This window comes from Pristis pectinata, chromosome 27, assembly GCF_009764475.1.
Source record: "Pristis pectinata isolate sPriPec2 chromosome 27, sPriPec2.1.pri, whole genome shotgun sequence".
Lineage (NCBI taxonomy): Eukaryota > Metazoa > Chordata > Chondrichthyes > Rhinopristiformes > Pristidae > Pristis > Pristis pectinata.
The window spans coordinates 3,146,430-3,290,608 of NC_067431.1; the positions used below are offsets into that span (position 1 = coordinate 3,146,430).

The following is a 144,179-nucleotide window of genomic DNA, read 5'->3' on the forward strand; positions in this document are numbered from 1 at the left end:
GGTTATCACCCAGAAGATAGAGCGTAGGTACAAATGTATCTTTTTCAGGCTGGAAGGATATAATTCATGGACTGCCCCAAAGTTCAACCTTTGGACCTCAATTATTCACTATGGATACTAATGATTTGGAGGAGGGAGTGTTGTTTGGGGTCTAGAGTCTGAAATAGAGAAGTATTGTTACATTGTGCAGGTACTGGTGAAATTACATTTGGAGTGCTGTGTACAGTTTTGGTCCCTTTATTTAAGAAATGATATTCTGACAATGGAGACTGTCCAGAAAAGATTCACCAGGCTAATTCCTGGAATGAGGGGATTGTCCGACTGCAAATGGCTGAAGAAGTTGCATCTATATTCCTTGGAGGTTAGAAGAATGAAGGGCAATCTTTCTGAAACATACAACATGTCGGGATCAATGTTGTGATGTTTCCACTAGTGGAAGAATCTCAGTGGAGGGAATGTGGTTACAAGATAAGGAGTTGCATAGGAATTTCTTCTCACTGAGGGTGGTAAATCTCTGAATTCTCGACCCCAGGGTGAGGCTTGTGGAGGCTAGATTACTGGAGGTACTTAATGAAGATGTAGATGATTTTTTTGAAAGATCAGGGAATTGAGGGTTATGGGAACTGGTAAAAAGAGGAGTTGAGTCTGGGCAGATCACCCTTGATCATATTGAATGGTGGAGCAAGTTTGATGGGCCAGATGTCCTATTTCTGCTCCATTTTTTTGGCTTGTGAAACAGAACATTTGCAATGGCATTGGAATGCAAGAACAGAGCTAATATATGTAATCACAAAGGGATAATCTGCAGAGTTACAGATAACAATAGTATCCAGGGATCAGGAGAAATTTGCAGTGTTACTCATGTCACCATGACACAGTGACCAGATAGAAGCCCATAGTTTCACCAATGAGTTTAACATGACACCAATGCAATCTACAATATTACTCATATATATTTTATATTTCTTAAGGGAAAGAGGCTAACCAGGGAAATAAAAGGACCCATAAGAGACCAAACTGGCAATCTGTGTGTGGAGCCAGAGGATATAGGTAAATTCTTAAATAAACACTTCTCATTTATATTCACTAAATAGAAGGGCACTGCAGTTGTAAAATTCAAGGCGGGGTGGGGTGAACATGCTACCGCTAAAAAGTAGGTATTATATATCTTAGCAGGCTTAAAGTAGATAGATGATCTGGCCTTGATGAAATGTATCCCAGGGTGCTCTGGGAGATAAGGAAGGAGATCACTGGGTCCCTCATTGAGATTTTTAGAGATTTGCTGGCTACAGATGAGGTGCCAGATGACTGAAGAATAGCAAGTGTGGTACCTTTATTCAAGAAGGGTAGCAGAGATTAGCCAGGCAATTATAGTCCTGAGTTTAATGTCAATAGTAGGGATGTTATTGGGGGAGAAATCAGGGAACAGGATTAATCTACGCTTGAAAAGGTAGGGATTACTCAAAGACAGTCACCATGGCTTCTTCGGGGGAAGATCCTATCTAACCATTTCTACTGATTTTTTTGCAGAGGTGTTAACAAAATGTTTTTGAGGGCAGTATACTGGATGGACTCCACATGGCCTTTGTTAAGGTCATATATGGGAAATCGGTCCAAAAGATTGCAGCCTGTGGGATCTAGCATTGCCATGGTAATAGGAAGCAGAGGGTGATGGCGGAGGATTATTTTTGTGATTGTAAGCCTGTGCCTGGTGATGTACTGCAGGGATCAGTACTGGGACCCCAATTGTTTGTTATATTTATTAATGACTTGGATATGAATGTAGGAAGTATAGTTAGTACATTTGGAGATAACGTTAAAATGGTGGTGTTGTTGATAGTAAGGAGGATAGTCTCAGGCTACAGAATGATATTGATCAGTTGGTAAAATGGTAGAGCACTGGCGGATGGAATTTAGTCCCAATGAACACAAAGTGATGCACTTTGGGAGGACTAATAAGGAACAGTATACACAATGAATGCTCAGGTCTTTGGAGTATTGAGGGGGCGACTTGCACAAATCCAAGGGTCCCTGAAGGTGGCAGTACAGGTGATAAGTTGGTGATGAAGGCATATGGGATATTTGCCTCCTTTAGCTGGCCTGTGGAATATAGGAGCAAGGAGGTTGGAAAACATCGGTTAGGCCATGGCTGGAGTACTGCTGCATTTCTGGTCAACACATTTTTGGAAGGATATGATTGCACTGGAGAGGGTGCAGAGTATTTTGATAGAGCATTTTGTTTATGAGGAGAGAATGGATTGGCCGAGTTTGTTTTTCTTGAAGTGGAGGAGGCCGAAGGGAGACCTGATCAACTGTACAAAACGATGAGGTATGTAGATAGGGTCGGCAGTAATAAACTTTTCCCCATAGCAGAAATACATAAAACCAGAGGACACTGGCTTAAGGTAAAGGAGAGGGGGGATCTGAGGAAGATTTTTTTTACCCAGAGATGGCTGGAATCTGGATTTCACTGCCTGACTGGTTGGTGGAGGCAGAGACTATCACACCATTCAATAACCATTTGGACAAGCACTTTAGTTGCCGTAGAACAGAAGGCTATATACCAAGTGCTGTAAATAGAATGAGTATAGATCGATACTTGATAGAGGGCATGCACATTCCTGCTTCTGTCCTGTATGACTCATGATGTATTGGTGTTGGTTTATTATTGTCACTTGTACCAAGGTACAGTGAAAAACTTGTCTTGCATGCCGATTGTACAGGTCAATTCATTACACAGTGCAGTTACATTGAGTTAGTACAGAGTGCATTGATGTAGTACAGGTAAAAACAATAACAGTACAGAGTAAAGTGTCACAGCTACAGAGAAAGTGCAGTGCAATAAGGTGCAAGGTCACAACAAGGTAGATCGTGAGGTCATAGTCCATCTTATGGTATAAGGGAACCGTTCAATAGTCTTATCACAGTGGGGTAGAAGTTGTCCTTAAGTCTAGTGGTACGTGCCCTCAGGCTCCTGTATCTTCTACCTGATGGAAGAGGAGAGAAGAGAGAATGACCCGGGTGGATGGGGTCTTTGATTATGTTGGCTGCTTCACCAAGACAGTGAGAGGTAAAGGCAGAGTCCAAGGAGGGGAGGCTGGTGTCCGTGATGCGCTGGGCTGTGTCCACAACTCTCTGCAGTTTCTTGTGGTCCTGGGCAGAGCAGTTGCCGTACCAAGCCGTGATGCATCCGGATAGGATGCTTTCTATGGTGCATCAATAAAAGTTGGTGAATGTCAAAGGGGACAAACTGAATTTCTTTAGCCTCCTGAGGAAGTAGAGGCACTGGTGAGCTTTCTTGGCCGTGGCATGAAGTAACCAACTGATGCTATTGCTATCTTGAGACAGGGAGATTCAAGTGGGGGAAACGTTTTTCCACATGGTTGAAAACTTAACATCCCTAAATGAAACAAAAAGGGAACAAGCTTTCCTCAGTGCATGGTCCGTCCATATGGAGAGGCAATATACAGTTCCTCTCCAATTCTTCCTCCCCATGGCAAAGGCAATTTGCAACCTAAACCATTGCAGGCCTGTTCTGAAACTGGACGGCAGGACCTCCCCCTCCAAATGAATGAGCAGTCTGTAGCTCAATATAGATCTTACTGTAACTATCTCGGGAGCTCTGAAACTTGGCGACCTCTTAGCGAAACGAAACAGATCCTTTAAGGTGGAAAGATGACTGCGCGGAGGGGACCCTCTGGGTGAGAATAAATGGGGCGATTCTTTGCAAAAGAAACCGTTTCACAGAGAGCTTTGGGTCAGTGCTGGCTTTCTGCTCCCTGCACGCATTCCTGTTAATGGATCTTTCTGCAACGTTCTTTCACTCACAGCCACTGAAGGTGCAACCGCTTGGGTTAAAAAACAATGCCCTGATTAACTGGAAGCTCCTTTCATTTACTATGGTGCCGATAGAAGTCCCAGCACACACACCGTTAGTTTCCGGGGGAGAAGGGCAGTAACTGATGCACAACCACGGGGGGCAAAAGATTTAAGTGATAGCGTTAACCGGATTGAATCGTCATTGAAAAGAATTTCACCTCGTGGGACGGACCAGCGGAGGACTCAAATGTGTAAAACACACAGGGGCATTTAACAGATTTGCGGTTCTGACCAAGGGTTATATCTTTTAAAAAAATTATTTGAGTAATCCTGGCAGGATTACTTCTCCTTTTGTGTCAGCCTCTTCGTGTGGATCCCGAGAGGGCAGTCATGGACAGCTTGGGGTTGTCTCAGTGCAGAGTGATCATGCTCGGTACCAACCCGCCAAATTGTGGACACGTTTAGTTCATCTGACCATTGCCCGTTTTGCAGGTCTGGTACCGTAACGAAAGAAACACTGCACCCGCTGGGAATCTGAAAATGAAAATGAGCGGAAAATATTGGAAACACTCAGCAGGTCAAGCAGCCCCTGTGGAGAGAGAAACGGCGTTAAATGTTTTTGTTCCGAGACTTACTGGGATCTACGACGCGAAACTTTGACTCTACTTCGTATTCCCAGGGGGCTGCCTGACCTGCCGAGTGTTCCCAGCGTTTTGTTCAACGCCGAGTCCTGGTCCCGGGCAGCGGTTGACCCACGGGGTGCGTATTTTCGTCAGGACCTGCATTTCGCTGTTGCACACATCTGATGTCACTTTGGATTTCCAACAAAACAGGATCCAACTTTTAGTCTTTTTTTTTCCCTTTGTTAAAAGCTTTATTCTGTGCGTTTTTATTTAATAACAATTTTAACGATCTCTGCAGCGGATCATCCCAGACCACGAAGCACCGAAAACATTGCTCTGCAGAATCTGGCCAGTTGCAACCGGTTTAAAACCATTTCGTACACACCCAGTGTATCTGCAGTCAAATTGATGCGATTTATTCAAACCCGCGCTGGCAAGATGATTTACAGCAAGGTCTGATGTTATAGCGTGGATATCAGGTGGTTTCAGAAACCTTGAGGGAAAATTGGCAATTTAACCTTGAAGTGGGGTTCTGATGCGAGAAGTATTCGCGGGGTAGGGCGATCTCACCCCACCACCTGGCATCGTAGGGAGCAAGCCAGGGTGTGGACATGCTTGAGGGCAGCAGCAGAGTTCGAAACACTGCAGCAAAAGGCGCGTTCGTGTCTCCACGGCCGCCAGAGAGCAGCACCACTGCCAAGGCACAGCCGCCGCCCCGAGCAGCACTCGCCTCCCGCAGTGTCACTGATCTCCCTCCCCTCGGCCGGAGGGGGAACGCAATTTCAGGCGGGATTCTGCGGGGGATCGCCGCCGGAAAAGTCGGCGTAACTCTTTCTCTGCGACCTGTTCACATTACCGGTTGTCAATGGTACGTGAAATCAGAACAGCAAACGATTAAAGGGACTCTTTCCATGAAAATACGTTAGCCACAGTTTTTACACTGCAGAATATTGTTCCCATAAGTACCTGTCGCAATATTTAGGCTGACTGCAGATATAGAGAGATCTTTAAGAAACATGCAGTTTTCTTTCTCGCCGTCTCCACTTGTTACCTATCTTACGTTTAACTATTCCTCCGAATTCGCCCCCTCCCCCTTTGTTTGCCCCAGTTTGTTTTCGACTCTCTCTCCCTCTCTCTCTGCCCGCTTCTCCTTCTGTTTCTCGTACTATCCCCATTATGTCCGTCTGTCTGTCCGGCTCCGGGGTCCCTCTCTGTTCAACCTTCGATGCTTCTTTAACTCCGCTCTCCACTACTCCGTACTCCATCTCATCCTCTGGACCCATCTCTCCGCTTCTCCCCGCATTGCTTCAACTGGAGCCGCTTTCAGGATGGGAGGTTGTGCGGCGGATCACAAGGTATTCAGTGAAATTGATGGCGAGCAACATTTGAGCTGGAATTTACTTCAGGTCATGAGTGAAAGCTATGTGTACAGATGCCCGGGAACCATCAGTCTATGGATCCGGTTCCATTTCCTCTGGCTGGTCGCTGGCGAAGGCTAACGGCGAACATGGTCACGGATGAACAGCCTGACGAGCTCAGGTTACACAGTCCAAGATCCTGCAGCTAGAAATGGTGCTGTGTGTTGTATGTGTGCGTTGTGTGTGTGTGTGTTGCGTGTGTGTGTGTGTTGCGTGTGTGTGTGTTGCGTGTGTGTGTGTTGCGTGTGTGTGTGTGTTGGGGGATGGGGGGGGGGGAGGGTGGAATAGAGAGACGGGGCACCAGGGGAAGCTGGTTAGAGGGTCTGGAAGCTTGGAAATGCTGGTTCTGGAGGACGTGCTGAAAGCTGATGTGGGAGGCGCACAGAAGCCAAATTCCGAAGGCGTTTCAGCCTCCCCAGCGAACGTGGTGCCACTGCAGGGCATCACCGTGTCACAGAAAGCGACTCAATCCAGATATACATCCTCAACTAACGGCACCGCTGCTGCAGATCTATTTCAGGTTCAAGAGTAATCCCAATCTCACACGGACGTGCGCAGGGAGGGAGAGGAGCAGGCCTCCATCCCCCCTCCAAGTCCCCTCGTAGTCATCACTCGCATCAAAGCGCACAAATCTGAGCCGCTGAAATACCCCTTCAAACGTGGTCGGTGTTAAATCCCCCAATATAGACATAATTCAAGGGCAGGGCAGATGCTTAGAAATATGAAACAAGAACAGAACATGTTAGAAATAGCAGGTCAGATGGCATCTGTGCAGAGAGAAACCTTCTTGATGAACTCTGCCTCTCCGCAGATTTTGTCTGAGCACTTTCTGTTTTTTTACTGATAATTCAAAACAAATAAACCCACAATTAACTGGTAATCCCAATTCAAATATTCTCAAAATTCAAACTGCTGCACAGTCGCTGCCTGGGGGCGCCGGTGATTTGGGTTCAACCCTGACCTCCGGAGTCGAGTTCGCATGGACTCTGTGTGACCACCTGGGTTTCCCCTGAGTGCTCCACTTTCCTCGCACTTCCCACAGGCGTGTGGGTTGGTACGTCAATAGGTCATTGTAAATTGCCTCCGGAGTGTAGGTGAGTGGTAGATTCTGAGAGGAGGTGCTGCGAATGTGGGAGATTAACGAAAATGAGAATGAGTAGGATTGGTGTACATGGGTGACTGGTAGTTGTCGCGGTCTCAGTGGATCAAGGGGTCTGTTTCCGTGCTGTATCACTATCACTAAGAATAATCCTAATCTAAATATTCCCAGAATTCTAGGATAACTCCAATTAAAATATACCCTCAATTTTGTGGTGATATCAATCTAAATATACCACAGGGGCCTAGTACACTACCAATTCATGTTATACACAAGATTTTGCTTAAAAACACCTGAATATATCAAGGTATCCTGGTCAATATCAATTCAAAAATATCCAGGATTCAAGAATAATATCTATCCAAGTACTCCCAGGAATCTAGACTCCAGGTGGCATGGAAGCGTAGTGGTTAGCGCGACGCTATTACAGCGCCAGCGATCGGGGTTCGATTCCCGTCACTGTCTGTAAGGAGTTTGTACGTTCTCCCCGTGTCTGCGTGGGTTTCCTCCGGGTGCTCCGGTTTCCTCCCACATTGCAAAGACGTACGGGTAGGTTAATTTGGGTTTAAAATGGGCGGCGCGGACTCGTTGGGCCTGAAGGGCCTGTTACCACGCTGTAAATAAAATCCTTAAAAAAATCATATATACCTAGGTTTCTAGGGTTGTACTAACATAAGTAGACATGAATTACAGGATAATAACAACTAAAATATTGGCATGGTATGAGATAATAACAATCCACGTATGCTCTCTCATCGTATCATTCTAAATATAGCCGGAATTCTCAGATAATTCTAATCCTGATGTATCCACTAATCTAAATATGTACAAGATTTTTGTGTAAAACCAATCTAAATATACCCAGGATTTCAGGGTAAAAGGCATTCAAACACACTCTAGAATCTAAGCTAATTGCCATCCAGTACACCCATGATATCAAATCACAGTTATTCAGGATTCCAGGATATACCTAATGTAAGTAAACACAGCAGTCAAGACCAACCATAATTCAATTATATTCAGGATTCAGTTGTGATCCAATTCAAATATACTCCCGGTTAAAAGTCATTTATGGACCTGATGTATTCATGCATTATTACAGGCATCATGATGTCAATATTCTATGATGATGATAAATGATTTTCTGTAAAGTTGAGATTTTCTCTATTCCAAGCAGAGTAACATTTTAGCAGGGGTTGAGGATTGGGACTGGGACTTAAGGAAAAATTCAGTTATGGTGAATGGTACAAAAAAAAGGTATCCACAATAAAAGAGAATAAGCAGTAAGAAACCAAAAACACTGTAATTAAAAAAAACGACATAGATTTCAAAAGAGAAAGTCATGCTGAATGAAATTAATGGACTTTTGAAGAGCCAATATAGGATGAAGTCAAGGGTAATGGTTGTAATTTACCAAGAATTTCAGAAGGTCTTTGAAAGCTAGCTGCATTAAAGAATAATTGCTAATAATTAATGAGTAGTAAGTAATCTCAGGGGACTGCTAGTAGAATGGATCGTTGGCAGGCTTAGAGACAGAAAGCAGAGAGTAGGTTTAAGTATAGCCAGCAGAACAGCATAAGGCAGGAAATAGGGTTCCACAATGATCAGGATTCACAATGATCACTAGGATCAAAAACACTATTTTTGATTTTTACAAGTTACGTACCATTTTTCAGACAGTAGTGGATTAGAGTCATTTCTGAGCAGAACTATAATAAATCATCTTAAATATTCCCTTGGGTTTGCAGATGATTTGCTTCCACTCTAGCTCTATAGGTTATGAGATGGCTGAGGAGTCTTCAGCAGGAACTGCAGACTCTGCCACAGGTAGAGTAGGTGGTGCTTAAGGGAAGAGGCGGATGGCTTGTTTGAATTGTTGAGAGCTGCTCTACTGTTTGTGCATGGCCTCTGTTTGTTCCCATGTAGAAACTCAAAGTGCTTGCTGCCTTTCAGCTGTTTCTTCTCATTTTCAGCAGTCACAAGGCAGGGGTTCCCATGAGACAATGAGGAAGTTTTTTTAAGGAAGTTTTGAGAGTATCCTTGAAATACTTCTTAGTCTTACTGAAAATCTCTTGCAGTGAAGGAGCTCTTCTTCAGAGAAGTGTGCTTCCTTTGGGATGGATCAATAGACTTGCAGAATTAGCACCTGAATTTCATACTAATGTAAGATAAATAATGAAGTCACAAATTATTTGGAAAACAAGCTTCTAATTGGAGAAGTGAAGCAAAGAGATCTTAGAGTAGAAATACTGAAATCATTACAGAGAGTCTCTTTTTCATATGGTTTTTGTTTAACTGCAGAGCAACGACAGTAATTTTATACATAGATGTTGGAACCAGTTATTTGCATCTGAGTTGACGGAGTACTTCACTGTGATGTCTCCTTTATGTCGATGGTTTGCACATTGGACAGTTATGTGTCCCATAGTCTGTTCTGAACACCAGAGCTTACACTGAAGTTACATTGGGTTCCTTCCTTTCCAGTCCCGATGAAGGTCTTGGTCCTAAATGTCGACTGTTCATTTCCCTCCACAGATGCTGCCTGAGTTGCTGAGTTCCTCCAGCATTTTGTGTGCATTACTCTTACATTGAAGTTATGTATTTCATTTATTCATCAGCTGTTCGAATATTTTGTACAGATGTAACCTTAACTTACATGGGAGATCAAAATAAGGGATAATCTGCATTAGGTTTTCACAAAGTGAGCATTTGTCACCTCTTGAGAGTTCGATTCAGCCTTCCAAGCTTCATCAGGGTTGAAACTACCTCATCAGAAATTGAGTGCAAGTGTTCAGAAGGGCTTGCACAACATCAGACACTGGGGAGCAACATTAACATTAACATCCTGGTGGATGGAGGAATAATGGTTTCTGGTATTCTCAACCTTCTTAAGTCTTCCAGTGATGCACCACATTATCATGCCGTGTTAGACGGCGGCAAAGCACTCATGGCTGCATCTGGCCCATGGTGGTGCATTGTATTCAGTTAATGTGAATGCAAGGGCCATGTCTGCAGTTTAGTTGCAATTGCTTCCCAACTTCCTACAAATAGTGATTCAATTTATTAATATTGTAAAAATGTAAATAGGGCTTATTTTGACAGGGATAGAAGCACAGATGTTACGTTAACATGTACTGAACCTTGGTTTAACCAGTTAAAGTAGCATATAACATTTTAAGTTGTCATATTATAGGAAAAGTATGAAGATATCAAAGACATTGCAACAAATAATCATTCCATTAGTATGAGATTCCAACTATGAGAAAGAAATGATAAAAGAATGTTAAGGAGTGACTTGGAGACACAAGAGATTCTGCAGATGCTGGAATCTGGAGTGAAGGTGCTGGACGAAACGGTCACCCAATCTGCGTTGGGTCTCACTGATGTAGAGGAGGACACACCGGGAGCACCGGATGCAATAAGTGACACCCTCGGATTCACGGGTGAAGCACTACCTCACCTGGAAGGACTGTTTAGGGCCCTGAATGGTGCTGAGGGAGAAGGTGCAGGGACAGGTGCAGCACTTAGCACCTTCACTCCGTCCACTGCAAAAGCAAGGATCTCCCGGTGGCCACCCACTTCCCACTCCCACACTGACATGTCTATCCATGGCCTCCTCTACTGCCACGTTGAGGCCAGACAAAGATTGGAGGAGCAACACCTCATATTCCTCCTTGGGAGTGTCCAACCTGATGGCCTCAACATCAATTTCTCTAACTTCTGATAACCCCTCCCCTCCTTTCTTTCTTGTCCCCTTTTTGCCCCCCCCCCCCCCCGTCTTCCCTCATTCCTGTGGCCCCTTCCACCCTTCTCTTTTCCCTTTGCCCTACCGGCATGACCTGCCCATTTATTTCCCACTTCCTTCCCATTATTCCATGGTCCACTGCCCTCTCCTACTGGATTCCTTCTCCTTCAGCCCTTTCCCTCTTCTACCGATCACCTCTCAGCTTCTTACATCTGCCCTCCCCCACCCTCCTACCTTCCCCCCTCGCCTGAACCCACCTCTCACCTGCCTGCGTGTGCTCCTCCTCCTCCCGCGACCTTCTATTCTGGCTTCTGCCCTCTTCCTTTCCAGTCCTGATGAAGAGTCTTGACCCGAAACGTCGACTGTTTACTTCGCTCTACAGATGCTTCCTGACCCACTGAGTTTCTCCAGCACTTTGTGTGTGTTGTTAAGGAGTGACTTAACAGAGACTTTAAAGGGCATTTTCACTTGCAGGGAAGAGAAAATCTAAAGACTATTAGTGTAACGTAATCACCAAGAAATGAAACTGAAAAATTTGAGAAAACATAGGGATGAACAGAATAGATTCATTCAACAGAATATTAAAAAAATAAAGTATGAGGGTGAAAGAAATAGAGGTTACACCAGTAAATTGTGTTGAGGAAGGTATATTGGAGCTGATGGAGACAAACTGGGACAAAGAACCTGTTTTTGTGCAGGTTCTCCCATGTAATTCTATATATACCATAGAACCATAGAACAATTCAGCACAATACAGGCCCTTCAGCCCACCAAGTTGTGCCACCCTTCAAACCACACCTAAGACTATCTAACCCCTTCCTCCCACATATCCTTCTAACTTAAATTCCTCCATATGCTTATCTAACAATTTCTTGAACTTGTCCAATGTATCAGCCTCCACCACCACTCCAGGCAGCGCATTCCATGCACCAACCACCCTCTTGGTGAAAAACCTCCCTCTGACATCTCCCTTGAACTTCCCACCCATTACCCTAAAGCCATGTCCTCTTGTTTTGAGCATTGGTGCCCTGGAAAAGAAGCGCTGGCTGTCCGCTCTATCTATTCCTCTCAATATCTTGTACACCTCTATCATGTCTCCCCTCATCCTCCTTCTCTCCAATGAGAACAGCCCTAGCTCCTTTAGTCTCTCCTCATAATCCATACTCTCTAATCCAGGCAGCATCCTGGTAAATCTCCTCTGCACCCTTTCCAACACCTCCACATCCTTCCTATAATGAGGCAACACAGTACTCCAAGTGTGGCCTAACCAGAGTTTTGTAAAGCTGCATCATCACTTCGCAGCTCTTAAACTCGATCCCACGACTTATGAAAGCTAACATCCCATAAGCTTTCTTAACTACCCTATCCACCTGTGTGGCAACTTTCAGTAATCTGTGAATATGAACCCCCAGATCCTTCTGCTCCTCTACACTGCCCAGAATCCTGCCATTTACCTTGTACTCCATCTTGGAGTTTGTCCTTCCAAAGTGTACAACCTCACATTTCTCTGGATTGAACTCCATCTGCCACTTGTCAGCCTCTGCATCCCATCAATATCCCTCTGCAAGCTTTGACAGCCCTCCACACTATCCACAACACCACCAATCTTTGTGTCATCTGCAAACTTGCTAACCCAGCCTTCCACCCCCTCATCTAAGTCGCTAAAAAATTAGAGGTCCCAGAACTGATCCCTGCGGGACACCACTAGTCACAGCCCTCCAATCTGAATGCACTCCCTCCACCACAACCCTATGCTTTCTACAGGCAAGCCAATTCTGAATCCACATGGCCAGGCTTCCCCGGATCCCTTGGCCTCTGACCTTCTGAAGAAGCCTACCATGCGGAACCTTGTCAAACGCCTCACTAAAATCCATGTAGACCACATCCACTGCACTACCCTCATCAATCTTCCTGGTTACCTCCTCAAAGAACCCTATCAGGCTTGTGAGGCAAGATCTTCCCTTCACAAAGCCATGCTGGCTGTCCCTAATCAGTCCATGATTCTCTAAATGCTCATAGATCCTATCTCTTAGAATCCTTTTTAACAGCTTACCCACTGCAGACGGAAGGCTCACTGGTCTGTAATTCCCTGGACTTTTTTGAATAAGGGGACAACATTTGCCACCCTCCAATCCTCTGGTACCATCCCTGTTGACAACAAGGACAAAGATCCTAACCAACGGTTCAGCAATCTCCTCCCTCACTTCTCGAAGCAGCCTGGGGAATATTCCGTCAGGCCCCGGGGACTTATCTGTCCTAATATTTTCTAACAACTCCAACACATCCTCTCTCTTAGTATCTACATACTCTAGAACATTACTCTCACCTACACTGTTCTCAGCATCATCAAGACCCCTCTCCTTGGTGAATACTGAAGAGAAGTATTCATTGAGAACCTCACCTACTTCCACAGCTTCCAGGCACATCCTCCCACCTTTGTCTTTAATCGGACGTACCTTTACCCTAGCCATCCTTCTGCTCTTCATGTACGAGAAAAAAACCTTGGGGTTCTCCTTAACCCTACTCGCCAAAGCCTTTTGATGTCCCCTTCTCGCTCTCCTCAGCCCTTTCTTAAGTTCCTTTCTTGCTACTCTATATTCCTCACGAGCCCTGTCCGATCCTTGCTGCTTACACCTTATGTATGCTGCCCTCTTTTTCCTAAGTAGTTGTTCCACCTCTCTCATCACCAATGGTTCCTTCACCCTACCATTCCTTCTCTGCCTCACTGGGACAAATTTATCCCTAACATCCTGCAAAAGATCCCTGAACATCAACCACATCCCCATAGTACTTTTCCCTTCAAAAATGTCATCCCAACTTACACTCCCAAGTTCTCGCCTTATGGCCTCATAATTCGCTTTTCCCCAATTAAATGTCTTCCTGTCCTCTTTGCTCCTATCCCTGTCCATGACAATTCTAAAGGTTATGGAGCAATAGTCACTGTCCCCTAAATGCTCACCCACCGACAGATCTGTCACCTGACCCAGTTCATTATCTAAAACTAGATCTACATTAATCCATTGTCAAATGCTGACAGACCCGTTGTACATTCTGACATTGTCTGTAAATGTAAGATTTATTTTTGTATGCATTTTTACTTCGGGTGTCTTTTGCAACTTGTTAATGAGAAATTTTACATTTGCTGAAATATTCAACCAAATATTCAACCTTTCCATAAACAATACTGGATTGGATATCCTGGGATTTCCATGCTTTCCAAGATATAGCATTAGTTTAAAAAAAAGCATGTGTTCAAAGTGTTTCCTTTTTATCACTAATGCATGTAATAATGCCAAAATTTGTTGGGTGCGCATACTTACAAGGGTCCAGTTAAAGGGTTGATCTCCACTTGGTGCATGGATTAAAGCTAACCTGCATATATTTGAGGCATCAACTGGACACCCTCGACCTAAGGTTTAAAAGGGATTAATTCACATGGGGCCAATGTTTGATATCAGTTGAATTGTAAGCCATCATTTCACAAAGCTCAAGCCTGACCTCTCCTACTCAGGCTTCTGATGTCTTCACAAAAGCACAAAGGCACAGTACATATATATCAAATGAGAAAGTGGTTTACTTGCAAGGCAGGTATATATAAAGGAGAGAGTAGCTAAAATAAATGTTAGTCCCTTAGAGCATGAGATTGGCAAATTAATAATGGGAAACCGAAAAATGGCAGAAATTTCTAAATTATTACTTTGGATCAGTTCTCATAGTAGAACACACTAAAAACATCCCTGTACTCATAGAAAATCAAAGGGCTTTAAGAAGGGAGGAACTGTAACAAACTCTATCCCTAGAGAAAAAGTACCAGGCAAAGTAACGGAGCTAAAGGTTGACGTCTCCTGGATCTGATGGCCTGCAACCTAGGGTCTTAAATAAAGTCATTGCACAGATAATGGATCTGTTGGTTTAATCTACCAAAATTCCCTAGATTCTGCAGAGGTTTGGAAAAGCATGAATTTTAATGTGTTATTCAGGAAAGAAGGGAAAGAGAAAGCAGGAATCTGTAGGCTAGGTAGCCTATCATGTCATTGGGAAAATACCAAAATCCATTACGAAGGAGGTAACAGCAGGAAATTAGAAAATCCTCAGTTAAGCAAAGCAGTGTCAGTGTAGCTTTATGAAAGGGAAATCATACTTGTCAAATTTTTCTTAGAGTTCTTTGAGGATGGAACAAACAGTGCAGATAAAAGAGAACCAGTATATATTTCCAGAAGGCATTCAATAAGATGCCACATGAAAGCTTACTGTCCAAGAGTGCACAGGGTTGGAAGTAATATACTGGAATGGGAGATGAGCAGCAAACTAAGAGAAAACAGAGTTGGTGTAAATCTATCATTCTCAGATTGACAATCAGTAATTAGTGGCATGCCGCTGGGATCAGTGCTTGGGCCGCAACAATTTATTATCTATATATTAATGACTGGGATGAAGGAGCAACTATACTGTAGGCAAATCCGCTGATGACAGATGAGTTAAGGAGGACACACAGGGTCTGCAAAGGGATATGGATAGGTTAAGTGAGCAGGTAAGAAGTGGAGAGATGGCATATGAATTGGAAAAATTTGAGATTATCCGCTATGGATGGAAGAATAAAAAACTAAATTATTTAAACTGAGTGAGATGACAAAATATTACAATACAAGGGATCTGGAGGTCCTAATAGTAAAACAAAAACTTAGCATACAGATGCAGTAAGCCATTAGTACTGCTGATGGAATGTTTATGTTTATTGCAAAGGGTATTGTGGATAAAAAGGAGGTTTTGCTGCAGCTTTACAGAAGTATTATATATAGTTTTGGTTTCTGTATTTTGCATTGGAAGCAGTGCAGAGAATGTTAATTAGGTAATTAACATGACTAAGAGACGGTGTATGAAGGAAGGTTGAATATTTGGAATCAGTGAAGTATATAAGAGGTCACCTTTTTGAAATGTGTGCAATTCTGAGGGGAGTTGACGGGATGACTATAGAAAGAACGATCCCACTCGTCAGGATATGTCGAACTGGGCAGCACAGTTTCAGAATGTGAGGTCACCCATTTTAGATGGAGATGAAGAGGTATTTCTTTTTTCAGAAAGTTGTGAATCTTGGGAATTCTCTTCTGCAGTGAGCTGTGCAGGTGAAGTCATTAAAGCTGGAGGTTTTCCTCTTCAGTAAGACCAGAGTCTGCCCACACACAAATATATTGATAACAGGATTTCCATAAACATAGATACACTACACTGCTCTTATTTCAAGAAGGATTTTTGCCTATACTCCTCCTACCCTTTCAACAGTGATGTACAAGTAACACATTTCATTAAGCAGTAATAACTGGATGCAAATGAAAATCAAAAATCTTCAGTCACAAACAATCTGCTGCAGGAACTCAGTGGGTTGAGCAGCATCTGTGGGAGGAATGGAATTGTCTATGTTTCTGTCCTGCTGCAGGGTTTTGACCTGAAACGTCGACAATTCCTTTCCTCCCACAGACGCTGCTTGACTGCTGAATTCCTCCAGCAGATTGTTTGTTGCTCCAGATTCCAGCATCTGCAATCTCATGTGCCATCAAAAATCTTCAGATGATTGAAATCTGAAATAAAACCAGAAGATGCTGGAAATACAAAGATGGTCAGGAAACAGAATCATAGAATCACCCTTTCGGCCCACCTCATCCCTGTTGACCATGATGCTGATCTACACTAAACTCATTTGCCTACATCAGGTCCATATCCCTGTACCTTTCCTATCCACGTCCCTGTCAAATGCCTGTTAAACATTGCAATAATATCTGCCTCCACCACCACCTCTAGCAGCTTGTTCCACCTTCTGGGTGAAAAACCCTCAGAACTTCTTTAAATTTCTCTCCTCTCATCTTAAACCTGTTCCATCGAGTTGTAGACTCCCCTGCCCTGGGACAAAGAGTCTGACTACCTACCCAATCTATGCCCCTCAAAATTTTATAAACCTCTAAATGGTCACGTCAGCCTCCTACATTCCAGTCAAAATAAACCCAGCCTATCCAATCTCTCTGAAAAACTACAGCCCTCCATTCCAGGCAGCGTCCTGAGGAATCTCTTCTGCACTCTACTGCTACCACAATCCATACTCCAAGTGCGGTCTAACCAATGTTTTGTACAGCTGCAACGTGACGTCCCAACTCTTATACTCAATGTCTCAGCCTATGAATGCAACCACACCTAATGCCTTCTTAACTGCCCTATTCACCTGTGTTTCCACTTTCAGTGAGCTACAGACTTCACCCCAAGTTCCTCCTGTACATCAGTATTCCCAAGGTCCCTGCCATTTACTCTAAATGTCGTACCAGCATTTGGCTTCCCAAAGTGCATTACCTCAGACTTGACTGGACTAAATTCTATCTACTATTCATTCTGCCCGAATTTCCAGCTAATCTGTGTCCTGCGATTTTCATGTCATCTGCAAGCTTACTTATGAGACCACCTACACTCTCATCCAAGTCACTTATATTACAAACAGCAAAGGTCCCAGCACCAATCCCTGTAGTACACCACTTGTTACAGACTTTCAATCAGAAAAAACACCTATCCACCACCTCCCATCACCAAGCCAATTTTAGATCCAGTTTGCCAACACACCTCAGATCTCTTGTGTCTTACCCTTCTAGACCTACGTGTGTGACCTTGTCAAAAGCCTTAATAAAGTCCATGTAAACCAAATCTACAGTGTCGCCTTCGTCAATTTTCTTAGTTACCTGTTATGAACTGTGAACTGAGTCACTGGAGATGCACTGAAAGTGGTGATATAAATGGTCTTTATTCATCACGACAAGCAGGCATTCTCCTGGAGACCACTCAGTAGAGTCTCCCAAACTCAAAAGTACATCTTATTTTTATATTATTAAGAACAAAAGTAACAGCAGGCGATTCAATACAATTTCAATAGCTACAATGACAATGTTTACTTCAATATTTTGAGTCTGATAAATGGTTCTATTGAATTACAATGGGAGACCCCTCTGAACGTTCAAACACCTTTGCTGCGATAAAGTAGTTGGAGTCATATAGCATGGAAACAGGCCCTTTGGCCCAACTCATCCATGCCGACTATGTTACCTAGCGAGCTTGGCCCATCTGCCCACATTTGGCCCATAGCCCTCTAAACCTCTCCTATCCACGTACTTACCTAGATGGCTTTTAAATGTTGTTAATGTGCCCACCTCAACCACTATTTCTGGCAGCTCGTTCCAAATATGCACCATCCTTTGTGTGAAGAAACTGCCCCTGTTAAATCTCTCAGTTCTGATCTTAAACTTATACCCTCTTGTTTTTAGCCCCCCTCCCTGGGAAAAGACTATGTGTTTTCACCCTGTCTATGCCCCTCATGATCTTATATCCCTCGATCAGGTCACCCCTCAGTCTCCTACGCTCCAGGGAATAAAGTCCTAGTCTACGCAACCTCTCCTTGTAACTCAGGCCCCCAAGTCCAGGCAACATCCTGGGAAATCATTTCTGCATTCTTTCTAGTTTCATAACATCTTTCCTATAACAAGATGACCAAAACTGTGCACAATACTCCAAGTGAGGCCTCACCAACGTCTTATATAACAGCAACATAACTTCCCAACTCCTGCACTTAATGGCCTGACCGATGAAGTTCAGCATGCCAAATGCCTTCTCCACCACCCTGCCTACCTGTGAGGTCACTTTCAGTGTTCACAGGGATGCTCTAAAAGCTTGATGACAGAGAATCCAGACATCAACTGTGAGGTCTGACTCTCCAAGTCCACAAGTATTCCAGTTATTGATAGAGCAAGTACACCTATGGCCATGTCTGATGTGCTAGGTGACAATATCAGTCTAGTCTGGAAGCTTCCGTGAACCTCGGTCACAATGGTGCAAAATAACTTAGCTAGTGTTGCCTGGTTTGATGTAGGCCAATTAACATGTCTCCATTGTCTTACATTTGGCTGATGCAGACGAGAACATCTCATGGTCACTTCACTTTGCAAACCATATCTCTTAAGCAGCCAGCCCCCTGCTGTGAGCCTGCAGCCTCTGCTCTGTAGATAGTGCTGTTTGTTTGCAAAGCTGTCCTTTTAATTTCAAACTGAATACTGCTGGCAATTTACATGAAGAACTGAAGACTGGCTCTTGTCTGATTTAATGCCTGGTATATACATATAATTCCATAACTCCTAAATCCCTAACAACCTCCTCATGAACTCAATCAGATATGTGAGACATGATTTCTCCTGCACAAAGCAATGCTGACTTTTCCTTGTCAGCCCTGACCTTTCCAAGTGAACAAAAATCCTGTCCTTTGGAATCTTCACCAACAACTTTCCTACTACTGAAAAAATGCTAATCATCCTGAAGTTTTCAGGCTTATCCATACTGTCCTTTGTGAACAAGGGGGCAACATGAGCTAGCCTCACCCATGGCTGATGAAGGTGCAAAGATTTCTGTCAGAGCTCCAGTAATCTCCTAGTAATCTCCTCCCTTGCTTTCCTTAGCATCCTGGGATAGATTCCATCAAGCTCTGGGGACTTATCCTCCCTAATGTGCACCAATATTTCTAACACATCCTCCTTCCTGATACAAACATGCTTCAGAATATCAGCGTGCCCTCCTTTAACTCTCCAGCCTCCACATCCTTCTCCTTGGTGAATACCAATGAGAAGTGTTCATTTAGGACATCGCTCATGTCACAGTAGTGTAGCGGTTAGTGTAACGCTTTACAGCACCAGCAACCTGGTTTCAATTCCTGCCACTGTCTGGAAGGAGTTTGTATGTTTTCCCCGTGTCTGCGTGGGTTTCCTCTGGGTGCTCCGGTTTCCTCCCACATTGCAAAGACGTACGGGTTAGGAAATTGTGGGCATGCTATGTTGGCGCCGAAAGCATGGTGGCACTTGCGGGCTGCCCCCAGAACAGTCTACACAAAAGATCCATTTCACTGTGTGTTTTGATGTACATGTGACTAATAAAGATATCTTATCATAAGATAAGATAAAGAAAGAGGGGAGATAGTGTAAGAAGGTGGAGGGGTGGAGTAAGAGCTGGTGGGTGATAGGCAGATGAGGGAGGGGGGTCCATCTGTGATATTAGCTCAGTTTTTCTCCCTCTATTAGCACAGCCTGACCTGCTGGGTATATCCTACAGCTCTGCATTTTGCAAAGTCTATGTTCGTTTGTTTGTGTTCTCACCCTCTAAATGCACTCATTTCATAACTTTTATGTTCCTTTGTTCAGGTTTTCTCTCTCTCTCTCTCTCTCTCTCTCTCTCTCTCTCTCTCTCTCTCTCTCTCTCTCTCTCTCTCTCTCTCTCTCTCTCTCTCTCTCTCTCTCTCTCTCTCTCTCTCTCTCTCTCAGTATCCCCCTTAACCCATCTACTGGATAACCTTGTCTAGAGCCTGAACCCAAGCAATCCTGGCTTCATTTTACCAGAAATATTCCCTTTGTCCCAACCATTCCTCCGCCACCCTCTCTGTAAAGTAAAACTAGCTTATTTTCTCTCTTTTGCAGTTCCAACGACGGATCACTGACTAGGGATATTAACTCTGTTTCTCGTTCCACATGTGCTGTCTGATCTGCTGTGTGTTTCCAACATTTTCTCTTAATAGAGGATTTAAGAGATTTCACAACCAACAGATCAGATGAAAACTCTGCAGTCTTGCCACATTTAGTCAAGCATGGTGGTGGACAATTAAACAGCTAAAGGGAGGAGGCGACTCTAAGAAATCCTCATCTTTAGTGATGGCAGAACCCAGCATGTAAATGTCATGTGGTTGATCCATCTTGGTTCCTTCTGAGATCCCAACCATCACGGAAGCCAGTCTTCAGCCAGTTCAACTCACTTCATGTCACATCAAGAAGTGGCTGACAGCACTGGATAAAGCAATGTTTATGCAACCAGGCAACATTCTTGGTATTGGTATTGGTTTATTATTGTCACTTGTACCTGAGAGTTCCGGCTATAGTCCTGTGGATATCTGCTCCAGAACGCCCTCGCCTCCAGTCAAGTTGTTCCTGTAGAGACAGAACACAGGTTTTATCCAACAATGTACAAAATTGCCCAGATATGTACCATTTACAAAAAGCTGGACAAATCCAATCTGGCTAATTACTGGCCATCAATCTGCTTTCAATCAGGAGCAAAGACATGGAGGGTGTTGTCAGTAGGATAATCAAACTGTACTTACTTGGCAAGTACCTGCTCACCAACACCTAGTTTGGGTTTTGCTAGGACCACTTGGCTCCAGATCTCGAACTTGGACCAAGCAGCTGAATTCCTTTGGTGAGATGAGATTGACTACCCTTGACATCAAGGCAGTATTTGACTGAGTATGTCCAAAAAGCAGATAGGGGTGAGGAGAATGCAAGAAGTCCAGCAATGAGTGAGAATTATGACATTTGTAGATTCTTCAGCACTGCCAATGACAAAACACCCAAGGACCCACCCTGCGACAGCCCAGAAGGGAGGAGAATTCATTGCCTTAGTCAGTGACCACTGGAAGAAGCACTTTAAAGAACTCCTCAACAATGAATCTGTCTTTGAAGTTAACGTCTTTGACTCCATTCCACAGCAAGCTATTTGGTCTAATCTTGTCACCATCCCTGTCCAACAATAGGTTGAAAAGGCCAAAATCCAAAAGAATACCAAGGCTTCATATTCTTATTGAAGTTCTCGTCAAACACAAATTTCAGGAAGAAATACACAGCCTTATCTCCCACATACGGGAAGAAGACCTCAGAGAATCACAACCATCTTCAAGAACAGAGATAAATCTGAATATAAAAACTACAGAGGGCCTCCCTGCTGTTTGCCACAGGCAATGTCGTCCAAAGGATCCTCCTCCTCCCTGGGGCTGAACAGTTGCTCTTTGAATTACAGTGTCCATCAGGAGGTCAATGGACATGCAATAACTCCAAGGGAAATGGAAGGAGGAGCAAAAACCTCTATGCTTGGCTTTATTTGACCTCTCAAAATCCTTTGACTCCATTCATTGAGCAGGATTGTGGTAAGTCCTGCTCAAGTTTGGCTGCCATTAGAAATTCATCTCCATCCCATGAATGACTATATTCAATAAGCCCATAACAAATGCAAAGTCAGTACAGACCGGTGTCAAGCAAGGATATGCCATCACTCCAACACTTTTCTCAATCTTTCCCGTTCTTTTGCAAGCTTTCGAATCTCACTATTTCCACTTTTCCTGATGACAGAGATGGAGGTCATTTCGGCCCATCGAGTTCATGCGCAGAGCAATCCCATTCCCCACTAACATCTTCTGTAATCCATTCTCCCACCAGATTCTCCTCTAACCTATCCAGGAGGGGCAATTTACAGTGACCTACCAACCAACATGTCTTTGGGACGTGGGAGGAAACTGCAGCACCCAGGGAAACCCATGTGGTCACAGGGAGATAAGCAAATTCCATACAGACAACAGCTGGGGGCAGGATCGAACCCAAGACTCTGGAGCTGTGAGCCAGCACCTTTACTAGCTGCACCACTCCACTGCCTAGGGAACAAAGGGGAAACTGTTCAAATGCTTGTGCCTACACTCCAGAACCATGGTCTGAGTTTGGTCTGTCTGACCAAACTCAGTGATCAAGTTGCAGAATGCAGACAAAGCTTGCATGAACTTATATTCAGAAATTGAGCTCCAAGTCATTATCAATGTCTTTGCTCAACTGTACCAGAGAATAGGCCTTACCAAAAGTCTGCAAAATAAAAGCTCCTTTCTCAAGATATTCCCACTACAAAACACAATAAAGGTCCACTCTCCACACCACTGAAACAAAGGTAGATAATGATGCTGAAATTCACCATAGTGTTCAATGAGTCAGCTTCATACCCAGCATAAAACTCATGGTCTATCAAGCACCAGTAAACCCTGCTTCCTGTATACTTCTGAGATATGGAATGTCTACAACAGGCATGTCAGAGCTTTGAAAAGACACCACCACCATTGTTTCCACAAAATCCCACTAATCTGCTGGAAGGATAAGCAACCAAGCATCAGTGTCCTTTCCCAGGCTAATATCTCCAACATAATAGTTTTACTATACTCATTTACATGCCCAACAACAGAGTCCTGAAACATGCACCCTACTCCAAAGACCATCTGAAAAGAGATTGTCAAAAGAAAGAGGAAACAATTCAAGGATATTTTAAATTTTAAATTTTTTAAAAATTTTATTTACAGCGTGGTAACAGGCCCTTCCGGCCCAACGAGTCCACGCTGCCCATTTTAAACCCAATTAACCTACCTGTACATCTTTGCAATGTGGGAGGAAACCGGAGCACCCGGAGGAAACCCACGCAGACACGGGAGAACGTACAAACTCCTTACAGACAGCAACGGGAATCAAACCCCGATCGCTGGCGCTGTAATAGTGTTGCGCTAACCGCTACCCTACCGTGCTGCCCCAAATTCTCAAATCCTCCTTGAAAAATTCTTTCTGAGTGGTTGGCTTTGTAGTTTGTGATCATTTAAGAATAAAGATGGAACATTTAGGATGACATGATAATTTCTCATGAGCATGTAAAACTCAGCAAGCATGACAGAAGGAAAGTACCACCAACCCACCACACAAAAACCTGCTTTACCTCTGTCAGAGTCTGTTGATTCTACATAGGTCTTTTCAGCCGCCTCAGAAATAGAGTGGGAGTAAGTCATCCTTGAGGCCAAGGGACAGCCAATAAGGAGAGCAACAGATTGGACTGGTCTCACCAATACATTTTGGACTTGGTTTTGCAGTGTTTGATTTTCCAACACTTCTTCGCTCCTGATGGGGATTGCTACACGTTCTTCCCTCCTGTTCGAAACTAGCCCATTTGTTATCTTTGGGATATTTGCAGTGTTTTTCACCAATGAAGACTGATACAATGTGTTAGGTTAAAATATCTGCTATTTATCAGCTACCCATTATTAAGTTCCAGTCTCACTCTCCAGGGGTCCTCTTCTTTTTTTAATGTATCCATAGAACCTTTTATTGTTTCTTTTCATATTACTTACAAGTTCACTTTATATTAATTTTCTTCCTCCATTATCAGCTTCTTAGACACCCGCCGCTGGATCCTGAAAAATTCCCAGTTCTCTGGTCTACCACCAGCTTTTGCCACTTCATACGCATTAGTTTTTAAATTAATGTTTTCCTTGATCTTTGTTAACCACAGATGGTTCATCTTTCTCATTAAGTCTCTCCTTCTGATTGGGATTAATTTCTCTTAGCATTAAGGAATAGCTGCTTAATCATCTGCCACTGCTCATTCACTGTCCTATACTGTAGCCTATGTTCACAGTTCACTCTCTCCATACCTTTGTAATTGCCCTAATTTAAGTTGAGGACACTGGTTTTAAACCCGAGGTGTTCACCCTACAAGACGTGATTTAAAAATGGACAAAATCTGTAGTGCCAGAATAAGTTTCTTTGGTGAAACAACATACCCAGTGATGGTCTCATCCTGCTTCGGATTCACTCTCCCAAACATAGAGTGTATCATTATTTCTCATCTTTTCGTTTCTGTACATCTTCAAATGAGGCAACTTTTGCCTTTATTCAGCAAAAAAAAAGAAATGCAGATGCTGAAACTGGAACTTCCTCAGGAGGCTAAAGAAATTTGGTTTGTCCCCTTTGACTCTCACCAACTTTTACTGATGCACCATAGAAAGCATCCTATCTGGATGTATCACGGCTTGGTACGGCAACTGCTCTGCCCAGGACCGCAAGAAACTGCAGAGAGTTGTGGACACAGCCCAGCGCATCACGGACACCAGCCTCCCCTCCTTGGACTCTGCCTTTACCTCTCACTGTCTTGGTGAAGCAGCCAGCATAATCAAAGACCCCACCCACCCGGGACAACTCTCCTCTTCCATCGGGTAGAAGATACAGGAGCCTGAGGGCACGTACCACCAGACAGCTTCTACCCCACTGTGATAAGACTATTGAATGGTTCCCTTATACAATGAGATGGACTATGGCCTCACGATCTACCTTGTTGTGACCTTGCACGTTATTGCATAGCACTTTCTCTGTAGCTGTGACACTTTGTACTGTTACTGTTTTTACCTGTACTACATCAATGCACTCTGTATTAACTCAATGTAACTGCACTGTGTAATGAATTGACCTGTACAATCGGTTTGTAAGACAAGCTTTTCACTGTACCTCAGTACAAGTGACAATAATAAACCAATACAAAATTAAAGTAGAAGATATTGGAGGCAGGTCTTGCAGCATCTATGGAAGAGAAATGGAGTTAATATTTCAGCTCAATGGCCTTTCTTTGGAGATTTCATATCATTGATCTGAAACACTTTTTGCCCTGCCCTACAGATTTGTCCGTGCACCATATGCTCCTGCCCGAGCTCCAGCAAGACCGCAGCTGTTTTGTGCTCTTGTTATCAAGTTCTCCTTCAACTTTAATTATAGTTTTAAGAAACATGTCCATTTATTCAGTACATGAGCTGAATTTTCTCGAGCAAAGTCACCCCTGTTGAGAGGACTGATACAGCCACAAGGCAGACACTTTGTCCAACTCCTAGCCAACCGTGGCACAGATAGACTTGGTGCATGCTACATCTGTTGTGGCCTGCCGTGTCATGCACTCTCATGGCTTCATATGGAGGCTTTGGACTGATGAAATTCCATATGAGTAGTTGGGCAGGAAAACACTGGAAAAGAAAGTTTTGATGCCAACTCAGCTGAAACATACCAAGTGGAAGCCTCAAAGAACTTCAACAATTCCACAGAAGATCTACCTGGGACATTATCCTTATCTCCACTTGTTAATGTCTTTTCAAAAGCATCAAGACACCGTGCACAGACATCAAAAGGGTGCAGTGGTTTATTTCCAAAGCAGAACACTCAGCCCATGTATATGCTCCCAGCACACACAGTGTCACTGTTACATCGGTGAAAGGTAGGCACACCCGTGACTCTTCAGTCCAACATATCACAGCATGTCCACACGCACAATACACAGTGCCCCACGGACGGATGCATCGCAAAGCAGATCTTACTGACATGACTGTGCCCCATGCTGAATATATTCCGATTGCATGGAGCAGAGAGCCAGGGTCCCCAGTCCTGTCTGCAGCGGGCAGCCTGGGAAGGGGTGGCAGAAGACAGAGTGGCCATCAGGTTGCTTCCAGACCAGGGAGCAGCTCCCCCTAAATCCTCGAGAACCGCTCACACCCCTCTCCCGGGCTCCTCGCCACTGCCCCGCCCCTCCTGCTCACTGCTCCTCCAATCAGGGCCTGGCCTTTTCCCGCTCCGCCGGCCATTGGCTCTGGGAGAGGGGGCCCAAGTGGGGTCACAGCAGATATAGGTGAGGGAGCCGCCCGCGGGCGTCTGCAGAGCTCCGGCTCCAGCTCCGGCTCCAAATGTTAAAGTTGCAACCTGGCATCCTAGAGGAGCAGCAAAAGAGAGAGGAAAAGGCATGGAGGGAAGGAGGAGGAGGGACGAGAGAGTGACCCTGAGATTCCTCTCCAAGACCAGTGGCCACCGTCCCCTGGATTGTTAAGTGGGATTCCCTGCTAGTGGGAAAGCAGCCAATGTAACCCCGGTCATTCCCTCTTCTCCCCCATTCCATAGGGCAGTAGATAGAAAAGCTTGAGTACACATACCACCGGGTTCAAAGACAGAGTCTATCCTACTGACATAAGACTCTGGAATGGAGCTCATACAATAAAGATGAACTCTTTATCTCCCAATCTACCTTGGTGTGTTCCTTGCACCTTATTGTCTGCCTGAACTGCACTTTCTGTGTAATGTAACACTATATTCTGCATTATGTTTCTGTTTTGCTTTTGTACTACCATGACGTACTTATGTAGGGAATGATCTGTCCGAATGGCATGCAAACCGAAGCTTTTCACTGTACCTTGGTATATTTCAATAATAAACCAATAACCAATTACCCTATGCTTCAGTGTCGGAGCAGTCCTGCTGTTAATGACGGGGAAGACCAGTGGTAGATGGAGATATGGCAGTGGAATCAGATGGCGATGAGGTTGTCCAAGTGCCAGGGTCCAGCCAGAAGCCCTTGGCGGACAATCCACCACTGAATGTGAGCAGTGCAGCTGCTGCATCTCCTTGTCCCTGCAGCAACATCACACCCTCTGAAAGCCTGTGACTTTCCATGGAAGAAGGAAATCAGGAAGGCATCAGCAAGGATTAACAATTCATGAAATAAAAAGCAGAAAGTGCTGGAAATACTTAGCAGGCCAGGTAGCATCTATGGAGAGAGAAGCAGAGTTAATGCTGTCAGTCAGAAAACCATTCTCATTTCCTCAACAATTCCTGTAACTCTCATAGAACATAGAACAGTACAACACAGTACGGGCCCTCTGGCCCACGATGTTGTGCTGACCTATATAAACCTTATCCCTATTCAATCTACTCCCCTCTTTACTTCACCTCCCATAACTCTCTATTTTTCTTTTGTCCATGTGCCAATCGAATAGTCTCTTACATGACCCTATCGTATTAGCCCCTAACTGAATCTCATAATGCACATGGGAAACTTGCACTGAAAAATGAACCACCCTGTGTTACCACATGATTATAACCCTAACCCATAAACCTGGCATTGCAACATTAAGCTAATTATTAATTGACAGCCATTTACATTGAATAGTTCATTTTCAGTGGGGCCCAATTGTGCTGACAGTACTCATCACATATCAGCAATGCTGCAGACTGACTGAACTGTTAATAGTTACTCCAGAGACACAAGAGATTCTGCAGATGCCGGAAGCTGGAGCAATGCACACAAAATGCTGGAGGAACTCAGCAGGTCAGGCAGCATCTGTGGAGGGAAATGAACAGTCGACATTTCAGGTCGAGACCTTTCATCAGGATTGATGAAGGGTCTCAACCTGAAACGTGGGCTGTTTATTTCCCTCCATAGATGCTGCCTGACCTGCTGAGTTCCTCCAGCATTTTGTGTGTGTTGCTGGTAATTACTCCAATCAGAGTTGGACAAAGGTCATTTAAAGAAACATTGCAAAAACCAAAATGGAGTCATTTTATTGAAATGGTAAATGTTACATGATTAAGCCACATTGCCATGGGTAGTAAGGGTACCTCTTTTACCCTGTAGTTGCAAATATTGTTCCCAACGTAGGGCATTTAGAGATAATGTTTTCATGGTGTTCATTGTTCAGAGTGTGCTGTGCTTGTAGTGATTCATCACACAGGCAGCCTACTGTATTAGTGGACCTGGAATGGATGAAGCCAAAGACTTTTTTTTAAATAAACCATTTTTCAGTATGTTTGTACCCCACGCAGTGAATTCCAACAATTTCCTCCTGGATTAAGTGCAGTGACCTTCTACAGGACTTCTCTCACCTGTTGAATGGGTTGATCTATCTGAGGCAATCTATCTGTGTGGGTGCAGAGGCTAAGAGGTACCTTGTTTACAAATTTCTAGACCACATGAAATACTATGTTGCAGTTATAAACTCAGGAAATATGATCCTTTCATTAGCGGGCTGGCCCTTTCACAAATTAATTTGCTTTCAAAGCCCTGCAGCCATTGGCTTTTCTTCTTGTGATCGTGGGATTGTCATGGTAGGGCTTTTGTAGCCCATAGTTTTGACAAAAGCAAATCTGGTGCACTTACAGCTTTTATAACTTTCCCTCCAAATACCTGCTCAATCAACACCCAAACCTGATTATCTTCTTACACAATATGAGACATATGCACCATATTCACCTAAGTATACAATCAGACATACAACTAAATATAGTCAAGCATCTATAACATGCACACACAATATGCACTCAAACATAACCGCTCTCAAATTCACCCCAACACATTAACATTCACAGAACACTCAAAATATACACACCTATACTTATACTAGCACCCTCTTTATAAATACTGAAACAGATCCCCCACCAGACAAGTCCCCCAAATCTACATGTGTATATCTAGAAGTACCAAGTTGCAACATGGCACAAGCCATCCGGACCCAACCAGTATCCTTGGGTGCCAAAGTTCCCTATTCACAAATGGTTCTGATCATATTTAGCTACTCTTTCCCCATATCCATTCTAACCCTTTCCTGCATCTATCAATCTAATTAGATACATTTGGCTTATGCATGTGACATCTATAGCACATTGATAGCCTGCATGGCTTAGTCAAGGGCAGATCCTCTCAGACCAATCTGACTGAATTTTTTGAAGAGAACAAAGTGTATTGATGAGGGCAGTGTTGTAGATGTGATTTACACAGACTTCAGTAAGGCCTTTGACAAGGTCCCACCTGGAATTCTGGTCCTTAAGGTTGAGACCCATGGGATCAGGGGAAAATTGGTAAATTGGCAACAGGAGACAGAGGCTGATGGTGGAGGGCTATTTTTGAGATTGGATGCCTGTGACTAGTGGCGTTCCACAGGGATTGGTCCTGGGACCCTTGTTGTTTGTAATATACATGAATGATTTGGATGTGGATGTAAGAGGCAGGATCAGTAAGTTTGCAGATGAAATGAAGATTGATGGAGTTATTGATAATGTGGAGGGTAGTCTTACAACGTTGATGTATTGGTGAAATAGGCTGAGAAATGGCAGATGGAGTTTAATCCTAATAAACATGAGGAAATGCATGTTAGGAATACTAATGAGGCTGGGACGTACACCGTGAAGGGTAGGGTCCTGGGGAGTATTGAAGAACAAAGGGACCCAGCATAAAAGTCCAAAGATCCTTGAAATTGGCAGTACATGTAGATAGCATGTTTGAGAAGACATCAGGGATACTGGCCTTCATTAGCCAAGGCATTGAATACAAGAGAAGGAGTATCGTGTGCAGTTCTGGTCACCATACTTTAGGAAAGATGTGGTCGGGTTGGAGAGGGTGCAGAGGGGATTCACCAGGTTGTTGCCTGGGGTGGAGCGTTTCAGTCATGAGGAGAGCTGGGTCTGTTTCCCCTGGAGTGGAGAGGGTTAAGAGTGGAGAGGGTTGAGGTATGTAAAATTATGAGGGGTGTTGATAGGGTAGATGGCAGGAAACTTTCCCCATTTTAGAGAACGTAAAAGATCTGTCGGGTGGGGGGGGGTGCGAGGGAGAAGGTAGAGTAGCTTTTCACCCAGAGAGTGGTGAGTGCCTGGAATACACTGCCTGAGGAAGTGGTGGGAACAGAGTTGCTGACAACATTTAAGAAGTGTCTAGACAAGCATTTGAATTGCCAAGGCAGAGAAGGCTGTGGGCCAAGTGCTGGAGGATGGAATTAACACAGATGATTGCCCACTGGTCGGCGAGAATGCAGTGAGCTAACCGGCCTGTTTTCATGCTAAGTGACTCTATGACTCTATATCATGTACTCAGATACACATGGGATGAGGACAGAGCTGGTCCTGTGGTGAGAGTGTGCTCCAATGCACGTCAGCATGAGCTTATGCTTTTGAACAGATTTGGAGAAACTGTAACAAATGTTGTGTTCAGTTCTGGTTGCCTCATTATAGGAAAGATGTGGAAGCTTTAGAGAGGGTGCAGAGGAGATTCACCAGTATGTTGCCTGGATTGGAGAGCATGTCTTATGAGGATAGGTTGAGCGAGCTAGGACTTTTCTCTTGGAGAGAAGGAGAATGAGAGGTGACCTGATAGAGGTGTACAAGATGATAAGAGGCATAGATCGATTGGACAGTCAGACACTTTTTCCCAGGGCAACAATGGCTAACACGAGGGGACATAATGTCGGGTAAGTTTTTTACACAGAGAGTGGTGGGTGTGTGGAACGCACTGCCTGCAGAGGTTGTGCAGGCAGATACATTAGGGACATTTAAGAGACTCTTAGATGCATGAGTAATAGAAAAATAGGGGGCTATGTGGGAAGGAAGGGTTAGATGGATCTTAGAGCAGGAAAAAATGTCAGCACAACATTGTGGGCTGAAGGGTCTTTACTGTGCTGTAATGTTCTATGTTCTATGTTCTATTGATACCAGTCGCCACCCAGAGAATGATTTCTTACTGGAAAGAACTGGACAGTCCTTTGGATCAGACCATGGCCAAAAGAGGAACTAAGGGAGACCTTTAATCTCTTCCCCTGAAGGCTTCCACCACTGAAACAGTCATAGGTTTCATATCCTCCCCCATGTGGATCTGTATGATTGTATCATTTCATTTTGACGATGAAGTATTTTGCAAACATCTGCTTAGATTGCAGAGGCTGAACCAATGTGCTTTGGTTCAGAAAATTACAATAGTATAAAGTGGGCAGGATTTCCTCTGATTTTCACTGTGACTCGAGGATTAGGGGCACACCCTTAGATATGCAGTTTTTTGTGAGGAGGACATACAGGTTCACGATCAAGCAATCACGTTAATTGCTCCCACTGGTGTGACAGCTGCTGTTGCTGTTGGTCCGTTGCATTGGAAACGTCGTTCTGCTGGCTCCTGAGTTCAGTCTGGCTTCTGTTTTGTATTTTTTTTTAAGAAGACTAACTCTGGGAAATGATAATTGCAAATTGAATCGAGGCTGCTCTTTTAATGATGTACCATTTTTAAAACTTCCTCTGACTGCTACAACAAATGCACATAGAGTGACTAGAGGTGTTTGTTCATTCAGCTACCTCCAGAGCACGCAGTGAGTTAAATTCTGCACAGTGTGAGGTTTTAGAAACAGACCAGTGCTGTACAAGGTGCTGTAACTATTCAGCAGGTCAGGCAGTATATTTGGATATAGGAAAGAGTTAACAGTATAGCAAAAATATCCAGTTTCCTTCTCTGTCAAATTAGTAAAAATCCTGTAAGGTTGTTGCAAGCCAGTGAAGGTGTGGTGTCAATTAGATGAGAGGGAGAGTTGAGGTGGACTAAGGCATTGTGGGGCAGTGGCTGCACAGCAGTTTTAAAGGCCTTCAGGCAGTTGGAGACAGGTTGACTAACATGTTTGTTTTTCAAGTTGAAATTAAGAGTCTCGAAACAAGGTTTCTAAAATGTACCCAATTTCATCTGGTTAAATGACATAGCTTAGTTTTTATACAAACCTGGCAAAAACCAGAACAACACGCTTGACTGTTAGATTTTTCCTTGAAGTGTTAAAGGTGTAGTATTTTCAAAAGTTTTTCAGTTATTTATTTTAATGATTTTTGCAAAAAAAAGACATGCTGGTCTCTTAGAGGAATGTGTTTTATGAGAGGGAGAGGGTGATGGGTGATGGTGATGGGCACGGTAGTGTAGCAGTTAGCGCGACGCTATTACAGCATCAGCGATTGGGGTTCGATTCCCGTTGCTGTCTGTAAGGAGTTTGTACTTTCTCCCGTCTCTGCGTGGGTTTCCTCCCACATTGCAAAGACGTACAGGTAGGTTAATTTGGGTTTAAAATGGGCGGCGCGGACTCGTTGGGCCGGAAGGGCCTGTTACCACGCAGTAAATAAAAATTTAGAAATTTAGAATTTAGAAATGTAACCCAGGACTTTTTCCTCAACATCAACCACACTGCTAATCTTTGAATCATCAACAAATCTCTGAATCATGGCCCCTACATTTAAATGAGCTATTAACTGAGATTACAAAGAGCAGGGAATCCCAACTGCACACAGCGCCACTAAGGATCTCATTGATCAGGTAACTTCTGTTCTTTTCCCCATTGAGTTAACTCCCTTGGATCCAATGGAGCTTTACCTTTGTGATCGATCTGCCTTGTTGGACTTTGTGGAACACCCCTGATATATATCCTCATCGCCTCTTATTGCACTTTCAAAAAATCCAGTCAAGGTAACCAGAAATGATTTTCTCATAGCAAATTCATGTTGATGTCATTGATTAAGCTGTGAATGTCTTAATACTGATAAATACTGTCCTTCAGAATGTCTTCCAATCATTTGCTCGTGAACTACGAAAGGCGGTTTGAGCTGTAATTACTCGATCTATCCCTTTCTTCTTCTTTTACACAACAGTACCACATTAACAGTTTTCTAGTCCTCTGACACCAGCCCTATAGGCAAAGAGCTTTGAAAATGATTGCTGGAGCATGCACCCTTGCTTCTTTTAAAGGCCTGAGCAAGTTAATCAGGTCCGACGATTTATCCACTTTTAAAGAGCTACATCCTTAATATTCTCTCTCTTTCAATATTTATCATGTGCACTACTTCGCATTCTTCCTCCTGAAAATTAATATCTGTGTCATCCCTTTGATGAAAACAGATGCCAAGTAATCTTTTAGAACCACACACTTATCTTCTGACTCCATACACAGACTGTTGGTTTGGCTTCTAATATGTTCTACTCTTTCATTTATGATCACCTTTTACAATGTTTTAAAAGTAGGATTTTCCAGCATTTTACCTGTCCATATTTTTCATTAACCTTCTTTGCCTTCTGAATTACATTTTTCATTTCATCCAGAACTTTCTACACACTTTCTGTAGGGTTGAACTCTTTGTTCAACCCATTTGTCATAAGGTTCCTTTGTATTTTCCTGAGGACCACAAGGATCTAGATTTTGGAATTCTCTCATTTCTTTTATTGGGAATGTATTTGGTCTGACTCTTGTCTGTCTTCTCTTTGAACATCTCCCACTAACCTGAGAGTGAGTAGTTGTTTCCAGTCTGCCTCTGCTAAATCATGTCTCAGTTCAGCATAATTAGATTTACCTCAATTTAAAGCTTCTATTCCTGATCTCCTGTCGTCCTTTTCTATTACAATGCTAAATCCACCTGAGTTATGATCACTGCTTCCATAATATTTTCCCATTGCCATCTTTCTATTTGCTGTTTTATTCCCTAATATTGAATGATATTACAATATTATTCCCTAATGTTGAATGATACACCCCCACCCCCTGCAGTGTTGGGTTTGCTGCATTCAAATTTAACAAGTACTCTTGAATAATTTTCAAGAAATCTTCCCTATCTGTATTATTTCCCTGCTGCCTCACTTCAGGTTAAGGTTGATGAGATTGCATATTTTTGTTCCCTTGTTATTATTGCACATCATCAATGCCTGGTCTATATATTTGCTCTCCTGTCTCCGTCTCCTGTTTGGGAGACACTCTCAGGAATGCCATTGGCTCACTGACCCCTTTGAGTTCTTCAGTTCAACGCCTATAGCCTCATTTGTTGATCTTTTTAACATTTCATCCCCCCAACCACCACCCCCCAACCATCACCATATCTGTAATTATTTCCTTAACCAGTATTGCTACACCTCTTCCATTTCTATCCCCACACCTACCTCTCACATTAGAAAACTAGGAATATTGAGTTTGCCATTCCTGCCCATCTTTGTCATGTTTCAGTAATGGCTACCATATTTTAATCCTATATGTCTATCAGTTCCCTTGGATTTAAGATAAGATTAAGGTTTCTTTATTAGTCACATGTACATCGAAACACACAGTGAAATGCATTTTTTGTGTAGAGTGTTTTGGGGGCAGCCCACAAGTATTGCCACACTTCTGGCACCGACATAGCATGCCCACAACTTCCTAACCCGTACGTCTTAGATTTCCTTTATTACAAACAATTAAGAACTGTCATACTTGGTTGTTTCTTGTTTTCCAGTCTTTGTTGTCGCTGCGTTCCGAACTCATTTACTAAACCTTACATATCCCATCTGTGCCAGAGCCAATCCCAGTGCTCCAAGAATCTGAAGTCCTTCCTCCAGCATTATCCCTTCAGTTACCTATTCATTTGTAACAGCCTCTTATTTCCGTAGTCTCTGATGAATGGTACAGTAGTTATCTAATGATTACTATCTCTGAAGTTCTGCTTTTACATTTCATCCCTCGCACCCTGCAGGTGCTTCACCCTTCTCCCTGCCTACAGTATTGGTACTGAGGTGGATGTTGATTTCTTGCTGTTCATCACCCACCCCATTACCCCTCAAAACCCTGCACCATTTCAGAATATTCTGCAGCTCAACCCCCAGCCCCCACCCCAATTTGAATCCTATATCACTGTGTGTCTTCCTGACCTTTCTACTTCCACTCCAAACAACTGAGCCATCCAGGGCACCATGGATTTGGCTTTAGCTGCAGATTCTTGAGGAAGGTGGACTGTTGAAATGTCTACATGCAATCACATGCCAGATACAATTTAACATCGATGTGAAACAGTGCACTCTGGGAAAACATGGCCAGGCAGTGTCATCTAAATGATGTCATTTGGACCAGGATACAAGAGCAGAGGGGTCCATCGGTACATATTCACAAATACTTGAACCAGCCAAGGTAAGTTGTCAGAACATTTTCAAAAATTTACAGGATACTAAGCTTTGTAGATTGGGACATTGAATTAAAAAAGTCATGGTGAACCATTATAAACTGGAGAATTGTATATAATTCTGGCCCTACACTTTGGGAAGGATACCAAGACTTTTGAGATAAAGCCAAGGTTTTTCAGGATGACGGCAAGAATGAGGACTCGAGATATGTGGACAAATCAAAGGTGATTTAGTGAAAGAGATAATAGAGATATCCAAAACCATACTGTTTTGATAACGAAAGAAACTCCTTCGTCCGGCAAGTGGTTTGAAAGTCAAAAGTTTTCGCTCTAAGCTAATTCACAAAATATCTGGAATGGATGGGAAGTAAGATTTCACACTGAGGGTCGCTAAGATCAAAAATCCACTCTGTGAACTGGACGTGCGTTTGAAGAAAACTCAATTGCCAGGAAAAAATAGCTGGGCTGTGGGACTGAGTTAGACGGCCCCTTAAAAGAGCTAGCACAGGCACATCAGGCCGAATGGCGTCCTTCTGCTGTCTGCAGTTGCTTTCAAGATAGGTGTACAATTTTGTGAACTCCCTCTGTCCTCAAACATCTGTAAAATGTTTCTTGTTACTACATGTTACTTGTCTTGTTTATGAGAGATGCAGTGTGCTTTACGTTGTGTCTGAGACATCAAGGCCCAGATACTGTAGCTGAAACAAAACCACTGCCACAGCGATCCTTAACTGAATTCAAAAGAGTTTACAGTTTAGTGTTAATAAATTACTGCCAACGAGAGTGTGAAGATGATGCAGAATGACTCTCATTCGTTGAGTGATATCAAGTCTGGTTGCAAACGTGGTATCACGCGTTAAAAAAAAATCCTTTATTTTCTTTATCGAATGTCAGATTTAAAAATTGTCCAGACCTGGTGTTGCTTATTTTCGTTGCGTCCAGAGTTCTGCTTTGCGCCAGGCCCCATTCATTCATCTACCCCTAAGCTTGCGCGGAGAGGTGTGCGTCTAAAAGTGCGGGCGCTGTTGCTTGAACGAATCGAAACGTCAGCAACAATCTAAAGGTAAAAATGATTCTAACGTATAATTCGTTAACGCGATGTGATTTACGAATGAGTAAGCTGGACGTTCCCTCTCAACAATAATTTGAATTTCCTTGCAAAGCCATGAACTGGTTAACTGGTTGGAATTTAAATACCTTCCTCAGTTCCGTTAGAGTGTAATTGCACGATCGACCTGAACACAGACAAAGCGACCCGTCTGGCCCCTTTCACCCCGACTCTTTATATGTTACTCTTCAGAGAAAAATGTTTCAATATGTTTGGGTCTGGATCATCCTGGGGGAGGGGAGTAGCGGGATTTAAGGAGCAATTAGCAAAGAGGACACATGTTCCCTAAATGACTGTTTACAAAATAACCCAGTGTTTTATTTTATTTGTTTTGATGCTAGAATTGGGGTTGGAATCTTGTAAAAAGTTACTTGGAATTTTTATATATAAAGAAAGTTGGAGTTTGAATTAGGTTACGGATGGGTCTGGAGCTCCACTCAGCGTCGCGACTTGGTCTAACTTCTTTGAAAGCGCAGAAAAGTCAGCTCGCTGAGTTTCTTGTGAGGGAGTTCGGTGGGTGAGTTGTGGCGGTAGTTATTCCAGTTATCCGCGGGGCGGCCCCACAACTCACCCGGCAGAGTGGTATTTCACTTTCACAGTAATTCATTAGAATTGATAGAAGAAATTAGTAAACAAAGTTAAGATATATATATAAAAAAGGTATCACCATTACGCACCGGTCATAATAATTCCCTGAGGTTTTCTAAACTGGGGCTGTCTGGTATTTTGAGGCACGCGGGCTCCACCACAGTATGGGCTTTCTTGTTAAGACTAACACATTCAGTATTGGGCTAGCAATGGACGGCTAATCCGCCCGTCTCCTGGGCACGGTACCGGAGTCACAAAGCGCTGCAGGTCTCTTAACCAACTTGAAAGGTGAGTGCGACTTTTTAACCACTAAAATAACCAAAATGTGACAATATAAAAGGAACGGCAGCAAAGGACCCCGAGTGAAGGGGCCGCTGAAAGAGTGTAAGAATGAATAAAATATTAATTGATCTGATTCCCCGGCTTAACGGAACGCAACAACTCGATCGAAGGGAAGCCGGGAAACAGGGGAGCTCACAGAGGACGTGAATATAAAAAGTGCAAAAAGAAAGGGAAAGGATAAGAGGCAAGAAAGGAAAGAGCAGCCAAGAGGCCTGGAGGAAATTAGTGAAAACATGGCAGAGAGATGAATAGTTAACTCTGCTGCGGATAAACCAGGAATGGAGGAAACCTGAGAAAAAGAGATAGACATAGTGACTGGAAAACAGAAAAACAGACACAGGCAGTGAATAGATACGGAGAGATAGGTAGTCGGATAGACAGTTGAAGGAACAGCGCTGGACAGTTCAGGAGCAGCATCATTTGCGGGAGTGCTTGCGTGTCTGCTGCGGATTAGGAGAAAGTAATTTTCCATCTGAATGAGTTTGGGTGCATTTTATGCCCGCGGTGTGCGGTTGGACACTTCCAAGTCTCCGACAGGAAATGTAGAGAGATCTGGGTGTAAGGGGCACTGGCTAAACCCGACTTCTGTGCACACTCTCAAATGTGGGACTTCTTTCAGGACGTGGAAGCAAACGGAACGCGACTCGGGGCAGATTGGAGGAACATGTTTCAGACTGTCCCAGACACCTCGTCTTACGTAAAGGTAAGATTGAGGCAGTAGCAAGCAACCAGACCCGTGCAGTGACCTGATGTTAAACTCATGGAACATGTCCGAGGAAAAAAAGCCTTTCTTGATAGGAAGAACAGAAGAGAATTTGATGCATGCTGGAAAACCAATATTGAATTAGTCCTTGTTTAACCAGCATTTAATGTCCCCGCTGTACATTCATTCCAAATTCTAATTTGTTCAACTTTGGGTTTCCAGTTAAGCTATGTACACCCAAGTGGACTCCAATTCAGACTGACACTAGGGAATAAGCCCTGGGCTGCCGTTTAGTTGAAAGGGAATGAAAGTCGTTCCTTGCCGTCTTCAAACCCTGTGCAGCTTGTCCTAACCTCGGAGACATTACCTGCTGGTCTGTCGCTCCTTCGTTTCCAACTATCACTCTGGCTCGTGTGTCAATTCTAAAAGGCTACACAGTGAAAATATTTCCCCAGCAAACTGGGGGGGGCTCCTGCCGCTACTGGTCAACCACTCGGCATTTTTAAAAGTTTAATGCAAATCTCAAACTCGAGTGACACCACCTCCCCCCCCCCCCCCCCCCCCCCGCCCAGACACCACCCAAACTTCAACCTCAGCGGCGAACACGAATTCCAAACAAAAAGTCATCCATCACAATTGTTCTTTTACCTGTAGAAACTCGGAGTTATTTATTGCAGGCCTAGTCGCAGCGTGAATGAAACAAAGTCAATCTAACCAACTAATATCCACCACAGGCGAGTTTTAAGTTTCGCATTCATGTCCAGATTGCACCCAATGTGAGTGTTCAGTGATGCTAGAACTGCTTTTGAAATGGCGGGTTACATCTGATGGGAACTGGGATAAAGATACAGCCGTGACTTGTCAACTGAGGATTCAGTTTTTCTAGGCATAAGACCAAAGGTTCGGCTACTTGTTTGTGGAATGCTGCTGCCCAACTCCAAGCTGAAATGTTCTTTGCTCCCCACTTACCCCCTTTTATGCAGAGAATTTCCCTCTGAGGCCCAAGCCCTCTAAATGCATTGAAATCCCATCAGACGAATTGAAAGACTCCCTCAGACAGAAGTACCCATTTCACAACAAAACGGTTAAATGCATCATTAAAAGTAAAAAAATAGAAAGCACATTTGTAGCAGCCAAGTTTGATCCGTTACATAGATACAATCCGTTCACTAAGAATGTGCGTGCATCTATGCAATATAAAGATTAAAAAACTTACGTTTTTAATTAAATCTAAGGCAAAGTAAGTATTCCGTGCATTTTGCAATCGCTGCGTGTTTCTAACCGTTCTGTCGTGTTTTTACAAAGTGAAAATCAGTCATTTGCAGGTGCGTAACGGTCTGGATCCATTTATTTCAGACACTGTAGGCACTAACACTTAATCAAAGGGGAAGCAATATCACAGCGCTTGAAATGCGCCTCAAAGAGCACCTTCAGAAAACATTTATGCTTCTAATATTCTACGGCGGTATGCGGACCTCGAGTTTGTACCTAACGCCCTTGAAATAGCACATTTTTTTCATCCAGTCATAACGTTTGTGTTATGATACAAAGGCTGTTTTTCAGACAGTCTCCAACCAAGGGGGAGAGGTCTGCGAAAGTGGAACAATTCTCAGTCTGTTCCATGCTTTTACTCCGAGCCAGAGTTCAACCAAAGCTCACTGAGAGAGAGAGAGAGAGAGAGAGAGAGAGAGGGGGGGGGGAACTCAGTATTCGGGAGAAACCCCCTCCATGGGGCTCACATGGGCCAATAATCGGTCCTTTCATTACAATGCTCCGAACTGCGAGACCTTGATCTAATTACAACTCGGACATTTATTACTTTCTAAAGATAACTATGCATTAATTTTTTAAGCACGCCGAGACAAAACCCTAAAGCAGGAAAGCAAGAAATACTTTGCAGTTATATTATGTTTCATTCAAGCGCATCCAGGCTCTGGTTGCAGACTTGTTTTCCTAAGGTCAGCGGAGACTAGGAGTTCTCCAATAAAAATAAATCTCAAATTAATTATGGCCCCGAGCAACGGCCCAGACAGCTCGCTTGTGTATTTGGAGTAGCAGATTTCTTTCTCCCTTTCACCATTTTCTTACGTCTCTTGTAGTTGTGGGAACTTGTCCTCATTCTTAAAAATTAGGGAAGAGTTAATCGGGTTCCTTGTGTTTGCATTTCTGAATTACCCCTTGTCCCATCAAAATTACACATTTTGTCAACAGAGAGGGCTCATAAATTGCGCGTTGTGATACTCTTCTGGTTACAAAATTTTAACACATGCATTACGCAACTCAGTCCCTTCTCCAGGCATCTTGAAACGTCAGGTCAGAAGGGATCTGGATTTGTTTGCCCCATTCCAAATTGTAAACAAATCCTGGTGACGATTTGCCCCGCTCGGTTTCCTTATTGATACCAGAGATTGAGGAACCCCCGGCTCTCTGGCAGGGCCCGAGTGGACCAGGACTCCGCGTTCACGTCTCCTGAAGTACGCGCGCGCAAAAAAAAACCCATTTCTGTCGAGCAGCTCCAGCAGGGTGGCGGTGCGTGTGTGCTGATGAGGCGGGGGGAATGGTGATGGATGAAGCCCTGTGCGAGGCATGTAGGTGGTGGGGGGTGCGGTCAGGTTGGGACCATCCCCACAGTGACAACAAGGACGGTTCTCTGGAGGAAGTTTGGTCTCGGAAACGGCTGCTGTGGTGTTAGCTGGAGACAAAGTCACTGATGTATGAATTCTGAATAGCAAACCCTCGCGTGTAAAGACGAGTAATAAAACATAGTTACAATCATATTATTCTCAGACACACAAAGAATTCAAATGCACGGGTACCCACCCGAATTTAATGCTCTTTCACATTACACTGAGGGTTTAGTTGGGGTTTAGATACGGAACCAAGGTCCAATGACTGCGTGAAGAACGCCTTCGGTGTAACTATAGGACCGAAACTTTGCAATTATTACTGGATCGAACATTCACCTCATCAGTGAGCGCACCGCGACTCCCCGGCGGTCTCCTCACGCTCGGAACTGCAGCTGCACTGAAATGCTGGCTGGATTGATGAGGATAATTTCAGAGGGGGGAGGGTACTGTAGGTTTTAACTCGCCAATTTAGTGAAGAGAGAGAGAGGAAAAAAATCGAATAAGGAGACTGGAGACTTGTGGACGCGTTCAAATAACAGGAGCACAAGGTCTAGACATAACGGGAGATTTCACATAAATATATCTAAATACATAAAAGTTTCTCCAGGTAAATTCTTCATTCTAAATTATACTGTTTCAGTAAATGCTCAGAAAGGAATACTTCATAAAACAAATATTGCTGGTGTAACAGATGTCTGCCGCGTTTGGTGAAAAAGTGACGGATCGACTCTTGTATAAGTTTTCGGTACTTTGACAACTTTTTGCCGCTCGTGTTTGTGTTGAGACTGGGCCCCTCGAGGTTGTTACTTTTTAATGTGGAAATTCCCGACTGTTCATCAGAAACAACAGGAAATGTGGTGCAAAAAAAATACTCTAGTGATGTGAGTTATGCCATAAAAAAACGTTGATAGTTTATTTTATTTTAAAGTTAAAATATAGTAACTCTGCAGCGTTTGGGTTAAGAGGATGCTTGTGTGAATACGAGGTATACGTTGGTGGAGCAGGGGTTGAACCCGTTTAGGTTGCGGGGCGCTTCCCGACAGGAAAGCGCATTTGAACCACGGAAAATGAGAAATCGCTATTGTTTCTCTTTCCTTATCTTGACGGCCAAAATATCCTGCTTTAAAAACATGTGTAATGAGCCCCCATCATTGGTTCAGCGGCTTCCTCTCAAGCGGCTGACTTCACTTCCCAAAATTGCCAATCTTTCATCCGGTTACCTCGCCTGTCCGACAAGAATTGCGGTTGTAATTACCTCCTGACTGTGTCATGTTTGGGATATTGTTCCGATTTGGGGAAAAGGGAAGAAATCGGGTGAAATGGACGGCACGATTACGGTAAGGGTCGACGGGAGGGGTGGGGAGTGCTTCAGAGACTGCCCGTCATGTACATCTCATTGCCACCCTTTCATTGGGACTTGAGTAACTTTCCAGCCCAAAGCGGTAATCCGATTTCCTCATTTTTCCACGTCCTGCTAAATTTCCTTTTCCTTTCAAGCCTTGATGCCGGAGTGGGAGACTCCGTTTCAGTCAGTGGGGCGCCTGTGATAAAGAGGCGATGTTGAGGGAGTCCCGGTGAGTGTCAGCCTGTCCGCACCGAGTGGACTTCGCTTCTCTTATTCACTTGGACAAGCATGTTCCCAACGTGGGCGCTGTTCGTAAACCTGGCTTGGGATTAAACGAGATGGGTGGGCGATCCGAGAACAGGGGTGACCGGGCTCTCAATGCAAGGTGGCAGGAACCTGTGCACGGATCGCCGGGACTATCACGAAGTGCGCAGTGTTACATGGCACAGCGCCCGGGACCCATTCCGCAAATTGATGGGCCCCTCACCACCCCCAGAGGTAGCCAGCGTGCGCCAAACACTCCCCAGCAAGCGTGGAATGACCCACTTCATGTGTTTAGAATTTGTTTGAATGCATTATAACGAGACTGGTCGCGTATTTTTCCGGTCTGCGTGCAGGCGAGATCTCGCTGCCTGCTTCGGTGTAGCGCGTCCCGCCATCTGCAGCTTGCAGGCAGAATTTATTTGTCTCAGATGTTCCATCTGTAATTGTGAGTTGCCTCCTTATGGGAGAGGGTCCCACAGAACACACAAGGGAGTCAGTTAAAGAAACACGGTATTTACAAATTAAGGAACTCGCCGAGACAGAAGGGACGATCGCTCTAAAACGAAGATATTGTGTTGTTCAAAGGTTTGATTGACTCATAACTGAACACCGGGTTTCTCATCAATTCCCCCGCCCTTATCAACTAAACATACACTTCCGTTCTTTACACCCATGTTTCCTGCCAGATTTCCTTTTCCTTAATACACTAAAGATGAAAAACTTAGCCCTTTTCTCCCTGCACTCCCTGAAGGTGTTCTGCGTTTGTCAGCACGTTCATTATTCGCAATGACTTCTTTTGCAACTTGCTCTGGCCTGGATCAGGATCCGCCGCTTCTCCTTCCTGCCCCTTCTACTTCTGTCGCATTCGCTCACTTCAGTGCAGTTTGGGCTTGGGTTGCACCAATGGTCTTTGAGAGCTGACAAGCGCAAACTAATGGAAAAGCAAACCGGCTGATCGACGGTGTGTCACTGATATTTGCCATTGCCCTTGACTGTCATTGTGCTGCTGTGTAGAGAGGCAAAGGCTGCTGATTCCTACAGCAGGATCAAGCCAAGACACCAAGGGCATCTTTAACCATTCCGCTCCACTTCAGACTGTTCTTGCAGGCCTGTTCAACCAAGATATCCAGACATCGTAGCGCACTCCCTCAAAGTCTGGGCGAATCTCAACCATTCCCAGAGATAATCTGTATTTTTCAGAAGTTGGTCGAAAGGCCGCTGAAGAGCCAATCCAGGTGTAACAATTCCAGGTCTAACACTCAATATTTAAATACTTATGTTACTTTTAGTTCTAAATGGAACAACGTGAATTCCCAAAGTACTCCGTTAATAGTCATTGAGCTGGTGCTGAGGGTTGCGAGTTATAGACCTCACACCGTTGCACAGGAACACACATAGTAATCACACACAGGGTCGGAAACCGGAATAATAAAACATTTCGTTTACAGTGTGACGGTGGATATATCTGACGTTATGTAATGGAATAATGGTTGATAGAGTTCAGAGTTATTTTGAGTAACCGGCCCGATATCTATTTTGGTCTGGAGAAAGGGGCGCTGTATGTGCGTCTGCCTGTTTTCTGCTGGAGGGTTTATACGGGGTCCCTGTTATTCTCTCACTGTTTGCCTGGTGTTTGCTCTGTCTCCAGGAGGCCCTGTCCGTTGTGAGCGACGACCAGTCCTTGTTTGACACCACGTACGTCGCTGCACAGCTTCCCAAAACGGATATGACGGCTTCAGCTGCAGCCGACTATGGACAAACGCACAAAATTAACCCTTTGCCTCAACAAGAATGGATCAATCAACCTGTCAGGACAAATATCAAGAGAGAATATGACCACATTAACGGCTCCAGGTAACATCGGATCAGCCGGCTCCTTCGGGGAATGCGCTTCCTGATCTGCATTCAGCCAGACGGATTGTAAATGCTTGTGGTGTGATGCCCCCGGAGAATCTCCAGACCAGCTTGATCTATTCAGTTTATGTGACACCTTTGTAAAGTCCGGTACTAAGCAGGAGTTAAGGCACCCATTCCTTGCTTTCCCATAGAATTGGGAACACACTGAGAATATTCCCGTATATTTAAATAGGCCCACCGTATTTGTTGAGTAGTACACGAATAGCAGGAAGACCTTATCCTTGCAGTATGCAGACTTAAGGAATATTCATAGCAACCCACATGAGCGTAAAGCGTTGTGTGAATAAGCCTCAGTTCCCCCGAGCTTCTCGGCAACGCATCTGGCCACCTGCCGGCTTTAGACTCCCGTATTGTTTGCTGGAGGGTGCTCAGCTGTTCCTCGATCCGCTCACCGTGCGCTCAAAGGGAAGTGTAGTCTGTTGGTCAGTGGTGAGGACCAGTGATAATCCCAAACATCCACAAGAACTGTCTTCTAACCATAAGTAACAGGCCTTGGGGCGTGGGTCACTGCTGAGCGCTTGACTGCTGGAAGTGTACAAGGTCCGCTCTGTACCTGTGATATCCGATCAGCGAAGGATCTCTTCCAATTGTTCTGACAAAACGAGCGCGGACCCTCCACACACATGGATTGCTGGGTCATTCTACATATGAAATCGGTAATAGTTCAGACCGATGAGCTTCGACCAGTTTCCTTCCCTCAGAGACATAATAAGTAGGGCAATTTGTTTTGAGGTAGCGGAGGGCGAGGGAGGAAGGAGAGTTATGTAACAAGTCGGCACTTTTACTGATTCCTTTTTTTTTAGTTGAATTCACATTCTCAGCTTTGCACGGTGGGATTTGAATTTATGCTCTTTGGTGCAGGTTTCTTCAATATTCGTCCCCTTCTGCAGCACACCAAGACCGGAGCCCCGCCGAGCAACTCACAAACCCCCTGAAACGCTCTGCAGCTCCCTGAGTACATTTGAAGTGCAGTCTTCACTGCAATAAGGAAACAGTGAAATAATTCTGATTTTTTTTTTATCATTGATTGAGAACACAGGTGACACATTCCCCCTACCTCATGGCTCCCTCCCACTTTACTTAAAATCATGGGACCCTTTATGTCCAGTTGAGAGAGTAAACCGGCGCTCGATGCAAAATCTCATTCCAAAGGCGCCCAGCCATTTAATGATACAGTTTCGGTCTTTGCGCTCATGTCTCTGGGACGGGACGTCTGTGGATTACATCTTTTCTCGGACTCCCTTATTTCTTTGCTGCCATTTCCCGATCCCTCTTACAAGCAATGAAGTTTATTTTATAATGTTGAACATGACAGAATTGTCCCCCCCCCACCCCCACGGACAAGCACAACATTTGCAAAATAGAAGGGCACGAATTGTAAAAAGTGGAAGCCGCTTGACTTGGGAAAGTTAAAAACGAATACACAGGGACATTTGATCGCACCTTGCGCACAAGGGAATGTGGCCCATGGTTCGTTTAGGAGAGGCGATTGAAACTGTATTTATCTGTACAATATATAATCTCCCGTTGGCTTCGTTACTAAAATGATTCCCTGCGAGGTGTTCCTGGCAACCGTTGCCCACATTTTCATAAGAAAGTTTTTAAGTCACTTGTAAAACGTCGGAAAGAATGTAAGCAAGGTTGACAGGTAGCGACAGTTCCACTGCTGCGCCGATATGTTTGTCTCTTCCTTTCTCTCGTGACCTTCTACCTGTTTCCCCTGACAGGGATTCACCCGTGGACTGCAGCGTTGCAAAATGTAACAAGCTGGTGGGCGCCACTGACACCAACTCCATGAGTTACAGCAGTTACATGGATGAGAAGGACGGCCTCCCTCCCCCTAACATGACCACCAACGAGAGGAGAGTGATCGTTCCGGCAGGTAATTCGTCTCCAGCGCAGGCCCGGGGGTTGGGATAAGGGTGGCGTCGTTGTCTCCGGACCCAGTGTGGGATCCTTGGTTCTCGCAGATCAATGCACACAAACAGAGGCCACAGAGTGCCCATCTCTCCACCGTTAGTCTATTGAGGTGAAATGCCAGGGAAAAGGGCCTACGACAACGCAGAAATTGACTAAATTTGATCCAATTATGCACTGAATTGCTAATACCAGAAATTAGTCGAGTGGGTTGGATACATCTGGATTGAGTAAATCAGTCGCTGAGCCGGCTGGCTGGGAGATAAACCCCATCATCTACTGCACATAGAAATGGCACTGCCCCTTTAACTAAAACAACGTGCGGATTGGGGAATTAGTATTAGGGAGTCGGTGCGGTTTGTGAGGATATTGGATGAGTTATTTAACTGGCTGGTTTTCTGCAGATCCCACTCTTTGGAGTCAGGAGCATGTCAGGCAGTGGTTGGAGTGGGCCATCAAGGAATACGGGCTGCTGGAGGTTGACACCAGCCTCTTTCACAACACGGACGGCAAGGAACTCTGTAAAATGAACAAGGAGGACTTCCTCCGCCTGACCTCTCTCTACAACGCCGAGGTCCTGCTCTCACATCTCAATTACCTCAGGGAAAGTAAGTGTTATCTCTGTTCTTATCAGCGGCGAAGTGTCAATGAGTTACTTCGCTGCCACTGTTCGGTTCAGTCCTGCAGGGAACGAGAAGGTGAACAATATGTTCAACGTGTTTCCACTTCAGGGGTTGCGGGAACTATGAAAATATCCCCATTATTTTTTTGCTGCAAATATATTTTGTTAATTCAGTTTAAGTAAGTAACCAGGAGAAAACAAGTTTTATCCGCAGGCCTTCTGAGGTCCAACTGTACTGAGATATTTGCCAACTGTACTGAGATATTTGCAGCTTTCAAAAGAGGTGGGGTCATTTTCAGGTATGCTCCTTCCCAGAGTTTGAGCCCTCTCCAACCCCGCCCCTCCCTCTCATCCATGGATACTCATTCCTCTGGAAGAATCTTGCATCTTCCGGTTTCTGGCATGACAGATTCAAGATCATCGATTGGGTGACGAGGCGGTTAACAGTGGTGGGGAGTGAAAGGTGGGCGCGTGTGTCGAGCCGGCCGGATTTGCAGGCTGCTTTGTACTTCTTCACTGTTGTGACTTTTTGAAGTTGCTCGCGGTCTGGCGCAGTCATGGTCCCGGAGAGAAATGGGGTTGATCAAAAGCCGGACCGTTAGATTCTTCTTTTAATTTATTAAATAGGCAAAACCAGATCAAGATTTTGCAAAGTGCATAAAGCTGAATGCATCATATTGCTGAGAACATGATTTAGCTAAATACAATTATCACATATAACTAAACGATTAAAATTTATTGGATTGGAGAATATGTCTTGATCTGGTCTCCTTTACAGTTGTAATTCCCCCTGTCTCAAACCAGTTCTTCTAAATCTGCCAGCCCTATTTGTGAAAAAGTCTTTGAACGCAGAAAACTTTGAAATATATATTGCATTAAATCCGCATATCTAGTCAGTATGGGTGGGGAACTCCACAACATCAGGACATCTGTCTGTGAGCAGCAACGGCAGCATATCCCGTCTCACTCCGCCGACAAACTTGAACGTTCCTAGGCCGAGAAGTCTGTGCGGTGTCTTTGAATGAACAGGAGATATTCTGGTCTCTCTTAAGTCACGCTGTTTGTAAACGGAGTTTGCTTTCTTTCGGGTACTTAGCTGTGAATTTCTATGGATTTCTCTATCGGCTGTTGTTGCTGGAATGGGAATTTTCCCGGAGACTGAATTCAGTGGAAATGAAACCGGGTTGAGAACTGATTACAAGCAGTTTAGCCCGTCAGAGAGGCATTCATATATTTTTATTTGTTTGAACATCTTGCATTATTACATCGGATTTCATGGGATATCGGATTTTAACCGTGCTCCCGCTGACCAGCCCAGCCTCCTCTCTGCATTCTCCATCCCAACAGATTTGCCTCTGAATTTGTATCGAGGTGAAGACAAAAGTCGTAATGTAATGCTGTTTTTAGGATGAAAATTCTGACTTAATAGTGCCCAGTATCGTGACAATTAATGCCACTACTGTCGGCTTGTTCGTCCGGTTTTTATGTTGATTCTGCTTGATCCTGGCGTTTCAATCCATCTTAAAAGTAGTTTAGAATGTTGCAGTATAACTTTATCTGTAGAAAATAATGAACGTAGATGGTGTTTTGTCCTGTCCGACACACCAGAGCTGACAGTGACATTGGTCTTGTATAGCGGTCAGAAGCCGTGGTGACCCTTGCTGTGCGCTTGGGAGTTAGCTTGTCTTTACGTAAACGCGGTTGGGATTGAGAAGAGCTTGAGCTGGCGGTGCACACTAAGAGTTGTCACAGGACTGGGAAGTCAGTTTTAGAATGGACTCCCCGTTCACATTGGTTGCTATGGGGTCTGAGGCCATATTACCTTATTACTTCTGAATGTCGGATTTCTCCGACCAACCCAATGCGTGTAATTCTGAGCCAGTCCATAGCCTCGGAAATCCACAACGCTCGGAGTTGAGGACAGAGGCTGTAAGCGTGTGTGGGACATAAAACTCTCCCAGTGGGTGCTCGAAGAGCCACGCCCTATTGTGATCATTGCATGCCCCGGGTTTGCGTTTATTTCAGACAATCCGGAGGTGGATGGGGATTAAATAAGGTCTCGTGTTTGGGGCTGATGAGGTTTGCGTGGCGTTGGTCGTTGCTGTGCGCTGGATAAACCAGAGCACTCCGAGGGCCGCTTCCACCTCCTTCGATAGCGGTTTCAGGATCACTGCTCCTCTGGGCACCGTGATAAAGGCAGAGGAATCCTCCGCGGGCTAAGCAGCTGAAATATCTTGCGGCGTAAATCTTGCTGGAAGTTTAATATGAATGCATGAGACAGTCCAGGAGTTAAAGAAAAGGTATAACAAAGCACAACAGGCAAATCTCCCGCCCCAGCCCTTACATTTAATCTTCGGGTGGAGTCTTCAGAGCTAAATCCAAAATTAGATGACCAATTCTCTTCAATCACCCGAAACTCATAGCTTCAAGCGTGCACATACAACAGCGGGTGGGAAACCCAACATGTATACCCCACATATACCGACAAGGAGTTAATTAATCACAGTTCAGTAATATTCTCTTCCATGCAACTGCATTTAAAATGTAATCCTTTGAACTCTCCATTAAATAGATGAGGAACGAAGGAAAATTTTCATTAATTAGAAAACAAAAATAATTTAATTAGTCTGGTTTCTCAACAGCTTAATGTCAGTAATAGGTCCTTAACGTCAGAAATAGATCGGTAAAGTTACATTCTTCCACCACAGTTTCTGTTATATCTCCACCACCAAGCCAACCACCAAGGTGCCACAAAGTTTAATTTTACTAACTTTATTGAGCGACTACTTTAAAAGTTGGCAGTTTGATTTGTTTGGACTAATCCTACATTTTTGCGGAGTTGAACGGGCACTTCATTTCCCCGGAGACCAGGTCAACAATTCGCTGCGGAATCCGCTAACTGTTTGCTAAGATGTAAAAGTGGAGCTTGGTGTTCACCGAAATGCTGGCACCCTTTCACTCCCGCTGTGTTATATATCTTTGCAAAATAATTTTAGTTGTAGAATGCGATGAAGTGAAAGAATAAAAACGAGAAAAGGCAAGAGGGAGGGAAACAAACGATATCAGACAAAACAAAAATAAAGAAAGGAAGGCACATTGAGTTCAGACTAGATTCTGTGCAGCAGAGAGAGGGTGTGAGCAGCAGAATCCTGTAGCGGAGCAAAGGGAAGTGAACAGGCAGAGAGCTGCAGAACGGGGCTTGTTGCATTCCCTGTGAAGCAACCGGAAAGATTTCCCACCCGGGATATGCGGGTGTCAACGCTCTTCAATTCTCCCCAAAGGGTCCCAGATCCGCACGGATACCTTCCCTATCACCGTGGTAAAACGCTGTCGTCGCGCTCAACCTGGACTCGTGTCGGATGTGTGTCATCTGCTGTTCTGTTTCCTCTCTTCATTTGTGTGTATTTTCAGGATGCTGTATTATCGCCGGTGAACGCGTCTGAATATGGTCCTCATTTATGAGGTTGAGTATTCATAAATTATAACCGAATCGAAATTAAATATTTGTAGAACAAACACCCCCACACTTGTATTCTCTCTCGCCCTATAACCTCCAATGATATCTGTGCTCCTCCAATTCTATCCTTGTGATCATCCCAAACTTAGCTACATCTGAAAAGATCACCAACCTGAAATGTTAACAGTGTCTTGTCTCCGTGAATGCTGCCCCTGACCTGCAGGATACCTTCAACGCTTTGTATTTTGTTTCGGATTGTGAACAGTCACAGTATTCTGATTTTAGATTTTACCATCATTCATAGCCCACATCATGTAGATGTACCAGGGAACATCAGATGTACCAAGGAACATCAGGTATACCAGGAAACACCAGATGTACCAGGGAATATCAGATGTACCAGGGAATATCAGATATACCAGGAAACACCAGATGTACCAGGGAACATCAGATGTACCAGGGAACACCAGATGTACCAGGGAACACCAGATATACCAGGAAACACCAGATGTACCAGGGAACACCAGATGTACCAGGGAACACCAGATGTACCAGGAAACACCAGATGTACCAGGAAACACCCGAAATGGTGTTTCAATGTTCATGCTATCTGCTCCCCCTCCATCCCTTTCCCCTCTCTCTACATCTACCCAGTTCTTCCTGGACTCACCCCAGCTTCCATCACCCAGTTGCTCTCCCCTCCTCCACCTTCTCCATCCGCCCATCACCCGCACACTCCTCCCATTGGTTACCCTTCCCCACTGTTCCCATCTGCCCTCCCCACCTCTCCTCCTATCAGATATCATAATCTTCAGCACTTCATCACTTCCACCTATCATCTCCCAGCTTCTGGAACCATTTCCACTCTTCCCACTCCTATCTGCCTATCACCTCTCCTCATCTGGATCCACCTATCACCCGCCAGCTCTTGCTCCACCCCTTCCATTCACCATTTTATGCCGGCTATCACCCCTTTTTCTTTCCAGTCCTGATGAAGGGTCTCCACCCAAAACATCAACTGTCCATTTCCCTCCATAGATGCTGCCTGACCCGCTGAGTTCCTCCAGCTTTCTGTGTGTTGCTTCACCTAAAGGGTCACCCATTTAAGCCTGAAATGGGGAGGAATTTCTTGAGGTTTATGAATCCTTGGCATTCTCTGCCACAGTACTTGTGGATGCAGAGTCACTAAATATATACAAAACTGAAATTTTTGGACTGTAAAAGAATGGGATCAGACCAAATGAGTTGAGGCCAACAATCAAACCAGCCTGGAACCTGCTGACTGGCAGAGGATGGCTGTATATCTCCTGCTGCTGCTTCTTATCTGAACCATTGATCTATTAATGCTGTTTAATCCCTTCTCAATTCCTGATGTTCTTCTCGTCACTTTTTTTGAACAATAAGGTCCTAACCTGAAGGTTATTTATAATAAATCACAAAATGAATTGCCAAATGTCCAATGCATCAGTAGGAGAATGGAAAATTCTGATATAAAATAATATAAACCATAGAATCATAGAATCATAGAACAGTACAGCACAGTACAGGCCCTTTGGTCCACAATGTGAAGAGCTCCAGAAGAAATAGGTCGATTCCTGTCAGGAGCCTGAAGAGAAAGGGTGTGGCCCATTTAAAGCAAGATTAAAGGACACAGAGGGTTAATGAGACAGGACAGATTCAAGTTCTCCCACATGATTAAATGTTATTTAATTTTTACAAAATGCAGTAGCAGCAGTGGCAATTTGGTAGGCTTCATTTAAAGGAGCAGAAATTACATGGAATTGTACTTATCAAACACTCAAGTGCAGTTCAATTCAATTTCCATTGTACAATTACACAGAGTTTTACATTGCTGTCAGCACATTTGGTTCAACAGTCTATGCCTCCTCCCAGTTTGTTCACGTTAACCTCTGAACATTTACTTCCATCTCTTTTTTGTGTATGTACTTATTTATTGATTCCCTATCATCAACTGAGAACATTTTCACATATCGAAGTGTGAAATTTTTAAAGTAAATTTGCTGGTGGCAATTGATGAACCCCTCTCCAGCATGGAGACCCAACTCAAAGAGATTTGTTACCTTGATGGCAACTGCTGCAATGGACTATCTTTTCACTTGAAACTGGTTTTGTCTCACAGTACGACTCTTTAATTATCCCTCTTCAAGTCTGTCCTGCCAAATGCCATTGTCATTGGTGACTCACAAACTGTTTTGGGCCATTTGCCAAATCTCACGGGTACAATGCTAAACCACATTCTGTAATTTTCTCACTTAATTTTCTCACTTAATTCTCACTTAATTTTGTTTCTTAATGCAATAATTCTCAAAACATTAATCCTGTTTAAAACATTTAGAAAATTAAGACATACACAAAGACACAGACAAACATTTGCCAGCCACGTATTGTTGTTGTGCTGGTAGCAAAGAGACAAGGATTTCTTCCAGGACTATAAAGTTGCTAGCAAGTTATTACTTAGTAAACAAGACAATAAACAAAACAAATATTTTGAAAATAAAAAACTAATAGGCTGACAGGGGAGATCAGAAGGTTGGATGCTGAATCTAGTACAGTCGCATTGGGCATGATGACCTCCTTCTGACAGTAGAATTATTGACTGATTTATATTTTGTTACTTGTAAAGACCAGCAACTTAATTACTTAAGTGATTACTTTCCATTTTTACCACTCACCAGTTATTTTACATTTCCCTTCTGTTACACTGGAGTGAAAAAGATTTACACGATTGTATTCAAGTTAAAAAAAGTCCTCCAACATATTACAGTCAGGGCAGTTCCCAAGAGACTCCATTAGCTACTTAAACCTAACAGTTACAATCTAATAAACAGATTAAAAAATCAAAAAAATCAAAAAGCAGCTCAGAAGTTTTTCCATCCAGCCTTCCATTTTAACTATAATTCACCATACTGAGACAATGCAGTGCAACAAAAAGCACATCACTTCATGCGGTTAACACATGGCCCATGGCGAAGGACACTTCTAATCTCACCCACATGGAACTGCAAGCTGCACTCTTCATTCCTGCTGTCTCCAACCCTGATCTGTTTGTCACTTACTCAAATTTATTTACCAATTGATGGGCACATTTAATATGTTATCTTTCCATATAAATCATGGTCAAGCTACACACTTCGTGGTCTGAGTCTTCCTTCTATAGCTCACCCCATTCTGGGTTATTTGTTGTTCTTGACTGTACTGCTTATTTGTGCTTGAGCTGGATAATCTGCAAAATACATATGTTGGATCACTGATCAGATTGTTTCATGTGAGATTAATCACAAATAATATGTAAAGATAAAATAGTATATCTTAAAACTGAGTTTATTGTCATATGCACAAGTACATGTGTGCACAGGTCCAATGAAAAACTTACTTGCAGCAGAATCACAGGCACATAGCATCAGATAAGCAGGATTCACAAGAAAAAATATAAATTAAACATAAATTATACACAATTTTTACAAGAAAGAACATAATTAGGAAAAAAGCAAAGTCCATTTTAGTGCAAAGTAGTCAAAGTGTTGCTAAACTGTAGTGATTAGGGTTACGTAGTTTGGTTCAAGCACTGAATGGTTGAAGGGAAGTAACTGTTCTTGTTCTTGTTTAAAGAAAAGGTAAAATCAGGAGAGAAAAATTTATTGCAAAAAGCAAACTGCTGGAGGAACTCATCTATTGGAAGGAATGGAACAGTCAATGTTTCGGGCTGAGATCCTGCATCAGGGCTAATTCCTTTCCCTCCACAGATGCTGATCGACCCACTGAGTGCCTCCAGCAGTTTGTCTTTTGCTCCAGGTTCCAGCATGTGTAGGCTCTTGTGTCACCAAGAAGAATTTATGTCGACTATGAAGGGAAACTTCAAACTAAATTCTCAACATGAAATACAGTAAATAGCCAAGGAGAATTTAGGTTATTTTACTATTATTTTTTGTACTATCTGAAGCTGATTCAGATTGTTTGCAGTTTGGCATCTAATTTGACCCTGATGTGTGCTACTGACCATAGTTCTGTCCATCCCCAACCAGCTGCTCGCATCCCAGTAACAGCGCCCGTAAAGTCATAGAGTCACACAGCTTAGAAACAGGCTGTTTGACCCATCGCCAGCCAAGAACCCATTTCCACCAATTCCATTTTATTCTCCCGACATTCCCATTAACTCCCCCAGATTCTACCACTCACCTGCACAATAGAAGCAATTTATGGCAGCCAATTAACATATCAACCTGCACGTCTTTGGAATGTGGGAGGAAGAACGAGCACCCGGGGAAAACCCACGCGGTCACAGGTCCAATGTGCAAACTCCACACAGACAGCACCGGAGGGCAGGAGTGAACTGGGGCCACTGGGGTTGTGAGGTAGCAGCTCTCCAAGGTGTGTCACTCTGCTGCCCTTCGCTACCCTGCCTCAGGTTATCTAATACTGAAACTTTTATCTATTGATGGCCTTTTGCACATTTTGCTCCAGTATTGTGGCCATTTCTTCAACTAAAAGATACCCTTATCTCTGAAGCTCCCTTCCATAAAAATCTAGGATGAAAATATGGAATATAGGAATAGGAGTACTTCATTTAGCCCTCTAACCTGTTCCACAATACAGTGGGATGCTGGTTAATCTTCAATTTAACTCTGTTTAGCTGACCTTGTCCTATATTTTGTAATACCTTGGTAAACAAAAAACTCTCTCTGTGATTTAAAATGACAGTTGGCCTAACATCAACGCCATTTGCAGAAGGTGGCTCTAAATGTGCAAAATTGTTCAAAATACTGTGCAGCTAGTGCATCCTGAGGGATGAACGAGGAACCAATAGAAAGATGTAAATAGGAAGTTATACATCAATAAACAACTATTTTTCTGCCCATTTATTGTTACTCTTTTCCCATATTTTGACCCTATATCACCTTATGACGTGTAAATCATCCTCATTTACCAAATACAAGCAAATGGGACTAGCTCAGTTAGGCAACATGGATGATTTGGGCTGCAGGGCCTGTGTTCTGTGCTGTATAACTCTGTAACTCTTTGACTCTCTTCTTCTGGTCAAGTCTGACTGTTAGTTTGAACAACTAACAGAAGAGAATTTAGCTTCATGACCCAAACTCATTTCACCATCCTTCTGGGAATCTAGCCTAAAAAAATCTCAGCGTATTACAGCAAATGGAAATTCCATTCTTAGCATTGAGTTACTGAGTGAAGCACATTTATTCCTTGTATTTCTGCATTCTGAGCCTTTAATGCAGTGTAAGTGTGCCAGATCAGGTCCAGTTATGACTCCTTCTGATTTTCCCTCAGTGCCACACATCCCTAGGCAGCCATTCCAGAATGGTTTTCATCATGGGTTCATATCAGGTTGCTCAGTTTCTTAACTATGGTGTTGCATAGATTAGATGGGATTTGCAGCCTCAAAAAATTACAGAAATAAAATTTAAATAAGTATTTAACTCCAGCATTTAGATAAATGTCATAAGCAAGAATTTACACTGTTTGGTTACATTCTCCAGATCCCAAAAATGAAGCAAATGATACAAAATACATCCTAGACCAATTGTTACTTTGTAAATTCTGCTGTGTATATTCCAATCATTTCACATGGATTTATTTAAACACTGAAGATCTGCAAATCAAGGGACTGAGAGAATTACTCACTAGTTGAATGAGTTCTGAAAGGTGTGGTTGGTCGTGAGGAAGAATGGCTGAGAATGTAGCGAGCTTTCATTGGACTGGTAGACAGGCCAGAAATATGACAAATGGAACTCAGTCTGGAGAAGCATAAAGTAACGTATTTGAGAAAGGTGAGCAATGTGTGCACAATAAATGGGAGGATATTGAGAAGTGTAGAGGAAGAGAAGGGGACCTCGATGTGTATGACTACTGATCCCGAAGGTCACAGTACAGGTAGATGGGAAGGGTGGTGCTTGTGAATAACTTCAGGTTTGTTTGTCGTTGCAAGGCGTGGTCTGACATGAGGTTGGCTCCAGTCAAGTGATGAACCTTTAATAATGGTGTGCTGGAATCTGATGTGGTGGATCAATGTATTCACCAGTACAGTGCATCTGAAGAAGCAAAGTCTCCCGATGCTGCCCATTTCAGTCACTAACAGAGATAAAGTTTGATGGACCTCTTGCTGATAATTTGCCCACTGACCAGGTTGGGAACTATCCATTGACAAGAACATCAAAGTTTCCCGAGCGGATATTCTATCAATGACCATGTCTTTTAGCCTTACACTAGTACAGGAAAGACGTACATGATGTAAAAGCTGATCATTGTTGCCATTGTAATGCTGGAGCATCAGATATGAACATTTGACTCCTCTCATTCATTCAGCATCAAGAGTGGCATGAGGCAAGGCTGCACCATTGTTCCAAACTTGTGCCTTGCACCATTGCACCAGACCACATGTTTTACCAAGGTCTGCTGGGACAAAACAAGGCAGCAAGAAGTTCACCGACCTAGACTAAACAGATGATATGGTTCTGCCCATTGAGATGCTTAAAGTAGTAGTCTTTACATAGGAGGTTATTCAAAATGAAGTCTTCTCATTTGGTCTGGAAATAAACTGAATGTAAACCAAAATACAGATGACTGCAGAGCAGCCATGTAACCTGAATGAAATTCAGATAGAAGGCAGCAATGTTGACGTTATGAAGTCATGTATCTGTCTTGGCTACAATGCTCTGAAAGCAGTGAGACAGAAATTAAAAGTATTATAAAAATTTAATAGCTGTAAACTTGAGGGGTACAGATAGATTAGATGGAAAGAACCTATTTCTATCAGCAGAGGTCAATAACTAGGGGACATAGATTGGAGGTAATTGGTGGAAGAATTAGTGGGGAGCTGTGGATCACCCCTTCACCCTGAGTATGGAGTATAATGGAGAGAAATGTGAGGATATCCTCTTTGGCAACAAGTGTAGAAAAGCAGAATATTGTTCAAATTTAGAGAGATTACAGAATGTTTTTGTGCAAAGGGATCCGAGTGTCCTTGAATATGAAACACAGGAAGTTAGCATGCAAGCAACACAAGTAATTAGGGAAACAAATCGCATGCTGGCCTTTATTGCAAAGGGTGTGGAACAAAAGTCAGGAAGTTTTGCTGCCACTGTGAAGGACATTGACGAAAGCACATCCAGAGTCCCGTGTAGGCACTTCGTCTCCTCAGTTACATGTACTCGTATGGGAGGCAGTTCAGAGAAGGTTCATTAGGTTGATCCTTCAGATGAAAGTGTTGTCATGTGAGGAAAGGTTGACAGCCTTGCCTTATACTGGATGATAGATTAATGACCAATTATTTCATTGAAACATAAAATATTTTAAGGGAAATTAACAGTTAAGGATTCTGAGCGGATGTTTCCCCTTCTGGAGAAATCTAGACCCAGGGGATGCAGTTTCACAATAAAGGTGTGTCCATTAAGAGGGAGTTGAGGAGGAAAATTTAGAAAAAAGCTACATATACTGGAAATCCGAAGAAAAAAAATAAATGCAGAAAATGCTAGGTACACTTAGCAAGTCTGGCAGCATCTGTGGAAAGAGAAACCATTCACGTTTCAGGTCCGTGACTCTTCTTTGGAAGCAGGTTAGTGTTCAGTAGTAGAAAAGGTGGGGGAGGGACTGTTAGAACAAAGGGAATGCCTCTGATCGCATATGCCTGAATGAATTAATGTGGCAGTAAAGTAACAGGATCAGATTATGCTTCTTTGTCTGTGTCATGTGTTGTAAAGCCATGGGATGTCCCCAGCAGGCCAAACTATACCAATAGGAACAGAAAATCCAGCCAAAGTGATGACAGACAGAAATGGCTAGTTCTAATACAGACAGAAAGAAAGAGTGAGTTACCTCAAGTTAGAGAATTCAATATTGAGTCCAGAAAACTGCAAGATGTTCAAACAGACATATGAAATGTTGTTCCTCAAGTCTGTGTTGGGCTTCATGTAACAGTGCAGGAGGCCACAGATAAGAGTGGGAGCTGGATGGTGAATTAAGATGGTAGATAACCAGAAGCTTAGTGTTACACCTATAGACCGAGCATAGGTGCTCCACAAAATGATTACCCAATTTTTGTTGGTGTTCTCTATGTAAAGTAAGCCAGAGCTGAGGGAGGAATTCCTTTTCTGAGGGTCACAAGTCTGGAATTCTCTCCCGCAGAGATCCGAGGAGGCTATATTTATATCTGTATGTTGAATATACATCATTGAATTTTTGATGGATTATTGGTCTAAAGGAAAGTCGAGGATTATGGGGAACAGATTGGAATGTGCAGAGTAGGCTCAAGGTCATACAGCTTACGCTTGATCCTAACTCTTATGTTCTTAGGTTCAAGGATGGTGGGGTTTAAACCCTCTGCCAAAAAGGCTGGGAGAAACAGAAGCACTCATCACATTCAAAGGGTTTTTGGATGGGAACTTGGCATGCCATAACTTACAAAACAAAGGCGGAAGAGCTGGGAAGTGGGTTGGATGGGATAAAACACGGTCGTTTCAATTTTTTGAACGATATTTATCACATTACTGGCCAAAGCATACAGTATTTGATTTTGTCACGTGTAATCTTAATTTGAGCATTTTTGAAGTTTTGAAGAAATCGAATTAAGCAATTTTGCAATTACACTTTGTCATCAGTTGAAGCACTGACTTTTTCTGCACTGACATTTTCTGACTTAGATCAGCTACTGCTTGTGTTACAATCCCATCATTCATTATTACAGGATTTGCTGTGAGATGTGAAACATTCAAATTGTCTGCAAGGCTTGACTATAAAAGACAGCAGTTGGTGACATGCACCAGGATGGTCCTGGAAACTTGAACAGTGATATAGTAATGAACTTGTACTGAGTTAATGTCTGTCGAGTCTCCAATTAACTCGTCCATTTTCTTCTGTAGGTAGTTCTCCACTAAGCTATTCCACGTCATCTCATTCTGACCAGTCAACACGTCTCCCAGCCAAAGAAGGTGAGCTCTATTCTTTTATTCCACACTTTTTATGTAATTTGGAAATGTATCTGAAGTGCATTTTTGCTCTTAAGGTCAACACAATCTCACTTGAAGATAATATGATATTTTATCAGTCTCCACAGGCCAGACTTTCTAAAAAAAAAATCAATTAAATAAACTTCAGTGCACAGGTTCAGCCCTAATATTTTCCTTTCTACAAAATCTGCATTTGTTATAATTCCCTGCACGGATTCTCAACTTACTGTCCATGCATGAACACTGACGTGACAGACAAATCTTCATTTATAGAAATTGCCTGATTTGTATTCCTTTTGGTAACAAAATTTGGTGGTTTCTGGACTAAGCAGTCAATTTGCAATGAAGGTGTTATACCTGGGTGTCAAATAAAATAACTTCCCAGTAATGTCTCCAACAATAACTCACTCTTTTCAAAAACTCTTCTACATTCTTCTCTTCCTCTCTCAGATTACAGGTTTAAAAATGCAATCTGGACTTTTCATAATCCTCAAATGAGTTATTTCTTTTTGGCATACGCTTTACTCTTAAACTTGGCAATTAAAAAAAAACCTGGATATAGATCTAATTGAACTGTTATCAAACTGGAAGAACTGGGTAAACAAGTTACTGAAAAGTAAATTTTGACTAAAAAGTTTCTACTCTAGAGCCATTGCTAAATACATAGAATTTGCTCAGTTTTAACATGCTCCCAACCCCTACATTTATTCTGTACGTAAAACACTAGAGCTCCTCATCTGAATTCCAATTGACAATTTGCACCCAGATAATTTCTGTTTTACAGGCAAGTCTTCAATAGATTCTCACCTGCATATTGTATCAGTGAAGCATCTGAACCTCTTGTTTAGATTGGAGTGTACTTCCAAGAGAAAAATTTTTGATAATTTACTCTGCTTCTGAGTTACACCTGCCAAAACTCCATACAACTCATTTCATGTTTGTGATTCTATGCTAAGGAGGAGAAAACGTGATATTCATTTACACCCATTCTATAGGAGTGTAAATGTATGTCAAACATTTGGGTGCAGCTGGATTGAAAGCTTTTGTTTCTGCTTATTCAGAACAAAAGCATTTGCATGCACTTTGTTCATCTTCCTCTCCACAGGCATTGCATTTTTACGGATGGTTTATTTAGAAATGGGAAGATGTTAGACCAAAAGTTTTCAAAATTGCACTTCCTTACACTTCACCTGCAGAAATAATGGCTCTAAGTTTCAGTGTGGTTGGATTTTCTATGAGCAGAAGAGTTTCAGTTGGGAACTTCCTGTCAGATGTGGGAGATCAGGGAAGAGGGGTGACATCATATAGAGTTTATAAAATCATGTGGGGCATAGATAAGGTGAATGGTCACAACCTTTTCCCCAGGGTAGGGGAGTTTAAAACTAGAGGGCCCAGGTTGAAGGTGAGAGGGGAAAGAGACCTGAGGGACCACTTTTTCACAGAGAGGGTGCTGAATATATGGAACGAGCTGCCAGAGGAAGTGGTAGAGATGGGTACAATCATGATGTTTAAAAGGCATTCAGTAGCAGTTAGCTTTAAGCTATTACAGCGCTGGCGACCCCGGTTCAATTCCGGTCACTGCCTGTAAGGAGTTTGTACGTTCTCCCCGTGACTGCGTGGGTTTCCTCCGAGTGCTCCGGTTTCCTCCCACATTCCAAAGACGTATGGATTTGGAAGCTGTGGGCATGCTATGTTGACCCTGGAAGTGTGGCAACACTTCTGGGCAGCCCCAGGACACTCTATGCAAAAGATGCATCTCACCGAGTGTTTCGATGTACATATGACTAATAAAGAAATCTTATCTTGTCTTAGGCAGGTACATGGATAGGAAAAGTTTAGAGGGATATGGGTCAAACAAGGGGAAATGGAAGTAGCTCAAGTAGGCAACTTAGTCTGCATGGACAAGTTGGGCCAAATGGCCTGTTTCCTTGCTGTATAATTCTATGTCTCTCTGACTCCATGGGAAATATGAAGATACAGGTTCTCTGAATACTGTAGAATTTATTTCCACCAATAACAGATGTTTTTCCCCAAAAGAACCTCTCCCAGAAACCAGCCTGATGGACAGACTTGGCTCTTCTTTGGGCAGGGAACACAGATACAAAGAAAGATCAGGACTGAGATGGGGAGAAGACTGTCAGTGCGTTCATGGGGGAAGGGTGATTGCACTGTTGCAGGGATGGGTAGACTGATTGCTGGGCGTCTGCTCACTGATTGTGGGGGAAGAGAGGGAGGATAAATTCAATGGAGGACTTGGGAGGGTAAGTTCTGAATGCAGAGAGATAAACAGGTTGCCTTGGAGAGCTGCAAAGAGAGCACTTCTGCACCTCCTGGCTCTCATGTAGATTTTGGAAAGTACTTAGCTCATCTTCTTAACTGCAAGGTTTCTCAAGGCCAATAAAACCCAATGTGCCAAGATTAAGCTGCGGAGGGAGATAAAATCTGAGACATGATGCTATATGAAAGTATTTAAATGAGCAAGTTTTCTCCTGGTAATAGTTTGCATGTGCCACCAATTCCTACACGTATACACACATAGAGCAGCTCTGCCTCTGTTTAGGTGCAGAAGTTTGAATAGTGCTGGGTTTGAAATCTTTGATCTTGTATCCTAGAGTCTCAGTGCAGTTTGGGAGTTGAAATTTGACTTATTGATATTGAATTTTAATTTTTTTACGTCAATCAGGTTATTGGATTTGAGGATTATTTGCATTTGTGCATTGTCAGGCCAATATTAACAAAAAAAATCAATCATAAGGACCAATGTAAATTTCTGTCTGATTTTTATAAGTCAGATGGAGAAAAGTTGAATAAGCTTGTAGTGTGGTCAGTGAGGCAATGAATTACCAATGCTGACTTTCATTTTGATGACCTTGAAGCAAAGCTGCTCCTATATCACAATGGTAGCCTTACCAGAAGAAATCCAGAAACCTTGTTTATGGTGAGAAACAGGATTCCCTTGCACAAGCCATGAAGAAATTCTCAGCTACGGTTTCTAATACATGCTGGGATGGCTGGATAAAAACATACTTGAATATGAGGGATATGAACTAGTTGGAAGAGTTTTAAAAGAAATATGTTGAATGTAAATTGAATGGTGTCCAAAAAGATGTGTTAATGAGAATGTGCATGGCGGTGTCCCATCATAGTTCTGTTTAAGGGCCACTGTAAAATTTAGTAACACATGAAACCTGAAGCATTATACAGAACCAAATCGGGCTTACATACTCAAAAACCTGTCCTTCATGTGCCTCACCAGTTTTCATACTGAATCTTTTTCATTGAATTTGAATTGCATAGCAGACAAAATGTAGCGCTATGCAATTCAATTTCTAGGCACTTATGCCCACAATTGAAAACTTCCGCTGATTTGTTTAGAGAAACTGTATAAATGGATTAGTGTGGTGGAGAGGGTGACCATTCAACTTATCACCCACGCTGGCTCTTCTGAATATTAATCAAGTTAGTTCCATTCCCCAGCTCTTCCTCTCTCCTCCATTCAAACAAAAATCCTGCAGCTATTTTTCTAAATCCCTTTTTGAATGCCGCACAAATTGATAGGGTGGTAAAGAAGGCGTACGGAAGTTGAGGCATTCAGTTCAAGAGTCAGGAAGTCATGTTGCTGCTTTATAATACTCTGGTGAGGCCACGTCTGGTGTACTGCGTTCAATTCTGGTCGTCCCATTATAGGAAGGATGCGGAAGCAATGGAGAGGGTGCAGAAGAGGTTCAGCCTGGATGAGAGAGCAGGTGCTATGAGGAGAGGTTGGACAAATTTGGGTTGTTTTCTCTGGAGCGGCGGAGGCTGAGGGGACACCTGATAGAGGTTTATAAGATTATGAGAGGCACAGATAGAGTAGACAGCTGGTATCTTTTTCCCAGGGTGGAAATGTCTTATACTAAAGGGCATGCATTTAAGGTGAGAGGGAGATGTGCAGGTCAAGTTTTTTACATAGAGAGTGGTGGGTGCCTGGAATGTGCTGCCAGGGGTGGTGGTGGAGGCAGATACTAGACAATGGAAGCATTTAAGAGGTTCTTAGATAGGCACATGAATATGTAGAGATTGGAGGGATATGGACATTGTGTAGGCAGAAGGGATTAGTTTAGTTAGGTATTTAATTACCAGTTTAATTAATTCAGCACAACATTTTGGGTTGAAGGGCCTGTTCCTGTGCTGTACTGTTCTATGTTCTGTGAAAGCTGCTTTCCGAAATCCTAATCACTCATTGCATAGAGTAATTTCTTATCTTGGCTCTTTTTGGCAAATCATCTTAAATCTATGTGTCTAGTTATTGATTCTTTGACCATTGGAAATAGTTTCTATCTTATTTAAACCCTTCAACATTTTAAACATCTTCATTAAATTTCCTTTAAGCTTCCTTTACTCTAAATGGGAAAACAATGTAATAAATTGAAAGTTTCACTGTCCTGATTGCACTCCTTTAGGAAATAGCAGGAAGACTGGACTAATGGCTGAAATTTAATAGAAATTATATTTGAGGCTGATGACTAAGGTCAAAGCAAATGAAGTTAGGGATTAAGCACCAGATTGGAGAGAACATGGTTGCAAAAGAGAAACAAGAGAGTGTGGATTTAAGAAAGTTGTATGGACTTGCAGTAGGTGAGCAGTGCCTGTTCCACACAGATTGGCACTGAGACCACCGTTCTTCACCACTTACATAATATTTTGGACCCAGGATTTGGGAGTACATTGTCACTATTGTGAATGATATTAGATTGGCAGATACCACTCAGGAACATTGTAACAAAACCAAGAAAATCTCAACAGATTTACACAACGTGCTTTAAAAGGCAAATGTATTTCTAATTGGATTTTGTTTCATGGCATGAGATTGCTATGGGATCTTATGGCACGGATTCATAAATTGTTGATGTAACAATGCAGGTTCTGCGTTCCCATTTAAGGATTCATATGCTATGTACGGAGGATTAGAATTCAAAAACAGGAGTTGTTAAATGTATACAGAACCTAATTTAAACATAAAGTATTGTGAACAGTGTTTACGTTCATTCAGAAAATGTAGGTGTCACTGGCAAAAGCACTATTTGTATTGCTCACTTCTGATTAAACTTGAACTGAGCAACTTGCTGGAGCACCTCGTGAAGGAGTTGTTTTTATATTATGGAAGAATTTGATGGGTCAGGTGTGGACCAAGCTAAACAATAGATGATTAGAACTTCACCAGTTGGTAGCACTAACCAAAGCATGTGGTTTGTTATTCCTCTGACTGATAGAATAGGCAAACAATCCCCACTCTCTCACTTGCATCAATGGAGGCCACTGATGGGTACAGGAGTGAGAGATGAGCATAATTCATATGGCAGAAAGTAAATGAGATGTTTCTACTTAGAACACCTTTAGTAATGACTCTAACCAATAGCAGTAACTTTGGCCTGTAAATTCTCATGTCAGATAAAGTTAGTTTGGTTCCATTGAATTCATTGATGCAGAGGGAGAGAAGATTGGATAGAGAATTCCAGAAGATGGGTCTATGGCAGATGAAGGCACAGCCTCCAATGGTGTAATGAAGGAAGGCCAGAACTAGAGAAGATCAGACTGTTGTCAGGCAGAAGTTCCAGGGACAAGGAGAACAAAGCCATGAAGGGATGTGAAGACCAAGATGTGAATCAATGCATTGCTTAACTAATAAGCATTGGAGAACCGGGTGAATGGAACCTGGTAAGAATTGGAACATGGGCAGCAATACAGCTGTCAGTGGATGGTGGGAGGCCATTCAAGAATCTATGACAATAGTTAAGTCTCAAGGTGAGAAAAGGCATGGATGTGGTTATCAGCACAAATGAGCTGGTAGGGCAGAGTTTGCAATGTTACAGAGATGAAAATAATCAGTCCTTGTAATTGTGCAGGTATGAAGTTAAAAACTCATCTCAATATCATTCATTGCATTAAAGTTGGAAGTAGTTCTTTTTTGGGGCTGAGGGGGATGGTGGTGGGGAATGATGAAGGTATCTTTAATGAGAAACATTTTATGGTACTGTGGCATGTTGTAATGAAGGAAGATATTAAAGAAAAGGCAAATGGGTAGCAGAAGGTGAGTTGTCCAAAGAGGATATGGCAGCAGAGAAGTTGGGAGATGGACAAATTTTGATTTAGTAAGAGCCCCACCACCATCTCTGAGGTTTAGGCAGGCGAGTGTTAGAAATTCAGCCAGGAGATTTACTTACAGGGAAGGTATGAGCACTCCTCACCTGAGTTTCTCTCAGGGCCAAGATCCTGGTGTAATCATCCACAATAGACACATGGGTGGTAAGGGTCTCGTTTGCAAGTGAATGGATATTTTGGAGGGAGATGTAAATTGAGCACTCCCTGCTGTTTGAGTGGAAAAATACATTATATCATGTGATTCTGAATCACACAGAGCACAAAGTGCCCAGATTTATTTCCTGCTTTGTGCTGAACTTGCAGAACTGTAGCAGAAAGGAAATTAGAGATGTTGTATATGGTTTGAAGAACTCCTGAGCTATAAAGAGGACATTTTTAATCAATGTTTTTATCTCTGATCTTTAATCAAAACTTTGCTGTGAAATGATCATCAAAATTACAGCATGATGTTCTCAAAGGTGGAATAACCAAACAACGTACATCCTTTGACTGCACAAAAGAAGTCACATACGGGATCTTGTAAGGTACTGAAGCAAGGGAGATCACAGGGGATGGTAAAAATAGACTTTTCTATTCACATCTATAATTACAGTGAATCTAAACAAGAGCCATAACTTTCCCTGTAAATGGCCATGTCTGATAATTGCCGGGACAATCCGGAATCCCTGTTGAAGAGAACAGAAAGATCACGCTGCTCTCCCAACTCCATGGGAAATTAAGACTGTAGCCATTAACAATGTTTTATTTGTTGAATTTTCAGTTGCTTATTTCCATGACATACAAAAGTAGAATGGCATGAGTGTGTGTTAGCTTCTCTCTGTTGGAGATGGACATTTCTTAGTACTTATGAATGTTATTTGCCACATATCAGCTCATGCCAATCCTGCCATTTGATTTGCAGGATTTTGCAGGTGTTCTTCTGCAGCATTTTGAATTCCCTGTGAGTTATCTCTGTTTCTGCAGTGTTTTGGAGGGTGGTGATTGCAGTTTGGTAGACTGTGAAGTTGGTGCTGGGTTTGAGGTCTTTGCCGTCATACACACATTTCCTAAGTTGACCAAAGGCTGACATCTGCGTTCACTGGGAAGCGACTCCCAAGGTATGGAAAGTGGTGGTTGGTTGGAAGAGTACCTTTGTCTTTCATACGTTAAGTATGAGGCCCATCCTTTCATACACTTGATTGAAGGGATCACTGTGACATCCTGATGACTGACACAACCCATGAATATAATTTACTGAGAGGCACTCTTGTTTGCCACTAACTCCATAAGATATAGCCGAGGAATGGTGGCGGGGTGGGGGGGGGGGGGGGAGTGGAGGGAGGAGTGGTGAGAAAGACACAAAGTCTTTTAGTAATTATTCTGCACATTAAGGACATGTGCAGATACCTCCCTGTGGCTCATGTGTGTTAAAACTATTCCTCCAAATGAATTCCCTTCTGCACATGTGAACAGGCTAACACTGCAGTTACTGCAGAAGCGCAGTGCCAAGGAAATTCTCAACCCATAGGCTCTACAAATGTCTTTTTTTAAATAATATTTACTTGTGTACATGTCATGGATGAGGATCTATAAGTGAATAAATTAAAGGTGCTACAAATATGCTGCTCAGTACATCAAATAATATTAATTTTGATTCCAACTGTAGAAAAAAACTCACATTAAGCCATTTAATGAACCAAACCAAAGTGATTACATGAACAATCTTTCGATCAATTTATGGCTTTGGAAGATCCTCTTTCCCACATTTGGTTATGAGTTGCTGGTGACCTTGGAGATTAGTTTTAGATGCATCAGCTGTGACTCAGTGATTGCACTTTTACCTCTATATCAGAAGATTGTAAGTTAACACTCATGTAACTCATCTAGACACAAACTTTGTTGCAATATGGAAGGAGTGCTGCATAGTTGTAAATGGTGTCTTTAGATGAGATATTAAAATGATATTCTTCTCAAGTGGAAAAATGATCCCATGGAACAGTTTCAAGGAAGAGCAGGGTGTTCTGCAGAGACCAAAACAGATGGTCTGGTCATTATCACATTCCTGTTTGTTGAACGTTATTATGTGTAGATAGGTTTTACCTATTCCTATAGTGCAACATTGGCTGGATGCAAAAAAAACTTAATGCTTTGAAGTGCCCTGAGGCTGTGAAAGGCACAATGTAAATTAAGTGACTCAAAGTTCATCTGAATGTTCCAGAAGTGGAATAGAAAATGTGGCAGCAATTAAAGAGCATGTTTAAGACAACTGACTAAGAATACATTTCTGGCCACAACCTTCTTTCTTAAAATCAAATTCTCATTGAAGCATATTATTGTTCTGGTGGTGGATCTGGATTTGCCAGATCTGAATTTCTGCCCTAGTTGGAACTAAGCTGAAGTCTATTCCAGCAAGAAATTTCCTGATGTTGGCCCAAAGCCTCTTTGTTGAATTGAGAATGATTTCAACTTATTTCACGGAAGAATTCCTGCAGGTAACATATAGGAGACGATTGCTGTAGAGCCAGACTGGATTTAAAAGCATATGATTGTTTATTTCTCTGTTTGGTAGAATAGCCAAATAACCCCCACTGTCTGACTTGCATAAGTAGAAGTCACATGTTGGATACTGGTAGGTACAGTAGTGAGAGATGAGCATCATTCATATGGGAGAAAGAAAATGAGACCTTTCTGGATAAAAAATCAGATTATAGATGTGAATGGATAATTGCCAATGCACCACCCAGTCTTCCAGCTCTTTTCTGTGAAACCCAATGCCTGTCATCTGTGTGTGTGTGTGTGTGTGTGTGTTTGTGTGTGTGTGAGTCATGTTTCTATCTACCCATCTATCTCCCACATATTCATTCAACTATCCATTCCTCTTTTTTATTTGTTAGTATTTTGAATGACAATATGTGTCTAGAGAGCAGGTGCATCAACAAGCTAACCAATCTTCCATTAATTTTGCTTGTCATAATACCCGCCCTATACATTCAGAGAGAAATGACAACCCATTCACTCACAATAGTGAGTGCTTCAATATCAGAAGCCAGAGAATTCCCTGCTATGAGATGACAGGTGGAGCAGAATTCGACAACATCACTGGAATGGGAGATCCAATGCAAAATGTCAGTTCCCAGACTGTCTCCCAGCAGCTACGTGCAGCAGGAGGACTGGGAATCTCCAGTGACTGAAGATGATGCTCTCCCTGACCTGTGTAAAGCTAGTTTGATACTGAAACATAACACAAAATCCCACTGCTAAGAATCAGAGTTCACAGTGGAATTATTTACCACTTCAGAATTTTTAACAAGTGCAGATCTTATGTTCTTGTTTGAATGACACATTTTATCAAATATACAATCAGCCTTCCAAGTAACTATGGAGAAACTGCAAATATTACAGTCTTGTTCAAAAAAGGGAATAAAACCACTATCCACAGATCAATCTGGTACAGGAAACTAGTTGAGAAAATAAAGAGAGAGAAAATGGGGAAGGACAGTATTGTGATCAGATGGAGGGGTGAGGTGCATCAGGAATGTTGGAAGTGGGAGAAAGGGTCCATGATCTGGGGTTAAGTCTCCTGGACAAGAAATGAACCAATGTAAAGGCGGCAGAAAGGAGCTCAACGTCATTAGACAACCACCCATTGCAGTAATTAATCTCGTAAAGCTTCTCTGAATTGCTTCCACTGTATAAAATTCTGAGATGTCTTGATTCAGCGGATGTGGAGGGATTGTTTAGAGTTGTGCATCACTGTTTGAAGGAAAGGGCTTCCTCATTTAAGACAGAGATGAAGTGAATTTTTTTCTGAGGGTTGTGAGTCTTTAGATTCTTCCTCAAAAGGCAGTGGAAACAGAGTCTTTCAATATTTTTAAGGTCGGGTTAAATTGATTTGAGATATGCAAGGGTGTGAAAGGTTACTGGGGTTGGGCAGGACCGTGGAGCTGATGTTGCAGTCCGATCTGAGGGGGAGGATCATGAATGATAGTGTAAGCATTGCAGAGGTGAAGCTGGGAGAGAGATGGGGGGCAGAGGAAAGTGAAGGGGGAGAAAGGTCTTGAGGAGTATTGGAATTCAAGAGCTGTTGAAGTTTCCAACCTTTGATATCTGAAAGGAAGGAACGTAAAGGCCATGAAGAATGAAACGGAACTGCGGAGATAAAGCGATTCAATGTTTTTGCTGAGAGAGAACAAGAGGGTGCATGTGCTGAACATTGATTAAAGAAATACTGAATAGGTTGAATATGCCTGTGGTAATGGATGTATTCAAACTCTGAAGGATGGAACTTGAGTTGGAATCCATGAGGAAAACGTTTGAGACAGTGGCATCAGCTGAGAAAAGAAATGTGGTTATAGACGCAAGTTTTGTTCAACAACTTATCGAAAACAAGAAAGGAAACAGAAACCATTGAGAATCAGCAAGATAAAAGAGACAAAGTGAGTGCACATTGCAACCCACTGGACTCAATAGTAAATTCAACAGCTTCAGATAACCATCCTCTCTTCTTGTGCATTAGAATTGGCCTATTCTGACATAACACCAGCAACCTGTAACATTAACTCAGTTTTTCTCTCTCCACAGATGCTACCTGATCTGCTGAGTATTTCCAGCATTCTCTTTGAGTTCTGATTTCCGGCAACTGTTGCGTTATGCTTCTTGCAATCCAGCATTGGTCGTTTGTCCTTTTCCGCCTTCTCCTTCCTCATTCATCCTCCTACTCCAGACAGATCAGCTCTGATTGCAAGCCTTCACCATCGTACCATAGAACCATACGGCACAAAACAGGCCCTTCGGCCCACCGTGTCGTGCCGTCCATCAGACCACCCTCACACTACCTAACCCCTTCCTCCCGCATATCCCTCTATCTCACGTTCCTCCATGTGCCTATCCAACAAACTCTTGAACCTGTTCAATGTATCTGCCTCCACCACCACCCCAGGCAGTGCATTCCATGCACCAACCACTCTCTGGGTGAAAAACCTCCCTCTGACATCTCCCCTGAACCTCCCACCCATAACCTTAAAGCCATGACCTCTCGTCTTGAGCATTGGTGCCCTGGGAAGGAAGCGCTAACTGTCTACTCTATCTATTCCTCTCAATATTTTATATACCTCTATCATGTCTCCTCTCATCCTCCTCCTTTCCAGTGAATAAAGCCCTAGCACCTTAAGCCTCTTCTCTGAGATAGCACCAAAGACTGGATTCCTTTGGCCCCCACCCTATCCCAGACATTCCCCTTGTCCACCCCTCTATATCTCTGCAGTTTAAAACATGCCTGTTCTCTCCTCTTTCCAGTTCTGATGAAAGAACATCAACCTGAAGTACTTACTTTGTTTCTCTGTTTCTGATGCTGCTTGATCTGCTGAGTATTTATAACATATTATGCTGATTTCTTCAGATTTCCAGCACTTGCAGGTTTCTGTATTATATGTTTGACAAATCCTTTAATGTTTTATTGAAGCTGTAACTGATAGAATAGAAGGAAACCAGTGGATGTGCTATCTGGATTTTCAGAAGGGATTTGATAAAGTGCCACATAAGAAGTTTTTAATCCAAGGTTAGGGGACATGGGATTGGGGTAATACACCAGGTGGACTGAGAGCATAGAACACAGAACCGTACAGCGCAGGAACAGGCCCTTCTGTGTTAGGCTGGGACTGTTTGCACTGGAACGTAGGAGGTGGAGAGGTGACTTAATAGAGGTTTATAAAATGATGATAGTGTAGATAGTCACAACCTTTTTCCAAGGGCAAGGCAGTCTCAAACTAGAGGACACAGGTTTATGGTGAGAGGGGAAAGACTTAAAGGAGATCTGAAGGGCAAATTTTTCACACCAAGGGTGGTGGGTAAATAGAACAAGCTGCCAGAGGAGACGGTAGAGGCAGGTACAATCACATTGTTTACAAAGCATTTGGACAGAGATAGAAAAGGAATGGAGGGATATGAGCCAAATGCAGGAAAATGGGATGAACAGGTAGGCATTTTGGTTGGTGTGGACAGTTGGGCTGCAGTACCTGTGTCTGTGCTGTACGACCCTATGAGTTGATGAATTTTCTGTTCAGGATGGCTATGGAGGCTCTAATGTTAGGCTCAAGACAGAGATTGATAGGTTTTTGATATTAAAAGAATCAACAGATGGGGGATTAGGAAAGGAAAGTGGTACTGTGGTGGAAAATTGACCGAGATCTTATTGACTGGTGGAGAAGGGAAGAGGGGCCAAATTGTTTCTATTTCTTATATTCAGTTAAATTTACTTTGATGGTCAGACAAGTTCCAGAAACAAAAATCAATGTCAAGTTTATTGTCATATGCGCAAGTACATGTACGCACAGGTGCAATGAAAAACTTACTTGCAGCAGCATCACAGGCACATAGCATCAGGTAAACAGCATTCAATGCTGTGTTCCTGTAATGCTGCTGCAAGTAAGTTTCAGGGACAGAATTAGCAGTCACTTGTGGTAAGTGTGGATTGATTAGAAAAAGCCAGCGTGGATTTATTGAAGGCAAATTGTATTTAACAGGAAAGAGTTTGATGATGAAGTAACAAATAGGGTTGATGGGGGAAATGTGACTGATGTGCTAGACATAGAATTTGAAAAGATGTTTGATAAGTTGCCACATAATAGTCTTGTCATGAAAGTTGAAAGCCATGGAATAAGAGCAACATGTTTTGAAAATAGTCTGAGAAAAAGGGAAAAGTGCAGCAGTGAAAGATTGTTCTTCGGATCAGAAGGAAGTACACAGTGAAGCTCCCAGGCATCAGCACCAGGAATACTGGTTTTCTTAATATTTGTTAATAATTTGACTTGGGTGCACAGGTCACAATTTCCAAATTTCCAGATGACACAAAACCTTAAGGAGTAGTGAACTGAGAGGATATTAATGGACTTCAAGTGGATATAGATAGGTTGGTGGAAGGGGCTGAGAGGTAGTAAATGAAATTAATGCTGAGAAGTATGAAACATTACATTTTGGTGAGAAGAATGAGGCAATATAAACAAGAGAGCACAATTCTCTGTATGGTGTTAGAACTGAAAGGTTTGGGGGCTATACGTGCATAGTTCATTGAAAGTAGCAGGGCAAGTTGAGAGAGTGGTTAAGAAGAGCCAATAGGATCCAGGGATTTATAAATATAGATTATAAAAGCAAAAAATTTTAATGAACCTTTATATGATACTGGGTCAACCACGCCAGGAGTATTGTGTTCTGATCAGGGTGCCACATTTCAGAAAAGATGTAAAGGCTGTAGAGAAGGTGCATAACAGATTTACCAAAATGATTCCAGGGATGCAGGACTTTAGCTGTGTGGATAGACTGGAGAATTTGGGGTTGTTCTCCTTCAGACAGAAGAGGTTGCAAGCAGATCTGATTGAGGTATTTAAAATCATGCAGGGTAGACAGAGAGAAGCTGTTCCCATCAGTGGAAGAGTCGAGAAGTGAAAGACGTAGAATGAAGCTGGTTGGCAAAAGAACCAAAAGTGGCCTGAGGAATTTTTTTAACACTGTGAATTGTAAGGATCTGGGATGCACTTCCAGTGGTTGTAGTAGAGACAGATTTAATTATAGCATTCAAATGTGAGCTGGAAAAGCATCTGAAAGGAAAAAGTTTGTGGGTTGATGTGCCAAGAACAGGGGGTGGAATTGTTCTTTACAGAAAGCCAGTACGGACCCTGGGCTGAAAGGTTTCTTTCCACGCTATTCTGTCACACGATTGTCCCATAACATTAACGCCTCAAAGGCCAGCAAACTGAAATTCTTATTTGTGCCCCTAACTAAAACGGTGGTGCTCTTTGGACTTCTGACTATCCATTCCATTATTTTTCACCTTGCAGAATATTTCAGACTTAAAATTGGGGCACTGAATTTGGGCTTCAGTGACAGTATCAATACATGGTTAATATCTCACGATAATACACGAGTTAATGCATGCAGGTAAACCCTCGTGCATTATATTAACATTTTTGGTAAACAAATAAAATTAAAGGATAACTGGATGTATTAAGGCTATTACCTGGTGGGCGACTGAGTGAATTATAATAGCATTACACTGCTCTGTCATGCTCCTATTTATTCATACCCAAATTTATTTCAGTGTAGGCAAATTTTCCTATCTACTGATGACTTGCTAATTCTAATAAAAGACTAACTGCAGACCTGGGCTTCATAGCTAACTCCCATTTTTGGAGCTGCTATCTCACTGTCCTGCTCTTCCTGTTCTTTCAGTCTGCACTAACTCACTCATCACATGACCCACTTGTAGTAATTGTTGATTTTTTTTTAGAAATATCTCTCCCTTGCTGCTAAGCTCATTGGCCATTTTATGCTGGACTCAAGAATTTTGAAAATGGAATAATATTTTCTCTCTTTAAGGTCCTTGTGCTGAATTCTCAGTTCCCACTACCCAGTCATGTGTCCTGTCCCGACTAATACTCACAGTGCTCTATAACTGTACAGACCATCCTCAGGTTAAGAAAGCCTGACTTATGGACACCCATACATACAAACGAATCCCGTATTATTAAATTCAAAAGTCCAACATATGTACCTACATTCATTCCTACGAACAGCAGAATTAGTTTCCTCTCTCTCTCCACTTTTAGTACTTGTTCTTTCAAATCGGTCTTGATGCCATTCATTAAAATAGTGTATGTTCTCCAGATTCTAGCATATGCACTCTCTCATGTCTACACGATACTGTGGAGGTATGGTTACCATAATGATCGAACTTCATGATCGAACTTTTTGACCAGTCCCACAGCTCACACCCAGATCAAGCATTGATGTGTGCTTCTATTTATTAACATCAAGAATTAATACCATGTCCAGAATAATGTTGTACTCTTGTGATCCACTGCGTGATCCACTCCTCAGCCTCTCTCCTAACGGTTGGCTCTGTTCCTCAATCATTCCATTCTTTCAGCAATGGCAACCTCACAATAACAAACATATTATCTCTGCTGCCATTCTTCGTAGCTTCCTGAATGTCTCACTCCCAGATAATATTTAACTAATTATTTTTATCTTCTTGTGTTTGTAAAATAAAGATTCCATATTTTAAGGACCATCAAGTATTTTGCTCTCTGCGTAAATCCCAAGAAACGGAAGGATCTCCATGCTAATATACTACCAAATGGGCAGTTCCAATCTATATCAAACAGCAAGTCCTCTGATTTGCTGTGAATGTTGCCACAGAGGAATGTCTTGTGCAGTTAGACCTACAATCTGTGCCTCATCGTGCTCCTCTGTGAAATAGAGTCTGTTTTGCTTGCTGCAGCAACAGAAACAAACAAGTTACTGTGTAGATTTCTAAAAATTACAGGGGATTGAAATTACTGGGGACCGGGAGAGTTCTTATGGATTAGTTAACAATTTGCTGGGCTATGGGGAATGGATAGAGGATTAGGCCTAATTGTATCACTTTTTTTTAACGCCAAAATGCCAGCATGAAAATATAGATCTGTAAAGATAAACAACTGTGGTGAAAGACAAGCACTACTGCTGCTTGAGGAGAGTTTTGTATTCCACCTGGGTTAGAGCAATACATTATGCACACCAGAGTACGTTCTCACCTGCTAGAACAGAGACTCAGATTAGAGTATTAGAGCACGAGTTGATTTGCAGCACCGTACAGTCCTGGTCACTAGAGAACAGTTGAATATTTGACAGGTTGGCTTCAAATGGATGGTCTCAACAGGATGGTCTCACTCATATGAAAGAAAAGGCTCGCCCATTTTACCTATAATCTTAATATAACAGCTGAGCAGTAGAACAATCAGGGAGTGAACGTACACAGATATTTGAAGATGCCATTAAAAAAAAGGATCCCTGGGATTATATGCAGAGCATAGATGACAAGAAAATAAAGAGGTTATTCTGAACCTTTCTGTGGTTACAGTCCAGCCAGGGTATTTGCCCAGTTCTGGCCACCACGGGGTATCGAGATCTTTAGAAGGAAGCAGGAGAGATTTAATGGAGAAAATACCAGAGGGAAAGGGCTACAGTTCTGTCGAGCGACTGGGGAAACTGAATTTGCTCCCATTAGAGAAGAGGGTAAGTATAGATATAATAATGATGTCCAAAAACATGAAGGGTTTTGACAGAGAGCAAAAAAACCTATTGTTTCCAGTAGCAGCAAGGCTAATAACCAGAGGAGCTAGTTGGAAGGTGACTGGAGAAGAACCAGAGGGAGAAGGATTTTAAATTATTTAATTTGATTTATAATGAAACTTGAAAGTTTGAAAGAATGCTCTGTTAGCATTCATTTCAAGAGGTATAGGGTATAAAAGTAAGGAAGTATTGATGAGGCTCTATGGGGCACTGGTGAGGCCTCATTTGGAGTACTGTGCGCAGTTTTGGGCCCCGTGTTTTAGGAAGGATGTGCTGATGTTGGAGAGGGTTCAGAAAAGATTTACGAGGATGATTCCCGGAATGAAAGGGCTTACTTACGATGAGCGTTTGTCGGCTCTTGGACTGTATTCATTGGAGTACAGAAGAATGAGAGGGGACCTCATAGAAACATTTCGAATGTTGAAAGGACTGGACAGAGTAGATGTGGTTAAGCTGTTTCCCCTGGTGGGTGAGTCCAGGACTAGAGGGCACAATCTTAGAATTAGAGGGTACCAGTTTAAAACAGAAATGAGGAGAAATTTCTTTAGCCAGAGGGTGGTGAAATTATGGAATTCTTTGCCACGTACAGCTATGGAGGCCCGATCATTGGGGGCGTTTAAGGAGGAGATTGATAAATATCTAATTAGTCAAGGTATCAAGGGATATGGGGATAAGGCCGGAAATTGGGGCTAGATAGGAATAGTATCAGTTTAGCTCATGGAGCAGACTCGATGGGCCCAATGGCCTACTTCTGCTCCTTTGTCTTGTGATCTTGTGAAAGTGGTAAAAACAAATTCAATAATAACTTTCATAAGGAAAGGTGTGAAAGTAACCCATGGCCAGGAGCCCACGGCTCTTCCCGTCTGGGCCCACACACGAGGGACTATACACTGGGGTGAATTATGGAGGAGTGGGAGTTATCTGTAGCACCAACTGGTCACTTGGTAAATGGATCGGAGAGAGATGAGGGAAGGCAGATGCAGGCTGGCATTTGTGCAGGGCATGGACAGTAAGTAACCCCTACATGGATTTCAAGATCGTTTCACCCGGCCAGCAGTGCGTAGTAATAGGAAGGACAAGGTGTGCAGCAGGTAGTGCGACTAACTCAGCTCCGGTACCCCCTGTTTGGTCCTGACCCCGATGTTGAACGGCTGGTGTTTGCACGTTCCTCCCGCCACCTTGTGGTTTCCTCCTGGTAGTCCTGTCCCTTCCCACATCCGAAAGGCCTGCGGGTTGGTCGGTTAACCCCTGCTGCAGGTTACCCCAGTGCAGGAGGGAGGATCGGGGGGAGGAGGGAGGCACGTCGGGGAAGAATAAGTGACAGGGCAGGAACTGGGCCAACGGTTTGAGAGCCGGCAAAGACTCGACGGGCCGAATGGGCCTCCAGGAAGGCACGGAATTCCTGGTGCATGTGACCATAATCCGGAGCAACCTTCCCCGTGGAAGGCAACCGTCAGTGAGGAGCGGGCAGCGTCCCGCAATGAGTGGGCGCCGCCTCTCCCCCGCCGCCGGCACGGCTGCTCCGCTCTCCGCAGGTGCGCCCATTGTGTCCGCGCCACAATACACCCTCCACTCGCCGCTATTCAACAGCCCTTCGCCTCTACCTGAATCCGAAAATAAAAGACGCATTACCCAGACAAAAGGCAGCCGTTTGATGCTTTAATGGATTTTCTTTAAACCCGCGGCGTGTTATTTGTTCAAGCGAAGACTGAACAAACAGCTCGTCAGGCTGGGACGAGAGGCGGACTGCGGGACAGGTGGTGTGCCGCACACACGCACAACAATCTGCCTCACTCGGGGGTGGGGACAAAATCTCCCATTGTCTCCTTAATTAACAGGAGTGCGTGCTTGTGACTGCTGCTCTGGGAGTCCCAGCGAGGCGAGCGGTGGGTAACAATGTGTCCAGCACCGGCCATCGGCTCGCACGCCGCGATTTAATGATTGCACTCAGTACCAACAGCACCCATTACCCTCTCCTTTCCCTCTGGTAATGCTCTGGTCTTAAGTGGATGGGAAGGTTTGGCAGTAACTATGGGTTTGTTGGATTTGTACAGAGAAGTGTGGAGCCGTTTCTCCTGGGCTGTGTGCTGTGTTCCGTGCAGTGTGGAGTTTAATACACATTGAGTTCAAGCGGCAGGCTGGCTGGTGGGGGTGACCAACCACGGTGCGGGAGGAAGTTCAGCCTGTCCCGGGACTGGACAGACTCCTGAGGCCGCCTGGAGTAATTGCAGTGGTACTCCGAGCATTCACACCGCCCTCCCCGCGTCAAACACACACTGAAGCCGCCCCCCCCCACCCCCGCCCCCGCCCCCACCCCCGCGTCTGGTTCTCCAGCCCGACTCTTCCATTCCACTGCCAGACTCAGCCCCAACTTTTAGATTGTGTGTTGCCGCAGATTCCAGCACCTGCAATCTCTTGTGTCTCGGTCTCAACCAGGATGATGTCCGCTCAGGAACAACTGAAGAAATATTGGGTGCAGCACCAGGGTCAACCTCCTTGTCCTCACTAGTGGTGGGACCGAGAGAGCGGTGGAAAACAAATTAAACCGCAGATGCTGGAATCTGGCACAAAAACAGAAAGTGCTGGAAGAGCTCAAGCAGCATTTGTGGAAAGAGAAACCATTTCCCCTTCCTGGAGAGAGTAGACCTGTTTTAATATCCCAACTGAAATTTTCCACCTTTGCCACTGACTTGGATTGAAGTTCCTGGAGTGGGACTTGAACTCACAACCCTTTGTTTCTATGATGTTTATTGCTGTGGAGAAATATTGCCCAGAATGCATTAGCGTGACCAGAGTGCCATTATGGAGCTGCTCCTGGCACCTTTTCAGTATCTCTTTGTATTCTCCAAAAAGACCTTTTGCCTTCCTGGGTATATTTTGCTTCCTCCAATGTTTGTCACGTCCCTTGGAATGAGCTTCTTTCCCCAATCTTTCTGGTGAGAAAGTTATTGGGAATTATCACCAAAGGTTTTTCATGGTTCACTTTATCAAGTTTCGGACTCTTGCATTGAGTCTCGCCCCAGACCCCTTTGATCCTTCTCGTCCTTCTTCACAACTGAAGCTATTGTTCCTGCTATTGTCTCCGTGCATTTCTACACAGACCTGGGCTTGATACCTTCCCCGGTGTTAGGTTCACAAACTGAAGGCAAGATTTTAACTGGTCACTTAGACATATTCAGCTTTCTTTTGTATTCCAGAGACACTAGAGACTGCAGATGCTGGAATCTGAAGCAACACACAATCCTCTGGAGGAACTCAGCAGGTCCAGTCACATCTGTGGGGGGAGCTGCACCCCCTGCAGATGCTGCTGGCTCCACTGAGTTCTTCCAGCAGATTGTTTCTTTCTTTTGTATTTCCTTTTGTTAATTAATGCAATTCCATATATTGCTTATTCCTGTAATATTATGTGCAGGTGGACTGATTGGCATATGAGAATCCCTGCCTCCACTTTCTCCACCTCACTCCACACCACCACCTTTGTGTAGCTGCATGTAGCTGGTCATCCAGTGGTAAAGTCTGAGTTCAACACTGCAAATAGACTTAGTGAATTTGGGGTTGCTGCTGGCTGAATGAGAGTCCACCAACCCCAGTACAACAGGGACCAGATCACCATTGCCACGCATACGTTCCCAAGGGTCATATTTCCCAGGCTCTGAGGACAAACTGTGACAAAATATGGCAGTATAACTTGGGGATTCTAGGGTCAGTTTCTGACAGTCTTTACATAAGAGATGACTATGAAACATGGAACCTTGGCTTCCGAATGCAGGAATATCACACCATAGGAGCTATAAGTACACGGAGCATAATTTATGTTGGATGCACAGCTGGATTTTTAAAAAAAATGTTTGTATGGTCTTCTGATTTAGCAGAGTGTTTTTAATGTCCTGAGATACTGGATACTTCCTCCTATGTTAATATGTTCAAAAACAATCCCTGGAGTAATACCTGCAACATTTTCAGAACTGTAACTGCCATACAGAGCGCAGAATAACCGGGTGTTTCAAGTTGTATTTGATACCAGACCTATCAGTCTCATTTTGATAGTTTTGTAGTCAAAGATACTGTCTGAACTGAAATATTATCAAATGATTGACAATAAGGTCTGGATTTTCACTTCCCATGAAGAATGGCTGAATGTAGAGACATTATGGAGTCCCAATAGCTTGAGGTCTGGGTCCTTGATGTGTTGCTTTCCTTTTACTCTCTTTAGATGTGGGCACTACCAGAAGGGTCAGCATTTTTTGGGCATCAGTAGCTATTCCGGGATGATGATAAGTGGCTTTCATCTTCAACTGAGAGGGCTGTTAGATAACTTCATGGGGCAGTTAAAACTTCACCAGGTTGGTGTTAGACTGAAGTCACATATAGACCAGACCATAAAAAAATGGCAAGTTTCCCTTTCTGAAGACATCAGTGAATTAATGAAGTAACGAATGTTCATATCAAACCGAAGGCTTCAAACGTTATTTACTGATGAATGTTACTTATATTCAGTTTCTTAAACTAATTTCAAATTCTCAGTTTATCATGATTTGAATCTATATTCTCTATGTTATTAATCCAGACCTCTGATTCACTCACATGATTTAACTACTCAGACACTTGCACATCGATATCTAAGTGAGATTTGCAATGACCTGGCACATAAATGGAGTAAATTTCATTTTTCCATAATCTACAGCCTGCACTTCCAAAATATCCACAAACTGAATGTGTTTCTTTCACGAAGAAACTGAAGTTTCATTTTGTGCTGCAGAGGTGGGCAAAGCCTGTGACAGAAGTGTCTGATGTAAAGATGCTAAGATGAAATGCAGTGGGAGCTCAGAATAGCTCTGCCCCATTTCATGTTTTGTTTGGTTTGAACACACATCAACAAACCTGCAGCATATGAAAATTGTGATGGAGGTTGGGGGAGGTGGGGAGAGAGAGTGAAACAAAGAAAGCACTGTGCCTGAACCTACAGCTCAGGAAACACAACTCTTTGGGGATCCCATAAACCACTGGAGCTGGTGAATCGGCCCAGTTTGGGGGACTGGGGCAGATGACTTCCCCGGGGCACTTCCCAAAATGATTATAGTCTGAATGAAGGATTATTCTGTTAAATATCCTAAGATGATTCCATTCATTTTAAACTTAATGTTGGTAACTAATAAACCAAGCCAAAGTACATTAAAGAAAGTGATTTATTGCTTTCTTCTTTCCATCCAAGATCTACTTGATACTGGAGACATTTGGTTGAATGAAATATTTTAAATATCTGTTTTCAATTGTTGAATCTCACTGAGTAGTGTTAGATCATTTATTGAAAATTGTCTGCTTCCACTGAAGTATATTATTTTCTATTTTAAGTTCTTGCACAGTGGAGCTTGAGGAAGTTTTATTAATCTGGAAGCACCTTAATTTCCAAATATTCCCTTTTTGTTATAATAAATCATCTGACTCCTTTCAGACAAAAGTAAACAGAACACAACTTAACTTTGGGGAAAAATGTAGAAAGGAATTTTTTTAATGTTTCTCCAGCTCGTTGATGGTTTGTGTAACTGTGAAATCGTAACACTGTGCACTCTCAGCATGTTTACAGTGAAATGATTAACTCCTGGCCCAATTCCTAGGTCCTGTTTGTGTATTATTTCTTGCAGTCTGGCTACTAAGTAATTACTTAAACCCATGATCTTGCCTTCTCTTGGCCAGCATTTAAAATTCTCAGACAAATCTAAACCATCAAGTTCAAATATCACCCCTTCCCAGCTCAATTTTAGTTTTCCACATTTAAATCATATTTTGAAATGCCATAGTTTGCTTTGGAGAGCTGCAATGCATTCCAGACTTGTAGTTATATAGATATCCTTAAACCTTTATTTTTGGAAAAATGCTGGAACATTTGCAAATAATTGTGCAGTTATTTCAAATGCTGGCCTAACAATGGGTACAGTGTGTGTCATTGATTCAAAAAGTAAAGGTAGAGTAATATGCAGTATTACCTTACCGCCTGGTGGTTTGGTGCCAAATTCCAAGACTCATACAATGCAGAAGAGGCCATTTCGTCTATTGTGACCATGCCAGCTCTTAAAAAAGCTATCTAATTAACTAAACTCCCTTTGTCTTTTTGCAGAACCTTGCAAAGTTCCCTGTAACAATTCCGATTCTCTTTTAAAGTTACTCCTGAATCTGCTTCCACTTTCCCTTCAGGAAATGCATTCCAGGTCGCAACAAATAGTGGGGAAGCAGACATTTCAGCACCACCTCATTCTACTTTCAGTGTTTACACTTTGTGTTACTTTTCATTCAACAGATAGGATTACTCTGTCTTGGCAGATACTATTGGCCAATGTCTTTTGTGAAGCGTGGGTGACCAAGCTAACAGTTTAACTTACACAAGGAGCAGCAACAACATCGAAACGTCAGCTGTCAGCAGCTGGTCAAGGGTTCTTCATCTTATGTATTTTACTGGCAGTCTTGAGATTAGCAACACACATCACAAATCTCTTGGTCTATTACTCGATCTTTCCATTCATAACTTTATTGTTTAAAAAATCTACTCACTGTACGTGGATGTCACTGGTAATGCCAACATTTCTTGACCACCCCTAAATGGCCTTGACCCGACTTTAATAGCCAATCTCGAGGCTGGCAACATATATCATAGATCTGGTGTCTGGAGGCACATAAAGGCCAGACTGGGTAAGAAGGGCAGATTTTATTCCATGAAGGAGGTTGGAGAAAAAGTTGGGTTTTTACAATAAAGCTGCTCTTACTGTGACTAGCTTTATTTAAAATTCAGATTGCATCTAGTTCCTTGAATTTAAATCCCCCAGCTGTTGTGGTGGGATTTAGATTCAAGTCTCTGGATACATGATCCAGAACTTCGGTTACCGATCCAGTTGTTTAACCATTGCCCTAGGAAACACTAGGTCTCTGCCATTTCTAATTTCCATAAAACAGTAACCAATGAGCAATACTTATGCTGAGATGTATGAGCACAGATTGACCAAATGTGGAGGAACTCCTGAATGAAGTTTCCTACTTATTAATAAAGATGAAAACTAATACAAAATGAGAGTTGGCTGTGGTTGGTTGGAAGAACACCCATGACAGTGGACAGACAATAGTTAGTATTTAAAAAAGCAATGCACAAGTTGCAAAACAAAACATCATTTTGGGCACAAAATCCCAAAAGGAAAAGTGATTCATCCATGGCTGAGCAGAGAAATTAAAGTAGTGGCTTATAAAAGTAACAAAAGTAGCAGGTACCCTGAAAATTAGGAGAAATTTAGAACTCAGCAGAGAACCAAGAAATTAATAAGGAAAGACAGGATAGAATCTAAATGTAGTCAAGGAACATAAAAAGATTGTAAGAGACTGTTATGAATATATATATATAAAGAAAAAGGCGAGTAAGGGCAAATGTGGGTTCCTCACACACAGAGGCAAGACAATTTATAATGGGGATAAGAAAATTGCAGAGGCATTAAACAATTAGTTTGCATCTGACTTATGAATATGAATTTACGAAGGGAAAATCATGTTTTGAACTATCTGTTATTCTGTGAGGATGTGACAAGTAGAACAGATGAGGAGGAACGAGTGAATGCAGTGTATTTGGATTTTCCTAAGGCTTTTGTTAAGGTCATACAAGCAGAGAGCCATTAGAGTTATGCAGCAAGGAAACAGGCCCTTTGGCTCAATTCATCTGTGCCGACCAAGGTGCCTTCCTGAGACTGTATTTGGCCCATATCCCTTTAAACCTTTCCTATCCACATACCTGTTCAAATGTCTTTTAATTGTACCTGCCTCTACCACTTCCTCTGGCAGCTCACTGCATATTCCCATCACCTTCTGTGTGAAAAATTGCCCCTCAAATCCCCTTAAAATCTTTTCCCTCTCACCTTAAACATACACCCTCTGGTTTTAGACTCTCCTACCCTGGGAAAAACACTGTGACCATCCACCTTATCAATGCCCCTCATGATTATATACCTCTCTAAGGTCACCCCTCAGCCCCACATGCTCCAGGGAAACAGTCCCAACCTATCCAGTCTCTCATTATAATTCAAGGCCCAACCACCACATCCTATTACTGCAATTTTTGGGTTACCAATGATGGATTCTGGCCATTTACCTGCCTCAGCTTGTCGTATGATTGCATTTGTTACATTAATAGCTAGAAGATACATTCTATTTAAATGGAAAGATCCTAAACCTCCTACTTCATTGCAATGGTTTGCCAAACTATAACATGTTTAAACTGAGAAAAAAGTAGTATTGATCCTTCGGTTAATTTTGAAGAAACTTGGAGCCCATTTATCCAACATTTTCATATGATGTAAGTTGACCTTTTCTGAATCCTTCTCAATAATTTTCCATTCGAATATAGAGGAGCGGAGTTAATGACATAATATTTTTTTTAATCGATGAAATACGACAGCCCAGTTTTTGTTTAGTTCTTGGTTAGTTTTTGTTTATTATTACCATTCATTTTGTTTTGTTACTTTTTTTTAGTTTGTTTTTTTTTCATATAATCAAATTTCTTTTAAATCTTTTTCATGTTCAATTATTAAGAGATTGGGAGGTTCAGTTACATATCTTACTCTTTATGTTTGTATATGTTAACTGTTATTACTGTAATCCTGATCTCTTTATATCATGTGTATAATTACAATTATTATGTTTACTAATTTGAAATTAATAAAAAGATTGAAAAGAGAAAGAGATAATTCAAGGCCCCTAGTTCCGGCAACATCCTTGTGAATCTTTTCCGCATCCTCTCTAGCTTAACCACATCCTTCCGGCGGTCTGGTGACCAGAAATGCGCACATTACTCCGGGTGCGGTTTCACCAATGTCTTGTACAGCTGTAACATGATGTCCCAATACTTGTTCTCAGTTGATGCTTAGATAACCTTCTTCACTGTCCACTACACCACCAATTTGACAAGACACTGGGGTGGTGTTGATGTTCAATGGGACCGAGGTATGCTTCTGCATGTTACTGAAGGCCAACATTCAGGTGCAGCAAGTTACCAGGACGTCAAATGGTGTGTTTGCCTTTATAACATTTGAATTTTATTACAAAGTAAGGAAGCCTTATTGTACTTGCAGAGGGCTCTGCTGAGACCGTACTTGGAGTATTGTGCACAGGTTTGGTCTCCTTACCTGAGAAAGGATGTACTTGACATTGAGGGAGGGCAGCAAAGATTTACTAGACTGGTTCCAGGGATGGCAGTTTTGCCATATGAGGAAGGGTTTGAGTAGGTTGCAACTGTATTCCTTAGAGTTAAAGCAAAGAAAGAAAATCTCTTGAAAGTTACAAAATTTTATAGGTTAGTTGCTAGTTGCAGGGACGATGTTTCCCCTGATTGTGGAGTCGAGGACTAGGGGCCATAGTTTCAACATGAGGGGCAGGCTGTTTAGGATTGAGATGAGGAGAAATTTCTTCAGAGTATGCGGCGAACCTTTGGCATTCCCTACCCCAGAGGGCTGTGGAGACCACATTCATTCAAAGCAGAGATGCTTCGATTTCTGGACATTGATCCTCTTGTATACAGGTAGAAGATCAGGCATGATCTTGATGAATGGCAGAGCAGGCTTGAATGACTGAATGGCCCATTCCAGGTCCTGTTTCTTATGTTCAAATTCTAAAATTAACAAAGACCACATTTTCTTGTATGTTACATCCTCTGCCAAAGGTTGTGGTTTCACCCCCAAGCAGACAACAGCTCTAGCTGCTATATAGGAACTGAACTCAAATGCTTTTCCATTCTTTTCTTTCATGGGGATGGACACATGGGCCAATCCATGCCTCTGTAGTTTCCGAATCGCCGGTGTTCAGCCACTCACAGTTAAGTAGCGGACTTGCACGGCCCCGCCACAAATCCAGGAGGTGCCAATGGACAGATATTGGTGTACCTATCAATCCTCTCCTTTACCGGATTCCATGTGCGGTCTCAGACCAGCTGTGCACACTCATCTGAGTGAGGCTTCTCAGTCCGCAGACGAGGAGGAACAAGGCAAATTCGGTTATTTTTCAACCTGTGTTACATAATTGTTTTAGCAATTTACTTGCATATTTATTTTTGAAGCATTGGTTTATTATTTAAAAAAATGATCCCTGGCATTTCAAAACTCTTATGATGCCTCAAAAATTTTCCAGGAGGTGAGACTCCACTCCAAGCCTTGCCTCCTGTCTGGGCAGTCAGGAGGCTGGCTATGCCAAGCTGTTACTGAAGTCTCATTGTGCCTCAGCCTGACCTTAGAGTGGGGAGGCCCAGGAAAACTGGACTTAAGCATTTGTGCAGGATTAATGCGGTTGTGGGGAGAACTTGTGACAGGAGTGCTTGGGCGTTGGACCACTTTCCTGCTAATGTCACTGTTAATTATTGAATGGATCCTTTGAAAATTGAATGGATCCTTTGAAAACAACCTCGTAACTGAGTTTAGGCCAACTGAAAATACAGGAACTGAGCCAATCGGGCAAATGGGAGCCGAGTGAGTGATGGGACCAACAGGGCAGTTCTCCAGCCCATGGGACTGAAAGAGAGAAACGGAGAATGATGGAAATCAGATTAGATTCAACTCAGGTACAGGAGAGGAAAAACAATGGATTAACCGAGAAACTGAGAAAGAAAAGATCAGAAGATAGGTTAAATGTTAAATTTTACATCCAAAATAATATTCACTACATGCAAGAACATGCACTACATCCCTTAATCCCTTGGAATTGTACATTATTAATAAAATGTGCTAATTACTTTCTATTAACTTTTCATCAAGATACCACAGATTTTAGCAGCAATGACAAAAAAGATAGTGCTATCACTGAAAAATGCTGCGTGTTAATGATATTAATAAAGCAAAAAGGGCAATAATAATTCCAGTTTTATTGCTTTCAGTGAAGCTATGAAGAAACAGAAAAAAAACTACAAAACTTGATATAGCATGGTTAATGGTGTGACTTACATTTTTCTTTTGCACTGTAGACACATGATTTTTACTATAAGCGGCTGGCCATTTGGGAATGAGATGTGGAGAAATTTATGAGAGGGTTGTCAGTCTCTACTTGAGAGGCCTGTGACTATTCAGTCACAGAGAATATTCAGGGGTAAAAATGATGAATTTTTTGGAATTAAGGCGTGTGGGGATCAGGCAGATAGTCAACTTCAGATCAATGATCTGTCAACTTGAGAATTGTAAACAGAATAGTCAACTTGAGATCATTGTGCAATAAACTATGATTGTGTTTCTTTATACATTCTGCTGCTTACTTTTATCCCATCCAATGTCAGACTAGTCTGTTTGATCATGCTTAAACCAAACATTGGCACACGTCACGGTATTGCACCAGATTGATTAATGCTCACATTCATACAAGCTGTTGTTACACCAGATTAACTGCTCACAGATAAATGAACAAAACCATTCCATTCATATCCATGAAAATCTGAGTCACATCAGCCTGTTGCACTGATGCCAGGAACAAACTGGCAGTGTGTTTGCCAGAAGGGATTCCCAGTGTTGCTCTGCCGTAGGTGTTCACCCCAGTCGATGGCAGGAATAAAAACAAAGTTTATATTTATCTCTCTTGCAGTCTCTCTTGTGTCTCGTGTTTGCACTTATCTAATCAATTTCAAAATGTTGCAGTGTATTTGAGTTTCATCTGGCATCATGATCAGTATAGGCATTGTGGTCTGAAGGGCCTGTTCCTGTGCTGTACTGTTCTATGATGTTCTATGAAGTTGTAGGGTAGAAATTTCACCAAGTCTACATAGAGCAAGCTCCGACTATCATAAATGTGATACATAATCAAATGAACCACTTCAGTGATTTTATGGCTCACCAGACTGTGAAGCTGGCCTGTTACTTTGTTTGTCCTGCCTCAGACAGTAAGGCCTGTTTTCAGTTTGGTGAGGCTGGAAACTTAAACCAAGCAGTGATTTCTTAGAATGTTAGATGCATTAGGAACAGATTTGATTCTGGATTCATAAATTGCCAGTGCATATGTTCATCTCAGTTTGTTATTTCTTTTAGATCCGTTGTATGATACTGTCAGGAGATCTGGATGGGGTAATAATATGAACAATGTGACAAAAAGTAAGTGCCTTTAAATATCATTTAAAACTGATTGAAAATCAATAAACAACGTGTGACAAAAAGCAGATCATTAGCAAAATGGAACAGAGTCGATGAATAATTTTCTGAATGCATGTTATTGGAAGGGAGACATGATCATTCGCAATGTGTATTCAGCCTGTGTGGCCACCAAGACACTCAAACAGAGTTCTCAGTGATCATTGGTTAGGTGATTCAAATCTGGGTTTTTACAAGCTAAAGGAAGACTGAAGGAAGATAAAGAGTTTTGGATCTGAGATCCTGTGAAAGAACAACTTATACTAGAAGATGTTGCAGTGCATTGATGTCAGCACAGTGAGGATGCAAGGACAAAACAGAACATTTTCTGCTTCTGAATCAAAGTGCACTGGGTTGCCTGGCAACTTGATTATTGGAACATTGGGCAGATGGAGATTCATACCTGTGGAAATCTATAGAACTCCGTGGCAGTTACTGAGCCTGACTGATCCCACAGTGAAGATTCAGAGAAGTACCTCCCCTGATCAATATATCATAATGAGATACATGAAAGGAAGGTTGTTAAGAAAACTAGGCATGGATGCTAGTACCATTATTTTAATTTCTGACATAAAATGTAGTAAGGAAAACATCCTCTAACTCCAGCAGTAGATCTCTGGGTTCGACTCAGGCGTCCAGTGCTGTCTGTGTGGAGTTTGCATGTTCTCCCTGTGACCCTATGTTGCAGCTGTCTAAAACCTTGGTTTGGCCACATCTGGAGTATTATGTGCAGTTCTGGTCACTGCATCACAGGAAGGATGTGGAGGCTCACGTTCATACAAGGTGCCGAAGAGGATCACCAGGATGTTGCTTGGATTAGGGAGTATTAGCTATAAGGAGAGGTTGGGCAAACTTGGATTATTTTCTTTGGAGCCTCGGAGGCTGAGGCTTTATAAGATGTATTTAAAGTTTATAAAATTATGAGAGGCACAGATAAGGTAGACAGTCAGTCCCTTTCCCAGTCAAATACTAGAGAGCATAGCTTTTAGGTGAGAGGGGGAAAGTTTAAAGGAGATCCACAAGGCAAGTCTTTTACACAGAGACTGATGGGTGCCTGGAGCACACTGCCAGGGAAATGGTGGAAGCATTTACAACACCAGTGTTTAAGAGGCACTTAGACGGGCATGTGAACAGACAGAGAATGGAGGGATACAGACTGTGCGCAGGCAGGCGGCATTATTTTGGATTGGCATCATTGTCGGCACAGACATCAGGGGCCAATGAAGATGGAAGGTTGGTGCAGACTCAGTGGGGCTGAAGGGCCTATTTCCATGCTGTATGACTCTAAGACTTATTTGTTTTTTAAACATTTTAACACGTTAAATTAAGATTATATTGCTGAAAACTGACATTCCGAAATTATACTCAGAGAATCATAAAGTACTAGTGTATTTAAGAAGCAGATAAATGAGTTTGTAATCCTCATAATTTTTAAGTGATTGCTTGTTTTGTGATCTTCATCATTTTCTTACAATGAATGATAATCAAGAAAGGTGCCCCTGTAATGTCTTTTATTTTGTGTTCTATTTTTTGTTCTTTTCTCTTGAAGTTTCACAGATGTAGGCAATTCTTGAGTACTTTACATTTTTTAACTGTTTAGAATCACTTGGCCATTTGGCCATAGGAGGTGTCATAAAAAGGCAGGATCCAATCCACACCTGATCTGTTCAGATCCACCCCTACAAATGGCCAATGAGAGTGTTCCTGCTGCCATCAGCTGAGTTAGGGCAGCATCCCATTGCTGTGTTAGTTGCTGTGCCATCAAGGCTCCCACTCAGTTCCAAATTTTAGTGGTTCAAGCACTTGGATACAAAATGAAATAAAAGTGATCTGCGCACAGGAAATACAGTCAGGGGCTAAAAGGCAAAAAGCTGCAGATGTTGGAAATCTGAAATAAAAAACAGAAAATGGTAGAAGCACAGCAGATCAGGCAGCATATGTGGAATGAGACACAGAGTCAATATTTCAAGTTACATCAGAAGATTCTAATAAAGGATCATTGGCCTAAACCATTTCTGTCTCCACAGATACACTATCCTGCTGAGTACTTCCACCATTTTCTGTCTTTATTTAGATGGTGGTTGGATGACAGAGTTACTTACAGAAAGTCAAACCACTCACTTTCCTATTATAGCACCAAGCTGTTTCCTGAATGAATCCTGTCTCCAACTAATTGGTAATCTATTGCAATTTTTGACCAGTCTCTGTGCAAATAAATACTTCTGCGGGTTGGTTCTGTGTCTCCGAACATGTGCAGAGCCATCAGTGATCCAGTTAGCACACGGATGTTATCCCAATCCTGTCTTTACAGTGATGTAAAGTTTATGAATCTATTTTTTCAGCTTCCCCTGGAGCAACGCAGAATGTGAATAAAAGTACAGAACAGCCACGCCCCCAACCAGGTAATAGTGAGGAGCAAAGGAGAGAATGCAATGGATTTATAGATAGTTATGTTGATGTAGCAATGGAAGATATGCAAATACAATACAGGAGAGTAAAGGTTATTCCTTCCATATTTTCCATTATCGTTATTGTCTTAACAGCTCACCGTCAGTGCAGTTTGAAAGGCTCACAGTTTTCTGGTGTCCTGCCCAAGTGGTTGAACTAATGGGTGATGAAAGACAGATGCAGTAGCTAATCCAGAGACTGACTAGTGATTTTTCAAAGAACAGCCACTGGGTAGCAGTCAATCCAGGAACTCCAGCTGATTGAACCTCTCTAATGAAATCAATGATAGTCTTCCTTATGGTGCCACAGCTACCATCAGCTGACTGTGGAAAGATTAGTAAATGATCTCAGATCTTCCTGATCATTTATGGCAATCCTCTCCTTGGACCTTCTACTGCTGTGGCACTGAAACCTTAGAGATCATTAGAAGCCCTAGCTAGACATGAGACTGCGGCAGAGTTGATGTAGCTGTGAAACCAGTTGCACAGTACCACATTTAAATGGTGAACTTAGTTATTTATAACTCCTCTTTCAAATGGTCATATTTCACGTTTTTACTTATTTTTAAATTCGTATGATCAATGACCTCAATCAAAACATATAATGAAAGTTATTTTTTTGATTTTATTGATGGATTGCTGTGCTTTTATCAATCCAAAAGATTTTAACACCATTTGACTGGTCGCAAGTTACCTGACATAATGATGCGACAGGATCTGTCAGTGTTCCAGTCAGTTCTGTCCTCCCCGTACTCAGTGCACCAGCCAGAATGAAGTGCAATCTTTCTCCAGCGAAAGGCCGTTCTGTGTGCAAGCAATCAGGCACAGTTCACCCAGGCACGTAGATGTTAATGGAAAAACCAATGCTTGATTGTCCGGTGTTCCTTTCTCATAATTGCCCAACAACCACTTTTAAAAACAGACTGGATGTCTCAAACTGGATGAGTAAATACCCTGGGTAGGGTCAGTGTTTCTCCAGTGTAAGGAACAAATGTCAGTGTACCTTCTGAGCCAATGCTTGGAAGGGAAAGAGCAAGAATGAGTGACAGGCAGGTCTGAAGTAGGCAATTTTAACATAGTTGTTACATCTTTCTATTTAGATGATTGCTTATTATAGAATTCCAGCATTTGAAGTGAACTTTCTTTTAATTTAAATCCATTTTTATTTAGTTTTCCATTCTGGTGAATACTGAGGAGAGTGCTTCTGTATTTCAGATCCTTATCAAATTCTAGGACCCACCAGCAGCCGGTTAGCCAATCCAGGTAAGATGGTGAATCGATACTCTGCCAAAAATGTATAGAATGCTGCATGAATCTAAGCTATGTTCACTACATGCACTGAAGTTATTAATGCATGCGTAAAAAAATCATGTTTGTAATTTCAATACTAGATGAATGTTCCTTGTCTTAAAAGGCACAGGTTGACTATTTGCTATTTATGTCAAAATAATCAGCAGAAAATTCCATCACACAGGAAAGAGACAAAGGAAAAATGATTCCCAGTTCTTTGTAGGGTGACATCAGAAATATTTATGAAATATTTTGTGGATGTTTAATAACAGTAGATTGAAAACTGTTTTGAAAACTGAAAACGCATGTGCTCCAATGATTGTGTCAGAATCTGCCCAGTTCTTGCAGCTTTGTAATGTGGCACAGAGTAGAATATTGGAGTTTGCCTCAGTGCAATACATTACAGTGTGATACTGTGTAATATATTAAGAAGAATGCTGTAGCACAGGAGAGGCATTATGGCTCATGGTGTCTGTGCTGGATCTTCGAAAGGTGTACCCAATCTGTTCCATTACTGTGCTCCTTCCTTCAGCTCTGCAAAATTTTTCCTTTTTGAATATATAAACAATTTCCTTTTGAAAGTTACAACTGCATCTAAATCCTTCATGCCTTCAGACTCTGCAGTCCAGATTAAAGCAAATCACTGCATTAAAAGCTGAATTTCTTCATCTCCACCCTGGTTCTTTTGCTGGTTATCTAAACTGTGTCCTCTGATTACTAACACTGCTCTCAATGGAGACAGTTTTTTGTTCCTAACAACTTCATCAAAAACCTTTGTAATTTTAAACTCCTTTATTAAATCTGTCCTGAACCTCACTGTTCAAATGCAAACAATCCAACTTTTCTGATTTTTCCATAAACCTAAAGACTCTCTTTTGATAGACTTCCAATAAACCTTAACTGAAGACTATCCAAAACATCTCCCTAAATTGTGAAGCCTAACCCATCTGCTGAAGTATATGAAATGGTGTGGTTTATCACAGTACAATTTATTGCCCATTTCCACAGCAGTAACAGTACCCTTCCATACTATTGCCTTTGTTCAAATGTTGTTTGTTACATTTAGACTCAACTGCCTTGAAATTGGCTTCAACTATATTTCTGTGCACTAAACACTGTGCATTGTGCTAACACCAACTGGATCCCAACAAAAAATTGTGAAATCATCAAAAGGGACTTTAGAAACACTTTAGCATTTTGTGCCAAAAAGGATCAGTGCCCTTCCCAATAGGATCTGCGTGAACAGAACCCCGCCGATCAGACCTTTGCCTTGCTGATTACTGGACAGTCAGGCACTGCAGGAATTCACACCATGGTTTCAGTGATGGAACAACCCCAACAGGGTTTCAAATCTCCTGAGCAATGAAATCTGAGTCTAGCCAATGTTGCGTATACGCCATCAGTGTCAGAGTGGAGATCCTTTAACTGACTTCCCAATTCTATCTCATTGACAAAGTTTTGTAGCCAAGAGCTCCCATTTATGTTGGTGAGGGAGGAATCATGCTCTTTCCCTTGAACCTGAAATGTTTTCTTTTCAAATAAATACGCGATTTCTTTTTAAATCTCCTTCCATTATTCTTTCAGGCACTTGTCGGATCATTAGATATGTGACTGGTATCAGAAAAGTGTCAGACGTGCCAAAGTGAGTTGCATGCAGGAAATGCCCAAGCCAGTTTCCCCAGAATAGTAGCCAGCCTGATTTATTATGGTTAAAAAAACCATTTTGTGTGTGATTTGTATGTAACAAAGGGCACTGACTGACCTAATTTCCAAGCAAACTCTCCCAGTGCTCTGTAGCCTGTGCCTTACCTTGCATGTTCTGTAATTTTGATCTCAAGCAATACTCTGCTGCCCGAATCTCAGCACTGAATGTCAATCTTTGTCAACCTTTAGCATGCTGATCAGCTCTGGTCCTCACTGCAGCAACACCATTGGTTTTAAAATTCTCATACTCATCTTCAAATCCCTTCATGCCCCAACCAGCTCCAAAGGCCTTCAAAATCTCTGCACTCCTTAACTTCTAGTTTCCAGTGTGTCCCTGATGTTCTCTACTCCAGCTGCGGCTTGGAGGACCTAATCCAAAATTCTCTGCATCTCAGTTCTATTCCCTTTTGTAAAAGGTCCTGAAAACCACTCCTGTGACCAAACCTCTGGTGTCAGATTTTGTTTGTTAATTATTCCGGTGCAGAATCTCAGGACATTTTTTTTGATATTAAAGGCAGTATATCAAGATGTGTGGTTGTTTACATATGGTACAGATTGGTAAGTGTGGTGCAGTATTTTAGAATCCCACAGTTTTGTAGTGCCGTGCAATATTTTAATTAAATGTAATCACACTGTGGCTTAGCTGTATTCTTAACAGTATTTTTTTGCTGTATATTAGAGTAATACCATGCTTTAGTGTGATGTAGCTTGATGCAGTATGAAACATTTAGTTTGAAAAAGTTCAGATTAACGTTGTGTGAAACCATGCTTTAATATGGGTGCAGTTTAGTATAGTCTTGTATCATATCAAAATATAATGAGGTTTATTGCAATGTCATATTATCACTAACAGTGCTGCAATTTATTGCATTATGGTACAGTATTGTAGAGTGGTACAACTTATCAGTGTGTGGTATAACATGGTGTGGTGCATATTTTGGCATGCTACAGCTAGTAACAATGTGATAGGGTATTTTAGCATATAGCTATTCATCATTACTGTGCAGTTTAGTTTACTATTTTTATTGTGGATTAATTTATTAAAATGTGTACAGTATTTAATTGTGTGTTAGTATGTTAGTGGGTCCACTTTAGGACAGTGTGTTGCATTTTTTTTTGCCTAATACTTAGGGTGATATAGTTAATCACTATTAATGCAGTAGTTTTTTGCAGTTTATCACAGTAGTGCAGTATTTTAGTGTTCACTTTGTTGCAGTGTGATGCAGCATTTTAATGCTTTGCAGTTGCATATGTAAAAACATTGAGATGGTTTTGGACAGGTAAAGATTCTACTCCATCTAACCTGTCCATGCAGTTGGAATGCATTGAGAATCACAATACGTGCACTCCCTCATTGAAATGGATGCACGAGATCTTCTGGGAGAAGCATAAAACCTGAAAAGCAACATGTCAATTGAAGGATTAAAATGTGGAAAATTCCACTCTGACCCTCTGAAGTCATACAGTTCTTCCGCTTAGAATAAGATAGTCTACTTCCCACTCAGAAACAGGTTCATTTTTTGCATGATAGCTTATTCATAACCTAATCTCACTCTGGGCTATGTAGAAACTTAGACAGTGACCCATGCTGCACACTTACCCACTGGATTGTAAAACATTCTCAACATAATTACCGCCCATTCAAACAAGCATTTCATTGATCTCTGTCATAATGTCCCTAACTCTCTGCTGATCTGAAGAGTTGAATCCCAACTCTTTGAGTCTGTGATTTAAGATGGTTGAAACTTGTAAGCCCTCCTCAGCACCCTTTCCAAAACCTCAATGTAAAGTGATCAAAACTGAAGGGAATTTTCAAAGTATGGCAGAACCAAGGTGTTTATCATGGACAAAATGTTTTGCTTAGTCTGATATCGGATTGTCATATAGATGGAGACCATTATTCTGTTTACTCTGGCTATTGCTTCACAGTATTGCTTGTGCATCCCAAGGAATCAGCACAGCAAAACAGATCGACCTCTTTCTTTCTCCATCTGCTTTGGTACTTTTCATTGAAGGGCATGTTAAGCACTGAACCTGTTCATGTCCATGATGTTACCCTTGTTAAAGTTAAACATTTTTGCCAGTCTCAGTCCCAAAGTATAAAGATCTGATGAAAGCAGTCAAGCATTGCTCACAATCTTAATATTCACGATTATTACCAGTGCAAAATTGTAGATCATGCTGCCTGCACATATATTCAGCTAACTATTGAAAGTATTAATAAACTATGGGTCCAATAATGCAGGAAACCACTGACCTCCAAATAATTGCAGTTTTATTATATATTTTCTACCAATAAGGTTTCAGACAGTGTTTTGTTCTGGATAGCAGATTCTCAAAAATCTCAGTCTTCAACCTTAGTTTTTTCTCTTTGGCAATACCATGGCAAAAGAATTTTGAAAGTCCATGGAGGTGATATATTCCCTCATCCAGTCTCTTGGTGACTTGTTTAAAAACCATCGTCAAATATTTAAGGCAGGACCTCCTTTTTTGAAGTCATATTGGGTGTCCATATATGTCCTTATCAGCCTTATTGGTGATATCTTGCATCCCAAATGATTCCCATAAGCACCTTCCCTATTACTGACATTAAACTAATGGGCCAATAGTTACCCGGATCCATCTTATCTCCTTTTTTAAAGATTGTGACGACATTAGCCACCTTCCTGTCTAAGAGAACCGTCCTAGACTCCAGTGAGCTATTAAAGATACGGGCAAAGGGCTCGCACAGCACCTGTCTCATCTCCATGAGGACCCTCAGGTGGATATCATCCGGACCGGCTGCCCTATCTATATTAAGGTTCCTAATTTTACTACAGTGTGGTACAGTATTTTACTGTGGGTCAGTGTAATACAGTATAGCACAGTACTTTGGTACTGTGTGTTTTATGCAGCATAGTACTGTATTTTAGCCCAGAGAAGTTTATTACAGTGTGGTGCTACATTTTGGTGTGGTTTAGCTTATCACAGCATGGTAGAGCATTTTTGTGTTTTTGTGATTATAGTGGTTTAGAGTATTTTAGATTGTTAAAGTTTATTATGTTATGGAAAATAATTTTACTATAATGTTTATAACAGTGTGGAGGAACATTGCAGTCCTGGTCAGTTTATTGCACAATGGTTCTTTTTAGTATGCAATTAATCACAGGGTGGTACATATTTCTAGTGGTGCAGTTATCGGTATGCTTCGGCATTTTAATGTGTGGCAGTTTAACAAAGTGTTGGACATTATTTTGTTGGGGTCTAGTTTGTTATTGGGTGGCACAGAATTTTATTTCACTGAGTGGTACATTATTTTACTGTGCATTTCATTACAGTGTTGGCAGTGATTTACTGTGGTCAAGTTTATTACTGAGCAGTACAGAGTTTTATTTCACAGGATGAAGTGGTATTTTAATGTTCAGTTCATTCCAGGGTGGTGCAGTGTGTTATTGCGGTTCCATTGATCATACGTGGCACAACGTTTTACTGTGTTTTCAGTTTGGTAAATATTTGTTTTGTTCAGCTTTTCCAGTGTTGGACAATATCTTAGTGTGAACCAGATGACGAGCATGTCCTCATCAACAAGGTTCTGACACTGCAGAAAGTATTTTGGATTTCTGGAATTCTAATAGCAGATAAAAAAAATGTCCAACAGCAAATCTAATGCTGTCTCCACACACTTTATTACAGTGTAGCATAACATCACAGTGCAGTACAGTTCATCACCGTGTAGTCAGATATTCATTGTGTCGTTTCCCACAAGTCTTGCTGTATTTTGGTATGATTCAGTTTAGTGTCATGTAGTGAAGCATAACGATGTAGTATAGGGCCGTTTGTTACTCTCTGATGTGGTGTTTTGTTAAGTTTCAGTTTATCACATTGTGGCACAGCTTTATAGTGTAGTTTAATCGTTCAGTGTTGAATAGGACTGTATGAGAATATGATGCAGTCCCTAATTTTGCTGACGTTGATCACTATCACAGAATTTTAATGCTGCACAGTATGATTTAATATTTTAGTGAGTAATTGGTATCACTATGTGGGGCTGATACTAGTGTGGTGTTTTTTTATCTCATGGTAATGCAATATTTTGGTTTGTAGATTATCACTGTTTGGTGCAGTATTTTAGCATATAATTAAACTCAGACTACTACAATATTTTAGTGAAATGCGGGATGTCAGTGTGGTACTTGAATGTTTTCCAGCAGATACTTTATTACAGTGTAGTGTGGTTTATTAATTTGCTGCAATATTGTTGAATGATGTACTGCTGCAGTTACAGTACTTTATATGTTTGCGCACTCGAAGAGCCATGACCTGCAGGGTTCTGGACCCAGTGCTGGAAGGTGGGGAGTTCCTTCTCAATCAGGAGAGACAGAATTGGCCAAATGCCCTCCTTCCGTGTCATAGATTTTCTATGACTCTTTGGTGTAATTTATTTCTGTGTGCTACAGTGTGTTAGAACGGTGTCATTTATCACCCATGTGGTAGACTATTTTATTGCAATCCTCTTGATGACTGTATGACATAGAAGTTTATTGTAGTTCAATTTTATGACACTATTTTGTGATTGAGTATTTTGTGGTGCAAGTTTTAGAGTGTGGTATAAATTTTCGGTACTTTTTGTTGATCACAGTTTGGACATAGTATTTTAATGCGGTGCAGCTTATCACATTATTTTTTTATCTGATTCAGTTTAAAATGGTACAGAAAGTACTGCAGATGCTGGAATCTGGAGCAAAACGATCTGCTGGAAGAACTCAGTGGATCAACCAGCATCTGTGGGCAGGGGGGAGGGGAGGGAAGGAATTGTTGACATTCTGGGTGGAGACCTGCATTAGAATTGCAATGTGGTACAAACCATTACACTATAGCATGCTGTCACTGTATGGTATCATATGCTGGTATGAAGTGTATCATAATGCCATACAATATTTTAATGTACAGTTTATAATGAGTAGTGTGTACTATTAGCTGGTTATTACAATGTTGAAGAATCTGTGTGTGCCATGATTAGCAGCAAGTTGTTGGACCTCCTCAGGTATTTTCTCACCCCCCAATCACTTGTTCTTTAGGTCTTCTGTGGACCTTGGCCTCAGGTGCTGTTTCTTTTCTCTTGAGGCATGGTAGATTTTGCAATCCAAAAATGCCTGGTGTTGGAGGTTAATTAGCTCCTGGATCTCCTCGTTAGTCTCATCAAACCAACCCTGGTGTCTCCTGATAGAGAAGCCAGGTGTCCATTTTGAGATGCTAATTATTGGAAGAACAGGCACTGTGAACACACTGGCTCTTGTTGGGTGAGAGCCATCAGGTTGTTTGTGTCGTGCTGAGAAGATCCACTTTTGCAAAATCCTTGAGACCATCCACACTGATTTTTCTGTGGCAGCATTTCTGTTGAGGCCAGGCAGGTGAAGGTATCAGAGAAGATTAGGCAGTGGTCTATTCAACCGTCATTGGTTCTATCATGGTATAGGTAATGTGAATATCCTTGGGGTCTCCTTACTGAACAGTGAGATAATCTAACAGGTACCAGTGTTTGGACATGGGGTGTTGCCATGAAGTTTTGAGTTTATCTGTCTGATAACACAGATGACAAAACCATGTCCCAAGCATCTTGTCAGGAGGAGGACTGTGTTGCTTTCCCTATTCCCTCAAGACTATCTATGACCCTTAGGGCTCATATTCAAGGGTCTACCCCAATGAGGACCAGGAACAGAGGAGAGCTTATTTTTCATATTACTCATGACATAAAAAGGCGATTTTGCCCATCAAGCCATGCGAGCTTTCAGAACAATCCTATCAATCCCATTCCCCCACTTATTTTCCTTTCACTTCTCTCTCACATTCCAATTAGCTCTTTCTTATTTCTCCTTCCATCCGCCTAGACTAGGGACAATTTACAGTAGAGACACAAGAGACAGCGGATGCTGGAACTGTTGCTCTACAATTTACAGTAGCCAACAGTGCATCTTTGGGATGATAAATGAAACTTGAGCACCTTGGGGAAACCCATGCGGTCACAGGGAGAATGTGCAAACTCCATGTAGACATTGCTGGAGTTGAGTATTGAACCCAGTCGCTGGTGCTCCAGGGCACTTGCTGCATCACTGTGCTGCACATCAAGGACAGAGAGGTAGTCAGTGCCTTGTAGTAGGAGTACTTCAACCAAGACTCTATCCTTGTCGTGAATGCCATTGACAGCATTCCACAGCACAGTTGTTCAGCCTGGTCATCACCCAGCCTGACAAGGAGTTGAAAATGCAGTCTGTAAACTGAAGAAGGAGCCCTTGAAGGGGGGGGTGATATCCATGCTGAAATTCTAAAAGTCGGCAGAGAGGAACTTCAAACACAAACAGACAATATTGTTCTCCCTTGTCTTGGAACCTCAGGGACATCATGATCATGAACAAAAAAATGGGGCAAATCAGATTGTGGAAGCAGAGGGTCTTCCTTCTGTATGCCATTGGGAAAGTCATAATTAGGCTCCCCCTTAACAGCCTCCTTGCAGTTGCCAAAGAATTGCTCTTAAAATCATAAGGTGGTTTTCTGGAAGCACAGTGGACATGATCTTCATCATATGTCAACTCCAAGGGAAATGTAGGGGGCAGCGTCTGCTCTCTGTATGGCCTCCTTTGCTTTCTTTGACCTTAGAAAAACCTTTGAGACAGGTAGTACTGATTCTCAAATTTGGCTGCCCCCAAACTATTTTAATGTTCAGTTTTTACAATCTGATACAGTAGATATGTGTGTACAATATTATATTGTGGTCTATTTCATCATAATGTGGCTCAGTATTTTTGATGTGGTACAGTTGATTGTCAAGCATTACGTACTGAATTCACCACATTTTACCACCTTGTATTGTAGGTTAGGTGTTTCTGATTTCACCATGTAGTTCAGTTTCATTCGGTGCAGTAGCTCGCTTTAGCAACAGCATAGTATTTAAATATTCTGCAGTTTAACTGTGTGATAAATTATACTAGCCTGTCTCTGCACTTACTCACAACTAAATGCTTGTTACTGTCAAAGTCTGGAACTATTCCTCAATGCCTTTCATAATTTTATGATTTTGATAATCAGAGGGATTTGAAAACAGTTTAAATAGATTTAAACAATTTTAGAAATTCAGAAAATAAGGGGTAAAATATTTATAAATACCTTGAGAAATTAATTAAAACGAAGAAAAAATAGATAAAGCACTTAGCTGAACTTACTTTTTCAATCAAGCTCAATGACCCCATTGAAATGAATGGGGTTGTGCTTCAGCTGCTGGCCCCGACTGGTGTAGAACCCAGGAGCCAGCTTCGGACCTCCAGCTCTGTTCTGACTTCCACACTGTAATACTAAAACGTTGAAGTCAGAGATGATCTGATCAACATGATGTCCCTGGCAGTGCTCTATAGAATCACTGGGAAGAGGTAAATACCTTTCGACCCACTATTTAGAGCCTTTTGATGTAATTTACTTTATCAGAGGGAGTGCATTTGGTAGATTTGGTAGTTTGTTGTAGCTCATTTCAATAATCTGTTACGGTATTTTCTGTTAATTTATCAAAAGGTGCAATTTATAACAGTGGGGTATAGTATTTATTTTCTGTGCTACAGTATATTTGTACATAATTTATCACAAGGCACATAGAATGTTACTGCAGATTCTGGAAATCTGAAATAAAACAAAAAATGCTGGAAATAGTCGGTCAGGCAGCATCTGCAAAGAGAAAAGTAAATATTTCAGTTCAATAACCTGTCCTGTGATGGTTAGAACGTCACTTCAAAAAAGATGCCTGGATGAAACTGCAAGCATTTCCCTGTGTAGCTGCCAACTCATTCAGGGATGTTGTGCATCTCTGCATGGATGTGAAAGCCCTGAACTTGCTGTTAGCTGTTCGTTGGTGATTTCATTATTATTCTTGAAATTCAGTGCTCTCAAATGTAGCATTTTCCCGACATATATGCCAGGTAAGTTGCTTGAAGAATCTATTCTGTTAAACCTGGCAAATGGAATTCTCCTCCTAAATTTCAGTGGAAGACAATATCCATGAGGGATTAAGGTAAGTATTTGTACTCCTACATATTTTTAATTATTTCAGATATTTTAAATTGTTTTCAAATCCTTTTCTTAGTTTGTGCTTTGATTTTGAAGGTTTTAAGGAATTGCTTTTTTTAAAATTCAATTAATTGTTAAAAGGTTTGGAAATGATTTGAATGTTTCTGACATTAGAAACAGTCATTGTGTTTTGAAAGCTTTGACAGAAAGCTAAGCCAGGGAGTCCTGGCTTAGCCAATTGTCAAAGCTTTTCAGCAGCACTTCTGTGGATGCAGCTTCTTCTATTCCCGTTCATGAGATGCATTTACAAGAGGAAGGCTACACTGCAGCAGAATATTGGTTAACGCTTTCCAGCAGGTGGGCCTCGAGAGATCCTCACAGGATGTTATTGATCTGCAGTCTGAAACAAGTGCACCTGGCTTTCCGGAATATTTCCAGCATTTTATATTTTTAATTCAGTATTTTCCTGTGTCGCAGTTCACAAAATGTGCTTCTATATTTTGGTGTGGAAAACTTCAATACGATACTTTATCATGGCACAATTCAAAGCATGGCAAAATAGCATGGCAGTGTGGTACAACACAGCACACAACATTATCACTGGGTGGTACAACATTTTAGTCCTCAGTCTATCATAAGGTGGTGCAGTATTTCAGAAAGGTGCAGATTATTACAGTGCAGCATTGTATCTTGTTGAGTTCATTTAACATATGGGCTGCAGTAAGATACCTTCATGGGTCACACGTACATCGAAACACACAGTGAAAGGCATCTTTTGCATAGAGTGTTCTGGGGGCAGCCCGCAAGTGTCGCCACGCTTCCGGCGCCAACATAGCGTGCCCACAACTTCCTAACCCGTACGTCTTTGGAATGTGGGAGGAAACCAGAGCACCCAGAGGAAACCCACGCAGACACGGGGAGAACGTGCAAACTCCTTACGGACAGCGGTGGGAATTGAACCTGGGTCGCTGGCGCTGTGATAGTGTTACGCTAACCGCTACACTACCGTGCCCTGAAAGTGGTGGCACAGGTAGACATGATGGTGAAGAAGGCTGTTGGCATACCTCCATTCAGCGCTCAGGGCACTGAGTACAAAAGTTGGGACAGCACGTTACAGTTGTACAAGATGTTCATGAGACCACAGTTGGAGTATTGTGTGCAGTTGGAATTGAAATTGGAATTGATTTATTATTGTCACTTGTTGGAAAAACTTGTCTTGCATATCATTCAAACAGATCAATTCATTATACAATGCACTGAGATAGTACAAGGTAAAACAATACAGAATGCAGAGTGAAGTGTCACAGCTACAGAGAAAGGGCAGTGCAGATAGTCAATAAGGTGCAAGGTCATAATGAGGTAGATTGTGAGGTCAAGAGTCCATCTTATCTTACTAGGGAACCGTTCAGTAGTCTTATAACAGAGGGATAGAAGCTGTCCTTGAGCCTAGTGGTATGTCCTTTCAGGCTTTTGTATCTTCTGCTCAATGGGAGAGGGGAGAGGAGAGAATGTCCGTGATGTTCTGGGCTGTGTCCACAACTCTCTGCAGTTTCTTGCAGTCCTGGGCAGAGCAGTTGCCGTACCAAGCCATGATGCATCCAGACAGGATGCTTTCTATGGTGCATCTTTAAATGTTCGTGAGTGTCTAAGGGGACATACCGAATTTCTTGAACCTTTTGAGGAAGGAGAGGCACTGGTGAGCTTTCTTGGCCGTGGCATCTGCATGGTTGGTCCAGGACAGGCTATTGGTGATGTTCACTCCTGGGAACTTGAAGCTCTCATCCCTCTCGACCTCAGCACCATTGATATAGACAGGAGCGTGTGCACTGCCCACTTTCCTGAAGTCAATGACCAGCTCTTTTGCTTTGCCGACATTGAGGGAAAGGTTGTTGTCATGACACAATGTCACTGAGCTCTCTATCTCCTTCCTTTACTCTGACTCACGGTTATTTGAGATATGGCCCACTACGGTGGTATCATCTGCAAACTTGTAGGTGGAGTTAGAGCAGAATCTGGCCACGCACTCATGAGTGTATAGGGAGTAGAGTAGTGGGCTGAGGACACAGCCTTGTGGGGCACCAGTGTTGAGAATAATCGTGCCGGAGGTATTTCTGCCTATCCTCACTGATTGCTGTCTGTTGGTCAGAAAGTCAAGGATCCATTTGCAAAGGGAGGTGTTGAGTCCCAGGTCTTGGAGTTTAGTGATGTGTTTGCTTGGAATTTTAGCATTGAAGGCAGAGCTGTAGTCAATAACCAATAGGCAAATGTAGGTGTCTTTACTGTCCAGATGCTTCAGAGATGAGTGTAGGGCCAGGGAGAAAGCGTCCACCATCCGTTTCGACAGTAGGAAAATTGCAGTGGTCCAGGTTTTCTGGGAGGCTGGAATTAGTGCGTGCCATGACCAGCTTCTCAAAGCATTTCATGATGGTGGATGTCAGAGACACTGGGTGGTAGTCATTTAAGGCATGGTACCTTGTTTTTCTTAGGTACCGGGATAATGGTCTTCTTAAAGTAGGTGGGAACCTCGGATTGAAGCAGGGAGAGGTTTAAAGTTCTGGTTGCCTAGTGATAGGAAGGATGTCATTTAGCTATAAACCGTGCGGAAAAGATACACAAGGATGTTGCTGAGACTGGAGGACTTGAGTTATGAAGAGAGACTGGATAGGCTGGGTCATTTCTCCCTGGAGTGTAGGATGCTGAGGGATGACCTTATAGAGGGATATAGAATCATAAGGGGCATAGTTAAGGTGGATGGTCACTATCTTTTTCCCAGGGTAAGGGAGCTTAAAACTAGAGGGCATAGATTTAAGGTGAGAGGGGAAAACTTTAAAGGGATGTGAGAGGGCCACTTTTTCAGACAGAGGTAGATGAGTATGTGGAAAAAGCTTCCAGAGGAAGTGTTGGGGTTGGGGGTAGGGGTGCAATTACTGTGTTTAAAAGGCATTTAGACAGGTACGTGGATCGGAAAGGTTAGAGAGATATGAGCCAAATGCTGGCAAATGGGACTAGATCAGGTCGACAATTTGGTCAGCGTGGATTAGTTGGGCTGAAGGGCCTGTATCCCTGTTGTATAACTCTGTGATTGCAATCATGCACTTAGTGACCACTTTTTTTGCTGTTCCGTTTATCTTGGCGTGGCAAAGTATTCTCCGTGGAGTAGTTATCTCAGTTTTGTACAACATTTAGTGTGGTGCAGATAATCACAGTGTAACTTTATATTTAACTTTGCTGCAATTTATCACAGTAGGACAATACTCCTTTTATCAGACTGTGAAAGGGTTTTTGGATATGTCTGTTTCCTTTTCTATTCGATGTCCCAAATTGTTGAGGTTACTGTTAAATTGCTGATGATATGCACAGTCTGTTAATGAAACTAAGATTTTACAACCCAGTTAAGACAGAGATCAGAAACACACACACTGGTAACATCCAATAGCTATGTCATGTTTGAAGCACACACACTATAATTTTGTCTGAGGCATTTTGGTATTGTTAGTGGTACTGGTTTATTATTGTCACTTGTACCGAGGTACAGTGAAAAACTTGTCTGCATACCGATTGTACAGGTTAATTCATTACACAGTGCAGTTACATTGAGTTAGTACAGAGTGCATTGAGGTAGTACAGGTAAAAACAATAACAGTACAGAGTAAAGTGCAGTGCAGGTAGACAATAAGGTGCAAGGTCACACCAGGTAGATTGTGAGCTCAGAGTCCATCTCATTATATAGGGAACCGTTCAATAGTTTTATCACAGTGGGACAGAAGCTGTCCTTAAGCCTGGTGGTATGTACCTGATGGGAGAGGAGAGAAGAGAGAATGAGCTGGGTGGGTGGGTCTTTGATAATGCTGGCTGCTTCACCAAGGCAGCGAGAGGTAAAGACAGAGTCCAAGGATGGGAGGCTGGCGTCTGTGACGCGCTGGGCTGTGTTCACAACTCTCTGCAGTTTCTTGCAAGTCCTGGGCAGAGCAGTTGCTGTATCAACCCGTGATTCATCCAGATAGGATGCTTTCTATAGTGCATTGATAAAAGTTGGTGAGAGTCAAAGGGGACATACCGAATTTCTTTATCCTCCTGAGCAAGTAGAGGCGCTGGTGAGCTTTCTTGGCCGTGGCGTCTACGTGATTTGACCAGGACATGTTATGAATGGTGTGGAGGGAGGACGGTCCCAGAACATCCCCATCCTCAATGATGGTGGGATCAGCATGTGAGACTTAAAGACAAAACTGGAGTGTCAGGGGGGTGATCCATCTCAGCTTCCCCCTCAGTTGCCCACCATCATAGAGCCAGTCTTCAGACAATTCATGAGATAGCAAGGAATGGCTGAGAGCACTGGACACAGCAGAGGCTGTAGGCCCAGAGTGCAGCTGCATTACTGAAGCCTGAGCTCCAGAACCAGCTGAGCCTCGAGCCGAGCTGTTCAGTACAGTAACAACACTGGTATCAACCCAACAATGTATAAAATAGATCAAGTATATCCCATTCAACAAGTCCAATCTGTTTAATTACCGCCCAGTTGGTCTCCTCTCGATCCTCAGCAAAGTGATGGAAGCTGTCATCAACAGTGCCTTTGAATGGCACTTACTCATCATTAACCTGCTTTGGTCTTGTCAGGGCTACTCTGTTCCAAACGTCATCACAGGCTTGGTCCAAACATTGACCAAAGAGTTGAATTCCAGAGGAGAAGTGAGGGAAGTTAATAAGAAGTTAAAAAGTTCAAGTTTATTGTCATGGGCATACATACCCAGGGTATAAATTAGCTTTTTGCAGCAGCAGCACAGGACATTACAAACATAAACTTAAATTAACATAAATTATACATAACCTTACATGACAGAATAAACAAAAATAAGCAGAACAACATCAGTGCAAGTTGAGGAAAATATAGTCTGAGGTAGAATTAGGGTTTTTCAGGTGGATTCAAGAACCTGACGGCAGCGGGGAAGAAGCTGTTGTTGAACCTTGAGGTGTGGGTCTTCAGGCTCCTGTACCTCCTGCCTCATGGCAGCATTGAGAAGAGGGCATGGCCTGGATGGTGGGGGTCCTTAGTGATGGATGTCGCCTGGTTGTTATTGGTATTAAGGCAGCATTTGACCAAGTGTGGCATCAAGCAGCCCTGGTAAGACTAAAGTGAATGGGCATATATCAACGTTTGGCATCATATCATGCACAAAGGAAGATGGTTGTGATCGTTGGAAGCCAATCATGCCAGCCTCAGGGCATCACTCAGTGGTTCCTCAGGGCAGTGTGCCGGCCCCAGTCATCTTCAACAGCTTCATCAATGACCTTCCTTCCATCGTAAAGTCAGAAGTAGGGATGTGCGTGCAAGATTGTGCAATGTTAATTTTCATTTGCAACTACTCAGCAAATGTAGCGGCCCATGTTTAACGCAACAAAACTTGGATAACGTTCAGGCATGGGTTGATAAATAGCAAGTAAAATCTGTTCTCTAGAAGTGCCAGGAGGTACTATCTCCTCCCAGAGAAAGTAGAGAGTGTAACTGACTACCTTTGACATTCAATAGCATTACCATTGCTGAAACTCCCAAATCATCAATATCCCAGGGGTCACCATTGACAAACTGAACTGGATCAGCCACATTGGTACTATGGCTCACCCCAAAGCCCTCCCACCATTTACACTGCAGGACATGAGTTCAAAGGAATGTTCTCCACTTGCCTGGTGACTGCATCTCCAAAAACACTCACGAAGCTCAAACGCCACCATGGATAAAGCAGCCTGCTTGACTGGCACCCGATCTATCCTAAATATTCATTCCCTCCATACATTTCGCACTGTCATTGCAATATGCACCTTCGACAAAATATACCACAGTTAAGGCCAAATCCTTGAGCTGTACTACCAAGAAACACAAGGCCTGTAGGAATATGGGAACACCATTATCTGTAGATCCCTTTTAACGTGGAAATACGTAACCATTCTTTCATCACTACTGGTTCTAAAACCCAGAATACTCTCTAGGACAGTAATACGGAGAGGGAGAAATGGAATTAATGTTTCAGGTTGATGACTATTGAACATAACTGGGGGAAAAAAACTGTTTTATAGCAGGTAAGAGGGAGGAGTGAGAGAACAGATGGAGTGTCTCCTGTAATAGGCTGGTTATCAAGAGAGACAGAATGATACCAGTGCTGGTGATGTCGGCTAAGTGAGGGTTGATCGCAGCTGATCAGTTTGGAAGAGATGCAAACAGAAGAACGGGAGTGGAGGAGAAACAGAAATTAAACAATGCTAGAACCATGGGACATAAAACACTGCAGATGGTGGAAGTTTGAAATAAAACAGAGAATGCCAGAAATACTCAGCAGATTAGACAGTATCTGTGGAGAGAGAGACAAACAGAGTTAATGTCACTAGTTTACCAGGAGGAGTCAGTGCTTATATAAGCTGGAAAGGCTAATGATCTGAAACTGTTGAATTAATTGCCAAGTCCTGTGTTCAGTCAGAAGATGAGATGCTGTTCCTCAAGCTTTGGTTATGATTGTTGGAAGCCAATCACCCCAGCATTACTACAGCAGTTCCTCAGGGCAGTGTGCTGGCCCCAATCATCTTCAACAGCTTCATCAATGACCTTCCTTCCATTGTAAAGTCAGAAGTAGGGATGTGCATGCAAGGTTGCACAATGTTAATTTCCATTTGCAACTACTCAGCAAATGTAGCGGCCCATGTTTAATGCAACAAGACTTGGATAACATTTGGATTTGTTAGAAATGTGTAAATTCAGAAAAAAAAGGCAGGTCAGAGTTGAGGGTAATGGAGAATTAAAGTGACAGGAAACTACAAACCAAATGTAGAGTGGCTGACTGCAGACCGTCTCCATTCAATTTATAAGTGTGACCCAGAGTTTCCAGTTGCCTGTCACATTCATTCTCTATTCCCATTCCCATTCTGACCTCTTCCACTGTTCCAACAGGTCCTGCAGAGATTTGTGCATATACACTCCAAGATCCCTCAGTCCCTTCACATTTCTTAATATCCTTCCATTTTTCAATATTTCCTTGCCTCACCCTCAACAAATGTAATATCTTGTGTATTTCTGGACAGAAATGCATTTGTTACATTTGTGCTCACCTGGTTAATCCAATGTATGTTCTGATGACCTGAAAATTCACTCTGCTTCTCTCTCCTCAGATGCTGCCTGACCTGCTGAATATTTCCAGCATTTTCCATTTTTATATTATTGGTATCATCTTGTAGCCCAAACCTTCCTGCCTTATCAACTACACTTCCTATTTTGTATTGTACACAAAATTATTCAGCACACCCCTTACTTTTAAGTGTTTATGAAAAAGCAAGAACCTGATTGCATACAGCCCTCCATTCATAGAAATCCTGACCATTACACATTGTTTTCTTTTGCTGACCAATATTTTAATAAGATATAAGATTTCTTTATTAGTCACATGTACATCGAAACACACAGTGAAATGCATCTTTTACGTAGAATGTTCTGGGGGCAGCCCGCAAGTGTCGCCACGCTTCCAGTGCCAACCTAGCATGCCCATAACTTCCTAACCTGTACATCTTTGGAATGTGGGAGGAAACCGGAGCACCCGGAGGAAACCCACGCAGACATGGGGAGAACGTACAAACTCCTTACAGACAACAGCCGGAATTGAACCCGGGTCGCTGGCGCTGTAATAGCGTTATGCTAACTGCTGCACTACCGTGCCTGCCCAACTTTTAATCCAACTTGTCACTTTCCCTTTGTTACACCATAATTCTTCCAGAACATGTGAGAATTCATTGAAAGCTCCATCGATATTTTTAACAAATGTTGATAACCAGGATGTCAGTGTAAAGTAAATCAGCTTTGCTGTGGCAAAACATTGTGGATATTGGATTGCTGGAAGCAGAAGATATTAAAACAGTTCTCTGCCCATTGTTCCTTGGACTTTCATAGTGGAGAAATAGCAAACTCAAAATCAGCTCTAAGCAGTGCTGTTACTAACAGTTGTCAGAAAGTTTTAATTTCCCTGTGCTTTATTGAATTAGAGAACTATTTATTCATTATAGAATCGGTTTGTAGGACAATGGCTTTTTGTGTATAATTGCAGTCATGTAATTAATGCTTTTTTTTTGTTTGCTTTTTTCCAGGAAGTGGGCAAATACAGCTTTGGCAGTTCCTTCTTGAGCTGCTGTCTGACAGTTCTAATGCCAGTTGCATCACCTGGGAAGGAACCAATGGTGAGTTTAAAATGACAGACCCAGATGAAGTGGCTCGACGATGGGGAGAGAGGAAAAGCAAACCCAACATGAACTACGACAAGCTGAGCAGAGCTCTGCGCTATTATTACGACAAAAACATCATGACCAAGGTTCATGGCAAACGCTATGCATACAAGTTTGACTTTCACGGCATTGCACAGGCTCTCCAACCACATCCAACGGAGTCCTCTATGTATAAGTATCCCTCCGATCTTACCTACATGCCCTCTTACCATGCGCATCAGCAGAAGATGAACTTTGTATCTCCTCACCCCACCTCTATGCCAGTCACATCCTCCAGCTTCTTTGGAGCAACCTCGCCATACTGGAGTTCTCCGACAGCGGGCATTTACCCCAATCCAAATGTACCCCGTCATCCTAACACGCATGTTCCCTCTCATTTGGGCAGCTATTACTAACAATGACCCTTGTTCTTTCTGCTTGCCAACCTATGTAGATCCATACCCAATTTTGGAACTCTAGGGACTCAGGAACTTTACCTGGCTGTGGAACATTAATGAATGCTAGGCCTGTTGCCAAACTGGATTTCTGTCTATACCTGCATCATTGGCTTGTGATGGGATTGTTACCATCACAAAAGTCTCCAATTGTTAATTTGTTGTCTAAAAGTGAACATTGATATGTTGTGAAACTTTTACACATTTGTGAGTAAAAAAAAACATTCTGGTCATAATAAGTCATCCTCCAAGATGCAAGAACAAGCTTTGGACACGTGCACCAATTAAGGGCTTCTTATCAACTGTTGACCTTGGCGAATCAAAGATGTTGTTTCTTCAATCAATTAGCAATGCTGGATTATTAACCAGTCCTACAATGTAACCACAGTCATAAATAACCATGGATCTGCCAACATATTCCAAGTTGGATGACCAGCAGCATATATTTGCCAGTTGCAGGGACTGTCGGATCTGGATATTCCACAGCTCTTCATTTCACTGATGAAGCTTTGTTCTAGTAAGGACCTCTATTGAATGGAGACACTTTATCAGTGGAATGAACTGTAAGTGATGCATTTGTGGGGACCTCAAACATGCAGGACAATGCTAATAAGTGAGGAATATTGCTTCAAAGAGCTGTGTTTTGTCCTTAGGAATACAGAAGCTAATTAGATTACACAGGATACACAAACGCTGTGCGTTTGTAAGAGTTCAATGTTGGATCAACCATGCATCCTCGTATAAAGCAAGTTACTGTATAAATTATGCAGATGATGACAATTCCTTTATGTTACAGTATTACACGAGTTGACCTCGGTCACAGATGCAGTTTTACTATCAAGTTCATTTTGATGAAATGTAGTCATTTTGTAGCCTGTAGATCTTTTTATCTGTACATATGGGCTCTGCCTTTTTACTGAGTAAAGGGACACATAGGGTAGAAATTGTTGAGAGAACTTTATTCTTATAAAGTGTTGCTAATGACAGAAGCACTGATATAGCTATTTTCTATAACTTGTGAATAGCTGGAAGCAATGTATTCCTTAGTTCTTAGTGCTTTTGAACTTTTTATGTAGCATTTTAAATAATCACTGACACTATTTTCCCATTAAAATGGGGCATCGCCTACTATATATGCAATTAGTTCTTCATGATAATTATGTACCTTTGCAAATAATCCTTTGCAGCATATCGTATTAAACCAAAACACTTATACAAGGGCAACTTCTGATGTAAAACCAACTGCCATGAACTATTGCCTTAGCCAGCTGGTTGTTATTACACACATGTATTTTTATGTGAAGAGAACTGTGTACTATTGATTTGGCAGCATGTATGACAGTTTCTTACACTATGCAAAATGTTCAATAAACAATGGCATTAGGGAGTGCCTTAACAAATCCCTGTCACATACAACATGTGTTACTGATGTAACTTCTGAGAAAATCCCTGTTAAATGTGAGGATTATCTCCATGAATGTGGATGAAATGGGACTTCAAGGAAGGGCATTTTCTTTCTGTTGCTTTTTTTCCCTTCTTCTACCTCTTTTTCATTCTTAGGCACTGTTTCCGTAACCTAGGCTGATGTTACCTTGGTGATAATAAATTAAATAGTCAATGTTAATGGAATCTCAGAGCAAGAACATATTTGAAAGCAGTGTACATAAGGTGTCCCCTTGCTAAAAATAACTGCGTAAGCTATGCAAATTATTTGCACTGAAGAAGAACAATCAGTGGATGTAAATTCTTTACTGTTTTTATAAATAGATTAATCACTGGTGAAATAGCATAGGTTGTAATTTTTGTGAACAGATCAGAAGGTACAATCATTTGCTATTTGTATTAAATTGGCACCTTATATTTAATGTAATGCTCCAGAATTTCAATTGCATAACTTATGCTCTATGTAAGCTCAACTGCAAAATGTTTAGGGATTTCCAGCACACATGGAGAATAATGCAGCAGGCTTTCATATAACAGAAGTGCATCCGTGATGGATAACTGAGATCAATCCATGTGACTCCCCTGTGAAGATGATTTCCATGTTTGTAATCATCATTCTATGAAAACCATGCACAGGAAGCTAGGTCAGGGACAAGCATTGGAGCTGTGCTGGGCAGAGGAATTATCAATTGTTCGCAGGTTTGTTGTGAGAAGAGTGCTTGTTGCATTGCAGCAACAACTCTTCATAGGGGTTTGAGTTCAAGCTTGCCTCCTGCTGTGGTACATAATGTGAGTATCAATTGTGATGCTGGGACGGACAGGAGAAATGTTAAAAGTCAGCAAAGGATAAAATCAGTTGAGGAGAAACAGTAAGACTTTGGGTGCTGGTGGGGGAGCATTCCTGGAGATCTTCAAGGCACCTGGCTGAACCTCCAACTCTCCCATGGGCAACGTGCCCTCAAGCTGACATTTTCTAAGGCCACCATGGCAGAATTCAGTCTGGATAGAGTCAAACAGCTCTGTCCGGATTCTCTGCCTGCAGAGGCAGTAGTTCCAGCCACCTGAACTTCTTAGCCTCTGGATTGTTCCACATGATGGCAGTGGTAGATCTGTGCCACGTTTCCAGGTTGCAACTTACCATTGCACACTGAAGGTCAAAAATGCTGCTGAGAAAACGAGAGGACAATTGACCTCTATCAATTTGAATTGAGGCGAGCAGGGCAACATTTGCTGGGCTTGCTAGATTTCTGAATGTCCAGGGGATCAGAGACTGCATTCATGTGGTGTTCTCAACTCCTTATATCTGAACCCAGAGTTCTTTATGAGTTGCAAAGGCTATCATTTCTTGAAATTATAAATAGTGTGTGACTGCCAACAAAAAATGTCCTAAGTTTTCAAAAAAAAAATACATGCTTTGAGATCTTGGCATCAAAGAAAAGGACAGCTTTTACTGCCCATCCTTAATTGCTCTTGAGAAGGATTTGCTGAGCCACCTTGTTGAACTGCTGCAAGTGAAGTTGCTTTCACCATGCTGTTGGCTTGGAAGTTCCAGGATGTAGACCCAGTGACGAAGGACTGGCAATATCTTTCCAATTCAGTATGGTATGTGGCTTAGAGGAGAACTTGTGTGTTCCATGCAACTGCCATTGTCCACTGTAGTTGAAGGAGCTAAGGCGGGTAACCGCAGTGCATTTTGTCGATGGTACAGTCTGCAGCCATTGTGCCCTGGTGGTGGAGGGAATGAATGTTCAAGGTGATGGATGGACACTAATCAAGTTGACTGCTTTGTCTTGGATGACGTCAAGCTTCTTGAAAATCAGTGGAGCTGAACTCATCCAAGAAATGAAGAGCACTCCATCATGCACCTGACATGCCTTATGGGAGATGGAAAGGCCTTGGGGCATCAGGGATGTGTCTGACAGAATGAGAGCATCATTGACCTCCCCTGCTCCCTGTTATAGAGGATTAATATGTATAAGGTTTGTGACCTGTAGTGCTTATATGATGGGTTCAGTTGATTTTCTGGTGACCTTGAATATACCAGTGATGGTGGAAGGCACCTTGCTGATAGTAATGGCATTGATTTTTGAAGGGAGATTGTTGGTCTCGCTTGTTGGAGAAGGTCATTGCCTGGCACTTCTGTGGCATGAAATTTACTGGCCAACTCTCAGCTTCTGCTGAATGTTGTCTAGGCTGTGCTGCATTCAGGCTTGGGCAGCTTCATTTGCTGAGAAGTTATGAACATTGTGCAATCATCAGTGAACATCCCCACTGCTGATCATATGACTAAAGGAAGGTCACTGTTGAAGCACAGAAGGTGGATGGACCTAGAACACTGCCCTGAGGAACTGCAGTGATACATTCATCCTGAGGTGATTGACCGCAAACAACCACAACCATCTTCCTTTGTGCAAGATTTGATTCCAGCTATTGTTTTATCCTTGATGCCCATTGATCCAGTTTTTCCAGGACTCCTTGATGTCAAGGACAGCCATTCTTATTATACTTATGGAATTCAACACTTCAGTGTACAGTTAGACCAAAGTTGTGATGAGATCCAGAGCTGAATGGTCCTGGTGAAATCAAAACAGGGCATCAGTGAGCAGGTTATTGGTGGTAAGTGCCACTTGGAGGTACCATTGACAACAGCTTTCATTCTCCAACCTTTGCTGTAACCAGTGCTCTCAGATGTTTCTTGGTGTCACATAGAGTGAATTGGTTCAGCTGGACACTGGCTTCTGTGATGGTAGGGATGTCAGAGGGAAGCCAAAATGGATCATCTGGCACATTTGATGAATGTGGTTGCAAGTGCTTCAGCCCTGTCTTTAGCAGTTACCAACTGGGCTCCACCATCATTGAAGAGGGGAGGTGTACTTGAATCCTGTTAGGGATTCAATTGTCCACCACCATTCAGGACTAGATGTGATCGGACTGTAGAGCTTCAACCTGATTCATTGGTTGTGAGATTGTTGTTTTGCTATTTAGCATGTAGTCCTGTGCTGGATCTTGTAACGTCATTTTGAAGTATTCCTTGTACAGCTCCCAACATGCCATTTGGGCCAGGGTTGCTGTTTGGTCCAATAGTATTGGTGGAATGAGAGATATGCAAAGCAATGAGGGTGTAGTGGTGTACATTTCTGCTGCTGCTAATGGTTCAAAGGCCTCGTGCATACCCAGCTTTGAGCTGCCAGAAACTGTTCCATTTAGCAGTATCTTGGAGGATGTCTTGGTGAGAAGAGAAGACTTTGTCTTTACACAGATTGTGCGATAGTCACTTCTACCAATGCCATCATGGACAGATGCATCTGGCACAAGTAGATTGGAGAGGACAGGATCAAGTAGGTTTATCCCTTGTGTTGGTTCACTCACTAAGTGCCGCAGATCCATCTGCCAACTATGTGCCTCAGGACTCAATCTGTTTGGTCAGTGCTGGTGCTACCAAACTACACTTGGTGATGGATAATGAAGTCCCCCAAACAATACATCGGTGCCTTTGCTGCTTTCGGTGCTTTTTCCAAGTGCTGTTCAAAATGGAGGAGCACTGATTCATCAGCTGAGGGAGGAAGATAGGTGGTAATCAGGGGAAATTTTCTTTTTGCACAATCGACCTGAAGTCAAGAGACTTCATTGAAGACTCTTGGGGCTTTCCCTTTCTGCTCCCGTGCCACTGTCCTCCCGGTGGACAGGATGTTCCTAGGGATTGCAATGAGGGAGTTTGTCATGATGTCCATAAGGTCTGACTCTGTGAGTATGACTGCATCGGACCCATACTTGACCTGTTTGCAGGATAACTTTCCTAATTTAGACACTGGTCCCAAGATGTTAGTGAGGAGAACTTTGCATGGTCAATTTGCTGGGAGTTCAAATATGTTGCTGAGGTTGATACCCCAGGTGGTCCACTCTGTTTGAACATAGTTACTATAGTATAACTCCAACTTGTTTGGTCATTTCAGAGTCAATCACATGGGTGTGGGCTGAAGTCACATATTGGCCAGATTTCCTATCCTGAAGAATACTGTGAATTAGATGTGTTTTTACGACAGTTTGGTGGACTTTGTGGTCAATATTACTGCAATAAATTGCTTTTCCAAATTCTAGTTTATTAACAGAGTTTAAACTGCACAGCTGCTGTGATGGGACTTGAACTGAAGCTTCTGGGATGTGAGTCCAGGTTTCTGGATTACCAGTCTTGTAACTTAACCATTGCATGACCACAGCTCCCATCCTGGAAAAATATCATGCATCCAGAAAGATTGCATAATATGTTCATCCTGAGCACTACACAGTGTGCACCATATCCGACAGACAAATGGTTCAGACATCATACAATTTCCTATTTGCTTCTGGTCTCTTGGTTAAGGTGGAAAGCAGTATTGTAATCTCAACCACAGGGTTACCAGGAGCCTGGTGAAGAGTTACCACTGTATCGATAGTGCATTCCAGACCAGGTCTCATGCTTCATCATTGCCTTGTCCACACAGTCACGCTTCATCTGCCTGAGATCCACAAGGACCCCACTCCAAGAGAATGTATCAAGATTTTGCCACCATCTAGAGCTGGAATGGTATGGAAAATGACCTTTATGCCACACTAATGCCTGGCAATCACTGTTTGCATTAACCGGAAATCTCACCATTACCCAGTTATCATTGGCCATTTCCCTAAACATCCTAAGAATCCTGGAAACCTTCGCTGATCAGAAAATGATCAAAAATCAGCTGCTTAATTACCCTGGCTGCAACAGCATGATGGACACTGCGCATCCTCTGTGAAGGAGTCAACCTTCTAACTTTGCGAAGCTGCTCACACATCTTCACAAGTGTTGACGAATGAGCAGCCCAATTCTTGCTGTTCCATCCCTCCATTGCTGACCACCTCATGACCCTCTTGTGTATTAATTATAATTTGTCATGCTAAAGAATTTTTGCATTGAATCAAGGACAACGACCTAGAATTATTTATTGATTACCCTTTTGCACTCTTTTGGTGGCTGTCATCCTGAGTTAGGGCTGTCAGTATGTGAACCCACAGAGCACTAGCACTGCCCCGGGAGGGCAAACAACGGGCTGAAAACTGTGCTGGAGAGCTGGTTGGTGAACCTGATCTTTAACCAAAACATTGGCCCTGACTATCCACCTTCTGTAAATTATTTTTGTGTTGATTTTGTAGCATTTCTTATTTCTCCCAGTTGAAAGGATCCACACTGGTTTTCACTGTTGTATTTTTGTTTAAGCTTTATTTTGACACCATTTTAGTCATCCAAGTCTGTTGTTTATGGCAAGGAGAGGTCTTGCCTCTTAGGGCTATAGACCATCACACTGTATTCTTTTTTTATATACATAAGCAGAGTTGCTCAGTTTACTGAGAACAATCTCATATGGAAGTCAACCTTCTTCAGAGCTTGAAGTCTGGTAGCTATTTTGCATTTCTCTTTCCAATATCAGAGTAAACTCAATCATGTTATGATCACTATTAAATAACTGTTCATGTAGTGGTCCTTTGTTAATTACATCTGGCTTGTTACGTTACCAAAACTATTTTGGCATGCTGTTTCGTTAGTTCTAGAACATTTTGTTATCGGGTACCATCCTGTACGTGTTCCAGACATGTGTTACCATTTAGACATCGGCACACTGGCTTGCCTCAATCTATAAGAAAGTTAAACCACTCCATTAACATCTGTCAACCCGTGCAAATATTTGCTCTTAAACGTTCTGACACTTGAGAGCTGCAACTAAGTGACCTACACCCAACTGGCATTAGTGTATTTAATCCTTTCTTTATCTATGAAGGGAACATGGACTTTGTTAGGAAGATCAAATTTGTTGTCCACTGAGTATCTTGCCAGGCCACTTCAGAGAGTGGTTTGCAGTTAACTGCAGCCCAAAGCAAACCAGGTAAGGTGTAAATAATCAAACAGATGGATTTATCATCCAAATTCCACAGTTCCCTTGGTGGGATTTGAACTCATGGCTCTGGATAAATAGTCCAGAAACTAGACCATTTTACTACTGTACCCATTTACCAGGATTAGCCAAGCTGAACAAATGATTTTAATCTAACCAGAGCCTTGTGCTGGTAATCTGCATGGCTTTAGCAGTAACCTCCGACTCTTGGTTATTGACTATTTCCACCTTCCCTTGAGGCCAGGGTAAGGATTAACGTTACATTCCTGGATTCTGCAGACGGCTCAAAGACCCTCACAACAGATGATAGCTTTTGATGTCTTTCAGACAAATGACTGAAACCTCCCATCACTAGGAGGCTAATGGAAGCAAAATCTATTCGACTGGTGAGATAAATCATTTTAAGTTTGAACAAAGCAAAATTCCAGGTTGCAAAAATATGGTAAACATATTCAGGAAAGCCAGAAGTGAAGTAGGGAGCAGTTTAAGAGACAGCCTGTGAATGACTGGACCCTTTTAGAAATGGAACCTTTGATGTTTCTGCAATTACATTCAAAGTGGGAGTGTAGCTGTTTCAGGGCAGCCATGCTACTCATGGCTTCTCCTGTCTGCTTTCATTTCAGTGGTAACAGTGCTGCTCAGTGTGGACTACGGATTAAAGGCAGCCTTCCCTCAGAGCAGCAGCCAGCACCAATCCCCAGCAGGCATCTCACAGTGGAAATAACAAGCAGCTTCAAGCACCAACCTGCAGTCATCTTGTCCCCTGAGTAGAGGCAGACATTCTTGCATGTACACATGAAGCAGATGCATTTCAAGGCATGAATTTAAAACAAATCTGTTGAATGCTTCCTAGGGTTGAGTTGAGTTGATTGATTTCAACTGAATCAACAGTTGGGTGTTGCTGTTTGCCTTGCTACTCTGGATCATGGAAAGAAAAATATTAGGAGGTCCCATTCTCAGGGAGTAATTTTAACTGTGTCTGGAGCAGGGTGGTGTGGGCGGTGAGTGGGCTTCACCTTGTTGATCAGTTTCCTTGCCATTGACCTCTGAGTAGTAATTGCTATAGGACAATAAATATATCTATTTATATATGCATACATGTACACAAGTGTAACATACATGTATGTTTGCACGTGTGCATTTGCATATGATTGCATGGATATCAGTGCATCAGTGAGTGTGTCCGCATTCATGTGGGACTACACGTGTGTGTGCATGTGTGTGCACACATGCAAATATGTGTGCATATGTGCTGAGCATATTCAGGTTCATGTGAGAGTGCTTGTGTTTTGTTTGTGCACAGAGTGTACGCATCTCCCTGCAACTGGTTTGAGTGAACACTGGAGGAGGTGACAGTGTTGGGATCAGTGTTGTTATCTCTCCTCCACAAAGTGATCGATAAACTGGCTTACACTCACTATCTTACCTAGTCTGGCTAAAGTTTGCAGAACAGAAGGGAACTGCCCTGTCCATCACACCTATGGGGTCCTGCGTGAAAGCAATTCACAATTAATCAAAATGCCCCAATTTTTCCTGAAGTCTGAATTCTGTTTTAAAAATTAACACAATTCCATTTTAAAGATTGCAGTTGTCACTGTCTCACTTAATCCCCACGACAAAGCTTGGAGGTGTTAACAACCCCCTCTGTAAAGACAATTCTTTGAAGGTCTTTACTGATTTCTGTTCTGGCAACGGAACATTGGAGTGAAAACTGGAGATGGAGCTGGGTTCGGGGAGCTGGTTGGTATGATAAAAAAGTCCGTGGCAAGTTTGTAAATAAGAACTTTTTTGATAAAATCAGAGTCAAGGAACACGACTGTGATGGTGCCTGAATAAATACATAAAGGGGAAAGGGTTGAGTGGTTTGGCACTGAGCAAAACAAGACCATTACTATGTCTTTTCAAGTTCTATTTCTTAATAAAATATTTCTCATTGCTGGTTTCCCATAGCAACAAATGGTATCATATTACTTTGTTACTGTACATAACACAGTCATTGAGAAAAGAGGGATGATTTCCAGGGCACCCCAGAATCATGGTTAAAATTAAACTGAAGTCTGAGAGTACACAACTTTTTACTCTTGCCTGCACTTTTCCTATCTTTGCTGCATTTTTCTCAGCTCTCTTTGAAGGCACATTGATGGCACCCAGTTCATAATCCAGGCAAACCGTTTAGATAGAGTGTTAGGAAGTACATGACCAATATGAACACCATAGAAGTCACAACATTGGTTTACCTTGGGTTTTCTCTTGGTCACAGTTCACAACTGGTCTGAGTGTCATCTACAGATTTAAGTGTGTGTCAGTGTTATCCACAATCTAGTTTACAGCATAAGCTAGACGTAACCTGACCTCAATATTGTTTATTTCACTGGCACGTTTACATATACTTCCCACATCTTCTTGAAGTACAGCTTCGAAGCACTTAGTAAAGTGAGACTGGAAAATGTATTGGTGAGCTGTTTGATTTCATAGATGAGTGAATGTAAAGACTAACGCTTATCAACACCAACCAGGAAGAAGCAGTCTGCTTGATTGGCAGCCCATCCACACCTCAAACAACAGTGGCACTGGGTGCCAGGACCTAAGAGGTAAACGATAGCGACTGAGAAAGGCTTCTCCAGCATTGCTTCCTGAATCTGCAACCGACTACTGGGAAGGATCACAGCATCAGGGGCAAAAAAGCAGAACCACCTTCAAGCCACGCATCTTCCCGACTAAAATCTTTTAAAATTATTGAGTCAAAATCCTAGAACTCCCTACTTAAAGTGCAGGGGTAATACAGCAAAGTTCAAGAAGGCAGCTCACCATTACCTTTTCAAGGTGAATAAAGGAGCAATAAATGCTTGTCTTGTCATTGATACTTAAATTCCTGAGAGTGAAAAATACTGAATACTATTTCAGGACTTTGAAAATGTAGGGAAACAGTAAATCATGCTCTTTCCAACGTTTGTGTTGATTGGTTTTTCAGACTACATCTAACTGCTAACATTGATTTGTAGCTCCCAGTTCTGGATCATGTGGAGGTGAATGTGAGCCAGTATAGCCCACCAATGAGAAAGTTTCTGATGCAATCAGTACAAGTGAGTTAAATCAGCAATATTTGTGACATGACCATACCAGTAAGAAACTTAAGCCACTTTCACTCTGGCATCATCTGTTTCTTAAACCTTGTCTGTGAACCCATGATCCCTGTGATACCAGCTGGTACTGAGCATGTCCTTACCCCACATCCATACGCTCTGGTAGAGTCTGCTCCAGAACTATGGCAGTTAACTCCATTCTTCTTCGTTCTGAAGCAAAGGGCCCAATTGTAACCCGCCAGCTGTGGGCATAGACACAGTCAGAGGCAGACCTGGGACTGCCCTGTCTCATAGGGATCTGGGTGGTGGCACTGCACACCATCAAGAGACAGTTGTGGGGTGGTGGAAGTTGTAAATTTGTGAAAGCTGGGGTGTAGCATGGATGATAACACATCTGGCACTGGTTCTACATTTGTCCTCTGTGGGTGGAATAGAAGGGACATATAAGAGGGGCTACTGTTGAATTGGTATTGGTATTGGTTTATTATTGTCACTTGTACCAAGGTACAGTGAAAAACTTGTCTTGCATACCGATCGCACAGATCAATTCATTACACAGTGCAGATACATTGAGTTAGTACAGAGTGCATTGAGGTAGTACAGGTAAAAACAATAACAGTACAGAGTAAAGTGTCACAGCTACAGGGAAGTGCATGTCAGTTAGACAATAAGGTGCAAGGTCATAACAAGGTAGATTGTGAGGTCAGAGTCCATCTCATCGTATAAGTCTTATCACAGTGGGATAGGAGCTGTCCTTAAGCCTGGTGGTATGTACCTGATGGGAGAGGAGAGAAGAGAGAATGAGCTGGGTGGGTGGGGTCTTTGATAATGCTGCCTGCTTCACCAAGGCAGCGAGAGGTAAAGACAGAGTCCAAGGAGGGGAAGCTGGCATCTGTGATGTGCTGGGCTGTGTTCACAACTCTCTGCAGTTTCTTGCAGTCCTGGGCAGAGCAGTTGCCGTATCAACCCGTGATTCATCTGGATAGGATGCTTTCTATAGTGCATTGATAAAAGTTGGTGAGTGTCAAATGGGACATGCAAAATTTCTTTAGCCTCCTGAGGAAGTAGAGGCGCTGGTGAGCTTTCTTGGCCGTGGCGTCTACATGGTTGGACTCGGACTGGCTATTGGTGATGTTCACTCCTAGGAACTTGAAGCTCTCAACCCTCTTGACCTCAGCACCATTGATGTAGACAGGTGCATGTACACCGCCCCCCTTTCCTGAAGTCAATGACTAACTCTTTTGTTTGTTGACATTGAGGGAAAGGTTGTTGTCATGACACCATGTCACTAAGCTCTCTATCTCCTTCCTGTACTCTGACTCATCATTATTTGAGATACGGCCTACTACGGTGGTATCATCTGCAAACTTGTAGATGGAGTTAGAGCAGAATCTGGCCATGCAGTCATGAGTATAGAGGGAGTAGGAGTAGAGGGCTGAGGACACAGCCTTGTGGGGCACTGGTGTTGAGAATAATCGTGCTGGAGGTATTGCTGCCTCATCCTCACTGATTGCAGTGTGTTAGTCAGGAAGTCCAAGGATCCAGTTACAGAGGGAGGTGAGTCCCAGGTCTTGGAGTTTGGTGATGAGGTTGCTTGGAACTATAGTATTGAAGGTGGAGCTGTAGTCTAATCTATAGGCGCTGTAGGCGAATCTGCCAGGCTTTACAGTCCTTCTAAGAATTACAGATATTAGGTAGTCCAAGTTGTTTGGCCCTAGTATAAGAAAGTGTTTCCAAGTTCTTCAGAAGGAAATACACATCAGAACAAAAGAGAAATGAATGTTATGGGAGCTCTTACATTTCTGTTCAGTCCATTTAAAGGTTGCATTAAATATGTGTTTACAGTCCTTTGTCCTCTTGTTATCCCAGTCTGTATTTGGCTGCCTGAAGTCCCCATTATCCCTACTCGGTGATTTCTCTGTAAGTTCACTCCTCAATATCCTTCCCATTAGTTAGTAACTGATAGAACAGCACAATAGTGTAGCAGTTAGTGTAATGCTATTACAGCACCAGCGACCCCGGGTTCAATTCCGGCCGCTGTCTGTAAGGAGTTTGTATGTTCTCCCTGTGTCTGCGTGGGTTTCCCTCCGGGTGGCTCCGGTTTCCTCCCACATTCCAAGACGTAGGGGTTAGGAAGCTGTGAGCATGCTATGTTGGCACTAGAAGCGTGATGAAACTTGCGGGCTGCCCCCAGCACATTCCACGCAAAGATGCATTTCTTTTTTTTATTTTTACAGCATGGTAACAGGCCCTTCCGGCCCAATGAGTCCGCACCACCCATTTTAAACCCACATTAACCTACTTGTACGTCTTTGGAATGTGGGAGGAAACCCACGCAAACACGGGAGAACGCACAAACAGCGTACAGACAGCGACGGGAATCGAACCCTGATCGCTGGCGCTGTAATAGCGTCGCGCTAACTGCTACGCTACCGTGCTGCAATGTGTGTTTCGATGTACTTGTGACTAATAAAGATCTTGTCTTGTATCTTATCTTATCTTGGTGGTGTAATCGGTTGTTTCTTAACTCTAAATAAATTAATTCTTTCTTGATTGTTCTAGGTCTTTCTTCTGCTCCAATACTTCAATACCCTTCTTATTCTGTTTTGCCATGCCCCATTTTTACCCTCCCTATCTTTTCTGTATCCCAGGAATATTCAGGACGTTTCCTGCTGTTTACTTTACCCAAATGCCACAACGTAGTAATCCCACATAATTTGTTGCACTTGGAATTACCACCCCTGTTTAATATGCTTCTTGAATTTATGTAAGTGTACTGGAAGCATATCCTGGACTCTGGCATTCTCTCTCAGTTCAGCCCAGTCTAAAAATGTTCCATATCTTGTTCTGGTGCTAGTTATCTCTTCCTTTTTTCACCTTCTTTTCTCCTTTACAATGTTGTCTTCCCACACCCATCCCCTTGCCAAATCTGCTGAAACCTCTCCCCCACCAGTGAACCATCACATCAGGACCTGGTCCTGGCTCTGTGGAGGTCCAGTCCGTCTGGTCCCAGCTCTCTCAGAATCATTTCATAATGTCCCAGAATCTAACGCCCTCTCACCTGCACCACTGCTTCTGTCACACATTTTCTTTAACTATCCTCCTACTTCCACTCTCGCTGGCATGTGGAACTGGGATAATCCCAACATTACCACTGCTCATGTCCTCGTTCCTAACCACTTCCCTAATTCCTGCAGGAAGTCATTCCTCTTCCTGCCACATCATTTATACAGATGTGGAGCACGGCCTCTGTTCATCATTCCCCACTGGAATGTCCTGCAGCTGCCCACTGAAACTCTTCACCCTGGCACCAAGGAGACAACAGACCATCCCTGAATCACAAGTGGTAATCACAGAAAAAATTGTCTGCTTTTTTTAATTTCAATAATAAACTTTGTTCATAATAAAAGATACATACAAAGGAAGAAAGAGTGCAAAACATTCATCATTGTTAATTCAGTAATGTAAACGTTAAAGAAATAAAAACCCACAAACGAACATAGCACCATTGCCACTTATGCGGTTTCCTGAGGTGATCCCCCTTTCGGTGTTTGAGGGGCTTCCCCACCCAACTCTGCCTCTCTGTGTGCAGTAGAGGAAGGAGCCCAGACTGTGGTCCTTCCCCACAGAGCCTTAGCATTGGCTGCACTGAGCTTCAGTGCGTCCCTCAGCACGGACTCCTGCAGGTGGGACTGTGCCAGTCAGCAGTGTTCCCTTACTGACATCTCGCAGTGCTGGAAGACCAACAAGTTTCAGGCAGACCAAAGGGCTTCGTTCACCGAGTTGATGACCTTCCAGCAGCCCTTTGATGTCTGTCTCAGTGTGTGTCCCCGGGAACAGCCCGAAGATCAGTCACACAGCTGCTGGGGATGAACCGGGACACGGAACTGTGCATCTGTCTTCACATCCTCTGAGCAAATCCACAGCCTGCAATGAGGTGGGTGACTGTCTCCTCCCCAGTGCAGCCATCCACTGGGGGTGATGTGTCGTCTGTAGAGGAAAGCTCTGACTGGGAGGGTCCCCCGCCACCAGCCAAGCCAGGTCTTGGTGCTTGTTGGTCAGATCTGGTGATGAGGCGTTCTGCCTGATGGTTTGGACCGTTTGCACCGGGAACAAACCCACAGAATTCATAGTGTCCCTGTCCCGCAGTGTCTGCAGTACATTCTGCGCTGACCACTGCCTGATGGACTTGTGGTCAAAGGTGTTTACTTAGAAGAACTCTTCCACACAGGACGGGTAGTGCAGCAACGTCCAGCTGACTGGGACATTGCGTGGTAGAGGGGCCGGGTCCATCCTCTGCAACACCAGGACAGGTAGAACCTCAGCACGTAGTGACACTTGGTGCCACATACTTCGGGTCCACACACCGATTAGTACAGCCACACACGAAGGTGGTCATCAGGATGAGGGCAACATTGGGTACACTTTTGCTCCCATTCTTCGTGGACTTGTGCATCATGACCTCACTCTATTCTGGACCCCCAGATAAACTGGAAGATGTCCTGGGTGATTGCTGAGGCAGAGGTGCGAGGAACAGGCCAGACCTGCACCAAGTACAGCAGCCCTGAAAGCACATCACACCTGATGACCAAGTTCTTCCCAGTTATTGACAGAGAACGCCGTTTCCACAAACCCAATTTCTGCTTCACCTTCCCAATCCGCTCCAGCCAATTCTTGTTACACACCTCAGCCCCTCCGAACCAGATTCCCAGCACCTTCAGGTCGTCGGACCTGACAGTGAAGGGGATGTTGGATCGGTCGGGCCAGTTACCAAAGAACATGGCCTTGCTCTTCCTGCAGTTGACTATGGCCCCCAATGCCAACTTGAACTGGTTGCAGATACTGATCACTCTGCGAACTGACCGTGGGTCTGAGCAGAAGACAGTGATATCGTCCATGTACAGGAAGGTTTTGACTTGTGTGCCTCCACTGTCTGGCAACGTCACCCCTCTTATGCTCTCATTGTTCCTGATGGATTCAGCAAAGGGTTCCATGCAGCACACAAACAAGGCAGGGGAAGTGGACAACCCTGCCTGACTCCAGGCTTGATGGGGAAACTATCTGTCTCCCACCCATTGATTTGGACTGCACTACGGATATCTGTGTAGAGCAGTCGGGTCCAATTCCTGATGTCCTCCTTCTCCCCCTTCTGCTTGTTGATGAGGGTGATGATGCCCTTCCTCATGGAGTCAGCCAGAAGGATAACGTTGTATACTTCCAGCAGTTCTGGGCCCATCCGGTCCCACCGAGCCGAGTACAACTCTGCCAGTAAACTGTCGTTTCCAGGAGTTTTATTCGTGCCAAGGGAACAGATGAAGCCAGTCAACTCTTCCAGGGACAATGGCTGATCCAGGCTCTCTCACTTTCTGTCATCTAGCACTTCCGTGATAGAAGACAGGAAATTTTGGGAGGCTGTGCTGTCTGTGGTCTTGGTGTCATACAGACCGCCATAGAAGGATCTGCAGATCCTCAGTATGTCTGTGAGGATGTTACTGAGCCATCCTCTTCCAGAAGCAATCCCAATGATCCAAGTACCTAAAGGCCTCCTTCCTTCACCAGCTTTTTAGCCACACGTTCATCTCTGGATCACAGAGCTCCCCCGTGAACCTTTCGGAAGAAGAAGCGTGAGCACGTCTCATCCTGCTCCACGGAGCAAACTCTAGATCTGAAGATGATCTTTGAGGATTCAGAGGCAAAGAGCACAGCTTGCCGGCTCTTCACCTCTAGGAGTTCCTCCCTCACATCCAACCCCTCAACTGAAGAACTTGCTGCAAGTTTGTCTGGAGTTGGCACAGTTTCCTCTGACTCTGTCTAACTTTCTGAACACCTTTGAGGATGAAGAACTTCTTGATGTTCTCCTTGGTTGTTTCCCACCAGTGAATTGGGGAGTCAAAGAGGGGCTTCATGGTTCTCTTGGGTAGGTACATGGAGCTGAGAAAAATAGAGGGCTATGGGTAAGACTAGTAATTTCTAAGGCAGGGACATTTTTGGCACAGCTTTGTGGGCCGAAGGGCCTGAATTGTGCTGTAGGTTTTCTATGTTTCTATGTTTCTATGCTGCTGCCCTGTTTACTGAACAGATTTTCTCTTCCTTAAAACCAAAATGCTCCTGTAACCACGCAGGCCTTCTGTTTCTCTGCTCCTTTTACTCACTGGGATTTGATCTCTCACACTTCTTTTATGTTTTTCACTTAGCATTTAACTTAAATATGTAGTTTCTTTTGCAGCGTTACTCAGTGACAAACAAGCTTAGTGGCAAATGCACTGTTAATTGAATGGTCAGCTAAAAACTGATAACTTGGTAATTACCGTCAGCAGAGGCTTACTCAGGTCTTTGGAATTTTAACTCATGCAATTAGTATAACCAGTATAATTGGCAGGCACGGTAGTGTAGCGGTTAGCGCAATGCTATTACAGTGCCAGCGACCGGGGTTCAATTCCGCCTGCTGTCTGTAAGGAGTTGGTACATTCTCCTCGTTTCTGCATGGGTTTCCTCCGGGTACTCTGGTTTCCTCCCACATTCCAAGGATGTGTGGCGACACTTGCGGACTGCCCCCAGAACCCCCTATGCAAAAAGATACATTTCACTGTGTGTTTCAATGTACATGTGACTAATATCTCATCTCATATCTCATAACTGGTCATAATCTCAGGATTACTCTCTGTGCCACATGCCAGTGAGGGGAGAACTAGGAGGAAAGGAAAGGTGAATGTGTGGCTAAAAAGCTGGTGCAGGAAGAAGGCCTTTAGCTGCTTGGATCATTGGGATTGCTTCTGGAGCTTGAACTTGAAGGACAAGTTGCACCTCAACTAGGAGAGGACTAATATCCTTGCAGGGAGGTTTGCTCACACTAACTATGAGACTTTAAACTAATTTGGCGGGGGGGTGGGAAGCATAGTAGCAGTGCAGTAGGTGGGGAGAAAAATGTAGAGGATAAATCAAGCAAGACCAGAGCAGACAGAAACAGGTTAGGGAGCACGGGAAAGCTGGCAGGTTCAACTGCATTTACTTTAATGCAAGGAAGCTTACAGGTAAGTCAGATGAGTTTGGAGCATGCATCAGCACTTGGAATTATGATATTGCAATCATGGCAATGTGGTTGAAAGAAGGGCAGGACTGGCAGTTTAATGTTCTGCAGGATAAAAGTTTCAGGTGTGACAGAGGGAGATGCAAAAGAGGAGGGGAGGTTGCACCACTGATGAGGGAGAACATCACGGTAGTACTTAGAGAGGTAATCCTGGAGCGATCATCCAATAACACCATATGGTTCGAACTTGGGAATAAGAGAGGGATGGTCACTTTGCTGGGGTTCTACTATAGGCCTCCCAATAGTCAATGGGGAATTAGAGGAACAGATATGTGAGCAAATTGCAGAAAGGTGTAAGAACAATAGGGTTACAGTTGTGGGGATTTTAACTTTCCCAATAATGTCTGAGACTGCCCTAGTGCAAGGGGCTTAGATGGGGTGGAATTTGTTAAGTGTGTTCAAGAAAGTCTTTTGAGACAATCCATAGATTGAGATAGGGCAGTACTTGACCTTACCTTAGGAAATGAAATAAGTGTTGGTGGGGCAGTGCTTTGGAAACGGTGATCATAATTCTTTAAGTTTCAAGGTAGTTATAGCAAGGGATAAGATATGTTCTCAAGTTAAGGTCCTAAACTGGGGGAAGGATGATTTCATCTGCATAAGAGACGACCTGGTAAAAGCAGATTGGGAGCAGACGCTTGCAAGTAAGACAACATCTGACTAATGGGACTCTTTTAAAAGAGAGTAAGAGTTCAGGGCCAATATGCTAAGTTGTGAAAGGCAAAGATGGCAAGACCAGGGAATCTTGGGTGACCAAAGATATTGAAAGTTTGATTAAGAAAAAGTAAGCATATGGCAGTTACAGGCAACTAGAATCAAGGGAATCTCGTCAGGAAAATAGAGGGTGTAGGAGAGAACTTTGAAGGAGAAAAGGGGGCCATGAAGTACCCTTGGCAAGTAAGATTAAGGAGAATCATAGGTCATTCTATATCAGGAGCAAGAGGATAACGAGGGAAAGAATGGACCAAAAGGATAATCTATGTGCAAAGCCAGGCAATGTAGGTGAGGTCTTAAATGAATATTTCTCATCTGTATTCCCCAAGGAGTATGTGGAAGATAGTCCACGTGAACAATCTGGATCAGGTCAGCATTAAAAAGGAAGAGGTGTTAGGTGTCATAGGATGCATGAAGGTTGATAAATCCCCAGGGCTGGATGGGGTCTCTCCCAGCTTGCTCTGGGAAGCAAGGGAGGCAATAGGTGGGGCTTTATCGGAGATATTTGCATCTTCATTAGCCACAGGTAAGGTGTGAGGATTGTTAATGTTGTTCCTTTCTTTGAAAAGGGCAGTAGGGATAAGTCAAATAACTACAGGCCGGTGAGTAAGGGAAAACAGGAGAAAAGTTTTCACACTGGGGGCTCTGAGATCAAGGACAGATTTATTGGTGTAACATCACTTGGAATTCAATAAAGGTTCACAAAAGGAAGAAGACAAAAGATGCAAAGAATGGAAGGAAAAATAGCACTAAATTAGTTGGAGAAAATGGTTTCAGTAACGAATCTTCACACTGGCACAAATATGTCAGGATAATGATATTTCTTGGTGCCATATTTTCTCAACCTGAAGGAGTTTAACAAAGGGCCACATTGCCATCCTGTGGCAAAAGCAGAAAATGTCAGAAGTGCTCAGCATGCAATAGAGGCAACCAAAAACACTCCGCAGTTCTACCCCATCTGGTTGTGAATGGTGGTACAGAATAAAACAGCTGATGAAAAAGGAAGCACTGAGTGTCTCCCCATTCTCAATGGTGGTGGGGCCCAGCACGTGAGTGGTAAAGAAGAGGGTGAAACGTTTACAGTGTGTTCAGTCGGAAGTCTGGAATGGCTGATCCGGTTTCCTCCTGACATCCCCACCTTCACAGAGGCCAGTCCCCTGCCAATTCAATTCATTCCACGTAAACAGAACAGCCAGCAGCACTGGATACGGGAAATGCCACACGACCTGTCTTCCAGAACTGGCCAAGGTGTTCCCGTGGAGTTAGGACACTGGTGACTATCTGACAGTAGAGTCGTAAAGTCAAACAGCACAGGAACTGGTCCTCTGGCCCACCAACTGCATGTTGACCATCAAGCTGATCCCATTTTATTCTCCCCACATTCCTATCCACACCCCCCAGATTCTACCATTCGCCTACACACTGGGCGTAACTTATACTGGTCAAGTAACCAACAAATCTGCATATCTTTGGAAGACAGAGAGCCCAGAGGACACGCGTTCAGTCATAGGGAGAATGTGCAAACTCCATATAGACAGCACTAGAGGTCAGGGTTGAACCCAAGGTGCTGAGGCTGTGAGGTATCTGGCCAACTATCGCCCAACCAATCTGTTCTTAATCAGATTGTTCTTAATCCCTGAAAGTAGAGTCACAGGTAGACAGGGTGGTAAAAAAGGCTTTTGGCATCCTGGCATTTATAAATCAAAGTATTGAGTATAGGAGTTGGAATGTTTTGGTGAGGTTGTATAAGTCATTGGTGAGACCAAATTTAGAATATTGTGTACAGTTCTGGTCACCGAACTACAGGAAGGATGTCAGTAAGATTGAAAGAGTGCAGAACAGATTTACAAGAATGTTGCTGGGTCTTCAGGAGTTGAGTTACAGGGAAAGACTGAGCATGTTAGGACTTTATTCCTTGGAGTGGAGAAGAAAGAGGGGAGATATGATAGAGGTTTACAAAATGATGAGGGGCATAGACAGAGTTAATGCAAGTAGGCTCTTTCCACCTAGATTAGGAGAGATAAGTACAAGAGGACATGGCTTTAGGGTGAAAGGGGAAAGGTTTAGGGGGAACATTAGAGAGAACTTCTTCACTCAAACAGTGGTGGGAGTGTGGAATGGGCTGCCATCTGATGTGGTAAATGCAGGCTCACTCTTAACTTTTAAGAGTAAATTGGATGGATACATGGATGAGAGGGGTCTGGAGGGGTATGGGCTGGGGGCAGGTAAATGGGACTAGCAGAATAAAGTTTCGGCACAGACTAGAAGGGCTGAATGGCTTGTTTTCTATGCTGTAGTTTTCTATGGTTCTATGGTTCATCAACAAAGTGATGGAACTTTCAAGTGGTAACTACTCAACAATCATCTGCACACTGATGCCCAGTTTGGGTTTGACCGGGACCTCTGGACTTCATATCTCATCACAGCATTGGACCAAAGAGGTGCACTGCAGACTTCGGGTGAGGCGAGAGTGACTGTCCTTGGCACTAAGGCAGACTGTGGCCTCTGGTCAAACTGAAATCATGGGGCATCAAACTTATTCAGTTCATTCATTCTTGAACCATTCGGTTCTTGAACCAACCTGCACAACCATCATCACAACCTTGGTAGAGCAACACCATGACCACTTTGCAATACAAAGGACTTTGTTATTTTGTATTCTAATTGTGTTCTTTCTTGTATAATTTTGTATCAGTTATATTTAATTAATATTTTTCTTATGAATGTTGTCTCTAATGCTATGTGCCTGTGCTGCGGCCGCTGAAAGTAAGTTTTTCACTGCACCTGTGCGAGCATTTACTTGTGCATATGACAATAAACTCAACTTTGACTTTGATCAGTTAGAAAACACTCCAAATATCTGGCACAAAAGAAGATAGTTGTGGGTGTCGGAGGTCAATCACACCCACTCCAGGATGTCACTGCTGGAGTTCGTCAGGCTGGTGGTCTAGGCCCAACCATCTTGTTGCCTCATCAGTAACCTTCCTCCCATTATAAGGGGAGGTTCACTGATGGTTGCACAATGTTCAATTCCATTTGGAATTTTTCAGTTATTGAAGTAGCCCGTGTCTGCATGCAGCAAGATCCGGAGAACCTTCAGGAATGGGCTGATAATGTCGGCACCACTGAAGTGCCATGGAATAACCATCTCCAAAAACTATCTGACCACTTCCTCTTGACAATGCCTGACATTACCATCACCAAATGCCCCGCCACTGACATCCTGGGGGCCACCTTTGACTGGAAACTCAACTGGACCGACAACATAATTATCACAGCTATGAGAGCAGGTCAGAGACCTGACACACAAGGATTTTCTACCATATGCAAGGTCCAAATCACGAGTGTGATGGAATACTCTCCACTTAACTGGATAAACGCAGTTCCAACAACTCTCAAAATTGACATCATCCAGGGCAAAGCCTTCACCACAGGCACACCGTGGCTGCAGTGCGGGATATCTAAAAAAACACATTGCAGATACTCCGACAGCACCTCCCAAGCCAAGAAGGACAAGGGCAGCAAGTGCGATGGAACATCACCACCTGCCGATTCTGCTCCAAGTTGCTTATCATCCAGTTGTGGCAATATAACACTCTCCCTTCGTTATTTCTTGATCTTTGGGAGCACCTTCACCAGAAGGGCTACAATGGCTCAATAAGGTGGTTCACCACCATCTTCTCGAGGGTAATTAAGGATGTGCAATAAATGCTGGCCTCGTTGACAATGCCCAGATCACAAAAACAACCTGGAAAAGTGAGGAACAAATGGGTTAGGTTGCCGAGTGTGGGAGGGGGTGGAGGGAAAGCTTGTGATAGGATACAGACCAAATTTGTCAAGGTAGCAATTACTTTAAAACCACCAACTGGAGACAGGAAAGACAAATAAATAAATTGAATCAGAAAGGTACAAAGTGTGGAAAGAATTAAAAGAGTGGTTACCTGAAATTATTAACTTCGATATTAAGTCCTGAGGGCTGCGATGTACCCAGATGGAAGATAAGGTGCTGTTCTTTGAGCTTATGTTGGAGATCAAAGTCAGAGAGATTAGGGCAGGAGCAGAATGGAGAATTAAAATGGCAGACGACTGGAATGTCAGGATTGCCTCTGAGGACTGAATGGAGGTGCTCTGCAACGTGGTCACCCAATCTGCATTTGGTTTCTCCAATGTACGAGAGACCACACCATGAGCACTGAATGAGTGCAAGTGAATCACTGCTTCAACTGGAAGGAGTGTTTGGGTCCCTGGATGGTGGGTAGGGAAGGGGTAAAAGGACAGGTGTTATTCCTCCTGCAGTTGCACAGAAAAGTACTGAAAGAAGGGGAGTGGTTGTTGGAGATGGAAAAGTTGAGCAGGGAGTCATGGGGAGAACAGTCCGTTCAAGGAGAAGGTATGTCTGGTGGTGGAGGTGGTGGAACTTATGGAGAATGGTCTGGAGAACGTGGTGGCAAATGGGATGTAAGGTGAAGTCTTCTGGCTGGGAGGAGAGGAGTTAGAGCAGAGGTGTAGGAAATAGAGGAGACACAGTTGAGACACTGTTACCTGCGGAAGTGGGAAAACCATGGTTCAGAAAAAATGACGACATGTTAAAGGCACTGATCTGGAAAATGGCAGATACAATAGAGACAGACAAACTGGGAGAGTGGAGTGGAATTCTGACAGGAAGCAGAGTGGGAGAAGGTGTAGTTGAGATAGCTGAGAGAACTAATGGGCTTATAGCTGACCTATCCACTGAGGAAGAGATAAAGGTGTTAAAGAGGGGAAGGAGTGAATCCCATGTGGACCAGGTGAAGCTGACAGCAGGGTGGGAAATGGCAGCAAAGCTAATGAAATGTTTGAGTTCTAAATGAGAGCAGGAAGCTGCACCAATACAGTCATCAATGTGATGAAAAGAAGTTGAGGAAAGAGACCTGTATAGGACTGAAAGATCCTTGTATCCAACAAAGAGACAGCTGTAGCTTTGGGCCGTGTAAACTCCCACAGCTACACCTTTTGACTTGGGAGAAGTGAGTGAGGCTGAAGAAGTTGTCCAATGCAACGACAAGCTCAGTCGGGTGAGCTTGTTCTCAGTGATACTCACAAACACACGCACACACAATAACACACAGGGAACACAAATATGTACAAACATAGAAAGATACTATTGAAAATCCTAAACATCTGAGATTAAAACGGGAAACGCTGGAAGCTCTTGCTTCCTCAGAAACTGCCTGACCTTTGAGTGTCTCCAGCCACTTTCACGCCTTTTTTCACCACTCCATTTACTTCACTAAGATGCTCATGTGATTTCACGAACACTGACACATAGGCACATAGATGCACACAGACACACACACAGACACATACACATGCACACACAGACACACAGACACAGACGCAGGCACACACACATACACATACAGACACACACACAGACATATACACAGGCACACACACATGTAATCTCTCACATACACACACACACACACACACACACACACACACACACACACAAACATACACATCCTCCAGAACAACCATATACAAAGATACTCCAAGCAAACACATGAATACAAATATTTTGGTGTATACAATGGTAAGTGCAAGTTCACATACACATTGACATAGGCACCTAGAGACATAGACACACACATGCATTTGCATGCACAGCACACACGTGTGCATGTGTACCACAAATACATGTAAGCACATAAATATAAACACACAGATTCATAAGTGTGCATAAAAGGCATTTACAACCCAGATGCATGCACACATATTTAGCACACACACACATCAAACACACAAGGTCCTTGAGCCAATTTGGAACTCCTCCTCTCCATAAAGCCTCTCACTTTCCAGAGTCCATTGCCATTCCCTGTAAAAGATCCCCTAGCCTCAGTTTTCACAGATGCCTCTTCACCCCCTCCCCTCCCACTGCCACCTCCCTCAGTGAAAGCTGCCACTCCTGTGAGTGCATTATGCATTAGATTTAAGTTTATTTTTCTGTTAATTTATGTATACAGAGCAGAGGTCTTTTATTTGTCAAGAGTGAGGCTCTCTTCAGGTTTCAGTCTATTTTTCCTGAGGTTGTTTTATTTATAGATTAATCAGATCCTGATGGCAGACACCTCTACGCCTCCACAGCTGGCACATACTCTGTGAGATCCGAGGGCAGAGCCAGGTCACATGACATCAGAGGAAGCATTGAATTGCCCTCGGAACTATATACTCCCACCGGCAAAAGTCTCCCAGACACACAGAGCTATGGTGCTTAACACTTATCATATGTTGCGCATAAAGGATCCCCAATAGGAAGCAATACAACATTCAGCACATTCCAGTTAGAATGGTCTTTGGCGTGAGATTTCTACACTGTACTGAAATAAATATTGCAATTTACATTGTAACTGTACTCTTGCTAAATATATTTTGACTGTACAGGTATAATGAATAACCCTTACTCTGCTGAGTAAAAGGTACAGTAATCCCTATCGTCCTTCAGATTCAGTGATGTATAAGTCAATAATGTAAAGTACACCCCTCTAACAGAGACCATAACATGACTGAATTTGATAGTATTTTTGAGAGAGAGAGTGTGAGTCAAAAATCCTGGTTTTAAGTTTAACTAAGGCTAATTTTGGAGAGATGAAACAGAAGCTGACTGCAGTAGGTTGGTGGTAGATTGTGTAGGCAGCAATGGATAAAACTATAGCTTCCATCAAGTATCTATCTTTATTCATCCCATTCAATTGCTCTTGATCAATAACCTTTTTTTGCCTTGGCAATTCAAGTTCTTATCCAGATGCTTTTTAAATGCTGTGAGTGTATCTGCCTCCAGCATTTTCTCAGTGCTTTCCAGATTGTAACCACCCTGTGGGCGAAAATAACTTTTCCTCAGATCCCCACTAAACTTCTTACTTCTTACCTTAAATCTATTCTCTTTGGTCTTCAACACCTCTTACATGCAGACAAGTTTCTTACTACCTACCCTATCTTTGCCTCTCATGGTTTTGCATACCTCCATCAGGTCCCTCCTCACAGCCCTCTGCTCCAAGGAAAACAAACCTAGCCTGTCCAGTGTGAAACGTTCCATCCCAGGCAACATCCTGGTGAATCTCCTCTGCTCCCTCTCCAGCGCAATCACACTCTTCCTGTGGTGTGGTGACCAGAACTGCACACATTATACCAGCTGTGGCTTATCAAGTTGGACCAAGACTTCCCTGCTCTTATACACTCTTCCCTGGCTAATGAAGGCAAGTATCCCATCTGTCTTCTTCACCACCTTATCTACCTGTGCTGCCAACATCAGGGATCTCATACTCCAAGGTCCCTTTGTTATTTAATTCGATTCATCGTATATGACCTTGTGTTGTTGGACCTTGATCAGTGAGGAAGTTATTAGAATCTGTTAACTGTGACAAAGTGACTGAGTTCTTGGACTAACGAGCTGAACCAAGAGGGACATCAGATTTGCAAATTGATTCATTTTTTGGGGGGGTTGTGTCCAGCAGAATAGATACAAAGGGAACCAATAGATGCAGTGTATTTGGTCCTTCAGAAGGCCTTTGATAATGTGCTACATTAGAAGTTATTAAACAGAATTGTGACAGGTTTAGATAAGGTAAACAGAAAAGCTCCATCTTCCTTTCCTATCAGACTCCATCATCTGCAGCCCTTTGCTGCCTCCACCTCCCAGCTTCTGTCACTATTCCCACTCTCCCCTCCTCCATCTGCCCATCACCCCTCCTCACCTGGATCCACCCATCACCCGCCAGCTCTTGCTCCACCCCTTCCACTCATGTGTTTATACTGGTTATCTCCCCTCTATCTTTCAGTCCAGATGAAAGGTCTTGACCCGAAACATCGACTGTCTATTTCCCTCCACAGATGCTGCCTGACCCGCTGAGTTCCTCCAGCATTTTGTTTATTGTAAACAGAAAAGCTTTTCCCATTACCTGCTTTTACAAGGGCAGGGGACACAGGTCTAAAGTTTAAGGCAGATGATATAGGAAGATGTGTGGAAGAACTGTGCTGCCCAGTGAGTGGTAATGATTTGGCACTTGCTGCCTGCAAGGATAGTGGAAGTGGAGGTGATCAATGGTTTCCGAAGGAAATAGGGTTGGCACGGTGGGGTGGGAAGGTAAACTTGACAGAACGCACAATGGGACTGGCTAGACTCTTTCACACAAAGCCGGTATGGATTTAATGACATAACTATACCATGACTATAGAAAGAAACTGGAGACTGTCCATCTGATTTTTCTGCTTATGAGTCAGCTGACAGAATAAGTCATGGAGATGGGATCAAAGGGACATTGATTGATTTAGGATAGTAGACAAATTTGCAGTGGATGGCGTTCATTGTGAGAAAAAGTGAGCTTGTTTTTGAATCTAAGTAAGATAGATCAGACCATTTCCTCAGCTTGGCACTGTGAAGTGACAAGACAGTATATGCATCTCAATACAAAAGTCACAAGAAGCCAGTGAAAGGTTGAAATGGCTAATGGATGATATGTTTTTTTTTCTCAGTGATCTGTACAAGAAATTAGTTAGAAGTTATATAAAGTTATGTACAGCATGGATGACACCCCATTTTGTGAACAGCTTTCACTTTTGGATGTTACACCTCAAAAAGGATGCACTGCAAGTGGAGGGTGTAATGCAGGTTAATTAAAATGATACAGTTTAAAACTCCAAACAATGAGAACAAACAACATAAATTTATTTTGTATTTTGTTGAGAATAGGCGATAAAGAGGTGATCTAATTCAAGCATGAGGATGACTGAAAGAATTAAATGTGTAACCAGAGAGAAATTATTCTCACTGATGGAGTAATCCAGAACAAGAGGCTGAAAAACAAATTAGAGTGGAACCATTTGGATATGATTTCATGAAACATATCATTGCACAGAAGGTAGAGGAAGTCTGTATCGAAGTGAGAGCATTCTGGGACAACTGACATTTTCAAACTGAGATCAGAAGAGATAGATGTCTGACAAAGATTGCAGAATGAAAGTCAGGGTTGAAAGATTGCCGATAATTCAATATCTAATCGATTGGTTGAATGATGGAAAGAGCTTGAAGGCTATCTGACTTAGTTTTGTTTTTTTGAACTATAAAAGTTAAACTTTAAGTAACCTTTACCCCAAATAATCTGCACATTTTTAAAATCTTTATCCTCTCCCTACTCTAATCAGAGGTTCCCACCTGCTTTAAGAAGATCACTACCAACCCAGTGCCAAAGAAAAACAAGGTAATGTGCCTTAATAACGACCTCCTGGTGGTCTGACATCCACCATCATGAAGTGCTTTGAGAGGCTGGTCATGGCACACATCAAATCCAGCTTCCCAGACAACCTCAACCCACTGTAATTCACCTACCACCAAAACAGGTCCACGGCGGACACTATCTCCCTGGTCCTACAATAATCTTTGGAACATGATGTGGTTCAGTTAGACTGGAAGGTCTACAATAAGGTACCAGGCATCAGTTGTCATCTTATGCTGAGAATCCCACTCACATCTTGCACCATGCGAGGGTCGAAGTGGTGGAGGGATTATTGCCAATTCCAATCTGGTGCCCATCTGCAAAGATGATTTTCCAGAAAGTCTTTGGGATTGCCAAAGGGAGTGGAACATATCTCTGTTCATTAAATGGAACTTAATGAGTGGTTGATGGGTGGCACAGACTTTGTGGCTAGAGTGCTTGTTTCCCTGCTGTATCTCTCTCTGTGAGTCACTGCATGAATTTGCTTTCTCCATTTTGCTCAGTAAAAAAATACATTGAGAATTCAGCAGATTTCCTGATTGTGATGAAATCCAGTGAATCCCTCAGGCTTCCAGGAGAAATTCCTTTCTACAAAACAAAATGGGGGTAACTGGGAGGCGTGGGCTTGTTGGCTGGAAAGGGTCTGTTGCCATGCTGTATAAATAAAGCTTGTAAAGTTTAAAAAAAATTAAATGACCCTTTTAAAGTTGGATAAAGTTACTGTGGAATTAGAGGTGCTTGGGGTAATAACTTGTGATTCACAGGTGCTCCTGCCTGAAAGCAAAGAGTAATGAAAAGTGCATGTATTTAGATGCAGGGTAGTTAGATTTCCAGGGGTGTGATGTGATCTGTGTTTTCTGTTGGAGGAATACAGTTGAGTTTTCCTAACAACATCAAGATTAAAGGCAAAAAAAATCTGCTGGAGGAACTCAGAACTCAGTCCTGATGTAGGGTTTTGACCAGAAACATTGATAAATCCTTTCCTCCCACAGATGCTGCTCAACCTGCTGAGTTGCTCCAGCAGATTGTTTGTTGCTCCAGATTCCAGCATCTGCAGTCTCTTGTGTCTCCATCAGAAGTAAATGAATGTACTAGTCTGTGGGGAGACACAGATAGATTACACAATGGTCAGATTGGTGGCCGTTGCAGTTTAAGCCGGGTAACGTAACTGTTAGGATTTTGACCAGTGACTTCCAAAACCATTCCCATGGGAAAAAAACACTCCCAGCAGATTCATCTGTCCCCAACATCTCACACAACCCTACTGCCTACAATTCTTGGTTACAGCTTGGTCAACTGGACCAATTGCATTAGCAGTGGATGCTCCTCATTTCCGGTTTTAGATTTAAACTGATTTCTGTTGGGAGATTCACTGTAGTGAAGACAGAGGACAGCTTTAATTCTTAAACTGGAGCAAACATAGCAATGTACAAGTGGATGGGGAAAGATTTTGTTTGGGACAGCTTATGGAATAGGTCAAAATGTTGGAGGGTAAACAGAAGCGAGACAAGTGCCTAGTTCTGCAAAGATATACATTAGTCATGGCCCACCTAGTGCATCAGAAACACCAAGGGCTTTAGTGCATCCCTTGTACCCTGACCCTGACTCTAACCCCAGCTATTCCTAAGTCCTAAGTCTGAACATAACTGACCTCAACCTTCCAGTCCAGCCTCTAACACTAAGTATGGCTGCTTCTTCAACAATATTCACCCTCTTTTTGAAGGATGGTGCATTTAGCCTGCACTCTCCAGCATATTGTGCTGTAGATTTTCTATGTTTCTATAGTCCAGTAATTTCTAAGGTAGGGACATATTCAGCACAGCTTTGTGGGCCGAAGGGCCTGAATTGTGCTGTAGGTTTTCTATGTTTCTATAACCCCAGTCTGTGGTGGAGAGGGGAGGTAAAGTTACACTAACGGCAGTGAAGACTTGGACCAAATCAAAGCAGCAGTTACCTGAGGGGCTTATGATGTTGGGTGATGAGAATAACAAACACAAGGACAAATACTCTGCTGTTGGAGAACTGACTCCCTCACCTGATCCTCATTTATAAAGTTCTTGGAGGGGGCGGTATAAATTTTGAAAATTTGAGTCACCGTTTATACAGCACGGAAGCAGGCCCTTTGGCCCAACTCTTTCCTGCTGATCAAGGTGTCTTCCTGTGCTAGTCCCATTTATCTGCATTTGGCCCTCATCCCTCTAAACCGTTCCTGTCCCTATACCTGTCAAAATGCCTTTTAAACATTGTGATTGTACCTGCCTCTCCCACTTCCTCTGGCAGCTTGATCCATATACCCAGCACCTTCTGTGTGAAAAACTGTCCTCTCAGATCCCCTTTAAATCTTTCCCCTCTCACGTTAAACCTATGCCCTCTAATTTTAGACTCCACTACCGTTGAACAAAGGCTGTGACAATCCACCTTATCTGTGCCCCTCATGATTTTATAGACCTCCACAAGGTCACCCCTGAGCCTCCTTCGCTCCAGGGAAACAGTCCCAGCCTATCCAGTCTCTCCTTATAACTCAAGCCCTCCGGTCCTGGCAGCATCCTTGTGAATCTTTTCTGCACCCTCTCAAGCTAAAGCACATCCTTCCTATAGTACAGTGATTGGAGCTGCATAGAATATTCCAGGTGCAGTCTCACCAACGTATTGCACAGCTGTAATATGACTTCCCAACTCTTGTATTCAATGCCCCATCCAATAAAAGCAAGGGTGCCATACATCTTCTTCACCACTTTATCTGCCTGTGTCACCTCTATCAGGGAACTGTGTACTTGTATCCCTTGGTATCTCTGTTCCACAACACTCCCCAGGGCCTCGGAATGAGTTTCAGAGCTTCTATCTCCTTTTGGTAAACCAATACAACTGTTTTGATGAAGTTCTGACAAAAGGTTATGGACCTGCTGACTGGTTAACTGACTATTAGAAATTATAGCCACGGAAAGTAGTTGAGACAGGAGTGATGGAGCAGGAGGAAAGTTCTCTCAGTGCCTTGGCTGATACTCATCTACTCACAGTGTGTGAAATTAATACCCATGCAGCAGAACCTGGTCTGCAGACACCTTGGGCCCCATTCCCACTGCTCTGTGAAGCCTGTGTGGTAACTAGTGTGTAACAGACAGGCATGGTAGTGTAGCGGTTAGTGTAACTCCATTACAGCACCAGCAACCCGGGTTCAATTCTGGCCGCTGTCTGTAAGGAGTTTGTACGTTCTCCCCGTGTCTGCGTGGGTTTCCTCCGGCTGCTCTGGTCTCCACCCACATTCCAAAGACATACATGTTAGGAAGTTGTGGGCATGCTATGTTGGCGCCGGAAGCGTGCCGACACTTGCGGGCTGCCCCCGGAATACTCTACGCAGAAGATGTATTTCACTGTGTGTTTCGATGTACGTGTGACTAATAAAGAAATCTTATTTTATCATAAAAAGAATCCACACTCAGCAACTTCCACTACACAACGTGGAGTTTAGGACATGGAATGACAGGACCCCTGTGAAAAGTCCCGGCAGCAACAGTCTTGAATGTCGCTTCTTGTTCTTCTCCAGCAAGAAAATCCAGGATGTGTGATGGGAATGACCAGGAGATGGATCAGCTAATTATCTGCAAGTGTAAAGTGCTCCTGGATTGAGAGCGGCACCATTCCTCAAAGGAGGAGAAATAGTTGTAAAGGCACCTGAAGGCCAAGGTCCAACAGAAACCCCAGGACCTAAAGAACAGACAGTAGATGGAGAGAAAGAATAGGAGGCTTAGCAATTCACTAACAGCCGTCACATGCACAGTTGTCCAGCACTGTAAAAACCCTCTATGGCCCAAACACCCAAGGTCCCATCCCAGTTAGAGTCAAGAAGCGGGCTGAACTCCTCAGAGGTAGCTGGCGCAAATGACTTGCGGTGTGGAGTTTGCATGTTCTCTCCGTGTCTGTGTGGTTTTCCTCTGGCTGCTCTGGTTTCCCTTCCACATCCCAAAGCTGTGAGGGTTATGAGGTTAACTGCTGCTATAAATTGTTCCAATGCAGGTGGCAGGAGGGAGAATCAGGGTGGTGTTAATGGAAATGTGTGAGAGAATAAAGGGAAAGAAAGGATTGAGTGTGTGGTATCCAAGTTTGCTGATGGTTCAAAGATAGATGGAAAAGCAAGTTTGTGAGAAGGATGCAAAGATTCTGTAAAGAACTACAGAGATTGAAGTGAGGGAGTAACTTGCAGAGAAATTTGAGGTTGTCCACTTTTATCAGAAGAATAGAAAAACAAAATAATATTTAAATACTGTAAGTTGAATGAGTGTTGTTCAGAGAGATCAGGCTGCTATTGCTCAAGGAACACAGAGAGTGAGCATGCAGATCCAGCAGATCGTTTGGAAGTCAGGTAGAATGTCGGCCTCTATTGCAAGAGAGTCAGAGAAGACAAGTGGAGAAGTCCTTCCATAACTGTGCATCATTTTGCTGCAATACCGCGTACAGTTTTGGTTTCCAGATTTAAGAAAGGATATACTTGTCTGGGAGGCAGCACAGAGATCGTTCATTCAATTAATTGCTGAGAAGAAAGGTTTGTCTTTCAAGGAAAGGTTAAGTAGATTCAGCCTGTGCTCTCAGGAGGTTGGAAGAACAAGAGGTGATCTTTTAAAACATAAGACTTGTAAGTGGGATGACAGGTTAGATGATGTCAAGGCGAAGAGAGAGTGCTTCTTGTACTGCAGTGGAATTAAGCATTATGGGGATCAGACAATAATGCGGAGATCAGGTCAGCCACGAACTTACTGAATGGAGGGGCAGGCCCCCACTCGTACAGGTTAAATTCTTATGTTAACCGCCACCTAAATTAAATGATCTCATCATTAATCTCATTCTACTTTCTGGGTGCTTGTTATACACAATTTTCCTGTTATGTTTTCTGCACTAAAATAGTGGCAACACTTCGGATCCATTTCTTAGGCTCTGATTCATCATAAGGTTCTGCAGTATGCTAGTGACATGCAAGTCTTCCTTTTGGCAATTTTTGATCTATTCCTGGCCTGAAGCTGAGGGCCTCTGCTGCGTCTGTCTGTGGCGAGGGCAGCCAAGTTAGGATTAGCCAAGAAACTAACAGTGAGATGTGTTCAACACTTGCCAAGCTGCCACAGAAGCTAAGGATGGAATTCTAAGTGGGAGTATTCTGGAAATACAGTCATGGAGCGTAGTATCACTTTACAAGTGAGCTATTCAATTTACTGGGGAAAATCTGATATTGATTAATATATGAATACAAATATTTGTTGTGTTTGAAAGAAATGTCCAGTATTTGTTGGACAAAATTACACAAGTTGAAAATGACATGATTACCATTGATAGGGTCTTTCAGAGCAGGAAGAGGTCATTGGGTGGAAGGTGCATCTTTGAAGGAATAATCCAATTATTCCTACTGCCCCTGTTCTCACCCTTTGAATATCTTCCTAACCTTCAGGATATCACCAAGTATTTCAGGCTTTTGAAGTATAATCGTTGTGGTAACGTCAGGAAACCAAGCTAACAAACGAGCACAAGTATTTTTTCACTGCGTATTGATCTAGATTTCTCCGCAATTGAAAAACTGCCTGGAAAAAAAAAGAGGGCTAAAACACCTTTGTGAGTAATCGATATAGGAAAGCTAAAATTAGATATTAGAACTCTGGATAAAGCAAAAAAAAAAGTGATTAATTGCATTGAACAGATTGCTGATAGTCAGAGAGTTGGCAACTAATATCGGTAAACCCATAGTGATGTTGGTGATATATATTGATTCTGGGATTCAGTAGATTTATAGCTGTGCACTAATGAGTTTTCTCTAAAATTTGTTTTTATTTTATTTCATGAATTATCTTCGTAATAGCTTGTAAGTTTTTATTCTGTTATCAGATGTAAGCAAAACTGAGACAATAGCATTTGTGGTCAAACGAGTTGCACTGAGCAATTAAGAGTTAACGGCATGCAAGCCGAACCTTCCGTGGACATCAAGGAATATATTGGGCTTTGACAGCAATCTAGTTCCTTGGCCTCAATCATTCATGGCCTTTCGTCTGATACTTGCTTTTTTCAATAGAGTTTCAAGAATTACTCTACTGGGAGTGTGAACACAGGATCTTCATTCCTACTTCAGTGCCGCATATGTTAGGTTACCATTCCCAATTTATACAGCCCCATTCTTTGAAGGAAGTGTTTCCAGGTGTTTCTCACCTGAGTATAAGGATAATTAATAACCTCATTGATGACCTGAGGATAAAATTCAGTTTGATGGGCTTTTAGGAGACAAAACAACTTTGCTATCTTTTTCCACCCTTTTCTCCCTTCCTTTCTCTCTCAGGAAGATACCATGGATCACCCCACTCCTGGCACATTACTGGTGCCCTCACACTTATCCGTCAGACAGGCCCATAGTTACCGAGCATAATGAGATGACACAGTATGTTTTCCAAGCTTCTAGGTCCAGGCTGGTTGAGATCATCTTCCAAGGCTGTCATTGGCCTCTGTCAGCAGTCCTTCAGCCTCCCAGCACCCATTCTGGACTCCAAAGGACAACATTTTGTCAAAGCACCAGGGCAGGACAAGGCGCATGGTAGAAGTTTTCTTCCCTCTGCAAGCATGGTAGACAGGCAGCAAGGCAATTTAACAGTTTTGGTCCCCTTAGTTAAAAAGGATGTAGTAACATTGGAGGCAGTCCAAAGGAGATTCACCAGGCTGATTCCTGGGATGTGAAGGTTTTCCTATCAAGACGGTTTGGGTCTCTATTCCTTGGAGTTTAGAAGAATGAAGGGTGACTTGATTGAAACATATAAGATCCTTGACAGGTTAGATGTTGAGATGTTTTCACTCATGGAAGACTCACAAACAAGGGGGTATAGCTATAGAATAGCTACAGAACTGAGGTGCGCAGAAGTTTCTTCTCTCAGAGGGTTGTGAATTTCTTGAATTCTCTGTCCCTGAGGGTGGTGGAGACCAGATCTTTTGATATATTTAAGGTGGAGATAGATAAATATTTGAAAGAGTGAAGAATTGAGGGTCATGGGGAAATGGCACAGAAGGGGAGTTAGGGACAGCATAGATCAGCCATGATCACATTGAATGGGGGCCTATTTCTGCTCCAAGTTTCTCATGTACTTGTGTAACGCAGCATGACATGCTTTCATGAAAAAGATTTTGGATTGCCAATTTTGTGAAAGCTTTTGTTTTTGCAATATGGCCAATTAGGTGTGGTGATTGTCAGAGACAAAGAGAGGGTAAGGTGTACAAGCTTTAGTGAATGATAATCAGTGAGATATTAAAATAATTCTACAAAATGTTTAAAAAATGAAATATGTTAAATTAAAAATAGTGCAATAAAGAAACATAAATTAAAATCTTACCTAAACTTTCATTTTAAATGAGGGTTGGCAACCCTTCATGTACCCATATCCTAAGCTCAGCAACCTATTGGAGTGCCCTTGGACTCAATGGTAAGTTCCGGGGCAGAACAGGAGCTCAGATGCAGG

The 144,179-nt window shown here is 42.8% G+C and overlaps 1 protein-coding gene across 6 annotated transcripts; it reads left to right on the forward strand.

The window, feature by feature from the left end:
- Positions 1 to 36,680: 36,680 nt before the first annotated feature.
- On the forward strand, positions 36,681 to 110,613 carry fli1 (Fli-1 proto-oncogene, ETS transcription factor). 6 transcript variants are annotated; one of them, XM_052039796.1, is made up of 10 exons: positions 36,681 to 36,825; positions 37,499 to 37,582; positions 43,467 to 43,672; positions 45,463 to 45,617; positions 46,057 to 46,260; positions 58,626 to 58,694; positions 86,966 to 87,028; positions 89,407 to 89,466; positions 90,727 to 90,774; positions 108,652 to 110,613. In XM_052039796.1, the coding sequence occupies exons 2-10, from the start codon at positions 37,544 to 37,546 to the stop codon at positions 109,179 to 109,181; spliced, it is 1,374 nt and encodes a 457-aa protein (XP_051895756.1). In that variant the 5' UTR covers positions 36,681 to 36,825; positions 37,499 to 37,543; the 3' UTR covers positions 109,182 to 110,613. The 6 variants fall into 6 exon arrangements, with proteins under 6 accessions (XP_051895756.1, XP_051895755.1, XP_051895760.1 ...); XM_052039795.1 differs by lacking the exon at positions 36,681 to 36,825 and having other exon boundaries at positions 37,343 to 37,582; XM_052039800.1 differs by lacking the exons at positions 36,681 to 36,825; positions 37,499 to 37,582 and adding an exon at positions 40,723 to 40,816.
- The last annotated feature ends 33,566 nt before the right edge of the window (positions 110,614 to 144,179 follow it).

Bases quoted from the DNA above. Each gene is read 5' to 3' on its own strand.
- fli1 (XM_052039795.1), top strand. From the start codon at position 37,481: ATGTGGGACTTCTTTCAGGACGTGGAAGCAAACGGAACGCGACTCGGG. The intron at 87,029-89,406 runs GTAAGTGCCTTT...CTATTTTTTCAG, and splicing joins TATGAACAATGTGACAAAAA to CTTCCCCTGGAGCAACGCAG. The intron at 90,775-108,651 runs GTAAGATGGTGA...GCTTTTTTCCAG, and splicing joins CAGCCGGTTAGCCAATCCAG to GAAGTGGGCAAATACAGCTT.